The sequence below is a fragment of the Argiope bruennichi genome, chromosome 2 (assembly GCF_947563725.1).
Source record: "Argiope bruennichi chromosome 2, qqArgBrue1.1, whole genome shotgun sequence".
In the NCBI taxonomy this organism is placed as follows: Eukaryota; Metazoa; Arthropoda; class Arachnida; order Araneae; family Araneidae; genus Argiope; species Argiope bruennichi.
The window spans coordinates 23,469,410-23,608,376 of NC_079152.1; the positions used below are offsets into that span (position 1 = coordinate 23,469,410).

Here is a 138,967-nt window from a genome sequence, read left to right on the forward strand (position 1 = left end):
ATCTTCATATGAGCTAGAAGTCAGACTTCTGCTCTCGGGTGCTCAGGGGTCTTTACCTTCAGAAGCTACTGCATCCCCCAATCCGTTATAAAGCGGGCATGACATTATCATCATTATACGATTTTAGATTATTTCATTGACCTTTGCAAGGTAGGTACGCCAATCTGAGCTCGAAATTTCCTAAAGTTTGATTCGCCTAAAATTATGAAATTCCTATTGTAGTCGCATTCAAAACTTCATAATCCGACAAGATTTGATCGCGGAAGAAAGGAACATTTTGTTATTATAATTTAAAAGTTAAGTTAGTGTGCCTAGAATATTTCACTGGATATGATTCGTTCGAACCAAAGGAACTGTATCAAATTTAGAGTTCATGATTTTTTAAGAGTTACATTTACTGACTGAAATAAAATATAAAAAAATTATTATTTACATAATTTAAATCATTTTTAAAGTAAGAATTAAATTTTATAATGAATTAGAGAAATTTCAATTAAATAAGTTTTTGAGGTATTACATAAACTATAAAGAAACATTCTGTAGTGCACATGTGGTATGAACATTGAACAATTTTGTTTTCGGTAGTCATATTTTTTTAAAAATATGTTTTTAGTTTCATCAAAAAGGGTTTTGTATATATTGAAGTTTAATCACTTAATTAATATAATTCAGGAGCTGATTGAAAATTAGAGAGATACATAGTGCAATGAAAAGAACAGTGTGCAGCTTTTATAATATTATGAATTATACAACTATCAAAATTTGAGGCTTACATATTTTGTTGAAGAAACTATTTAAAGGCAAAGTTATATAAAATGTGTCCCTGAAAATTTAAGCGAGCATTAATCTCGGCGAACCAGTTGGTCGCAAAAGGAAGCTAGTTCAAACTAAAAAAATGTATTTGTGTGGGTATGTTTATATCTGCAAGCTGGACTATTTCATCTACAATTACCAAATCTGCCACATGCATATCTTGAATGGAGAAAATGTGCATTTCAATGCAATTTTTTTTGAAATTTTAATAAAAAAATTAAGCTGAATTTTGGCATTTTTCTGCGTTAAGCTCCAATGGCATAAAAATAAATTTTACACTATTTCAAAATTTAAATAAATTGACTTTTTTAATGATATTAATTTAATAATCGTGCGAATATTTAGGCAATTTTGGCCTTTTTTAAAACTAATTTTTGTTTGATTTTCAATAATAGATTGATTTGTTCCCTGAAATTCAAACTACCTTTATTATTGCGTTAAATATTTAATCGCGTGATTTTCTTTTATCATTGAAAGTTAAAGAAGAATTCTATTTAATAAATGAGATATTTACAAGACAATTCAGCGAGTCTATACACCTCCAAACTTTCTCGCCATCTCTCTATTAAAGATGTTATCCCAGAGAACGCTTTGTATTGTTACGAATCTGTAATGCTGCTTCCCAGCATAGTTGGTTCCACCATCGGAAAGAATGTTTTACAGTCATCGGTATTGGACGGAGTCCGGTGTCGCGTTAGAGGGTCCCGGAGCTTGGCGACAAACTTGGCGACCATTTGGCAACTTGGTGACGAATTTGGCGACATTGGCGCCAAAATAGATTATATCCGAAACATCGAGAATTTTCCCGATCCGTCCAGTAGGAACGGAGATACACCTCGAACGTTCCTGGTTGGTTGAGAGGCGTCTAGCCCCGCCTCCTGAGACCTATAAAAGGAAACGGCCGCAGCTGCTAGGGCAGAGTAGTCGGAATCGACAGCAAGAACTGGCCTTCCAGAGATTAGCGGAGCAGCGACGGAGTCAAGTGAGTGCTGAATTAAGTTGTGCGCTACGGTCGGCATTAGAGTCTGTTGTGTGCTGTTGTCTGCACGTCTCGGCTGAAGATAATTGTGTGCTGTATATAGTTGTCGTCTTTGTATAACCATGCAATAGTTACGAAAAATGTTAACCTTTGAAATTAATTTAGCATTTTTACTGAATCTATCATGCCATCTTTGGCGATTAATCCCTATCATGCTGCTAATAGTATCCGAAAATCGAATGTGTATTTTAACCCTTTCTAGGGCCGTGGGAAGTATGCTTCCCACCAAATTTATCAATCTTTGTAGGAAATTATGTAGGTTGGCATAAGTTCTGACATATTTTTTTAGTAAGTCAGAAACTTAGATGCTTCAGTTCTTTATTTCAGACAAAATGATGTGTCTTGATTAGTTACTTATATATTAATGAACCAAATTAATTAATGAATCAAATTAAATTTATCTAATAAGCTGAATGAATCCCTTTTCTTATTCTAATTTCAAGCCTAAAAATATTTTAACATAATATGACTAGAAAAAAATGGCCCTTTAAAGGGTTAAACGCATTTTTCCCATTCCGATTGAAAGCAAAATTTAGCACCGATCTTTAATTATAGTCTTAAAATCACTTACCATATTCGATATATTTAAGTAATCTCATTTTTGAGATCTCATTTATGTGGTTTTGAAAATACAGACCGACAGGCAGGCTACCACTTGTTGGATTTGGTTTAAAATATGAAAGATGTCTACACCATAGATGCTTATGTGTGACGAATTTTTTCAATTTATCTCTTTTCGTTTTGTAGTTACTGCGTTAACTTATACAGGGTGTCCCAAAAAAATGTATACACACTTTAAATAATTGTAAATTTGGGGTTTATTATAATTCGAATAATTTTCAACATGTAAAAGATTCTATAAATATCATTCTATTGTCTTGTTATCGCATGTTCTCAAACTGATATCCGTTCTGCTCCAGACACTGCTGACGACGCGAAGCGATGGAATAGCACACATGATGGAACAATTCCCTGGGGATATTCGTACATTCATGTTCAATGGTTGCCCTCAATTGAACAACTGTTGCAGGTTTATGGACGTCCTGAACAGTTCCATGAGCTTCAAACTTATCTTTAATTCGAGTGATGGTAACTCGTGTAGGTGGTTCTTTGTTAAACTCCCTCTTAAATTGTCTTTGCACTTCTACTGCATTTTCATACTTCCAGTAGCATTTTAGAATAAATTTCCTTTCTTCAAATTCAAGTCTGTCTGCCATCACTCGGTTCAATGGGTTCAGTTTGTAAAGAAACAAGAAATAACTTAGTTATCAGCTGCTAAAATGTGTATACATTTTTTTGGGACACCCTGTATTTGAACAGACTTCTTCTGGGCGGATTTTGCACAAGATTTGTATAAATTTGGCATAACACATTTGGTGTAAAGGCCATGTACCAAATTTAATCTTTCTAGCTCAAAGCGTTTTGAGTTATTTTTGTCCCAGATAGACAGACGGACATTTTTTAAAATGTGTATATTGAGTTCAGGGAGGTTTAAGAGTGGAGATTTAATAAAATAGCCAGTTCGAATTTTTTGACGATTACAATTCTTTCTCTATACTTCATATACGAGAAAGTAATAAAACAGTGTAGTCAGAATATCGCAAACTTTAAACGATCAATATGTCGATATTTGCCTTTTCAATATCGTTATAATGTTATAGGATCCGTCTTTATTGGGACTTTTCATGCACACAATGGCAGAGTATATAAAGGACAGCTAAAATAACACTGCTTTGTTTTCTGATAATTTGATGGAATAATGGATAGTCAACCATCTAATTCTCCGACCCGCCGCGAAGGCACACGGATTTAAACCATAAAACTGAATGACAACAGAAACATTGGCGGGAACTGTGGTTGAGTCCTAAGGGCCGGCACCGGCCACGGTACAACCCTCCCCGAAAGAAGTACATCCTGTCATCGATGGGAGGAGTCAGATCCCCCACCTATTAGTGTACCCTCCAGGGTGGCAAGATCCAACCACCATGCCGGAAGCATCTCATCCTCATTTCGAGGTGTCCCCCCCGGGGGTTTGGAATAATGGATATGAAGTTTTATCTAAATGATTTAATGGAAAGCAATTATAACCAATATTCCAGGCGTGCCAGCCTGTTTCCTGAGACAATTAGTTCGCAATGGAATTACTTACAGTTTACGCAATAAATGAGTAAAAAGAAAAAAAACAACAACTTTGAAAGCGGATGCCACTTTGGAAAAGCAAAAATCTGATAATGGGTTGCACTATTTATATTTACCGGTACATTTTCATGCCTGAAAATGTGATAAGTCAAAGGCATAATGTCTTAGATAAATGAAATATAATATGTGGTCTTTTAACTGAGATTGTAGCTCCGTATCGAATTCTTGTATCAATCGCTCAAAATACAACTATCCCCTCCCCCCCCAAAAAAAAATATCCTCCAGAGTATATAATGGTTTTCTTTACTATACATTGAAGCAAAAGAACGATCATCATGTGCTTAAATCTTAAAACAGAAATTTATATACTCGTGACTGTCACTATTATTCTCAAGGTCCATAAATTTTTTGTGGTAAAAATAAAGGATAATATCTTTATTAGAGAGTATATGTGATAGTTTTGGTGAGACAGACCACTGTTTTTTCTTTTCTTTCATTCTTGTTCTCCCCCCCCCCTCTTTTTTTTTCTTCTTATTTTCCTCATTGTTTTTTCTTCATATACGAAGTATAGAGAAAGCATTGGAATCGTCAAAAAATTCGAACTCGAGATTTTGCCTAATTTTCACGTCTCAGATCTCTTTGAGTTTGAAAAAACACATTTTTGCAAAAATGTATGACTGTGACAAAGATAACTAAAAAATGCTTTGGGTTCAATAGATGAAATTTGGTATATGGCATTGGTACTAAATTTGTAGATTTCTCTCGAATTCTGAGCAAAATACATTCAGAGATTATCTTTCTGCCCGGTTGTTCGAATACAAGTGAACACGATAATTACAAAGGGCAAGAGTACTTGCATGTTTTTTTTTTTTTTTTTTTTTTTTTCAAATTCTGCATGAGTTGAAATTCATTCGTGATGCGGATATTTATTTCATCATACAGATTTTCTGCTACATCCATAAAATCTCAAGGATTGAAACACGCAGTTCAAAATCTTTGTTGATCTTTTATTAATAAAAATCATTAATTTAGGGTAGGCACTAGAATCCAATCAGATGAGCAACAATTGTGATATGTTCTATCAAAAATATTTTTGAAAAAACGCCGACTGGGTTATTAATAATATACAGATAATTTAGAATAACTTTTTAAGCTTGGATCACAGACCTATGCAATGCAATTGTTAGAATTTAATGAGCTTTATAAAAAGTAAGTGGCTTTAAATACGAAGATTTTGATTCCCGTTTTATGTTTGGATGGAATGATTTAGTAGTTCAAATAATTGAATCAGTAAATCAAACAATGTGATATACATCGAACTTCAAAACCCTTATCTTAAGCCAGGATGCAAAAGAAAGAAATACACTACAATATTTCACATTCTTAAAGTTTTATTATTTCTTTATAAAATAAATTACAGAAAGTTTAGATAGCTTGACATATACAAGAGTTTCCCTTCCTATCGATGCTTTACAATGGAAATGCAATAAATATTTGACTATTATGTATAAAATGACATTCATTCTCAACATTAAAAATACATTTGTTCTAAATTCATGCATTGTTTTCCATGTACAACAATACGTTATAATATTTAATAAATACAAATTTTTAGATTAAGTTTTATTTTAAGATTAATAGCAAGAAATTCGTTGGTTCAATAAGTTCATAAGATTCAATCAGTATAAATTTTTCTTATAAGAATAATATGATATTATGTCATTTACAGTGTCTCTATATTTTTATCGAATTTTTTAGTTCTGTTATTATTATGTAAATCATTCATTCTTTCATTTTAAGAAAGAATGAATGAAGAAAAAGAACATGATGACTTGTGGGAAATCGCTAACTAATATCAATTATCTTTCATCGAAACTGACCGCGTTCCCATCATTATTTTCATACAGGAATCAGCAACAACTTCCGTCAGTTATATAATGATAATAACGTTAAATTAAAAAGACAGCAACAAGAAGATTAAATGTTCTAATGTCATTTTCTTCGGAAAAAGGCAAAACTTCCTGAGAAATTCATGACAAGTTTAGCTCCTTTGCTTCTCATTGCTAATAATATTGAAAATATTTAAACAGAGATACAGAGCGATTGATTTGCTGCACTTGATCCGCTTTCAATTATTTGACGACTTTGTGTTATAAAAACAATATCAATGGCAGAATATATTCGTGTATAGCTGCTATCCACAGCTAGAATTGGATTAACAAATGGTTAAACACAGGCAATTTCCTTAGGGCAAATGCAACTTAGGGTTTCTCAAGGCCTAGAGATTTTTTTTTCGGTTTTTCAGCCTAATCTAAATCGGTTGTTTCATATGATTTATTAAGACTGTATACTCGAACTTATTCATATGAAAATCAGGAATTAATTACATTTCGTGTTCTCATGTCCTTAAGAATATTTTCCTGTTTTCCAACTCACTTACAGTTCGATATTATTATTTATTTCACTTTCAGTTCAGGCTTATTATTTTTTTTCTCAGCTTGACTAACTAAATTCGCAAGTGATCAATTTTGACAGAATTTGCATTAGCGTGTTTTGATTTGTTAAAAAAGATTTGCAGTTTTGCTTGAAATTACTTTTAATTTCAATGCTTTTTAATTTTAATTTTAGAGTTGCTGAAAGTAATTCTTCTGAAATTGATTTGTAATTAAATGTTTTGTTATTTTAATTCATCATGATAATTGTAACTTTTTAATTGCTTGAACTTTGATTAAATTAAAATCTATAAAAGATATCTAATTTACAAAATTTTGGAGAAGCATAAGAAGAAATTTTCATAGTCTAAGAGCCCATATAGAGTTTAAGTCATCTCTGCTCTAAAGTCTATGATTGAAAAAGGAAATGTGTATTCGAAACCATGCACCATCTCAATGTAACAACAATCTCAATGTAACAACTCATAATTTAAATTCTATTTGCTCATGTCCATCATGTAAGGAGCAGTAAAAGATAATCCAAAAGAGTGATGCAAAGTCTTTTGCTTGAAATTTGCTCATTCTAGAGTTCTATCGAGGCATAACTTTCCAAGTCCATCCCGTACTAGGAGAAGTCATGAGATCTGTGCGCTGCGTCCTACAAGAGTTTGGTATCTGGTCCACTATCAAATTGAATTCCGGATTGTGCCAGTTGACATAGTTTAAAATCATAAAATTATATCCTTCTTCGAACTCAGCTTCTCCTGAAAAATCAAATCATATTATTATATGAAAAATTAATGGGATATTTTATTATGTATGACTTTATTTGGTAAATAAATTTTAAACAAATGCAACGAAATGTAAATCATTATTCTGTGGTAAATTTTAGTATTAAGGCAATTTTTTTTTATATAAACAAGACCCAAGCAGCAAAGAGAAGTCGCTAAACGATTGGCCAAGCATCGCATCCATCTGATATACGCCGCCCATATTTTGCCAATGTCACCTTTGCATTGGCGCGACATCGGATTCTGACCATATTTTTTTCTGTCGCCTCTGAAGATCGCTTTTTCATCGGGGCGAACTCCTACGGCGACTTATTGAAAAAGACCGGCTGAAAGCAATCGGCCCATAGTCGCCTCGATGTCGGGAAAGTTGCTTTTCCTAGGCGGCGCTATGCGAACATATTTTAGAAATTTCCCATGAATCACCTGGCGTGTATTGGATTTTGAAATTCAACCAGCAACGCATACTGTCATTTCAAGAAACTTGATAAGTGTAAAGTTTTTATTATTATATATTTGTAAATAATATATTATTTATTCTAAATAGTGAATAAAAAAGGTTATTTTTGTTGAAGCCGTTCGAACTCGTTGCTTACCTGAAACATGGAGTTGCACGTGATATTATTAGCGTTAGGCGTAAGCGACCATTATCATTTCTTTTCTTGTTTGTATTCTTTTCAAGTGATTTTATTTCTTATCTGTTTGTGTGTGTGTGTTCTTAAATTATTGCAGATATTTTTCCATTTCATTTACAATGCCTTTCCTTTTGTTAACAACAATTTCTAATGAAGAAAGTTTTTAAAAAATATTAAATTGCGTTCTTATGTTTTGGTTTTGCAATAACATTTGTGTTATTATTTTTATTTCGACATAAGGCTAAAAAAATAGATTAGCAGAATATATTTATTGTAAATTTCAAAAAAAAAAAAAAAAATCTTTAAAACTTGCAATTATGTAGTTATATTTTAATACTCTTATGTGAATAGTTTATAATTATTTCACCTTTCATAAAATAGTAACATAAATTTTACACCCATTAGTTTATATTATTTTTCTCTATTGTTCTAAACATTATTATAATATTTGCCTATATAGTTCATTATCAGATTGAAAACATTATTAAGCTTATGAAGTTCTATAAGACTTTTACTCCTTAATTACATATCTCCAATTGTCAACAAATATTTTATTTGTACTTTTAAAAGAAATGAAAGCTCAATCATTATTCTAATTAAGGAATATGTTTTTTAGGTTCATCAAATCTGCAAAAAGAAGAGTGAACTTGAAGAAAAAGTATATGTATAATTCTTTATATGTATTACCAGTAAAATATGAAATCCAGTATTCTATAGAATGCCCAAGCATTGTATATAATGCCTAAAACAAGCCAGTAATGTATGAAACAATTTGTATTTCATACATTTTCTAAGCATTCTATAGAATGCCAAATGACAACCTGGCAAAGTATGAAATACATCTCTCATTTAATAAAATAAAAATTTTGTGCAACCTTTGTTTCAAAACTGAAAATGCAATTAAAGATAAAATACATTTTAAAATTGATCTATAAATATAAACAAAAAAAAATTTCTCACTATTTGTTTGGAAACTACTGTGCAAGTTTCTATTCCTGACTTCAAAAAAGAGCAAAATATTGGAAGTTACAATTAATGTGACGGAATATGGTTTCTACCAACTTGGAACATCAGAAGGAAATTTAAGACAATTATATGTCCCAATTCACTTTATATCCTAAGAACTTGTTTAGAATTGAAGTTATTCCAAATCACAAAATTTCTCTCTGGTCAGTTGCAATTACTCAGATCAGTGGAAGCAATCAAGGATTTATCAGATGTATGTGTTAAAGTGCCAAAATATGTAATGTCTTTTCGTGAAAAATGTAGTAAAACTTCAAAATGTTGTAATGTGATAGGCTTTAATGACAAGTAGGTAGATTTTAATTTCTGATTTTTTTATCTGAAAACTTATTTGCCTTAATTAGAAAGGCATAAATTTTGTTTTGTACAAATTTTATTTTTCTATATAATTTGAATAAATTTTTTTTAATGGCAACCTCATTATTTTTGCAGACTGACAATTCAAGTGATTTTAATTCTATTTAGCTTAGTTAATTTTCCTTTTCATTTACAATTTTTCTATGAAAGAAGTTTAATAAAATATTAAATAACATTTTTATATTTTGGTATTGAAATAACATTTGTGTAATTATTTTTATTTTGACATGAGGCTAAAAAAAGTTTAGCAGAATGTATTTATTTTAAACTTTCTTTAAAATTTGAGATTATGCAGGCACTTTTGAGTACTCTTATATGAATAATTTCAAATTATTTCACATTTCATAAAACAGTAACATAAATTTTACTCCCATTAGTTTGAGTTTTTTTTTTTTCTTTATTATCCTAAACATTATTATAAAGTTTGCTTACACAGTCCAGTATCAGAACAAAAATATTATGCTTATGAAGTTCTATAATACTTTCGCTTGTTAATTACTCATCTCCAATTGTCAACAAATGTTTTATTTGTACTTTTAAATGAAGCGGAATCTCAATTACTATTATCAGGGGTGTTTGTGCTCCGGGGAAACCCCGGAATTCCGGGGATTTTGAACTTCGATACCCGGAAATTCCGGGGATCGTCGTTCAAAAGGAAGTAAGAATAATAATGAATAATTTATTTTGATCTGGGTAATTTTGTTTGCTTTGAAAGCAGAAAACGCAAGGTCAGTGTGTGTGGTGAAAACTTTTCCTTTCTTTCTCCAAAGGCAGTGATAATGCGTGAAAAGGGGGAAAAAACTTCTTTTTTGTTCTTTCCTTATTGCGAGTTATGACTCCTTCCCCCGGTTCTCGGACATTCTCTTCTGGATTCTTTTCGGCAAGTAGGCGCGGCAGAAAAAAAAGGGAGAGACTTCGTTCGACCAGATGTGCGATAACGTGACTCTGGGTTCAAAGGTCTTATCTCTCCGGGCGTGGCGCCAATAAGTAGAGAAGGGGGATTTTTCGCCGTATTAGCTATTTGTCATTGATCGCTTCGCAACTTTTTTTTCTCCGCTGTGTAAAATTTTCGTTTCATTTATTGATGCACGTGTAAATTTTTCGTTTCGCTTATTGAAATTTTTTTTTATTTATGTACGCAAGAGAATTTCACTTTGAAATTTCAGCATATGAAACAGAAATTACCCCTTAAAAATTCATATCTAATTAGTTTTACAGCATTAGATCCAGAGCTAAGAGGTAAAACCAGTACAATATTAGCTTTTGAAAAATTATCATCTTTTATGTCCCATATTTTTAGTGATAATGAAAAGTCAAAAGTAGAAGCTGAAATAAGGTTATACCAGAGTGATATTGATATCACCAAAGAAATGCTCTACACATCTGATGAAAGTGGAAATCAAGTCAAGTGTACAATTGATAAATATTGGTCTAAAGTTTTTAATTTAAAAGATGATTTCACAAATGATTATAAGTATCCTACATTGGCTAAATTGGTCAAAGCCTGCCTTAGCTGCTTCCATGGCCCATTAGTGGAAAGTGCATTCAACTTAATGGATACACTTGTCACTGACTATAGAACCTCTCTTAAGATTGATTCCCTAGATGCAGTGCAGACTATTAAATATGATTTAATGGCTTCTAAAGAAACCTCATGTGAAAAATATGGCTCAAAAAATCCAATGACTGATCCAATTCACAAAGATCTCTTACTGAATATGAACAGAAGTTGGAAAACATATCAAGAGGACTTAAAAACATGTATTTCAGATGAGTCACCTATAAAAGTCTCTGAAAAGCCTTCTACATTAGCAGAAAAGCAAACTGCTTCTACCTCTGCATGTGCAGTTCTCGAGGAAATTTCTTCAACTGTAAATGAGGAAAATAAAAGTCAACCTTCCTGCAATTATGAAGTTCACCACAAAAGAAAGACAAGCCCACAAACATCAGAAAATTAAAAAAAAGCAGCAGAAATTTGATAATTTTTTTTAAAAGAATTAATTCAGGTAATTTAAAATATTTGCATAAAATGTAGTAGTTTATATGTTTGAAAATTTATGGTTATTAATTTTGCAAAAAAAGTAATTCATTGAACTTTTATAATTAGGTCATTCAATACTTCATAATTGTAATTTTTCATTTCTCCCCCCCCCCCCCCTTCTCGAAACTCCAAAATGCCGGTAGTAAGTCCGTAAAAGTTTCAGGGGATTTTTTGGGGTCCCACAAACACCCCTGTATTATAATTGTTTTCTAGGTTCATCAAATGTAATCAAAAAGGAAAAACGAAATGTATAAATAAATGTATAATTCTCTTTATATGTAGCTGAAGATTCAGTTATACATATATATAATATTTATATAAATGTGTGTGGATTTTTAGGAATTTCAAACTCTTCAAGTATTACATAATAAATAAAGTTTAAATAAATTTTTTATAAATGACTTTGTGTCAATATTATTTATTCTTGTAAATTATAAGTCATAGTTTCAGGATTTTGCTTGGGTGTATAAGTCATTACAGAAAATTCAGTAAAAAATTTCAAGTAAATTATTATTTTACTTTGTATTTCTAAAATATTATTTAATGAAGGTCTTTGTAAATAAATTGTTTTGCATAGTTGTTTTTCTTTTCTCCTAAAAATAAAGAGGGGAAAATAATAATTAAAAAAATACTTATCTAAAGAAATTTTGTATAATTGAAAGTAGTGTTTACATTTTTAGGTATGGAGTTTTTGTGAAATATTCAGAGTTAATCATAGATCAAATTTGGTTCTTGTGCCATGAAACAAAACCAAACTAATAGATTTAAAAAAATTAGAAATTTGAAGTAAATTGTTAATTTGTGCTTGTAAAATGTTATCAATTGGACATTAGCTAACACTAACATTTGTAATGAGGTATAAAATTTCTACACTATAAAGTAACTTTGTAAGTTAATAATAAATAAGATTTCGTATAAGTGAAAGAAGTGTTGTATTTTTGTGCATGGAATTTTTGTGAAACATATTTTTCAAATATTCAGAGTTAATCATAGATCAAATTTGGTTATTTTGTCACAAATCTAAACCTCACTAAACATAAATTATGAAAATATTAGAAATTTGAAGTAAGTTATTAAATAAGAAGTAAGTTTGTGCTTGTAAATTGTTGTTTATTGAATATTAGCTAACACTAACATTTATAATGAGGTTTAAAATTAATGCAATATGAAGTAACTCTGTAAATTAATAGTAAATAAAATTTCCTATAATGGGAAGAAGTGTTCCATGTTTGGGTATGGAATTTTTGTGAAATATTCAGTGTTAATCATTAATTAAATTTGGTTCTTGTGCTACAAAACCAAACAACTAAATATAGATCAAGAAAATATTAGAAATTTGAAGTAAATTATTAATTTGTGCTTGTAAAATGTTGTATGTTGGACATCAACTGACACTAACATTTATAATGTGTAAAATTTCTACAACTTGAAGTAACTTTGCATGTTAATAGTAAATATAAGGAATTTTGTAGAATTGAAAGAAGTGCTGCATTTTTGTGTATGGAATTTTTGAGAAATATTCAGTGTTAATCAAAGATCAAATTTAATTCTTGTGCCATAAAACCAAACTAATCATAGATAATAAAAAAAATATTAGAAATTTGAAGTAAATTATTATTTTGTGCTTGTAAAATGTTATCTATTGGACATTAGCTAACACTAAAATTTATAATGAGGTATAAAATTTCTTCATGAAGTAATTTTGTAAAGTCAATAGTAAATAGAATCAGTAAAATTGAAAGAAGCATTACATTTTTGTATATGGAATTTTTATGAAACATATTTGTGAAATATTCGGGTTCTAACATAGATCAAATTTGGTTATTTTGCTAAGAATCTAAACCTCACTAAACATAAATTATGAAAATATTAGAAATTTGAAGTAACTTAATAATTTGTGCTTGTAAAATATTTTCTATTGAAGAAACATATAATAGGAATTATATAATTTAGTGTTTTAAACTATTTTTAATCAATGCATTAAATTTTAGGGTGTTAAAATAGGAATTTGTGTTTTATTCATTATTCTTTAGGAATTATTTGTTGATTACTCACATTAAGCAATATAAAAGAGTGTATAGTAAAAAAAATATTTTTTTAATAAGAATTATATATTTTTCTATTTCGAATGTAAAATAGCTTTTAAAAACAGATGATATAGGCAATATATGTAATACACCTACTTATAAATTTCTAATAACAGTTAAAATCATTCTGATTAATTATGTAATTGAAACTATGATTATGTTAACATTTCTTCCCATGCATTAAACAATGAAAATAAACAGGAAATATCAATGAAGGAAATAAATCTTATATGTAGATAGATGTTCAGGGGATCAAATTTAAAATTATTTCAGATAATTTTAACATTTGTTTATTTTTTTAAAGAGCAGTAAAAAAATGTCATTTAAACATTTTATAGGGTAAGGTTGTGGTAAAATCTATGCTATAATAATAGTTAAAAAAAGTTGGAAGAATTATTAGAATGACATTTTCCATGAATTTTTATCAAAAGCAAGTATTTTATGGAATTTTAAATTTATCAAAATAAATAACAAACACTATTATTAATAGGTAAAAAAGAAAAGTAAACTATACAAAATTTTGAAAGTATGATAGTTTTAAATATTATGACACTAGTTTCTAGAGTTTGAGAAAATTGAATAACCATTAAACTAATATTTCAATTTGACACCAGCAAGTGTTCAGAAATAAATTGCCTATTGATTGGCATTTGGTTGCCCATTGCTAAAATACATGGGGAAATGATTGGTATTGGGTCGCCGATTGTTAAAACACATGGGGAAATGATTGGTATTGGGTCGCCGATTGTTAAAACACATGGGGAAATGATTGGTATTGGGTCGCCGATTGTTAAAACACATCGGGAAATGATTGGTATTGGGTCGCCCATTGATAAAACAGGTCGCGAAATGCTTGGTATAACGTCGCCCGTGATAATAACAAGCCGCCAAAGGATCGGCAAATTCGTCGCAAACAAGTCGGGGCGGCCATCGCGCGGCGAACCGGCGGGGGACATGACCAATGTCGGGGCGAGATCGCCTCCGATCTCGCCCCAATCTCGCTCGTTCCGTGGGGCGATGCTTGGCCAATGGTTGGCCAACGATCTTTTGCTGCTTGGGGACGATTATCAAAGATGTATTCTTGGAGGTTCATTTTATAGATTTACAAAGTTGCAACCTAGAATACGTCTTATAGGAATTTTAGAATGATCAAGCATCTCCCTAATACTAGCACGAAGTTAAACCACTCAACTCTTTCATGTTCAGTGCATTTGGTTCAAAACATTTCTAGAAGTAGAAAATATTATTTATCTTTGTGTTTAATTATATAAAAAAAATCGTAAGTAGGGGATGGACATAGCAATGGCATTGCCAAACCCAACTTTTAAATTAGTTTTGTTAATCTAAGTGAGATAGTACTTTGGCATTTGTACGATACTCTGAACATTAGCCTTAACTAACCATTTTTTTTAATTTGTTGTTCTCTTATAATAAATATACGTCTTGAAACGAACATTTGATCTACTATTTTTTGGATTCCAATGATGTTTAATTTTTCATTTTCAAACACATTTTTGGTTAGTTGTATATTTGTATTTACAACTTGGTGACAGACTGGATTATTCTAAAAAGGAAATTTTTTGAGCATCCTTGGCAAGACTGTAAATCAATATTGATTTATAGATATGGCTAATTTAGAAAAAAATGAAGAAGAATAAAAGATCACTTTTACGAAAACATATATTTAAATAAAAATGATGTTCTTGCCAAGAGCTGACATTTTCGAACAAGAATCGGAATCTCTTAGAATCTCAAGGAACTCTTGCGAGTTCTCTTGAACTTTTGCTTGAGCCATAATTCGAATTAAAATTTGAGATAGTTGAAGATTTTGGTGATAATACTATACGCATTGAAATTACAGCTGAAGAATTATTAATTGTCGTACTGAAAAACAAATACTATAGAATATATTATAATTAACTCTATTGAAAATGCTGTCGGTGAAAAAAAAAGATTTAAATCGCCTTAACTAACTTAAGAAAGTTTGATGATGATGTTAAAAAATAAAGTATATTTTTGGAGCGAATATAAAAAAAAAACCCACGAGGACCCTAACATGGCAAATTTTGATAAATTTCAATATTTGTTACAGGTTATGATTGAAGGCTCTTGAGATAGAAAAGTTCTTTTCCAACTAGTGATAATTATCTCAAAGCATTTGTTGAGATAGAAAAGTTTTCTGTTAACTGGGGATAATTATTTCAAAGCAATTGATAGTTTCAAAACTATACTCGATCATAATGGCTTAGAAGTAGATGTTTGAAATAAATTTTGAAAAATGCGAATTCAAATTTTTTTTCGAATAATTTATGAGTTGTGTTAGAATTTAGAACAACGGATGCGCATACTTGAAACCCTAAATCTTGCAACTTAAAGAAGTACAATATTATTAAATTTTTTTATACGATTTTGTTTGCACGAGAATTACTGTAGAGCTTAGCAGTGAAGCTCAAATTCTTATCTTGGTAGAGACTGTAAAAAAAAAAAAAGAATCTTCACTGTTTATTGAAATTTTGAAATTGGATGCTGTAAAAATTGTCAAATTCACGCCAAAATATATTTTGTAATTGCAGTACGCGAATATCATGCAAGGCGTTCTCTGTGATAACATCTTCATTAGAGAATATGTGATAAAATTGTGGGGAAACTACGCCCACTAATGTTTTTTTTTCTTTTTTCTTTTTATCAGTATCACCTTAGAGTAACTTCGGAATTACTAAATGAATTTTTAATATTTCCTTAATGTTTATGGAGACACCTCACAAAATGTTCTGCTTACTTCTCTCTGTCACTGCGATGCACATTCTGATTCCGTCTGGCAGTTCTATGTAATTGTAGGAACAGGGCACGGATATGAAGTTTCTGGCCGTCACCTGCAACATTACCTTACAGACGGTGGGGTCAGCCCTGCGCACCAGCAGCTCGCACGTCGCCACTAACGGCGAGGGGCTGAACCAACCGGTGTAGTAGGACACCTCTTGATAACAGCGGGGAAGGGACTTGGGAATATGACCTGAAAAAAACAAGAGTGTTTAAGACTCTTTAATTGTAAAGTGAGGCCGGGATAGCCTGGTTGGTAGAGCGTCGGATTCGCGTCCCTTAAGGTGGGTTCACACGAGGCTAACATTTGCGCGCAATTGTTGTCTCTCTGCTGTTGTCCCTGCATTGTCCCCGTGTGAACAGTTGAGACAACGTTGATGGGACAATGGCTAATAGTTGTCCCGACGGGACAACCATTTGCCATTATCCCGTTGCAGTCACGCGATTTTCCTGATGTAGGCGTGACCTTCTATTGCGCGCAATAATAAGCCTCGTCTGAACCCACCTTTAGGTTGCGAGTTCGAACCCCGCCGGCCGAAGATTCCCCGCGAGCTTGGTGGCTGACGCGCGTTAAATCTGTCGTGGTCACAAAGTCCTCCATGTCGAGAGTAATACCGCTGGGGGTACTGGATCAGGGGTCATCGTTCTCTGATTCAGGTCTAAATTACGATCTGTGGTTGAGTGAATGAAGTCCGCCCCGTAAAAAGGGTTGTGACGTGTGTGTAGCTAAGTCGTTCTCTTGGCCCTAGGTGGCGCTACTATAGATACAAGAGGCGCAGCCCCCCCCCCCCTCAGGCTTAAATCGGCTGTATTCGAACAGCGGGCTTGCCCATGGCAAGTGCCATAAGAAACAACAACAATTGTAAAGGGAAAAGATTGAAATTCCGGTTTAATTCTGTCATCAAAACTTTTGATGAATATTTCTAATGAGAAAACATCGCTAATTTTAAGCAAGAGAAAAAAAAAATAGAAACAAAATTTTATAAAAATTATAACAATGAATTATTAAAAATATGGAGTGTTCATAATTAGAGACCTATTTTAAAGCTGTCTATAGACGGAACTACAGTTCAGAAAGTTATGAAATTTTGTGCAGGACATTGTAAGGGATAAGAATTTGTATAAGCAAATAAAAAATACATACACAGCTCAAAATTTCGCCGTTAGAAGGCGTTTTTTAAAAATTAATTATATATTTAGCAAAAATTTACGATAGTTTATAAATTTTTTTATAACGACGCATATGCAACAAGATTTCCAACATTTTCAGCAACCATCTGGAATCTTAAAATAGTATGTTTCATAGTTGACCGCAATGGGTTCTGGAACATGTTTTGAAATGCTGTCTTTAGATCAGGCAAAATTCTTGGATTATCACGACTTATCAGAGGTTTCAAATGTCTCAAAAGCCAAAAGTCACTTGGATTAAAGTTAGGAATAAAAGAGACCACATATTAGAAGCGTAGTAACTGTTAATATGTTCTTCTGTGAATGGAATTTTGAGGATATTCTTAACACAAAAATTAATGCGTGTAGGATGTAAGAGGAATGCATGTAGGATGTAATGATGTAGGAGCTCCATTTTGCATAAAAACTAGGCGTGAAAGATACTAAAATTCTTGCAGATTCAAAATAATTTTATTCTTTAATAACAATGCATATTGTTGCATGGGGATCAAGAATATTATCGGGCTTTTAGCACTTAATTCCTCGAAGAAATATGAGTCGAAAATAAATGATGCAGTAAATACACACTATACTGTTACTTTAGGGACACAATATACTGTTACTTGGTTTACAATGGAACTTGTAAGACTGAACGTGGATTTTCTGCTTTTCAAATTTGATTGCTGTCAGTATTCACCGAACTGTCCAAATAAAAAATGCACTTCTCCTGTTTAGAAGTCGAAGACAAAAAAAAATCTTTTCAAGATTATTTTGAATTAAATTCGAAGCTAACAAAAAATATTGAAGTGAGAGAAAGGCGTCGAGCCTCGAAGTTATGTCTAAGCAACCTTTGCAAAACTTGAAGCTTATACGGATAACATTTGACGATTATCCGCAGGATCTACTGGCCAATTGAATGAGGAATAATCAAATCTTCTGTCAGCTGGTCGATTCATGAGAAACGAGAATATTAGAAGAGTCTTCAAAATTCCTATTTCAAAACTGGCGAAAAATTTCTTCCACAACTTGTACGCCGTTGAGAATGAAGCAACAAGAACTAGAAAACAATACCCCAAAATCTTAATATAAAACGTCCCAAACTCGTCCTCCTTTAACTGTTTATAAGTGTCTGATTCCTAAACTATATATGATCTCCAAACCTTTCAAATTTGTTAAATTTTTAATCCATAAAATAATCCATTTACTCATAAATTTTCTTGGTTCTTATGCCCATCAAAATCTTTGGCTTCCAAACCTTTTAAATTCTTTCCTGATTGGCTACATATTCTCCTCTGTTCTCTCACCCTGAGACGATGGATTCAACAAACTCTTGAGAAGACTGGACAATCTTCGATAATGACAATCTCCTCGCAAGACTCAACAAGGACTATCTCAAGATCTTTCAGCCTCAGACTTTGCTCTTTATTCATGATTCTGCAATGGATACCTAATATGAATTGTTTTCTTATAACTTCTGAAAACTAAGCTTATCCAGTCTTACAAGTTTTTCATCACACTGGAATGGCCGCAAATAAATAACTTTTCGTATTTTTTTTAGAATGGATACTTGCACTAGTCTTTAAATGGAAATTTCATTCTCTTTCACCTGAAGCGCAATTTTTCCTATCGCTTCGGCAAAACATGTGTTCTTCCTCTTTCAGAAAAAACATTAAGCGAATCTGTTTCTTCAAATTTTTCTGGAATGAAAGATTTTTAAGAGTCTTCCATTAAGATCTTCCATTAAAGGATCCCCTTTCCCAGTCTTCCATTGTTAAGGGAAGATTTAACAGTAACTACTTCAATGGAAGATTTTTAACAGTCAATGGATATTTCCGCATCTCTTTAAGGTCTAATATTTCCATAGAGCAACTACTGCAGAATTATTGGTTCGGAAAAACAATTTAATTAATAAAATTAAGTCTGGTAAATGTAATGACATTCTGATTAATAACAGCGAGCAGACTAAAAAACATCATCTTGGTAGTTTCAAGATTTTACAAAACTGATGCGTGATATGGACAAAAATTGCGTTTTTGTTTCTTCTTCGTTTGTTTAAATCTTTTGTTCGAAAAAGTTTTCGATTGAGTGCAGTTATAGAAAGTTACTTCGTTAAGAGCCTTATGCTTCGCAGTTGCTCGAGCATTCAAAGATAGATTTCATAAGGCATTATTCGAGTGCTTGTATCTAAAGACATTTTGTTGCTTGAATGTTTTATTTTTTTCATGTTAACTGTAAAAATGACTGTTTTGTGTGTGTGTGTGTGTGTGTGCGTATGTGGGTTTCAACTGAGAGAAGTAAGATCAAGTGTGTTTCATGGCAGTTGCTCTTCGAAGGTGTAACTAAGAGGGTTTTTCGATATTTTAAGCGAACTTTACAGTTCACTTAGTGACTGAGTACTTTAATGAGAATATAATATTATATCAGAATCACATATGGATAAAAAGGCGGTGAAATCTCAATAAAGAACCAGTCTTAAATATGTAATTCATTAAAAATACTCTCCTTGGAGGCGAAATTTTGAATTATTTTTTTATTCACTCACTCAAATTCGCATTTCTTCATTATATTCTGCACAAAATTTCATAACTTTCTGGATAATAGATTCGTTTATAGACAACCTTAAAATAAGGTCGTTTAATTATAGATACCTTGTATAAAAGGATAAAAAGTAATCATGGATACATGGATTAATATATCCCATTGATTATGTTAAGGATATAAAAGGAAAAAAAAGCTTTAAAAATATTAGTAAGTTCAAATAAAAAAAGAAAACGTGACCTTTTATTAGTAAAATGAAAGATAGAAAATATTTTATATCAAAAATTTGGAAACGAAAAAAAAAAAATCCTAAAACTGGTAGGCTCTTAAAACATTATAATAAGAAAATTAGTCACAACGAATACCCTAAGAAAAAAATCAGCTCATTCACTAAAATAAAATACTATGAATGTGATTAAAATTGCAATTTATTTCGAGTATTTTTTATTAGTTTCCATTTTTAAGATTTTTGTTTGACCTGCAGAATTTGATTAAAAAATAGCTTTTTTTAAATTAAGTTAATGTGATTCTATTAATTATAATCTCATCGCGGACAGTGAATTTTTATGCTAAAATGTTTTTGAAAATCATAGTAAATTTTCCAACAAAATAAAACAAGCAAAAAAACGTCCATCTATATTGATGAGATTGCACTTGTAGCGAGCTAAATAATTTGAAAGTGTTTACAAAATAGCTAATTCTTTAGGATGGTAGATATTTATCATTAGATGTTTGCACAACTGTGCAAATGAAATTACTCACTTCCAAATCCCGTGCAGGTGTTAGGTAAGTGTTGCAGCTGGATGCGGAATCCCTTACCGGAAGTCAGACTGTCACTCACAAATTCGAAAACAACTGGATCCTTGAATTCAGGCACGTGCACAATCACTGCGAAATATGAAAGAAATAATTATCTTTTGGTAAGTTCTTTGAATGCTTAGTTACTATTCTTTCTTTTGCAAACAGTGTAAACTATGAGCATCTAAGATAACATATGGATTATAAATGCTATTGATTTGTGTCCTTTAATTACTCATTAATTCTACGATTTATTCATTTAATATTGTGAGTACAGAAATAAGAAAAACTAAAAATATGACTTTCAATCAGATTTGGCTCTATTATTCATTATCTCAAACGAAATAATATACTTTCTGATATTTTTAAAAGGGGGAAAAAAAACTACTTAGGTTATGAAAATTTTCCGCATCGGCAGTCCATCTCTCCAGAAGGAGAGGGGGTGAGTGATTCAAATGTGGAAATGGAAAATGTGGAAGTCGCCGAATAAGTAAGTGCGTTCTTCCTTTCCTTGGGGTTGCACTAACTATGGTTAATAGTGTCCACAACTGTTATGCAGGGCAGGGGACGTTAACAAATTTATTAGGAAACATTCAAAGAAGATTTGGGGAGATCAGTCTTGCTTATTCATATTAAATATTCATGGCTTCATTTGCTTATTCATGGCTTGAGTCTAATAACTGAATGAATTAAACATTTTTACTAAAAAATTGAATTGAAAATTTGTTTAGTTTTCTTATTAGCTACAGTCCTATATATATATATATATATTTACTTTTTATTAAATAATTACAATTAATATAAATATGTATATATGTATGACAGAATTACAATATTAAGTGTCAAAATAGAGCTTGGCGACCATTTAGTGACATGGCGACGGATTTGACGATCAATTAGAAATTACTGGACAAATTTAATTAATTAACTAATCGTTTTGAAACACTCTGTATTGTATTTTTAAACTAAGAATCAATATAAAATCGCCATACGGTATTATTTAACGGTATGTAAAAAAAAAAAAAAAAAAAAAAAAAAAAAACTGTATTAACGTTAAGTGTCATCCACTCTAAGTTTTAAAAAATGTATTTGAACTTGAGTGGATGAATAAAAAGTATTTTATTATCGATTGAAAATTTGAACAAGATATATATATATAGGAGGAGTGTGAACTAATAGGATAAATTCAAAAATTAGATTTCTATTAAATTTTGGAAGAAATTCATCAAAGGGAAGTACGTCTGTCTGATCGTGTCTAAGCCTATAAATGCGATGATCCAAAAGCATGACAAATTGGATAGATAAAATATTTCACATAGTTTTTTTTATTACAAAATTTGTTGATTTATATCATCCGTTAAAACAAATCCGTTAAAAAAAATCTGTTTATCCCGCTGTCCGAGTATAAGAGAACTTGATAATTACAAGACTTATAAAGTTAGATGTAAATAAAGTTTGGTACACATGTTTAAAATTTTAAATACAGATTAATATCAAATTTTTTTTATCAAATCGTTCAAATGATTGACAATTAGTCAGCCATTACTTCTAAGTTCATGTCAATATTTTAAATAACAATAATTAAAAAACGCAATGAAATGAATGAAATTTGATGTATGATCTTGTGACTATAATTCTTGTTCTGTGTCAAATTTTAATGCGAATCGATTGGGACAAACCATTAAAAAAATTGGATTTTCATGCATTTTAGGATTAATTGCATGCCATGGATTAATTGCCAAAAATAACATGCCAAATTCAGTAAAAATGCTAAATTATCGACGAAAATTTATATTTCGTAATTAGTGTTCACAAGTGTCATGCACAGCTTTATATAGGGAGAAGGGAATAACATCTTTGGTAAAGAGTATGAAAAATGGGGGGGGGGGGGGTCCCGCAGGTTTCAAAGACGAACAACACACGTTCTTTCTGATGCGTTTTTGGGCCAAAAGTCTACTTTTGTGGAGAAAAATGTTTTATATTTAATAACAATAAATGTTTACATAAATACAAAGATCAACTTTCTTTGTGTATTCGATTTTTATTGTGCCCATGAACTTAATTAAACATTCATATTGAGAAGAAATTTCTGATTAAGTGAGCGAGTTATGAAGTACTTCACGGAAAGGGAACTTTAATTAGAAATTGCAATTAGTCTCGGAAATTAAATCCTAATTAGAAATTATAATTAGCTTTAGATTGGAGCAAAGACGGTGCGACAGAAGTAATTTTTTACGCCATCTGTATGTTGAAAACATATTTTTGTTTGGTTTCTTCATTTCCTGTCATTCGACAGAAACGCTTAAATGCATATTGCGTTACTTTTTGTTGCTCTACCACCATACGTCTTGATGATTATTTTAACGATATATTATATTTTTTTAATGAAAAAAGGATGTATATGTAAGCATTTTTGTTTGAAGCAGAATGCAGGTTTGACAAGCAGTGAAGTGACTTTGTATTTTTAATTTCGTCTTATTCTCTCCCGGGAGACAGGCATGATTTATTCACAAGAAGGCCCAGCGCGACACAAAAGGCAGAAATAAGAAAGAGCGCGAAACAAATAATCACTAGTCTTATACAACATGGGCAATTGGATACATATGTTGACCTTTGACAAGGGCAACGAAGGGATCACTTTTATTTGATACGTAGAAGTGATTGCGCAGTAATTTTTACACAGCTTCAGTTTAATTAATTAAACAGAAGGTGGAATTCTATCAGGAAATTACTATGGGCTAAATTAAGATAAAGCTTTGGAAATTAATTTGGTTTAGAGTTTAAAATATCATTACACACACACACACACACACACACACACACACACACACACACACACACACACATATATATATATATATATATATATATATATATATATATATATATATATATATATATATATATATATTCAAGATTTTGTCGCGAACCGCTATTTGGAAATATTTGATGTAGAATAAAAAAATTTAGAACGATTTCTATGAAATTATAGATCAAGTCGGTCGAAAGAAAGAGAATCTGTTCCAAAATATATACTTCATCATTTACCGAAATGCTAAAGTTTGTCTCATTTGTTTTGAAACACTCTGTATTGTATTTTTTAAACTAAGAACCAATATAAAATTGCCATACTCTTTCCTTCTATATCGTGGCATAGTCTGTTCCTCCCAGGTAACTCCAGATATGCTCCATGGTCACAGCTAGCAGGATTGTGCTTCCCCAAATCGAACTCCTCGAACTCCAGTTCCAGGCTGCAAACAGATATATCGGGTCGGTAGACCGTATATACGCATCTGTAATTGGGACCGAAGGAGTTTGGATATCCGGGAGAAATCAGAGTTGCAGTTGGACTTCTGAAGGTTTGGTCACATTGGTGGAGCGTTCTCTCTGAAAAATATCAACACTTGTTTTCCAATATACGAATTTTATATTTCTATGACAATACATCATTTTAAATAGTTTCATTTCAGTTTGTAAAGATGAAATTTGACCCAATCTTGTTCCATTTCTTTATATACTTACGTTATGAAGTTTTGTAAAGATGTGAATTCTTAATAACACTGTAAGATTTTAATATTTTCCGAATTTAACTTTTAGGTAATTTTTTTAGTATGTTTTGATTCTATTTGAGTGATTCAATATTTGAGAAAAATTAATTATATATATATATATTTTTTTTTTGGATCGGAATAAATTACAATTTTTGTATCAGTATTTTTTATTGGAATAAATTGTGAAATATATTAATGACTGAAATCGGAAAATAATTTTTGTTATCGAGTGCGTTTGTTTTATATGAAAGAGAAAGTCCCACATGCTTGTGGTTATGAAAATTACAGTATGAAGAAATCATAAGGGATATTAAAATAAGGAAATTAGCTAAATACTCAATAAAATTAGAAATACATTATAAATGTGATTAATAAATTAAAAATTGCACAGTTTTTTATAAGTGTTATATGTTTAAAAATTATTTTTGCACTTTCAATTTTTGATAAAAAAAATTATTTTCCTTTCATTTTTGTTCCTAGCGATGTCAAAAAAGAATGGTACAGCATCATAAAATTAAGAATTTATAAAATCATTAAAAAAATGTCATTCTAATTCTAAATAGAAAAAAAAATAGAAAATGATATAAAAATTAAAAAAAAAAATTTCTTATGCATTATTTTCTTCTTTTTATTTCAATAATGTAAGAAAAAGAATTAATAAATGACACCTTACCATCATAATAAAAATCTCAAAAAAGAATTTCAAAAATTTCCTTCTAATTTTTATTCTACAAAGAAAAGAAAATAGAAAACGATGCGAAAATTAAGAATGTTTGTTTACGAAATCGGATGTAATTTAAACAGAAGAAAACGAATTCTAAAATGTAGAGGAATCGGGGATTAGTAGAAATAAATTTTGGAAAAAATGTTTATATTTTAAATGTATTTGCGATGCTTATATTTTAAATGTATGTAACATGATCATAACTGCTTTTACTATTGATTTAAATGCATGTATCATGATCATAACTATTCATTCAAAATAAACATAAAAATTTGTACAATTTTTGTTAATTATTAAAATTAACAAAAATTGTAAAATTGTGTGAACTTAATACATTGATAATGGATGTCATCAAGTGGTTTACAGCAAAATAAATATAAAAGTTATTTAACCAATCACCACAGAAGTCCGTCTGCATCAGTACTGCAATTAACGCAAGGAAATGATAAACTAGTTCCTACCGTACATATTTTGCACATACATTTTTCAAATTAAGCATTGAACCCATTTTTCTTCAGCAGAATTTGTAATATAATGGTTTCGAGGCCGAAGTGTTCTATATCGAGGCAAGCTATATTATTTCACCAAAGGATTTGATGTGAACCAACTATGGCGCCTAGAACGTCTTCCCTCTTTTGCAATATGCAAGGAGAAGAGGGCATACTATCTTCATCGTCTGACGAAAAGAAGGCAATTTTGGGTGGCATATTTCGAAAAATAGCCATAACACTGCTTCAAAACGAGATGCAAATGAAATATGCTATAACATATCGACATATTGTCAGAATTAATGTATGTATCTCCGCAAGCCAAAGAAAACCATTTTTTTCCCCCCAAATGTGTTTATTAGTTCGAAATCCAACTCTTCATCTTTTGCTAATATAAAAAATATTACAATTAAGAAAAGAAATTATCACAGCTTTTTAAAACCTAATACAAGACAAAGTCAAGAAATAAAAATATTTTGAAGGACAATCAATTAACTAATCTTAAATCAAAATGTAGGCATATTTTTTCTTTCATTTATTAGCTAAAATGAAACACGTGTTCGTAATTTCTTACTTTTCGCTTCTTCTGAGTATTATATGTACTAATGTATTAAATATCATTTTAAGAATCATGTTTAGCGTAAGTTTTTTATTAAAAATTAAAAAGTCAAGGCGTGTTATAACTTGCTCTAGCTACAACTAGCTCCTGACTCCCCTACTTTTTGAACTATTATGGCTGAAAAGCATTGCAATAAAAGTTATGATGATACTTTTTCTCCAAATTTAGCTACGATATTGTAAGAAATCTATTATTAAAGGATTTCAGTTGATTCAATTTTATTGTAATTATTGATAAACAAGTTATATTTCATTACACTTTAGTTAAACGTAAAAGGCCTAAACGTCGAAAACCAAAAAATAATGTTTAACCTCGATTGTATTACTTATTCTAATTTGTATAAGTGTTTCTAGAAATCATTTTAAACCCTCAAATTGTTTCATTAATTTCTTAAATTATAATGATTAGTTACTGTATTTTTCATTCTAATAAATACAATCATCCATTAATCCATCCATCCAAGCGAAAAAATGTGAATGCATTAATTTTAGGAATCTACAAAACGTGTAATAAACCCATATTATTGACCTAATATCAATATTGATTCGTTAATTGATGAAGGTTAATTTTATCACCATTATTTTCATTTCAATCTTGGTATTGCTTCCCTTAACCAATATAAATAAGCCGACATCTAGTTTGATATTGATAATAAGGCAACGCATAGAAAGATATAACAAATCAATTATAAAAAAATAACAGTCCCCAATTTCTCATCTGGAAGAACCCGATGCTGTTGATTTTAAAAATGAACAGCAATGATATCGCTCATAAGAAAATTACGTAAGCTATTCTTCTACGATTTCGTCCTTTGGTTGTATCATATAGAATCAGCTGCTCATGCTTCTTTTTATATTTTTTAGTTTCTCCTATACGAAGTAAGTATATATAAAAAAAAGGATCGTCATTGCCAAAATATTCGATCTCCAGATGTTGATGTATCTCCATATTTCAGATTTTCTTGAGTCAGAATTTTTTATAGAACTATTTCTATCGGTCCGAAGAATACGATAATTCATAATAAATCGAACTGAAAATGAAAGATGCAGCTTTCGCACCAAAATTATAGATTTATAGTATATTTTGTTCGAAATTTGCCAACGGGGTATTTGTGTATTCAACCTGAAGCATATGTACACGATAACTCAATGATGTAGAAGTAGACTAATTGGTCGGCCTCTACATCATTGATAGATGGGTGATTTCTTTATCACCAAAATTACTGATTTACGCTCACATTTTGGACCAAACATTCAAACGTTTGAATGCCCGGCTAACTTTGCGCATGCGAATTCAGAAAACATGCCAGAAAAATGACTTAATATGTATCTAATTTTTGGTTCAATCGATGAACAGAAAAAAAAATCGAAATACGTATCGGGTCTTCTTCTCTACGGAATGGAACTGATGCTTCTTGCTGTTGTTTCTTTTAACATATTGCTGTTAACAGATATTTTTTTTAACAAATCACGCTAAAGATAAATTGGAGAAAATTGGATACAATTATTACTCGCTTAAGAATTGGCCATACGAGACTTACACATAAACATTTGTTGCTGGGGGAGCCCGCCCCTCGATGTACAATATGCCAATGCCTTTTGATAGTCGGACACATTCTTATAGAGTGCCCACGTTTTAATTCTAAACGAGCTCAATGTTTTCATTCGTCTCACCTTGTTTTAAAAGACATCCTTAACAAAGATCCTCATCCTCATCTTTTTACCTTTTTGAAAATGATAGGCTTCTTATATTTTATATGAGTATTGTTTATTCTCTTTTAATGCTTCAAATCTTTACAACAGTTTTTTTCTCTAGAGCAGAGGTTTTGAATAACCTTTTTAATGAACCATATGTATGCATTTACCTTATGGTTGGCGCTGCATAATCAGAAATGGTTTTAGCACCAGTAAACTCCATCAAGAAAGAAAGATAAATTGGATGAGTCATTTCAGATCAAATATTTATGATCCCGTTTCATTTTTATGCAAGAATGGAAATTTTCTCATCGTTGTAATCAGTGATACAACAAAGAATAAAAATAATAACTCTTAACTATGTAACAAGTGTGCTTTTCTGGGCGTTTTACATAATCTAAAATCATGTCATAGTCATCCTTTAGTTTTAAAGGTCTTAGATGTTTTTGATAAACTCATTTCTCGTAGTTACACTATTTTATTCTGTTGGGTACCATTCCATGCTGGAATTTTGAGCAACGAAGAGGCAGAAAAGGCTGCCAAATTGGCGACCACTTCAATCGCTACTACTATTTCTGTAAGCGACATAAAGAATATTAAAATGCTTCTTTAATCTAAATGGCAGAGACAGTTTGACTTGCAAACAAACAACAAACTTCTTGTGATCAAACCACATGTGCAACATTGGCCCTCATTAGCGAACAGGAAAACAGATACTATTTTAACTGTTTTACGCATTGGAAACACTAGATTCACCCATATTCACTTGCTGCTAGCTGAACAACCACCTCTGTGTTCGAGATATTACTGTCAAATATCTATCCAGCATATATTGTCAGATTGCTCAAATTTCAATGCCCAGCGTTTACAGGCTTTTTAGAAGTCTTGCATTCCATTATCTTTCTTGCTTGATAAGACTCCTCATGTTCAAATCTTTGCATTTTCAAAGTCCATAAAGTTTTAACCACTTATTTAAAGCTTGATTACATTTTAGAGTATCCCCTCACATTCCCTTCGATGACTGTTTGGAAATGGTATAATTTTACCTATTGTTTGGCGCAGCATGGTCAACATAATAGCTCTTGTGCTAGAAAAATCCAAACAAATCAAATCAAAATGCTCTAAGAATGGTTCGCCAGACATTAATAGTTATATCAAGGACTTACTTTAAAGCTATGGACAGATCCTGTAATTTTGAGCCAGCATTAAATAAAAAGGATTGCAGTACATTTCGTCTAGAAGTTTTCATACCATACTAGCTTTGAAGACGAACAATGGAGTAAACACGTCACCGTCTGTCGGTTTAGTAGTATGTGAACTCGGAAATACAACGATTTAATGTATGATCGTACAATTAGCATTGTTATCATATTTTTGACTCAACTATCGGAAATGAAAATGCCTCAAATCCGCTTTCGACACATGGCCGAGATATTCTTTTCCATTTAACTGTAAATTAATATAAACGTTCCACTAACGGCTTGATAATCTTATTGTTGCGATATAATAGATAATGAAGAGCTGTTGGTAGCTTAGTTCGAAATAGTAGGCGAAACTTTATGACGCATCAGTATGCTTAATTAGCCTCTTTGAAACGACACGAATACTATTACAGAATGGACCTTGTAATTTTAAATTGATAATTTGTCAGATGACGAAGACGATGCCTGATCTGTACCCTTCTCTCCGAGCTTCCACATCACACTGATGGCAAATTAAATTAGAAAATCCACTAACATTATGTAGTTGAAATTTCGACAAGAACTAAAAACTTCCGTGGGTGCAAGAAAAGACATTCCTAGAGACATTTCATGTAAAATGTATAAATGCATTGCTTTCAATGATTTGTAGAAAGGTGAAATTATTTGGTTTCGAATATGTAGCCTTACAATTTGTGTTATTATTATTATTATTATTTTCAGATCAGCTTGCTTACAGATCCGACTTCACTTCTCTAATGGATAAATAAATCCTACTTTTAGATGGGTTATGGTATAAATAAATAACCAATTTTATACTGGACATAAAATTTTAATCATATTAATATCGGGTTGAAAGGGGTAAGGCTTAGCTTAGCTTAGTTATATTAACGTCCCGTTGTAAAGCAACACTAGGATTATTTTGGGACGGACCTCGTCATTTTGAACCGCGGTCAGATGACGAGGACGACGTCTGAGCTGGCACCCCCCTCTCCACGCCGCACCACACCAGCGGGAGGACGTTTGGCATGACGGATTTAACGTGCAACAGACCCCCTTACACGACGGTTTTTCGGTGGAATTGGGTCTCGAATCTAAAACCCTACGGCTCACAAGCCGAGACCTTACCACCAGGCCACCGCGGCCCCAAAAGAAAGGGGTAAGGAGAAATTCAGAAAGGGTAAATGTATATGTCGTTTATTTGCGAGATAGCTAAGAATGTCTTGCCTACATCATCCACACAGAATTATATTAATGATTTATATCTCCCACCTGTGCCAAAACTGCTAAATTAGCTTGACCATCCTACTTGGTTACGATTGTAGGTTGAGAAATGTTTGAGGATGGTTTTACACTATTTAGATGAATGTGAAGTTTCACGTGTTTTTCTTCTTGCCTAGGTTTTTGAAAATTTTCTGTTTTTATTCTTCTTTGAATTTGATCACGTGTACATACGCAAAATTCCGTTTCGTAATCGGTTGCTTTCTGAATGGCGTTTCATTAGCTGCCTGATCTTGATTCGCTAGCTTTATTACATTGAAAGAATGCCATTTTTTAATTATATTCAAAGGAATGGAATGAAAACCGAGCACCGAAATAATTTTAATTAGTTTTTATAAATTTAACAGTTGCTGCTTCCAGGAAGGAGTTTAATACATTGAAAACGTGGATATGAAGAATAGTTATTAATCTCTCGAATAATAAAGGAAAATGTGTGTATGGGTGCTCTACAGGTGCGCCTTTGTAAATAGAACTACTAAATTTGGCACAGATATATAGTGGAAGGTAAAAATACACATCTCCGATAGATCTTTTAAAAATTTATTAAAATTTTAATTAATTAGAAAATTAAGTTAGATTTTCGCATTTTTCGGTGATAAATTCGGAACATATAGCATAAAGATAATTAATTTATATAGCATAAAATTAATGAATTTATATAGCATAAAATTAATTAATTTATATAGCATAAAATTAATTAATTTATATAGCATTTATAAATTAATTAAACTACATATGTTTATTATAGCACACAAAAAATTAAATTAGTTTAGTTTAGTTATATTAACATCCTAGTGTTAGCCCTAGTGTTTTAAAGCAACACTAGGGCTATTTTCGGACGGACATCGTCATTTTTAACCGCGTACAGATGACGGGGACGACACCTGAGCTGGCAACCCCGTCTCCACTCCTCCACAGCACAAAAATAAATTTTACACCATCTTAAAACTTAACATTATTTTGCAATGACAAAAATTGAGTTGTTTTTAACTTTTTTTTACATACTTAATTAACTAATGTTTTCTAATACATTTTAAAACAATATATTTTTTTCTTGAAAATGAAACAGAAGTCGTTTTCATTCTTGCTGCTAATATTTTATCCTGGTCTTTCTCCCATTTATTGGTGATCAATATTTGAAGCTTTGTCTTATTTTTATGAATGGGTTTCCAATGAAAGTACGTATTACTAATGCCATGGCATTGAATACCATTACTCATTTTTAAAATTTACTCAATTTTCAAAGATTTTATAGTTCTCTCAATTTGATATGATTGAAATTTTTATAGAACCAGAGCCAAATTTTTATTGAACAATCTTTTGATATATTATATAAATCATGAAATATATTTTCCTGCACATACAAAATTTCAGTGTGAAATATTTTTTTCTATCCTTTTTTTTACGCGCGTGTTTCAAATTATCAAGCATATTATTCGACAATTCGAAGTTTAATCACTTTCTATTTAAAATTAATCTTCAAATTTTCAGTGAAATGATAGAAAATTAGAGAGGCATATAGTACTATGAACATATTTGTAAAAAGCATATAAAATACATGACTACCAACAACTGAAATTTAAAAAAAAGTACTGTGTTGAAGAAGCCATTAAATCAATTGCATACAAATTAAGTTCAATAAAAAACTTTACGCAATTAGTAATCTCTTAGAACAAACTGATTTCTAAAAGTGGTTAGTTTTAAATTAATGAGTTTAATAATGAGTAATTAATGAGTTAATTAATTAATTATTATGAGTAATTAATTATTATGAGTATATATGAGTATTATTATGAGTAATTATTATGAGTTATACTTTTAGTATAATTAATTATTATGAGTAATTAATTATTATGAGTAATTAATTGAGTTAATAATGAGTTAATTAATGAGAAATAAAGAGCTTAAGAAAAAGGAAGTAAGCTTTTAATTTATAATGATACAGTATCACTCAAATAATAAATACTACAAAGGAATGATTCCTTGTTCCTCCATATATAATTTTAAATTGCATTTTTTACAACATTAATTATTATTAGTTAGAATCAAAAAATTTCCAGAAATCAAACTGAAGAATGTGTTATCCTAAAATTTAAAATTTCCTTCTGAAAGGTCTTAAGATAATTAGATTTAAATGGAAATATTTTTTTTAATAAAAAATATTGACTCTTTTTTTTTTCTGAAGACCATACTTCATTTTTTTAGAGTTGGCTTAATTTTTAGTATATTACAGTTCGAAATTTCAGAAAAAAACTGAGTAGAGTTCTTGGTAAAAACACAAGTTTTGTCTTGGCCTTCACTAGTTTATCTAAACAGTAATAAGTTTTTGAAAAAGGCTTGTTTTAACTTCGATAATATCATCCCTTATTTGACATCTAGATCTCATTATTAATAATTTGATAAGGCCTGGTTCTAAGTCTTTTTCTTGACCTTAATACTGCTGGAAAATTGGGAGTATATTTCAAATATTAGCTGCATTTTTTCCCCCTTTAATAGATAAATTTTGCCGAAATGGTGTCTTTTCCGCCCACAGTCATTTTAAGTTGACAGATGGTATATGTCCAAAAACGGAAGAGTAACTTTCGATTTTATTCCTAATCCAGAAATAAAAATAAGAAGATACCATCCACTGATAATCCAAATTATATCAGGACATGGGAGATTTCCTGCATATTTCCGAAGATTTGGAAGAATGCAGGACAATAAATGCATTTGTGGAGGAATCGGTACTGTTTACCACTATTTAAAGGAATGTATTGAAATCTCGGAGTTAAGAAAAAATCTGAAAATTATAAATAATGACTTAAGTACAGTACAGATGGTACCAGGTAATCTTAAAACTCTGAAGGACATAATGCCAAAAATTGTCAGTTTTTTACCAACTTTTTGAGAGTTTGTAGATAAGGAAGAAGGACAGTAATTGACCACTTTATGGCCAATTACCTCTAAGAGAATGTCTAATTGACAAATCGTTCAATGCAAGGATGGACAATGCTCAAGATAGCAGTCGGCCACAACAAATCCTGTCGATACTGCTACGTTCAGTGGTGGCGGGGTGGTTGGCTATACGCAAGAGGAAGAAGTAATTTTAAGTTTCAGAGCAAAATGAACGAATGATTCTGCGAAAAGTAAAATTTATAATTCATTGTATTCTTTAGAGGAAAACGGAAACATTTCTTAGAATTAATAAACAGAAAAAATGCCTTTCCTTTTTTTTTAAGATAATAGAAGACTATCTCGGCAGGCAGCTTAATAACATTTCTATTTTCTATCATTATCCATCAGTTTAGTCTTTAGATATGGAGAGGAGAAATATTGAACAGAACAGCGGAGTAAAATGATCAACCAAATGATTGGAATAAATTGATTACTTCAAGACTAGGGGCGAAATCTAGACCATTGAACTTGTCACTTTTAAGTTTTGTTTACTTTTAAAGAAAAGTGGGAAACTTTTAATAGGCTAAATAAAAGTGACAATTAATATTGCAACGAAGTTTGTTCTAACTTGACGCGGGTTGAGTGGTTCAGTGGTAGAATGTTATGAACTGAAAATGCCAGTTCGCAAGTTCGTTCCGGGCAAGTTACCTAAAAATTGTTCTGTTATTGATTTATTTTCTGTTATTCATTGCTGGTTCTAGAATGTTCTTATAATTTCTGTATCTTTCTGAATCCGGAAGATTCGATTCCTTTCGTCCTGTGGATAAAAACCGATGTAAGGTAATAAAGTCTCGAGGTGAGATTAAGGATTGTTATCTTTGACTTTTGTTAACAAACGGTTTATCTAAGCTAACTGCAACCCCATGATAATATATTGAATAAAAATGAAAAGTATTATGAGATAATTTCGAAACCTTTCAGAGACTTACCGATCAGGACTCCAGAAACTTTTCACTCAAATATTAAATACTGTTCCGTTTTAGACTACGGAAGATATTTGTTTTAAACTAAAATTTGTACTTAATTGAATTATATTTGAGGAATTATACTTTAACAGAAATGGTAGAATCAGCAACTACTTTTTTGCGGCTTAAAAAAAAAGTAACATTTGGAGCATATTCTTTATCTAATCTTGATAAAAAAAATAAAAAAAACCCCAATATCTGGACAAAAATGTCTTATTCTGTAATTTCTTCGTATTCAAATAACTTTTTTGAAAATAAATGGAAAATAAAGACAAGGCTATATAATTCGAATTTAATTCTCAACTTATAAAAACTGAAAAATTATTATTTAAATTTGTTTCTAACAACAAAAATGTCAATACCATTTTTCTACTGTTAAAAATCCTCATCTTCTTTTACTGTAGTAACACTATTATTTGCTAAATTAGTAGTAAAATTTTTTTGCCATTTAGTTTTCGCATTCCAGAACGAATAACGTCACCTTTATTTTGCTACTGAAAATGAAGCGGTAGAAGCCAGTAAATGCTATCAGGAGAGAACAATGGAACGGAACATTGGTTCTTTCAATAGACGGCAGTGATTCTGAAATTCGAGAATTGTTTCAGCTGCGTTTGCTTTGTTCTAATCCGACATTAAGTCTTTCCAAACGCTTGGTAGATCAAATTTCAGTTTAACAACGCATATGTGGGAAAAACACAGCTTCCTTTTCTGATCTAATATGATTATATAATTATGCTTTGAAATTTTTTTTTCTTTTGATGGTAAGAATATCCGCTTCAACTAATTATGAAAATTTTCTCCCTCTTAATGAAAGACTCACTCCTTTTTTAATACTTTAAATATGCAAGAAAATGTTTTGTCATAATAAAAGAAATTTGATATTGACCAATTTCCACTTTTCATGTTTGGTTATACATTTACTTATCTATGAACAAGATAATTCAAATAAATAAATAAATAGACGAAGGGAATTCGGTATGTGGCCTTTATCCCATGATTTTGATGAAAACTCTTGCGCGAGATTGTCGGTGAATCATCTTTAAGAGTATATAATTCCATAATAATATGACTCAAAACTGCAATAAGTTAAACGGATGAAATTTGAAAGCGATAATTAAGAAATAAAGGCAATTTGGTTTGATGATTTTATATCAAAATTTCGGAGGTATATTTAAAGTTTTGATTCACCTTCTCTAAGGGAAGAATACCAAAAAGCGTATTCGATTTTCATCACCATTCAAAAAAGCGCCACCATCACCATTCAAAAAGTCAGAAAACTTGATATTGTGCAAAACACAAGAAAATGTCGAGGAAAGAGTACTCTAGCGAATTTAAATTTGAAGTTTCTCTTACATTACAATTATTGCTAAAAACTAAAAATATGCATACATGTTGAATGAAAATATTTTGAAAATGATTGGCATCGTAATTTAAAGGATACAATTCATCTCATTGGTACTGTAACCAGAAACCGAAGTTCAATCTTTATTAAAATAAATTAAAAAAAGAATAAATGTGTGATGAAAGTACTAATGTGATGTGAGATGATGAGAGTAAAATTGGATTAATAATAAAATTAAATATATTAAAGGACATGAAATTTTTAAAAGTGTATCTGGTAAACAACTCAAAATTTTTTGAAAATCCGTGAAAACGAAGACGTATTGAATGCTCTTCAATAAAGGCGCTATCCCCTTCCTTTATGCTTAAAAGTTGTGGAGCTCGTATGAGGCCGCAAGTGATGAGTGCTCAGATTTTTATTTTTAGAGTCTCGCACATTTTGTGCTTCATAGTATAGTGAAGAAAATCTAATATTCAATTTGGACGCTCTTTTACAATTGAAATCAAATTTAGATACATAACTACAACAGTAATACCATATCAAAATCCTAATTTCATTTATCCAGGTAATCCAGGTTTTACATTACATGCGTGCGAATGTACAGGCCAATAAACGATCAATATTTTGATAGATTTGATTCAAAATTTGACCCGAATTTGTTTTTTAGATAAAAAAAAACTGTATTTCACGGTAATTTTTTGAGATTTTGCAGTCATCATATTCACTTGCATCCGTACAAAACGGCAAACTTTCTAAGAGAAAAATTTGGTGTTAAAGAACACGAACCAAATTTCATCCGTTCGACTCGAAGTGTTTTTGAGTTTCGCGTTCGCATATGTATAATTACAAAAGTGAGTTTTTTGAATATCCGTCAACATCTCAAAATCGAATATTTTTTTGAGGATTATTATAATTTCCTTTTCGTATATCAGAAAGTAAATACTTGATCTTTTTTGGTTGGGTTGTACATTATATGAGAACACTTGATATGAGAGTCGAACATGCATTCCCAAATTGTTTAATATCGTGGTTGGAATATTTCTTTTAGAGACATAGTTTAACCTGCAATATAGTTTTAGGTCGATTTCTCATATTGAGAATGGCTTCAGCAAGTCACGATACTTTACTAAACATTTGTTTTCTCACAGAGATTATGCATTTTAAAATTATAACTTAGTTCTTATCTAATGGCATGATCTAATCGGGAATTATTGAATTTTTTAAATCAACCATAACTAAAATTATCGTTTAAATTTAACTTAATTCTGATTTATAGAAGTATGATTCATGGAATTTTAAAGAAATCAGTAATATTTCCGTGTGTAGACCAATAAGATTATTAAATATGAAACAATCTAGTTAATTATCCTTCTCATAGCTTATTCTTAGAATGCAAATTGAATACATTTAAATATAGGTTTTGTCTAATTGGTGAAATTATAGGATAAAGAAAAGGTTGGCAAATTTTGAGATGAACGAGCTTATACCTCATCGCAGTTTAAAAATTATTCGTGTCAGATCTTAGATTAAAGAAGGTAAATAAAAAATTACTCTATTTGCTTTTAACAAGCTGAATAAGGAGCCTGTATTTTCTGAAAGAGTTCCTACAAATCAGATTTGTAACAAGCCGCTTCAGTTCAAAATTTGATTTGAGTTTGGCATACATAATTTCCTTTTTAAAATTTTTTTTAACTGATTATGGCAACAAAACGAATTTTTAAATAAATATGAAAATCCAAAGATACTGAGAATTTGACCTTATATCTGTGTTTTGGACTCTAAGACTAAAATGTGATGTTAGAAATTTTTTATAATTGCATAAAGAAATTTGTACTTGATAAACACAACATTTTGCTAGCATGCGCGAAATAATGCAACAAATAAAATAACTACTGCGTAAAAAAACACTTGAAGGATTTTATGAATTAAACTTAGACAAATCCTATTTAATTTTTAATCAGCAATTTGTTAACTATTGTATTATGTAACAGCTACGACTTATGATTATGGAATTAAAATTCATCAGTTGAGAGGACCATAATAAGAGATGTCTAGCATCGATTTAAATTAAATAATATTTTGTTAATTTCAATGAATAATTACTCTTTTGTACAAACTTTAATGAATAAAATAGCAGTTTTGAAGACAAAATGTTAGTGTTAGTGTTAAACCATTTGTAAAAAATCTTATAATAGTGCTCTTTCAGATTATTTTAGCTTTTTAAAAAAAGAGTTCATCAAAGTGAAATTAAAAGGACTAGAGAAAAGTGCAAATGAAAAGAACAGTGCAGAAATATTTTGTTATAATATTTATTTTTTACAAAAAATGTCACAAAGTAGAAAAGTGGAATGCAAAAATAGAAACTCTTCCAAGATGTACAGTTTCGAAGCAACTATTGACAAAAGTCAGAATTTACTAAACGCTATGTAATTACATACTATATAATAAAAATGAATTGTATAGAATTTTATTGAAAATTTAAACGGCACTCAAATTATGTTCAGAATTTGTAAACTATAAAATTTTAGAAAAATTAATTTAAATTTCTTAAGATAAATCACTTGATTTTCTGATTTATCAATCGATTTATTGAACTAATGAATAGTTATATTTATAAACAAAATTTCATATTAAGTTATTTAAAATGAAGGATTAACATGAAAATAATAACTAATGCAACTAATGCATTTGGAAAAAAATCGGTTTGCTGGTTTGGTACGAAAAAAAAAAAATATGCTCTTTCGCTCAAAGCTAATTTTATTCTATTAAAAAGTTGAATATACTATTTGCAGCCGAAACTGTTCCTATTTGTCAGACAAGAGTCGGAACTTTTATGCTCCAAAATATTTATAAGGAACCTTTTGTTTATTTGAATTGATTTAATATTACAATGAAAGAGGCAGCTATTTGAAGTTTAATCATAATATAGTTATTTGATTGTAAACTATTTTTACGTTGAAAAATTTTATAGATTTCAACTATGAATTCTGTTAAGGTTTCTTGAAAGATCTGAATAAAAAGTCGTAATGTTTTTTGTTTAATTTAGTTATATTAACGTCTCGTTTTAAAGCAAAACTAGGGCTATTTTGGGACGGACCTCGAAATTTTGAACAGCGGTCAGATGACGGGGACGACACCTGAGCTGGCACACCCCCTCTTCACACCACACCACACCAACGGGAGGACGGTTGGCCCGGGCGGATTTAACGTGCACCAGACCCACTTACACGACGGTTCTTCGGTGTTATAGGGTCACGAACCTGAAACCCTCCGGTTCTGAAGCTGAGACCTTACCACCGGCCGATGAGTTAATTGAAATGAACAAATCGTGAAAGAGTTCTAAAAGTCGATCTTGAGAGATGATAATGAAATTTATAATAATTTAAATTAAAAAGAACACTCTTAATGAAACACTCAATAACTTTGAAAAAAACAAACAAACAGATATGTGTAGCGAAAAATGAACGGCACATATTTCCCTTCTTTGCTTTGGAATTATTAAAAGCATCTATCTCATCCTTTCGATCAAAACGTTTTCGCTACTTCTTGCATAAAAAGAAGTTCATTTTATGAGTAAGAGTGTAAGCTCATTGTCTTCTGGAGACTTTTCACTGCTCGGCACAGTACCTGTAAAATTAGAAACTGTGCTTAGGTCGCAGGGTCCCGGAAGTTGAGTCACTTGAATGTTGAAGGTGTTGTTAGAACCCACTGAAGTTATAACGAGCTCATCCGTCGAAGAAGGAAACTGGATATATTCTGAAAAAGATATTCCAATAAATTACGAAAATAATAAAAACCGTTTCCTTTAATATGTATCTACTAGTTGATATTGCCGGCGTCGCTCGAAATTAAACTACATTCTTGTTGTAGTATTTTTATGTTTTTTTTTTTGTAATTTTGTACAAAATATTACAAAAAAATAAAAAATTCTGTATTTTCTGAAACATTTTTTAATAAATTAAAATGAGAATATCAGTAGAGAATGATAGTAAAGAAAATGAAAATATCAATAGGTTAATCTGAAAACTGTCAATTGATGACTTCCTTCATAAGTTATTAATTTATATACAGTGACTCAAACAATGGAGAGTACACCTTATTTTTACTTGATAAATCCGTCTTTCACTATAAATAACACATGACCGAGAAGTGCAGATATGTTTTTATTTTTACCCATAACAAATGGTTTAATTTTGAGTAAAAATAAAGAAAAATAAACGAAAAACTTCTAAATTGAAAAATTTCAGAAGCCTTTTAAATAAACATACTCAGATTTTTGCCTCAAAAAATTGAGAGTACACCAATGAAATTTTTGCAATATCACGCATAGAATCACTGTTCAGCTGCATGTCTTTCGGCTCCTATAATGGCCTTTAAACATCATGGTACCGATTCGAACAATTTTTGGTGGTATCTGAAAATATTTTATATCATTTTAATTGCATTTGTTTTAAATGGATTTTATTTCTAATTTTGCATTTTTGAACCACCTTTTCGAGTATGGCCCACGAATATTCAATGGCATTGATGTCAGGGTACTGTGATGGTGTGTGTAACTACTATCTACAATGAAAAAGACATCACATTTTGACTTTAAGGACATTCTGTTTGGGGTGATTGTCCTGCTGGAAAATGGAATTTCCATCTAAACTCAAATTTTTAACACTTTCCTTTAGATTGCTGCGACTATATGGTTCTTCCAACTTGTTGCAGAAACTTTTCAAATCCTAGGCAAAAGTGTAAGTGTTGAAATTGTGCGAAATGCCATTAGAAAAGCTGGATATAAAAGTCGCATTGTTAGAGAGAAACCGTTCATCAGCTTTCAAATTCAAATAAAGCATATAAAAAGTTTACATAAATTCATACATTGAAGACCAATAACTTTTGAAAGGAAGTTATATTTAGTAATGAAAAAACAGTCAACATTTCTGGCAGTGGCAGCCATCGTACTGTATGGAGAAAGCCTAATACTGCTTTGGATCCAAAAAATTTACGTCTTACTGGTAAACACGGTGGTGACTAAGTCACGATTTTAGATTGCATGGCTTCATCCGGAGTCGGAAATTTAATTTTTATAGATGGCATTATAAACCATATTGTTACAAAATTTTTCTTCTACAACAAATACCGCCAATAAATCGTAATGACGCAACACATTTAATCGCTAATTATTAGTTCAGCAGCTTTCTTGCTGTCTAATCCTCCAAATTTCTCTACGAGTCGGCGACTCCGACTCCTCTCACACACACCACTTCTGACGATTCACACGACTTCTCACGATACACACGACTTCTTCTCAGCTGGATTGCCTGTCTTTTATAGTTCCTGGAGGCGGGGCTGGAATCTTCAGACCAATCAGGGCGTACCTTGCTGTATCTCGGATCTTAACGGATGGATCGTGAAAGTTCTGAAACTTTCCAGTATATCCATTTAGTCGCCAAACTCGCCAAATTCAAACTCGCCAAGTCTCCAAATGGTCGCCAAGCTCTCAGGTCATTTACGCGGCAGCTGCTCAGCACAGATCTTACAACGGTCTTTCTCATGATGACACTTTTCATGCCGGGTAGCAAAATTACAGATTTGTAACAATATGGTTTACTTGGATATATTTCGCAGCAATCTAAAGAAAAGTGCTAAAAATTTGGGTTTAGATGGAAATTTCCTTTTCCAGTGTGACAACGACCCCAAACAGAATGCTCGTAACGTCAAAATGTGGTGTCTTTTTCATAGTAAACAGCAGTTACATACACTACCACAGTACCTCGACATCAAAGCTATAAAATATTCATGGGCCATATTCGAAAAAGTGGTTTAAAAACACAAAATTAAAAACAAAACCTATTTGAAACAAGTGTTGCAAGAAGAATGGGATAAAATATCTTCAGATACCGCAAAAAATTGGTCAAATCGGTACCATGACATTTAGAGGGCATTATAGGAGCCAAAAAACATGCAGCTGAACAGTGACACTTCATTTCTATGCGAGATATTGCAAAAATTTCATTGGTGTACTCTCAATTTTTTGAGGCAAAAATCTGAGTATGTTTATTTAAAAGGCTTCTGAAATTTTTCAATTGAAGAGTTTTTCGTTGATTTTTCTTTATTTTCATTCTAAATTAAACCATTTGTTATGGGTAAAAATAAAAACATGTTTTCTCTTCTCGGTAATGTGTTATTTATATTGAAAGTTGGATTTATCAAGTAAAAATAAGGTGTACTCTCAATTTTTTGAGCCCCTGTATATACACACTTCATATTTTCTTCACAACTCAAAGTTCTATAATCTCCTTAAATAAACAGGAGAGGATGACAAAACATTTTAATGGCAGTATTTTTTAAATCTAATTAAAAAAGACTTTAAAATTATTTTAAAATCTATCTAAAAACATTTTGCGGAAAATATCAAAGAAAATAAAACAGAATAAAGTAATGAAGGTCGAAGTCTCACCTTGCCTTGCAATAGAATATCTACTAAATCTTATTTTAGAAAAATTTAAGTATATTCAGTTTTTAAATTTGAAAGATTCAAAATAACCGAGGAAGAGGAATAACCATCTTGGATATATATTTTTTTTCCTGTGCTTCGGATTTTCTATAAAATTTATGGAATAATGCGTCATTTCTCATTATTCAACTTGTTGGATAAAATTCACTGCATACATATTGTACCATTTTCTTGACAATATATTGTTTTGTCATTCAGGAACTTGATTATATGTTAAGCTATAAGTACTTTAATTTATTTTTTTTATCCCAAACAAATGATGTCACTTGAATATGAATTTCAGAATATACTGATACCAAACTTTTATAGAATTTAAGGTAATGAATTCAAAATTAAAAAGTGGAAAATAATTAAAATAAAAAAAAATGTTGCTTTTGTTTGAAACAATAAAAGTATGTTTTTAAAAGCTGTTTTTATTATAACTTAATTTGTTTTAATTAAAAAAAATCATTGCAAGTTACTTTCTGGGAAGAAAAATTATAATTAGATTTTGAGGATAATATAAAAGATAAATAAGTAATAATTTATCCTCGGAAGCGTAAATAAAATGTATTAAAATTGCCCAACTGTTAAATTCTCTCCAAAATCTTAATCGGAAATAATGTATTTTCTTAAAATATGACACTTTACAATCTGTAAGAGAGCACAATTCATTTTTCAAGAAAATGAATAAATTATTCTATTGTAAAGATACGAGAAATAAAATCATCAATTCTCTAACTACTGAAATGTTACAAAAAATAACAAAGGCAGAAAAAAGCAAATAAACAGAAAAAGCTTTATCTTCTCACTTCTATTTCCTCCTAAAACTCCGCATAATTTTTGACCATCCGGCAGCAGCAGGTGGTCCTGGCTGCATCCGGAAGACTGCGTAACCTCGAAAGTGGTGAAGTCCAGTTGCAGAAGGCACGCCCTCGGCTCTGAGCGTCGGATGGTGTAGACACATCCGTCGGCAGGACCGTCTTCTCCGTCGGGAAACCGGAGGGAACCCTGACGGCCAGTCACCGTCCGAGCGCATGAAGCGATGGCCCTCGTAGTTGCTAGAAGGACACACACATTCTTTCATCAAAAATAGTTTTATCACGAAAATGTGTTTAAGCTGACGTATTATTTGTAAACTACGTGATGTGAAGATCGTTACTTGAATATCGAGAGGAAGCTTCAAACCTGCCAAACTCCTTCACACAAATGTTATTTCCTCCATCCTTCAAATTATAGACTGCAATTGTAATAATAAGATCGCAATCCTAATTACATTTATCGAAGTAGTTTGGATTTGGACTAAAATTTGTTGCAGATCTATATTTTGGATGTTAATTCTCCACAACATTTTTTTTTATATATTATACTTATTATGAACTGTAGCGAACTTGTTAACTTGCTTTAGGATAGTCAAATAACAAACTTCCTAAGAATGAGTTTCGTTCAAAATTAGACACAACCTTACACAATTGAAGTAAAGACCACACACCAGATTTCATCCATTTAGCTCAAAGCGTTTTTTAATTATCCTGTTCATAAGTCAACCATCTAACTCTCCGACCCGCCCTAAGGCACACGGATTAAAACCATAAAACTGAATGACCGGACCGCCGCAACAGCAATTGGCGGGAACTGTGGTTGAGTCCTAAGGGCCGTCACCGGCCACGGTACAACCCTCCCCGAAGGAAGTACGTCCCGTCATCGATGGGAGGAGCCAGATCCCCCACCTATTAGTGTACCCTCCAGGGTGGCGAGATCCAACCACCATGCCGGAAGCATCTCATCCTCATTTCGAGGTGCCCCCCCGAGGGTCTTATCCTGTTCATAAGCAGGCAAACATAATTAAAAAAAATTGGACTTGGGGGAGGTCTGAAAAGTGAAGATTTATCAAGCTCGAAATATTTTAATAAATACAATTTTGCATGCTTTATATACGAAATAAAAAGAAGGGTAGTTAGTATATAAAGAAATGATGCAAGATAGACGGAACTGTCTTCTGAAAAACTGTTGCGTAGATAGGCTGATGTAATTAAGATGGGCTAATTATATCTAAAATATGACCATACTATGAAGTTCAAAATGGCTTCAATCAATAAAGTTAAGCTATTTTGTTCCCAATTATCTGAAGAACACAATGAAGGGCATTTCTCAGAATAGTATCGAGCTGTGACATTAGCCTCGAGATAAATCATTTTCTGTATTTTTGAATAAATGTTTTCACTAATTATTATTCAGAACTGTTTCCAAATTGTTCTGATAATATCATCTATATATTTTTAACTAGCCGCCTATAGCGACTAGCTGGTTCTCTGGGATAAAAAATAGCTAAATAAAATATTTTTCAATGAACGATTTCATGTAGCTTGCTCTTGTTGATTTAATATGCAAAGTAATTTTAAACATCAAATTTGATGAACTTGTAACACGTATTGTTTTAAAACCTTTACAAATGTCTGTCCAATGTGCAATGCGTCTTCTTGATTTTTTATCGCATTAACAAAATTGTGAATTTTAGCGTGAGAAACGAAAGTATTTTCATTTACACTAATATAAAAAACTTTTTGATGAACTAAATAACTTCTTTTAGACCTATAATGAAGATGAATATAAGAGTATGCGTCGATTCTCTACAGGTCAGACCGTTTTGGCTGCAGCTATAGAATTCAGCACATATATGCTGGAAAGGATGTGGATTTGTACCTATGAGGGATTTTTTAAAATTTTAATTAATTAAAAATTAACCACAATTTTGACATTTTAGAATGACAACTTTCGAAAAATATTAGAGCACAAAATTGGTTTTTATATCTCTTTAAATTTTAAAAAAATAAATTTTCACTGATTATTTTTTGCTATAATTGGTTTCCTATTTTAAACTAATTTTCAAAAATACTTTATTCTACCACTATATTTTATCTATAATATATATTTTTCATTAAAATTATAAAAATAAAATTTAATCTACGCGAGCATGTTCAGCGTACGTATTAGCTTTTATCAACATGTTGCCATCACATTGACAAATACCTAAATTAAAAGTTTAGGATAAATACTAATTCTAAAAAAGTATAATTCTTAGCACGTGTTTGTATAAAATGGAATAAATAAGAATTTTTTTTTTAATAAAAACAAAAGTGAGAAAATTTTTCTGTTATCTTTTAAAATATATCTAACGTATCTTTTTTTCTATCTTTTAAAATATTTTATAAATTTAATAATTCTGTGTTATTTATGGCAAAAGTGCTTTATATACAAACGGAATATCCACTCTAATTTAATTTATAAATTATTAGCGTTAGATATTTACATATAATATGAAAATGGTTTAATAAATCAACGAATACTATATAGTTTGAGTCAATAAATATTATAATGAATCACAAATTTAAAGTTTTTATACAGAACTTTGTCCTATGAGCCATGTTTAATAAAATATTCTTGAGACATTAACATTTTAAATTTTAAAAAAATGCATTCTTTGATGAGTTAAAGCTCAGTGAATTATTAAAATTTAAATTTCATTATTTTATAAAAGAGCGTTATTATTTCATTATTTTATGTCATTATTTCGTTATTTAAACTATTCCATTGATTGTCTCGAAGAACATGCATTAGAAAACGTCTTCACAGGGCTTCTCCGACGTTGCCTGACCTCAATCACAGTACCAATTATGTTGTAAGTTTTTGTTTTAAATAAAAATTTATGACTTCTAAAGATGTATCAAAGAGTGCCTGCTTTTCTCCCCACCCTCCGATTTCGAAACACATTCCAAAGACAGATCCCTCAACTTCAATAACTGGGTCGATTTGATCAATTTTATTCACTCATTATTTTCACCATTTCTTACCATATCTAAGTAACCAGAACGCTTAAGTTTATTATTCAATTTAAAATAAACCTTTTGCTGTATGATGAGTTTTCTGATAAAATGTAATTCGTCAAGATTAGTTATGATTGGATTAATACCATTAATATAAAAGGCAAGCAAGTGGTCACCGAAGTTTGTAAGTTATAGCTTAAACTAAAAATTTTGTAGTTAATTTATTAAAAGAAAACCCCAAAAAAAAAAACAAAAAAAAAACATCCTTTAGGCTCAGAGATTTTGAGACGTGAATAAATTCGTTAGATTTCAGAATACCATCTTTTCCATTATTTTCTCTTGGAGCGAGGAGGTCGTTTTAAAGTATATAAATTAGAAAGAATATTACTAAAATGAATCAGTTAATAAATTACATATTTGCAGACTACATTAGTTTGATAATCAATAATTATTTTAACTATATTCTTTTAAAAATAATTTCGATAGAGAGAAATAATAGAGAGAAAGCTAACAATTAACAAACAGATTCGATACCATAACTTGCATGTGATATGATTAAAAAATTGGGTGACCGATTATAGCTTTATTAACATTTGTAAAATCTTCTTTTTGTAATATATAATAATTAAGAAAAATCTGATTTGTAAAATTAAAAAAAAAGTGATTGAATATAGTGATATAAAATAGAATAAGAAAAGATATATATAAATTAATTCATTAAAAAATAAAACATTAAGTAAGAGTAGATATTAATAAAGTAGATTATATTATTTAAAATTAAAATAGTAGGATATTTGGACTTTTTTTTCAGCTACAACTTTTGAAATAATGAAGAAATCAAATTTAAATATCATAACAAGCACTATTACACCGGGTTTTAATTTTCATTTAATGGAAATTTGATAATGGCAACTACTAGTAGCATGACGTAACTGAATTTGCTAATAGTAACACATCTAATTGCGCCTTATATTGAATGGGATGTAAGATAAAAGATCCACAGCTGATTTCAAAACTATTTCGTATCTATCACGTGACCATAAATTAATTTTATTTCTATAGGACTGATAAAATTCCGGGCAACACCATGTCATTCATTGTTCAATTGCTGCGAAAATTTCAATAAATTATTTCTTAATTTCATATTGATTGTTTTTAAATCATTAGGGATATCCGCTTATTATTTTTTAAATTTCAAACAGCAATGAAAGAAATTTCGAAAGGCCAATTGAACGATTTCCGTCAATTTAAATTTACTTATTGAGAAATATATATAGCGAATTTCAAATTGTATTGTAAGATTAATATCACACTGAAAATACATCGGTGTGTAAATCCGCAAAAGATTTCAGATTAACTGAGTTTGAGTATTCACTCTATTTAGATAGATTTATTAATTAAAACTATAATAAATAAATTTGAACAAATAAAATCGCTAGAAATCTCTATAGGACAAATATAGCATGTAGTTGCTCTTGGGACTCTAAGAAAAAGATTTCAAAATTTTAATTATATTTAATTAAAGTTTAATCAAAAGTTCAATGTTTTCTCTGAATATCTTCTCATATTCTCGTGTAAAAAGCCATTTTACGCCTCTCTAAATCTGAAGAAATTTAGCTTTTTATTGATTTCAGTTTTTTTCCCATGTAATTTTTTCACAAATTTCAATACATTTTTAAGTATATTTTACATTAATATGCCCCATAATTTTTTTTACTACATACGTTGCAACAAAATGCGGTTTCTTGCATACTAAATATATAGATAGACATACATATAAAATTCCTGGTTTTGTTTGTGCACGTTGTTATTGATACAAATAAGAGTTGTAGTGAATACTTTATAAGCCAGTTAACAACTACGGTTCAGGGGCAATTGTTTTTGCATAATGGTTATGTTACTGGACTGCTAACCACAAGGTCCCAGGTTCTATCCTCGCTCATCACATATCACTAAATTGGTGACATCGAACGATGAACCTTCAACCTTCGTACAGCTGTTGTGGCGCCATCTACCCACAGCAAACCAAAGTCGTCAGATTCACTTGAAGCAGCAACCCAAAGTCGTCAGACTCACGTGACGTAGCATCAGCAACCACTCACACACTCGCTACTCAACTGGGTACAGGCCCATTAGACAACAGCTAAAAATACATCACCACTCAACAGCCATATCGTTCGTCTCACCTCCGACTCATTGGAGGGAGAGTCTGTGGAGAAAAGCATATAAGCCAGTTAACAACTTAGCTGCACGGGCAATTGCTTTTGCAAAATGGTTATGTTACTGGACTGCGAACCACAAGGTCCCAGGCTCTATCCTCGCGCATCACATATCGCTAAAGAGTAATTAAAAAATAACACAGAGACAGAAGAAAAAACCTGAAATTCTACCCTGTTTACGATGTCTTACTGGCTAAGGGTTGGAATATTAAATATATTTTCAAATATTTTTGTGGACAGAAGTGTATTGTTTGCTCGCTTTGGATAGAGTGTTGAGATACAGTTCATGTAGTATTCTAACCTACATGAACTGTAAGTTACGAGGCTCCTTATGTTCTTAACTAACTTGGAACTTTTCACATACCAGAGTGCAATAAAACGCAAGATTCTGAAGCAGAAGCACATTTTCAAACACACATTATTTAATTAACTCAGTTGATTTGATTTGTCCCCAAATCAATTGGAGTTCATTTTCTAAAAATTAAAATCAGAGCAAAATTATCAAATCAAATCAATCCATTAAAAAAGAAAACAAAAATCGGAATGTTTTATTTTTGTGCATCACTATATATTGAGATTACCTCAACATGATTTAAGCTACTTTGTGTGGAGCTACCTCAAATTTTATATCCAGAGAGTTCTGAATATTTGGAAGTGTTGGAAAAAAGAATAAGATGAAAATTGGAATTAAAGTTAAAGATGATTTGAAAAAAGTATAAATAAGTTGATAAAAGAGATGGAGATGTTTACAAAATTTCATAGGATCAAAAAAAAAAAAAGCTTCAAAAAATTGGTTTATAAAATTTTAAATTTCTCGCCTATTTACGTAAGTTAATCATATTAAATCACAAATATGATTTTATACATATGAATTCTTGCTTACAAATTTTTTGTTCTGTTTTCTTGTTGAAGTCATAGAGGAAAGTTTAAGCCGATATTTTAATATTTTATATAATTTCAAAACAATGTAATTGAATTTTAAGACGTAAACTTTAAAGCAAGGACATAAACTTAAAGCAATAAAATTTTTGATATTGGTATAAATAAAACAATTGTTATTTGTTTGTTTTTTAAATTTTGAATGCCATTTTCTTCAAGTGCAATCAAAACAAATAACTTAAGCGTATTCTGCTTCCGACATATTTTCATAACTATGCCACAAATATAACAACCGTAATTGCTTTCTGAGTTATTTCGTTAGTTCAAGATAATAATTCCATTATTTTAAACAACCTATTTTAAGTAATTATTAGATTCCAATATGAGCAACTTTTGAACAAGAACAAATAAAAAATGTTATATAACCTTAATGTCAAGAAATTTTAATGAAATTATTGCAGCAAATTTGACTTTTTGAAAATTATAGTGAGATTATTAATCTTTTGTTAAAATATTTAATTGATAATATCTAGATGTAAACACATATTCTCCAACTGCAATTACGCAGTACTTTCTCTAAAAATGTATTCCACAAATCACATTAAAATTAATGCAACTTAAGTCAACTATTTTATAATCTGAATATTCAAAACATTCAATCTATGATTCCGGTCAAGTCTAGGATCTGGTATGAATTAACAAATTTCCTTTATTATTTGTAAGACGTGAAACATTTTTGAAAGCTTTTTGAAAGAGAGAAAGTTTTCTGAAAGTAATACATTTTTGGAATTTGCCTGTATTCCACTAAAATTTAGTTTGCTTTCTAATCTTTAATTAGAAACAAAAAAAAAGTTGTAAATTGTAAAATTGATTGCATCAGGGATAGTATTGGGGCATGAATCGTCGTTTTGCACAATAAAGATTTTCTACAATCCGTTATCAGTATTTTATTAAAAAAGTTCTTTATATAGAGAACTTTCTTTATCATAAAAAGCAAAACGTTCTCATAGAAACAGATTCTTACCTGGTGTCGTAGTGACTTTTTTGCGGCAAGAAAAAGGTAATTGTTTCACTTGTATTTCGAATCCTTTCTTTTGGTGAAACGTGCTTCGGAAATTGAACTCCAATTTGTCGGAATCGGGTGGAAAAGATACGAATTCTAAGGAAGAAATAAAAAGTCAAAGATGTCAACAGACGCATTTGTATCAGGGCTAGCAGAAAACAATAGATTTCATGATATGATTTTCTGAGTTACTCAAGTAGTCTGATTAAGTTGATAAAAAAATCTATTTGCTAGAGTTTTTAATCCCTTCCCTCCCTCTTTTATTTTACTATAAGCTTAAACTTAATTTGTCTTGTTTTGTGCAAGTGAAAACTGAACATAGTACACAATTTTTTCACTCTTTTTCTGATATTATTGTAAGAGTTTGAGTATTTGTATCTTTGATGGCAATACAACATTTTAATATGTTCGGAATATAATAATGAATTAATATCAGTTAAGATTCTGTGGTTTCTATAAGCTCACAATGAATTAAAAAAAGTAATTTAACATTTCATTTTATTTATAATAATCAATTATGAATATATTAAAGACTTAAAAGTGGAAAATGCTAAAAATAAGAAGTTTTAAAAAGCACTGTTTTTTTAATGAAATTAAAGGCAGAAAATAATATTTCATAAAAATATGGGATTCAAAACAAAATCGTAAAAACGCGGGTTTCTGAAAGTACCTCTATAATGGATTTCGCTTAATTGGAACTGCTGCATTTTTTGTTTCAATTTTCTCATATATTCCTCCTCACCTTGTAGCCCACAAATATTGTCCCACAAATATTGTAAGAATAGAATCAGTACACACGGTTTTATCTTTTCGGTTTTTCTCTCGCTAAAAGAAATCTCCTTTGAATCCTACCTTTTTGAATTCAACTTTATAAATCTTGCTGTAAATTGATTTTTCAAATGTTTAATTGGTTTTAAAAGCTCGGTCAACCATATTTTCGCAGCAATTGATGCCCGCGATTTCAGTACAAATCTAATTGAATTAATATCCGACATCTATTCTGTAATAGCAATGCTTTCAGATTCATAAACACAATAGGGTATAAAGTTATTAGCACTCATACTCCATTTTAGATTCAAGAGTATCTGTCTTCCGCTATGGTTGTCTTCTGAATTCTTATATTACACTGCTCTTAACCTTCCATCTGTCTTTATCTCTTTCCTTTCAACATTCGCTTCAAGTCTGCGTTCTCACTCTTTTTACTTTCTCTTGCACGAAATATAGAGAAATTAGTGTAATCGTCAAAAAAGTGTGAGTTTTTGTTGACGAATTTTATGCTTTAGTCCGCCCGGAGTTGAAAAACAGATTTTTGGAAAATATCTATTTGTTTGTCTGTCTGTTGGTCCGTCTGTCTGTGACAAAGATAACTCTAAAGCGCTTTGAGTTAGATAGATGGAATTTGGTATATGGTCTTTACATCGAATTTATAGATTTCTGTCAATCTGTCCCCAATCAAACGAATTCTTTTTGGAACTAAGCCATAAAATGTAGATCAAAATTATAAATAGAAGGAAATAATGTTAATCATCGCTCTGTTCATTGATTCTTTACTTCTTACTTGTTGTTGTTAAACATGCTAAAAGAAATGCAAGGCGAAATTGAACTAGCGGGAATATCTGCCCAAACTTTTCTCTCTTATTCTCTAATAAAAATGGGCTTGTGTTTAAGAATCATTTTTCTCCAACCTATTGAAACTAAAAAATTAAACAGAAGATTGAATTACATAATCACATACCAAATTTGATATCTTTAAGTCATTGAGTTTTTGAGTTATGGCGTGCTTCTGAAAATACAGACCGACGGACGTTTGATCTTTTATTGGATTTGACTGAACGTTTGATAAATGTATACATTATCGATGTTAAATCTGTGCACCGAATTTCATCCATCTAGTTCTCTTCGTTTATACGGACAGACTGATTTCCTTTAAATAGATTTTGATCAAATTTTGACAGAAATCTATAAATTTGATGTAAAGACCATATACCAAATTCCATCTATCTAACTCAAAGCGTTTATAGTTATCTTTGTCACAGACAGACGGACAAACAGACAGACAAACAAATAGACATTTTCCAAAAATGTGTTTTTGAACTCAGGGCGGACTAAAGCCTAAAATTCGTCAACTAAATTTCACACTTTTTTGACGGCTACACTAATTTCTCTATATTTCGTGCAAGAGAAAGTAAAAAGAGTGAGAACGCAGACTTGAAGCGAATGTTGAAAGGAAAGCGATGCGGAGACAGATGGAAGGTTAAGAGCAGTGTAATATAAGAAATCAGAAGACAAGCATAGCGGAAGACAGATACTCTTGAATCTCAAATGGAGTATGAGTGCTAATAATTTTATACCCTATTGCGTTTATGAATCTGAAAGCATTGCTATTACAGAATAGATGTCGGATATTAATTCAATTAGATTTGTACTGAAATCGCTGGCATCAACTGCTGCGAAAATACGGTTGACCGAGCTTCTAAAACCACTTAAACATTTGAAAAATCAATTTACAGCAAGATTTATAAAGTTGAATTCAAAAAGGTAGGATTCAAAGGAGATTTCTTTTACCTAAAGAAAACCGGGAAGATAAAGTTGTGTATACTGATTCTATTCTTACAATATTTGTGGGACATATGAAAGAAGGCTACAAGATGAGGAGAGATATATGAGAAAAATTTGGCTCCTGGACAGTACTGAGTTTTCAACTATTATGTTATACGCCAAGAGATGTAATTAGGGATTGCAATACCGGTATACCGGGATACCGAATACCGGTATTTTGAGCTACTTATACAATTTTGTAATACCGGTATTCACATGTTTAAATACCGTTTTTTCCGTATTTACAAGAAATTGTTAAATTGTCTCCACTATATGCTTAGGGATAGCCAACATAGAAAATAGTATACATTTTTATGTTGGCAACTATAGCCAACATAGAAAATAGTATACATTTTTATTTTTATGTCTCCCTAACGGGCGAAATTAATTAGACTGTGAATACAAAGTTGCATCGTACAGTCAAGAAAAGTGATAAAATACTGTTTGACAACGGATTGTAAAACTCTTCGCGCTTTTGCGCCTGCGTTAGGATGGGTTTAATTCAACAAAATAAGTGTGAGAGGAAAGATGAAAGGAGGAGATATTTACATTTAACAATGATTTTTATGAGTGGTTTTATGAGACGTAAACATTGCAGATAATTAGTAATACAGAAGGAAAAAGATACTAATGTACAGTAAAATATTTCAGAGCAATTTTTATTAGCGATAAGTAAAAAAGTTTCAACAAACCAAAATACAATACAGAAATCAGCTATATCCAAAACCATCCGATGAGAAATCGGTTTATTTGAAGATGAGGGATTTAGACGGAAAAAGTATATCGCGCATTGCTAACAGTACCACCAACTAGCGTAGATGCCAAAAGAGCGTTTTACAGCTGGTAATTTTTGCACAAAATTACATTCCAGGCTTAATGACAGTATAATTGATGCATTATGTTTTTTAACATCACAATTAAAAAATTTATAATAGTACCACAGACTGAATAGTGATATTTACACTTTTTTGTGATTTAAATAAATAAGATGTTCCTTTGCTTTTTTGTGATTCTTTATATACTATTATAATTTATAAATTACAAATTATTTTTTGTGATATTTACATTCTCTAATAAAATTAGCAAATAAAAACAAATTTTCTTTCTTTTTCTAAAATTTCTACTACCGGTATTAAAACCGGCATCCCGGTATTAAGATCTAAAAAATACCGAATACCGATATTGAACTTTTGGTCCGATATTGCAATCCCTAGATGTAACATAAGAAGTAGAATAAGTTTATTGTTATATTTCCATGTGTAATGAAAAAGAACAGTCTGCTCAGTTTAAAAGAAGCCCTGAACATATTAAAACGAAATTCCGCTCATGTAGTGACGTCATCTTATTGCGACTTGGGCAGATTTTATTTTGAAATGCATCTGTTATTCTTTCAAAAGCGTAGAGTTTTTTTCTCACTAAACATTTAAGTTAAGCTGATTTTAATTGAGCTTATTAGTTTAGTCAGCTTTCATTGAGATTGAGATTTGATCCAGGCTAAGCGTCCCAATTAGTTGATGTTCCAAATGAATGGAATCAACCATAAAGAAAAGAAAAAAAAAGTAAATAAGAAAGAAAATAAATAAATAAAATTAAGCAACAAGTATAATAAGCAATAAGATTCTGTACTTTCGTTAAAAATCAGCTACATAAATTAATTGTAATTAAAATTTTAATTAATCAAAATGCTCTTATCACTGTCTGACAACATTGCAATTTTTTTTGCACCTCATAATTTTGATAAAAAGAAAATTTCTATTCGTCTGAATTTTAAAAAAGCGAGTTTTTGAAAACTTTTTTTAAGATTTCATTTCATATTATACAGTTTTAAAATTTTATTGACCAAATATTTAAACTCTTGAAAACGACTAGCTTCGTAATATAACAAAGAAAATCAGGAATTCAATAGAAACTTGTCTCTCAATTCAAATTTTAAAAATTCTAAAAATTAAAAATTCTGAATGAAACAAAATTGAAGTCAGTTCATTAATTAAATAATGAAAATAAGTAAATTGGTTTTCCTTGTAATGAATGACAGCGAATAAACTTTGTATAATACGATTTTGCTTCATTTTGTAGCATATACTGTTTCTTCTGTATTAAATAAGCTCAGGCTACTTGTAATAATAATATCTATTTGTATTTATTAATGTTGCAAATTAACTCCACTAGAGGGAGCTCTGCATTCTTCCGATGATAACTAGCAGCCAGAGGGCAGAGTTCAGAGTTCAACAGAGGAGAGACGGACGTCAGACGAGGAGGGTGCGACCGGAAATCGAAAAGACATGATACTCTGACAAAGGCCGAAACTGTAATTCTTGCGTAGGGATGACGAATATTTTCAGAGCGGTTATTACGTAACCAATATCAAAAAGTCACAAATACAAGTGAACAATACTTTTCAAAGAGGGGTGTGATTCAAATCCTTCATACGATCTTACTGATGATATTTCGACTACAGGTTTTGGATCACGATAGAAACTAACAATCGATACGATATCATTGAAATTTGTCGGAGCGGTGACGATACGATCTGTCCAATGGAAGCTCTCGAAAGAAAATCTGTGATTGGATTGAAAAGTGAACGGACCGGTTATTGGAATTATCGTATCGTATCATTCAATTGTATATCACTGAAATTTATCGGAGCGGTGATTTCACCGGAAAGTGCGAAGTCACCACTCCACTTTAAGGGAGTGACCGATATTCGTATTTGATGATGCACTATTCCATACAGATCATTTTTAATTGCTCGTGACATGATAGACTTACATGTACTCTGTTTACTGCTGGCGCCATCTATTTGTAGAATATAGGACTAAAGTAAACATTTTAAAGAAATGACATATATTTTTAACTCATCTTTTCCAGAAAATGGTTCACTCTAATAAATAAATTAAATAAATAGTTTTGAGAAAAAAAAATAAAATTTAAGAAGTAATCTGAAACAGATAAATTAATTCAATCACACGTTAATTAAATTAGTAAATTAAGTATTAATTACGATTAATAAATTTTATATTTAATATTAAGTAATAATTTTTAATTAATAATATGATTGAAATAACAGATATTTGGAACGTATATTTAAAAATAACAATAGCAATATTATTTGTTATTCAAAAAATCGTGGATTATGCATCTCTATTCTTGCGTAGAAGAATTCATCTGCAAATGCCCAATGTACCACGCATAGATGGGAAAGATCATTTGAACGTCAACTGTTCATCTTCATGTAACATAAATTCCGTCTTCATTATTGAATTCCCATTTGTAAAAATCACTCATTATCCTCCTCTGTTAATGAAGAAATAAAATGATTAAACTAATCCATATGAACTAATGCATCAAAATTCATCACATCCACATTAATCTGTAGGAACAGGTTGTGAGTAGCGCAAGTCATTGTGGTTCACACGTAACTAAATATTATAAATAATTGTTAATGTTTTGTATTTGTTTAATTGTTCATGTTTGTTTTTGAAGTAATTGCAGCAAAAATATTTTATATATTATTTTGTGTTAAATGAAGCTGTTTTTCTGCTGTTGCATCTGGCAACGACGATTATGTTGTAAAAATAAATAGAACGAGTGAGATGCTCGCTGTTACTTGGAATTGACGTAGTCTGTGTTTTGATTTTCATTTTTTTAAAACACTTTCAATCGTTGGTGGTAATATCCTAAATAAGAAATGTTTATTTTATGTATCGAGCGTTTACAATCTGCACTTTAAAACGCGGAGTCATACACCGATAAATCCTTCATGAAATATATCATATCCGCGTAATAAATTAATACAGTAAAGTAATTAGATAATAAACTCGGTTTTATATATTCCGGGTTGATTATTGTAACCTGCACCTAATTATTTAATTTGCTAATTAGAGTGTTTTAAATGCCATCCTCTCGGCAATAACCATACCTAATGAAATAATAAATTTTGAAACAATTCAGAAATATAACTTTTTCTTAAACGTCTTTTTACTAAAAAGTTATCTATCTATGTAATATTTCCAGGAGAGTTCCCGATTGCCTGTCTGCTTCCAAATATGTGACCTTGTCTGGAATGAGAAATTTAATTTATCAGTTTTTCTAGCCTCATCTCTCATCGAATATCATGTTCGAGCGGCAAGCGATTGTCAATGGCAAAAAACATCCATGGGTCTGCCATTAAACTTTTTATTAAAATATATTTTTAATAGTGAATAAATTTTCTTTGTGAAGCTCTGATGAAAATTGCTTTGAATCCACATATTTAAAACTTATGATTTATATAAAGTTACTTCTTAAAAGTAAATATGCGAATGAATAAGTGCAGCCTTATGGATCAACACAAATTACGCAGAAAATCATTTCGGCAGTCATTCCTGAAAAAAACTTTATAGATACAAATGAAAGGCAGTTTTGATAATCCTGTCAATTTGTTTACATAGCTTTAAGGACAACGGTTATCAGTTCTTATATTGGAATGGAGTTTGCCTAGTTTAACTCTCTTAAGAGCATTCAAGCACGGGCCATATGTGCATCAATAATCTATATGAGGCTAAATGCAATTTAATGTCAGTGCGATGTTAGGAGAATTCAGATCACTAGATTTGACGATGAACTGTAAATCTATAGACTGATCTGGCGATGAAGTGTAAGGCTGTAGTCATAGAAGCGTAAATCTATATACTGATTTGGCGATGAAGTGAAAGGCTGTAGTCAGGTTTGGTAATGAAGCGTAAATCTATAGATTGATTTGGCGAGGAAGCGTAAATCTATATACTGATTTGGCTATGAAGTGTAAGGCTGTAGTCAGGTTTGACGATCAAGCGTAAATTTATAGACATATAGTTTTTAAATTTATAGATTTGGTGATGAAGTGTAAGGCTGTAGTCATAGAAGCGCAAATCTATATACTGATTTGTTGTTGAAGTGTAAGGCTGTAGTCAGGTTTGGCGATGAAACGTAAATCTATAGACTGATTTGGCGATGAAGTGCAAGGCTGTAGTCAGATTTGGCAATGAAGCGTAAGGCTGTAGATTGATTGATGACGAATGTAAGGCTGTGCACCGATTTGGTGATGAAATGTAAGGCTGTAGACTGATTTGCCAATGAAATGTAAGGCCATAGACTTATTTGGCAGGTAATTGATCTTAGTCAACCAATTTGCAGCAGAGCCTAGAGATCATTGCTAAAAGCTGCATCAAGTTATATGAAGGAAATAAGATTTAGGAAGGAAAAATATAAAATGATAATTTTGATTTGGCTTATGAATTCGAATGTTGTAGAATAAATGAACACATATAAAATTTTCAAAAAGAAAATGAGAGTTAAAAGCAAAGAAATTAAGTACATACAATTTTCAAGAAAGGAATATGGAATGTATGGATCTGTGTATACGTCGCTCGCTGATGGTGATATTCGTTTAGTGAATTAAGATGAGATTTCTTTAAGTAAGTGCTTTTTCATATTTCGGATTTGAGACAAAATGATTCCAAGAGTAATTAAAATTATGTACTTACTAAAACGTAATCCAAATATTGTTTATAACAATCTATATAGGATTGTAAATTTTTTGTACCTTTACTACTTGGGAGCTAAGAAAACAGTGTCTACCAAATCAAATTAAGTTTTTAAAAGCAGCTGTAACTAAGTGGAACTTCCATGTATCAAAAATGGCTTTACTTTTCATATTAATTGAGGTCTTGATTTTTCTGTAGAAAGACAATTTCTGCATATCGAATAAAATTAGCAATAATCGATTTTCATTCCTAAGAAGGAACATAAAAACTTTTTTCATCGATTCTTACTATGAATTCCGGCTCTCAATTCTTGGAGGACCGGTAGTCATTTTGGAAAACGGAAAAAATACCTACAGATGGAACATCTGTAGGTATTTTTCATAAATTATATTCTACGTTTCCCTTACCAAATTTGGATTAAGACTTTTATTTTAAATTAAGATTAGCTTTAGATTTCTTATCATTGACTATCCCATTCCGTAAACGGAAAATCTTTAAAATGAAAAAGGCGAGATGGAAAATAAAAATCTGGTAAAAAGTATGAAATTACAACAAATACGGTGAATATCATTGTTACTTTTATGCATGCTTTAAAATACTTTTTTTTAACAGTTTGAGTCTTTAAGGTCTTTTTTTCACCCTAGAAAATGAACTATGTATTGTTATTTTTAGTAAGAAAATTATTTTAAAAATTGTAATATGTCTTTTTATACACCAAATTATTTTCCAGGCATTTTCCAATTCGATATAGAGAAATTTTACTCACTCTTGGTTCCTCTGGGTAGATCCCCGCATATCCTGTACTTTTTGGTGCCATCCTGTATCTCGAGGAAGTCCTCCGAGCAATTAGTGAAGGCCATGCGGGTCACCTCGAAGGAGTGGATGGTCAGCTTGACGTCGCAGGCATCCGGCGAGTACTTCTCCACCAAGTACTGGCAACGAGAGTATCGGGGATATTTATCCGGGAAATTAGGAGAATGAATAAGACCATACTGTTCTGAAACCGTCTGTTTACAAACTGGAACGAAATGTCTCATTGATCAAATGTACTTTTGAATAAAAAAGCATGGACATGAGGAATATCCTTGCGAAAAATATCAGGAATATTCAAGAAAAAATATTAATGGAGATTCGTATTTTCATTCCGAAATATCGAAACATAATAATGTTTTAGACTTAGTAAATTACTAAGCCTAAAACATAATATTGTTTTAGGCTTAGTAAATTAGGCTTAGAAACTGGCATTTCACATCGTCTCAATGTCAGTGAATATAAACTCAGCAATTAAACATTGAAAACTAATTCTGTTAAATATACTTAAATACATTTTTCAAAATTGGAGATAAAAATTATGCAGCAATAAAATTGTGTCATTCAAAAGCTTTTTATTTTATTTTTAAGTGTTGTAAAAAAGGATTTTTGTATAGTAATATATTTCGACGTAATTAAGGGGAAAAAAACACTAAAATTTTGACATGATCTAATTTAAATGCTAAATTTCTTTATGCTGAATTCGGCAGCTCTATGTCAAATGTATTTGAAGAATAAATTGAATTTTTTCGCCATGCATGTCTTAGTCTACAGATTATACGGCATTCAATAAACTTCATGCTTGAATGAAGCTTGTAAAATTCACATTAGTATCGATCTAGGCGAAGAATTTACGGGAAAAATAATTGTAGTGGAGATATAGTAAAATAAATTTATTTCTCATACATTTCAGAATCAATTCAAACTGAAGTAGCAACTTTATATTTACTTTTTTAAACTGTGCCAAAAATCACATAATGGTGATTGATATAAAAGTATATAATTAAACGATGTAATTGACTAAACTGTAAATGCAGTGTCATTCAGTGTAAATTCAGTTCACAGTAAATTCAGTTTATAATTCTTGTCACTTGATTTTTTTTTTTTTTTTTTTTTTACAAAATAGATTACATTTATTAAGTAAGATTAATTTTTTTATATTTTGCTAAAAAATTATTCCCGTGCTTACGAATAAGACAAATATCACTACGCAGGTATTAAAGAAAGGATTCGCTATCTTACCTTTTGGATTTGTTTCTGTTGTCGGTGCCTATGAAGAAGAAGGAAAAAAAAAGGCAAATGTTATTTCGCAAGCCTCAGTAATCAAAGTGACAATACATTAAACAGTTAACCAGAAATATTTTGTAGTGAATGCCTATCATAAATCATATATCAATATGAATCTGTAAACGACAGGCTTTGTCGAGGCTGTGTGTGACGTAAATCGCTCGCTGCCCATCATCCGGGTATTGACGCGCGCGATGCTTGGAAAAAGTTATTCTCTCCTTTTTCTTCAGAACGCTAGCGCACTCGCCTCTGTGAAGCTTGTAGTAAAAATCAATTGTTTAATTTCTTAAGTTTAAATGTAAATAAAATTATTTTTCAATCATGTCGCAATAATTGGAGTCAACCACAAATACACACAACCGTAAATTACGACAATTTGTCAGGAAAGAAATCTTTCCCCCAAATTTACAAAAGCTTAAAAAGTTCGTCAATGCAATCTCATTCGCAGTCAGAAATTCTTTAAGAAATCTTGCTAAATTGGGATTTCTTTTATTATAAATAAACAAAAAAGACTATCTGGTAAAATGTTCCTTGTTTAGCTGAACATTCAAAGGAAAAACAGAGGAAATGGTATACCAGAAACATTCGGACACTCGAATGCATTCACTCTAATGAATGTCTAATTTCTCTTCCCCTGTTTAAAATAGCAGACTTTGAGTAAATTCCTATATTTCTTGCATGGTTCTGGTGAACAATAGTTACGAAATATAGAACTTTGGTGTGAATCTAGCATTTTAATCAAATCTATATTCTAAATACATTTTTCAGACCGATTTGAAGCAAAATTTGATAAGGAACTACAATTAAAGTCACAAGATCAGATATTGAGTATCACTAATTTTTTCGCATTTGAAGTATTGAGTTTACATGAATGCGAAAGTACGGGCCAATAGACGGTCAATCCTATGTCAAAATTTGATGCCAAATCTGTATACCAAATTTTATTTATCCAGCTATCTAGATATTTATATTTTGTAATTATCGAATTCACGTATAAACCAGCCAGCCAGTCTAATTTCTCTGATTGAGATTCAATTAGAGAAAATTTGATAGAAATAAAAAAAAGTTAGGAAAAAAAGTTAATAAAAAAATGTTAGAAAGTTAGTACCACCACTCCTGCTAGATTTATGAAAATTTTGCATTAATTGTCTACAATGCAAAAATTGATTAAAATAATTCAAAAACTGAAGAAAAAAATGCGATCCCAAAATATTCAGACCTTCTCTAGTTTATATTATTTCAATTTGATTCACGAACGAATTTGAGAAATTAAAAAAAAGCTATCGGGCCTAATTTCATCAATATTACACTATATATACGGTCTAATGCGCTTTCATTTTTTTGTGGTCAATTTAGATTCTGTTCAATTACAGCTGCTGCTTCTGCTTTAAGGTTAATTGTTATTCTATTAAACCATTAAGCTTATATTTCCAATGATTTTCTTGCGTCCCTAATCACTCTAAAAAAAGTGCTACACCTTCGCCAAACTGTACCACCACATGCATAATAGATATATTTATTTTAGATATATTAGCTGATGGTAGTTAATCTCATATATCCAAACTCTGACAGATCTACTGATGAATTACGAATCAATTTTTGTTGGGATTAAAGTCTTGAATTTATGCGTATCATTCCAAAGTGTGCTACATTATTATGTGGGATTTAATTGTTTATTAAATTACATGATAGAAATTTATTTTATAAAATTTTATTAAATAATAATGCTTTATATATGGATTTTTTTTCGGGCCCATAAAACTCTTTTAGAAAAAAAAAATCAGCTTGCATTCATGATGAAAAAAATTCATTGTGCCTTAGACGAATTGTATCCAATAGATTAAGTTTCTAAAAACTGTTTAAAACTGGCTAGTAATGTTTAAAAGTTTGGATATCTCTGAAGTAGATTATTAATCACAGATTTTATCTTCCAATCTTTCAATGATTTGAAAGAAAAAAAACAACATTTTATTATTTAGCTCCAAAAATCTTCATCAATAAAAATGATTTTAAAATTCTGTTTTTATTTTTTTTCTAAATTTAAAATTTGGATGCTTCTTCGTGAGACCAGTAATCCCGGAGAAGCTTCAATTTAGGGCGCTCGCTCTCTAATAGTCAAAAACTTACACAATTGTAAGTGTCAGTAAAACAATCGTATTCTTCTTTCAACTAATTATTGAATGATTCCATTCAAATCCACAAGTATCCTAATAGCATTCACCAAAGCTTTCTTATTGCTAATGGAAATTTATGGTTTTATTTTATACAAGGCCGAGATTTAATGTCGTAATGGCCATTGGAAAAACCAACAATTGCAGAACTGTCTAAAGGCCATTAAGGAAAAAAAAATAATAAAAAGCTGCAATTCTTAGCCAACTACTTATAAACAAAAGCCAAGTTAAACAAATAGAAATCACATTTCATAAACTTATCAAAAAGTGTTAGGTAATTTTGCGTTTAATGGCCGGAAAAGAATAATTGGGTGGCAGGATGAATTCCCGTGTCAAGGCGAGTCGAATCTTCCTTTTGTGCAGTGACACTTCTGGATGACCCAACATTTGATACGCAAAAACCGTTTTCTTGTGTTCGATCCGGTTGAATTGGCGGCGTCAGGGAACACTTTTAAATCATTCTTGCTCACATCATTAGCGGAGCATGGGGTAACAAAGGGAGGAACAATTCGAAACGGATACAGAGAAACTCTTTTTGAAATCAATGATGCGCTCGGTTCGAGTCTGACAGCAAACATAAATCGAGCTATTATGTTGCGAGAAAATGAATCGTAATGTTGCTAAACGGATTTCTAAACTGGTGGGTGATGTTCGGAGAGAGTTTGCTTGCAAGAGGCGATAGAACTTCTTTGTTATTATTAGAGAAGAGGGAACAACAATTATTCGCCAGCTTAAGAAGAGAATTATATAGGTGTTGATGTCCATGGTGCCAGAACTTTCAACAAATATGTGGTTCAGTGGTTTTAGCGAAACTCCTAAATAAGAAGAATTGGATGGTTCCCCCTACTAGAGATGCATAATCCACGATTTTTTGAATAACAAATAATATTGCTATTGTTATTTTTAAATATGCGTTCCAAATATCTGTTATTTCAATCATATTATTAATTAAAAATTATTACTTAATATTAAATATAAAATTTATTAATCGTAATTAATACTTAATTTACTAATTTAATTAACGTGTGATTGAATTAATTTATCTGTTTCAGATTACTTCTTAAATTTTATTTTTTTTCTCAAAACTATTTATTTAATTTATTTATTAGAGTGAACCATTTTCTGGAAAAGATGAGTTAAAAATATATGTCATTTCTTTAAAATGTTTACTTTAGTCCTATATTCTACCAATAGATGGCGCCAGCAGTAAACAGAGTACATGTAAGTCTATCATGTCACGAGCAATTAAAAATGATCTGTATGGAATAGTGCTTTATCAAATACGAATATCGGTCACTCCCGTAAAGTGGAGCGGTGACATCGCACTTTCCGGTGAAATCACCTCTCCGATAAATTTCAGTGATATGCAATTCAATGATACGATACGATAATTCCAATAACCGGTCCGTTCACTTTTCAATCCAATCACAGATTTCTTTCGAGAGCTTCCATTGGACAGATCGCATCGATTGCTAAATTTCAGTGATATCGTATCAATTGTTACTTTCTATCGGGATCCAAAACCTGTAATCGAAATATCATCAGTAAGATCGTATGAAGGATTTGAATCACACCCCTCTTTGAAAAGTATTGATCACTTGTATTTGTGACTTTTTGATATTGGTTACGTAATAACCGCTCTGAAAATATTCGTCATCCCTACCCCCTACTCATGATTGGTATAGAGCCAATAAGCCGGGTCAGTCCTTAAATCTTCCTTGCGATAAAAAAACCAACACTTGCCTGTCGCGCCTTGCCAGTGGCCACCTTAAATGTCTTTTCTTTTCTCAGGGTGAAAAATTTTACCCTCTTTGCCCTTCCAGCATCATTACCCTCTTTACCTTCCTTGATACTTCCAGCATCAGGCCTCTGCTGAACATATTCTGGACTGTTTAGGACTTCTTTGGGGAGAAATTTATTCTTCTCTCTTCCTCGTTTTTGACTTTCTTCTTGTCAACGGATTTTTGGATTTGGTCTGACTAAGTCAGACCATGGAGATTAGCAACAACAACAACAACAACTATCTATGATCTAACATCTAAAACCTATTTTCTAACTCCCAAGAATCAAAGATAGCATTAAACACAGAATGTCATTTATTGACGAACACGAGAACCTACACGAACACAAAGATATTCACCGTTACTTCTCTAATTAGACATTACAAGTCAAAATAGCTATTAATAATAATAATAAACGTATGAAAATTCTAGAAAAACTGCGCGTGCGCCGGTTTTCATGGCAACTACAGCTGGAAAGGGGAAAAGGCGGAACAATGCGAATTAGAATTTTATGTTTTAAAATCTCAAGAATACATTCGGGTGATCACAAAGTCTTGTCTTGATTTAAGAAATTTAATCTGCAAAAATTATTACAACTAGACATACTTTTTTTAAATATATTACAAGTACTGTTATAAAGTTTTTATAAGACACACATTTCAGTACATTACAATGTGTGCCTCTTTGGTAGCATTGAAATGGCAGATTGGAACTATAATTCTCGCCAAGTTTTCATTAAATATCGTGTATAATTTAATGATATACAAAGCATTTTATGTTTCACGACCACTTCAGCTCAACAATTGACGTGCTGAAGACTTTATCCTTGATATAGCCGTAAAGGAAACAGAAATCGGAAGGAATAATATTAAGATAGCTTTTTGCATATTATCTATTGTTTTTATATATGAAAACTGCATCCCTAACAACGTCGAATGCACGTTGAATATAGATGGGTAGTTTTGTTTTGTGAAATTAAATACACATTTTACTTTTTTACTTTATAAAGAATGAAGTCTTCCTTAAAAATTTACCACTAATTCATTCCTGATTTAGAGGAGTCACTATCTATTGCACAAAAGATTACTGAAAATGAACTATCCAAAAATGTTTTTTTTTTCTTTATCATTTTCGTTTGAGTATTCAAACAATCTCGAATTAAAGCAAATAAAAAAGGTGTGTGTGGGGGCTTTCTTTTTATCTAATTATATTAACGTCCTGTTTAAAAGCAACACTTGAGTTATTTTGACATAGACCTCGTAATTTTGAGCCACTGTCAGATGAAAAGGGCGAGACCTAAGCTGGCGGCCTCCTCTCCAAACTCCCACACCACACCAGTGGGAGGGCGTTTGGACTGATTTAAAGTGTACCAAACCCGCTTGAACGATGAATCTTCGGTGGAATAGGGTCTCGAACGCGAGGTCCACCGGTTCTAAAGAAAAGACCTTACCACCATGCCACCGGGGCCTTTGTTTATTTCGGGAACATATTAACGTTAATATTGAGTAGAGAAATTTCATTTTTTATTTATTAGTATGTCTAGATATTTCTTTCAACATGGCATAATGAAGGAATCACGTGACAAATAAATTCTTCCAAGAACTGTTACTGATAATCATATTTACTTGAATGAAAGTATTTAACTCTCTGAGTCTAAATAGGAATGAAAATTGCATTGCATCAGATGCTTGCGAAGTTTTCATTGACGGAAATGGAATAGAATCGTCTTTCTTCATACAGTAATTTCAGCAGGTTGATACCTGTCCGATCAGTTTTCAACAATGTAAGGATAGCTAGCTATGAACATTTGCAATTTGAAAGAAATAGATTTGAAAAGCTAATCTCGCATTATAAATTCTTTGATTGTATAAAAAGCTGTTAGTTTTTCACTCAGCTAACATACAATAAAACACAGCGATAGAAAAATATTAATAAGAACAAAGCCAATACCATTTTCATTTATTAAGTGTCAAGCCTTTTAATGATAAAAGCGATATTTTAAATTGAAATTCGCAGCTGATATAAAGTATTATAATTATTAAATTTCCACCCACAATTTTTTTTAAATATTTCTTTTGTAATGCCTAAAAATACTTAGCAAAAAAAAAAAAGATTCACATCTTTTTAAATGACCTTTTTTTATTTTAATCAAGCGTATTTTGTTCTTTAACACATTTTTTATTTGAAAAGAAAATGATTAAAAAGTCACTCCTAATTAAAGTTTTTTTAAAAAAAACAATTTAATAATAAAATGAGAAAAATCTATATAAATAAGAAATAAAATCCTTATTGTTATATATTCAGAAATACAACATTAAAATTCTTTACAAAAATTTAGTTTCAAGACAACATCAATAATTATTCCGCAAATTTTCTTCTAAAGTAAATAAATATTTTCTTAATTTCTAGAACGTAGTTAAAGTAAAGGTAGAATACAAAACTGAAGGATGAGACTGTTAGTCAGTCACTGTTTATTCAAGTGTACAGTGTCTGCACGACATATTTGTTGAAATTAGTGTATTTTTCTCCTTTTTTTCAGAATAGTTTTATGATGAAAAGCATATATACTACACAGTAAAAATATCATGAAATTTTATTCACTAAAAAATAATTAGCATTAAAAACTTTTTAAATTTCAAAACTTATCTTTAAATATTAAAGGTGAAGCCAGTAGTTTTTATTTTCATTTGTTTCGTAAAACTAAATACAAACTTTGTGAAAATTGATCTCATGCGCACTTATGTGGGACAATAATATCAATGCCAGGTTCGCTACTGCTAAAATTGTAAGGCTTACCATTGAATGTTAAAACTTATTAAAATTTACTATTTTTTTAATAATGATACTACTAATTTAATATTTTGAAATAATATCTAATTTAAAAACATTGCGTTCAATAGTAATAAAGTTTAAATTTTAATGTAAAATTATGTTTTCCTCCTTTGTGAAGCCAATTATTTTAGGATGTTGAAAAAGAGCATATCACTGCAACAGCAAATCTTCGATAAATTCTAAGTTTCTCTTGCTTAGCAAATCTGTCATATAATAAACAAGTTATTTATTTAAAAATTTATTCAATAGTAAAAAATTACTATTATCTATAGTTCAATGGCTCAAATAGTCTTCAGTTTGTTTATTCACAATTCATATCTATCTGAGTCTACCAGCGACTCTTGGTTAGGTTCAAGTGAAATTAAAGTGATTAAAGTCAATAATTAAGTGAAATTTAATTGAAATTTGAAATTAAAGTGAATAATTAAGTGAAATTTAATATTTTTTAATTAATTTCAAAATTACCAAAGCTAAATAAAATATTACAGCAATCAGCATGGATTTTTTCTTATTTCCGTAAAATAAGAATTTTTTTAAAAAAATTAGACGAGTTAAATATGTTAAGATTATCTATGCTTGTCGTTTACATGTAGACGTTTCTTAACTGCTTTATAAATTTTCCAATTACTTACTAAGTAACTTTCTTTGAAATAGAATTTTTATTTATTTCCATATTTTACTCAACAATTGATTTTAACCTTATTAAAAGATCCTCATATTTTTCTAAACTGTACATATAATGGAAAGATGAAAGAAAAAAATAATCGACAAAATTAGTAATTTAAAAATTTATAATTATATTGTTTAGAAAAACACAAAGTTTTCGATAAAAAGCGATTAGAAATTAAATCGACTAACAGAAAAAAAACAAAAACAAGTTTAGTGATTTCGAAAAAAAAAAAAATCCTGAAAAAATTAGTGCCAATAAAAATAAATAAATAAGGAGAAAAGAAAGAGCTTTTTCAAATTGTGATATTTTATGCACAAAAATTTTTTTAATAGCTAACTTATAGCAATTGTAAAACATGCATAAAAAATTGCATTTAGATTTTACTTTATTGATAACTAGCCGCCTTTGGCGACCAGCCGGTTCACCAATCTTAATGTCCGTTAAAATTTTAATAACTAAATATTTTATGCAATTTCTACTTTAATAGCTTCTTCATCAAAATATTTTAAAACTTCAAATTTTGATTATCATATAATTCATTCATAATATTATAAAGGCCTTCAGTCATAACGTAATATGTATCTCTCTCATTTTCTGTTAGCACCCGTAGAATTTATGCTTTAAATTAAAGTGGAAAGAATTTATCTTCAATTAATATAATAATATTTTTTACTGAAACAAAGCATTTTTTTATAATCTGATTACTGAAAATAGAGTCACTCAGCGTTTAAACTTTATGGGCACTAAAGAATATCTTTTTTAATTTATGTAATATCTCAAGAGTTGGTCAACAAAATTTTCTTAGATTCATTATGAGCAGATCTATTAATTAACAATGTTTAAATTTAAATGCATCAAACACTAAGAAAATAAAACGAATCGTTTAAAATAAACGGTTGAAAAAAGGTTTTAAAAAAACTACTTAAAAAACGATGTACTTAAAACTATAAGCATATACAAAAAATATATAACTAACATAAATACAATTTACTTACAAAAGCATGCAACTAACCCAAAAATAATTTAAATCATCCATTGATAACGTGTCATGGCACCAATCAGAACAGAATGCGCATGCGTGAATTTTCTTCGCCGGTTACGTAACGCAAATGCGTGATTTTTTCTACGCCAGTTGGGGTAACGCTATGCGGATTAGAAATTTTTAATTTCCTTTATTCTGTTTTATTTTAATTCAAAAGTACTTCAGAATGAATCTGAAAGATTGATTCATTAACAATGTTTAATTTTAAATGCATCAAACATTAAGAAAATAAACAGAACCGATTGAAATAATCCGCCGAAAAATTTTAACCCTAGCCTCATTACTGTTGGGAGAAAAAAAACTGAAGCCTTTCTCGTTTGGCGCTGGGGATAATAGAAGATTTTTTTGGCGGAAAAGTTGGCGGTGGGGAAAATGGAAGATTTTTTTGGCGGGAAAGTTAGTTTTTAATTAATAATTAAAATTCTAATAATAATTACAAATTCGAAAAAAGAAACCCCAGGTGCACATTCCCGACCTCGAAGGTATACATGTACCAAATTTGGTAGCTGTATGTCAAACGGTCTGGCCTGTAGAGCGCCAACACACACACACACACACACACACACACATTGAGCTTTATTATAAGTATAGATTAATTTTTCGTCACGATAAATTATACTCTTCTATGCCCTCTTTTCATTGCTCCGACGAAATGAATTATAATCAGGGGCACCCGGAATACTCACAGAGATAATATATAAGGCTGGTCATAAATTAATTTAATAACCAAAATTTTCCTAAGCATTTGAAACCACTTGACATCGGTCTTTGTTGAACGTAGCAGTTTGGGTAAGTCCAGACTCAGGAGGTTGTAATGATCTTTGTGTCTAAAAAATCACACATTGCTTTTGTTCTATTTTCTGGAAAATGTTTAGAATGCCTTTTGGACTGCTTAGTTTTAAATATTTGTTATTGAAAATTAACCAGAATGGTAACAATTCAAAAACATAAAGGCTTAATTGAAAAATCTGTATGAATTAACATTATCTTTCCATTAATAATAACAAATTTCTTTAATATATATTAATAACCCTAAATTTTACAGTGAAACCTTCTGTTTGTTTTATTTACTTTAAATTAAAAAAATGACGTTCTCCTTAATTAAATTCAAAATGCCGTCTTTTGTATTGCTTCGAACTGAGCTTACGGAGCAAAACGAAACGATCAGAGAATAACAAGAGATCTTGCAACTGAAAAATATTATTTGCATAAGAGAACATGAGAAATTTTGTATAATTAGTATTTCTCAAAATCTGCCTCAGCAAATAGACATAAAAATTTTCATATTAAAATGTTCCACTGAGATTTTACATGCTTTCCTCTAAATGGGAACATTAAAATATTCCAATAAAACTTTAAAAATATCATACTTCTAATAATGCACTAAAAAGTAGTTATTTTTCAATTGTTGATTTAGAATTAATTGTTATAAATATTATGAAACTGTGCATTTTTTTTCTCAGTGCCATTACTAAGTGTCATTATGAGCATGGAATCAAAATTTAATTAAATTTATCGAATAATTTCTTATTAGGTCGGTAAAATTAAAACGATGTTTTAGCATACAGAATACACATGAGAATACACAGAATACACATTTAGAAATTTATCATGACAAAAAAAATGATTAAAAGATTAATTTCAAACTTCATTTTTACAAATATACAAAGCGAGATAAAAGTGACAATTGTTTTCAGATACGAAAGTCATCTACGCTTTATACATACGTCAGTCGGCTTTGATTTTACCAAAAATAAAGTTGGAAAGAAAGGCAAGGTAAGAGATTTTAATATTTTATCAAGCAATATATTGAAATATTATACAAATTTCAAATTGAGACATAATGCGATGGAAAAAAAAGCTGAAACTAATAACGAAAAAAAGAAACAAAAAGATAAAATGCGCATGACACAGAATTCCTGAAAATATCACTGCTTGTAATCCCTTTGAGGAATATAATCGTGCATAAAAGGTAAGCACGACTATCTGAAACAAATAGTAGTACTACTTTATTGGAATTTTTGATTTACCAAAATAATGTTTTTTTTAATAACAGGAAAATTCAAGTTGTCACGTAACTGATAATAAAAAAAAACCTAAAATGTCTTGAAAAAATTATAGTTCCACAATTTTAAGAGTAAATAAATTCTCTTTCGAAGACATTTTACTTACAAAGTGTTCTCAGTTCACTGTCTGTTTTTTTTTCTTTGTGTGATAAATGGAAACGGTCAGCTCCTGTCATTTCGTAGCATTAACATTTTAAAGGCTTTCATCCGAGAAGTGGAAAAAAACGGAACGCCTTTTTCCATTCGAAGAACAGATTTAAATGTCCCTCAGACGATGTGTGACAATAAATCGTTTTTCGTATTACCTCTTCCGGCACCATACGATAGGGAATTGCTAGTGAAAGTCTGCGTACAGAAATATTTTTTTGAGTTTGATCCTGACGATGAAATATATTTTTGTACATTGGAATTCACAAATTTTCAATTGTATAAAACACATATTCCTCTATAATACAATTTAATCTTTCCATATCGAGCAGGTATTACCGAGGAAAACTAATACATAAATGAAAGTAGTATGACAGGTCACAGTTTGCTGTGCATGGTGCAAAAAAAGGAAATAAGCATTTACTTTCTAAACCATTGCAATTAGACATGTACTTCCAATTATATAATTTCACGAAATAAGGTACTCAAATGTATCAAAATTCTTTGGTTTTTGTAAAGTGAAAAAATAAAAAATTACAAAAATTAAATTTTCATATAGCTCTTGTAATGAAAAATGTCGAATTATAATATGATTTCTTTACATTCATGCATGAGGATGCAAAGTTTCTGTCTGTAAAATTTACTTAGATAGTCAAAGGAAAATTTATTAATTTAAAATATTTGTCCATAATTCAGGCCAACATTTGAAAGAGGCTTTCATTGAATTTTTCAGGGATACTATACTTAAGAAGAATCATTAGTGGAAAAACAGTCAGAAAATAATAATGCATTTAATAGCTTTCATTTAATTAAAAAAATTCAACTAATTCATTAATTAAAGTGAAAAATTAAAGACTTATTCAAAATCAATACCTTTAAAGTCAATGCAAAGTAGTATTCTTTTAAGGATATTTATGATATTTACTCAAAGGCAATCCTCTTTTGTGATATAAAAAACAGTTTTTTTTTTCATTTCGTCAACAAAGATCTTCAGAAATCTACAGCTGCTGTCAAAAGATATTCATCTTGTATTTCAGACTTAATGCCAATCAAAACTAAATGAAGAATCGGCCATCCTTCAGTATATTGTTGTACAAAAAGGAACCAGCCAAACAATTTTCAAAAATATCACACCACACGTTTATAGAAAATTGTCCATAATGATGAATTTCTTCATTGGAAAGGAAAGCTATTTCTTGATTGGAGTGAGATTTTTATCGTTTTTAAAGTGGAAGATAGCCATATAATATTTGTATCTTGCATTAAAGAAGCATTCGTCTATTCAAATGGTATTTCTCAGATAAGAAGAATTTGATTTTTACCTGAATTAGGTTCAAATGTAAAAATTATAGTTTTTGAAAACTGTACGGATGTTAGTATTACGCTGAAATATTGTTTTTACCTGCGGTTTTGGAATGTTGATTCAGTCAAATATGTCAATTCAAAATGTCGACTTCTGCATTACATGTAAAACGCCTCATCCTCCCCATTCTTCCCCGGAGAACTAAGGACCTTTTCGTTCGCAGTCATTAAAGATTCTGTAAAACCATTTCTTAAAAGGATACCGGAACGTTGGAACACTATGCATTCTTCTACCATTAAGTCAGTATTACAATTACATACAACACAAGTCGCTTGTATATCCAAAAAATTCCTTGTATCCAAACATTGTATATCCAAACATTCCAATTTAAAATATGTCATTTGTTTAAAAAGCACACAAGTGCTAGCAAACTATTTTATTTTCTTGAACGGCATTCCAATACTACTCTGAGATACTTTAAATGATCAGCTTTTCAAGTTCCCTTTTTCATAAAATTGAAGTTCCAATTGCCGATCAATCAAAGTGAACAACCTTATTCGTGATTAACGAAACTGGTCAAATTTTTGACAAATTTTCAATTTTCAAGAAAATTTTCAACAAAAAATGAAAACATTGTCAAATTTTTTCACTTCTCTCAGAAGTAATAATTCAAAATTATTAATTGTCAAATTGTGGTCAATATATTTATGAAATAAGGAAGAAATTAGAGAAACACATTAGAGACATCATACACTAAAACAGTGAAACCATTACAGGAATATAACCAGGTAGTAAAAGGTATTTTCAAATGACTGACACGTAATGAAACAAAATATGTTTGGAATGAATTGTAACAAATATTGATAACATCCAAGGTGTTTATGGATGCCATCCCAATAGAAAAACAAAGTATTAATATAGTTTTTAAAATAAACAGGTTATCTAGAGATACCTTTATTCATTAACATATTGTTTGAATACTGTATTTTAAAATCAATGCCAGTCATAAAAAAATAGGCGACATTTTATTCTTTGCAAAATTTTTTAATCAAATATTTTTTCTGTACTTTAATAATAGTAGAGGACAGTGATTGATTGATTTTGTATGCATTGAAACTCTACAAGGTAGGTCGCTTGACCAAGAATTACCAAATTTGTTATATATCAATATTTTGGATGGAAGAAATATGTACATTGAAACGATTTTATTGAACTTTAATGAATTAAATTAACCTTATAATGAATTGAACTATATTGAATTAAAAATTAAGTAAAATATTAGCTTTTCTCTTGGAGAAATATAATTGTACCGATAAAAATATAACAGTACAAAATTTTTGCTACTGCTTTAAAATGAAAAATGCTATCTTTTAAATGATACTAATCTAGTTTTCATCCAATTTCCTTCTAATTTTAATAATAAAGAAAAGTAATAATTTTTAAAGATATTTTTATGAACTGCAACAATATACTATTCAGCATACTATTGTGCAAAATGGGACTGATAAAAAGAGTTTCTAAAAATGCCACACTTCATGTTTGTACATAACTGTTACTAATAGTGAATTTCTTGCTTGAAGAATTTATTTTTTCGTTTGAAATGTGATCGCTTTGACGATTGATGCTTTCATCTCGGTTAATCAAAACTGCATTTCTGAAGAAACAAAGATTTGATTGCATCTAGTTTGGAACCCGGTTGTAAAACTCTAGACTTCAACCACAATCTCGTATTCTCTGTCCATGAATGAGTGCCAGTCATTAAGTTGTAGTTTCCTGAATGCTACTATTTTTGAAATGATAAGCTCTGAATTGGCTTCATGATGAACATTAGAATGAAAGTAAATTGAAAAATAAATAAATCAAAATGTCAAATCCCGCATCAAGGGATAGTAAAAATTCTGTAATTTGCAATCGCTGTATTGTTACAAAAAAAATTGTAAATAGCTAAAAACCAAAAAGAATGCTGGTAAAAACACAAAATCAAATGTCTCATTATTTTTTAAACACTGTACATAAAACATATGAAGAAGCAAAACGAGACCAAAAAAAATCAACGCCTTTCTTAATAATGATGACAAAAAAAAAAAAATCAAACTGTCAAAAGTATCGTAAACGTTAATCTGATTCATTCAATCCTACCTATTTCTTTTCCACACGCACGTCGCTTAGTCATTCAATAAAAATCAAGAGCAAATTACGCGCGCTCATGTATCAAATAAAGTAAATAATAAAAGCAATTAACAGCCGCTAAGTAATGAATGAACATATGTTATTGTTGTTGTTCTCGTAGCTGGGTACAAGTCATTTTCATCTGGAGCAATATTTGTTTTTTATCCAAATCTATTTAATGTATAAAATCTTTAACAATGCAAAGACTTACACTTTTCAAACAGTTTCGACTTTAAAGTAAACAAAATATATTTTTCAGCACACTCAGGTCAGAATTTCGCTCATATGTATTTTGCAATGTGAAAATGCGCATTTCGAAACGATTTATTAAAAATTTTATTTAGTATATCAATTAATGAAAAATTATTCTGAATTCTGGTGTTTTTCTGTTATAATTTCTAGAAATATTATTTCACAAAAATGGATTTTACATCGTTTCAAAATAATTTTTTTTTTTTTTTTTTTTTTGCAATGATACCAATTTAATAGTCGGGAAAAGTTTTTTTGAATTTTAAAAAGTCTTTTTTTTTTTTTTTTTTTTTTTGCCTGATTTCATTAACTGTCTGCATGGTTGCCCTGAAATTCAAACTGTTTTCATTGTTTCATCATGTATTTATTCACCTGATTTTCCCTTCATTGTTGAAAGCTGAAGAAGAAGGACTCTGTTTAAGATCTGCACTGTTTGCATGAGGAATAAAAAAGGGGAATTTAGAGTTCTGTGAAAGTTTGAAGACAGATTAACCCTACATTTATATTTTTAATAAAGCTTTGTCGCCATGTGACTGGTTTTCATTAGGAAGGAGCTGATACACAATAACTAATGTCAGACGATTAAAATAACACAGCTTTAATTTCTAATTATATGATGAAAGCATGGACATAGAGTTATATGCAAACGTTTTAAATGAAATTAAATATAACCAATTTTCCAGGTGAACCAGCTGATCACCAAAGGTGACTAGAATGTAAATAATTTTGATAATGCCATTTTGTTCAGTAGGAATCACATAAAAAATGTTTTTGAGAAATGATAGTAAAACATGCTATTAAGAATTTTTTCGTCAAATAATTTTAGAATGCATATTTCAAAAATGAAAGAGGAAAAAACTATATCAATCCAGTAGCTTCCGTTAAATGCTCTCACAGTTTAAAGCACAGTTCATAGAAAAATAATTTAAAATGACAAATGGTTCCCGAATGAAATAGAATACTTTAGGTCACGCATTGTCATTTGAAGAATTCGTTTTATGGCATAATAAGAGGACAATATGAATTTCTCTGTTTTACTAAAATGAGGTTCACAGCTAAATACCATCATGCAAAAATGGAACCAAATCTAAAATACCCATTTTGCAATTAAGCTGGTTTCGAAAATTGTTACAGGAATCTCCAATTGATGTATTTTTCTTTAATTATGTATTGCATTATAGATAATTTTCTGTAGAACTTTTTATACATTTTAAATGTCAAATTCGAAAATCTATTTCTTTTATTAGGAAGAATATATATTTAAATAAAATATGTATATTTTTTCTTGAATTCTTCAAAATTTTTTAATTTATGTCCATAATTCGGGAATACTACATAAATTGGAAAAGGAAATTTATAGAAAAATAGGATTTGATTTTAATCGACACAACTGCATATGACTGGAATATAAAATAAAATTGAATTCTCTAGAATTTTATGTTATTTTCTAAAATATAATTGAAAATTCATATTCACAGAATACTCTTTCGTGAGTCGAAGCAGTTGCGAACGAATGTTATTGGAAGATTTGTTAGAATTCTAGCTTCTACTTTCCTGTAATTGTTATTGCACATGAGATTTATTACATAAACATAGCATGAAAGCGAATGAAGAAAAATATTTGCTTATCGCGAAAAAAAATGCTGAAAAAAGAAGTAATTTTTTTTATTCGTTAGAAAAATACATAACCTTCTTTAAAATAAACTATATAAAAATGTAAATTATGTAAAAAGGCCATCAAATCAATTGAAAATTCTTCTGTATTGTATTTAGATGAACATAAAAGAACTGTAGTGACAAATTTATAATTTCGTATTTTAATTTTAAAAATTCTAAGAAATTTTAATAGATGTGAAGAACCAATTTTTTGGAATTTGTTTGAATAAAAATATTTAATGCCATAATAACAATATATATAATGCTGATAATTAATTTTTTTAAGAAAATTTCTCAAGTGATTTAAATTGATTTAATAGCATAGCTGACATTAAAGTGAAAACATTCTCAGTTGTTATAGTTTTTCACACAATAACTTAGCGTTAACATTGTTTTGTAAAACTCTGATTTTTAATATAAAATAAAACATTTTGTTCATTGCAAGTTTCGACTTACCTGTGTACTTTGCGTAGTATATCCCAAAGACAACACATCTTCGAAAAAAAGAAATCCTAAAATCCCGCACAGAAGTAGAGACTTCATTGTTTAGCATTTCCACTCTCCAGCAGTGCAAATGATCAAACGATTTAAAAAAGAGGATGATGCCAGGTAGAAAGCTCAATTCTCGGATCACAGAATCGTTTGGTGACGTCACGGAGCGTGTGCGCCTGCCGTAACTTTCGTTTTTAGCATAACACGTCAGAAATGAGTGTAAAGTCGGCTTGGTTTTTTTGGATCTGGGAATGATTTTTGAGGCCACTTTCTATGTTATTGGAATAAATTTTCATGTTCTACTAAAAATTGCATGTTTTGTGATAGCATTCACCTTCAGATTAGAGATTTCCGTTTATTAATAACCTTTATTCGGCCTATGATGAAAACCGTTTTTGAGGTTGGATATTGTAATCTAAAAATAAGAGGGTTTTGAAAGATTGAGCTCATATTTCTGAAATATTTCTATAAATCTGAAAGGAACGAAAATCTTTGATAAAATATTTTATTTTATTTCCTCAAATTTATATTACTTCCTAGTTATAAGTATTATATTAGAAAGCGTTTATAATACACAAAAAGGATTATCCCGATTTGTAAACTATAAATTCGCAATGTTTTTCTGACGGAAAATATAAAAAATTCCATTCTTTTATCATTTGAGTAATACGACATACTCATTCGTATGTCGAAAAATATAATGGACATACGTAACGCTAAGAAAATCATAAATCGCCAGACACTTAAACATTGCAGAAAAAAAAAATTACGTAGCGAATTATACAAAGGAGCACGTTTTACAACATATTTGTGTTTACAAATTTAATTTTATTACAACTCACATCACGAAGAAAATCATGCATCAAATTCTTATTTTTTTGTTTTGTTTTCTAATTTGCATTATTAATAAAGAAAAAAGTGCGTGAGTGTGCGCGTGCGTGTGTGTGTGCCGGCCTTCCACTGGCTAGATCATGTGTTTAGAGCTAGCAGAATTAAATTAATTGCAAAATGGTGGGTGGATATGTGCTCATCGAAAATTTTCTCAAAAACTTGAACTTTAAATAATTTAAAATTAAGCGCAATTTTGGTAATTTCCATAATAATTTCCAAAAAATATAAATGCAGAAAAATTATTTTTACGCTACTTTGAAATTTAAAAATTTGTATTTTTTAATGGCAACGATATGATTAATTATCTTACAATTGTTTCTAAAATTTTGTCAGTTTTAAAAAAAACTACATATCTTTTAACAGCAGCTGCTTAATTAGATAAATTGTATAGGCGTTCCGCTTGAAAGAAACACTAGGAGAATTTTGGGACGTATTTTATTATTTGAGCCCCAGTCTAATGATCTCAATCGTATTTTATGTTTCCAAATCCTTGAATATTTCAGTCAAGAAAACCCGACTTGGCCTGAGCTCTCGGGAGGGAGACGACTGGCTAGATCGCCTCTTCGCGTCAACACAAACCTCTGATGATGATGTCGTGTTCGCATTACCACAGAAAGGGCGTGCAGTAGCTTCTGAGGGTAAAGACCCCTGAGCACCCGAGGGCAGAAGTTCGACTTCTAGCTCATGAAACTCACACACATTCGCTTGCACAACCTCTTTTTACAGGGGGGGGGGGGCACATTCACACATAGAACACAGATGAAAAACAACCATGCCCGAACCGAGATTCGAACCCGGGACGCCCAGATCACTAGGAAGATGTGCTACCCCTATACGATGACGCCAGCACACAAACCTCTTAATAAATCAATATAAAAGCAAAGAAGAAAATCCGTGAATATGATTAAACCATACTTGGAAAGTGTGAATAATACGACGGCAAATTTATGCAATTTTTTTTTTTTTTTTTTTTTGAGATTTAACAGCTGAATGATTTCGGGTTTAACTGCGCGCTAATGAGTTATTTTGCTGAATTTGGCATTACATTTAAGTCACGTGACTTTAGATAGCAAATCAGAAAAGGCTCAAAATAATTTCGGGTTGTCTTGCTCACAGACAGAATACCAAAAATGTATTTTCTGAGCTCAAGAAGGTCTCAAATATGAAGACTCATCAAAATCTCGAGATCAAAGTTTTTTTTATAATTACAATATTTTCATCTTACGACTTTGTATTCGAGATAGTAAAAAGTGCACCATAAATGGAGGAAAATATGTTAACATTTCTGTGCAATTAGATATTCATCACTTATTTAATTAAATGCACAATTAGGAAGATAAGTTTTTATGAAAATTGATGAAGAAATAAAAACATTCACAATGTGACATACATTAAGATTTTTGATTGAAGAGGAAATTGGTAAAAAGTATTTTTTAATTACAAATTATTTAATTTTATTTATTAAAACATTAAAAATATTCCCGTATATTTCCAAATGAGCAGATCAGTACCACTTAAATAAAATCATTTTCATTTAAATGATTTTTTTTTAATATTTCCAACTGCCTTTTAACAAAAAAGGATCAAAGCATTCAAAGTTACATTTTCCTTTGGCGAATTTTCACAATTTTCATCCCGAAATTTCAATGTTTTTCCGCTATAAATAAAAAAATTGTAAGCAAAATAAAATAATTTTTATGGCGCTTTCATATTAAAAAAAGTTAGTGGAAGTTTTAAATCAGAAGCTCTTTTCTTCTGATATCAAATCCTTTTTATAACTATATAGTGTTGAAGTACATACAAGTAAGTGTAAATTTAATATTTATAATGGATGTAGTGTCAATGGTCTGTAGTGAAAAGATAATGTATGGCATAATGTATTCCCGAGGCTTGAGACACTAATTCATTGGTATGTAATGTATCAAATAGAAATATTTGTATGAATAATATATTAATTCTTTATGAATGTCATTTAGTAAATTAAAATAATTGTTAAGGGACTTTATTTTGTTCCTTTTTATAACATTGTGAAGAAAATCGAGTATAATGAATACTAAAGATAAGGATAAAACCTTGCAAGTTCATATGTTGACTTTCTTTTTCTTCATGGTATTTCTGAAGTGATTAAGATAATTTCCATTGTATATGCATACTTCTTTATGCCTTTGTACCATGAAACTCTTTCCATTTGAACATTTTTCGTTATCTAAACATTAAAGTCTATTTTACAATGATTAGATTGTGTTATCTGAATTCTTCAATACCTGATCAGCTTTTCTATATAGTATTTTTCTTATGCTTTGTTTATCATATCGTCACTTTTGGGGGGAAATGTACAGTTCATTGAGAAAGCGATTCAAATAAATAAATTTTATTATTGAAATTAACAATCATTAAAACATTAATCTTTCTTCTGTTTTATCGAAAAGATGAGAGGCAGATTTTCACAAAAATAATTTCCCATGAAAAGGTGACAAATTATCTGTACATGCGTCTTTTCTTCGTGAAATGTCTGGAGGCTTTCTTGGTGTTGGTGATCCCTCTGAACACTTTTCTGTGCTGCACCACTCTCTGATGCTTCTGAAATGCGAATTTTGCAGTGTAAAAGAGAATCTCCATAAGTTCGTACACTGTGAGCAGAGAAAATCCCAGCCATACTCCACTGTATCCACCCAAATAGCTGAACAGCTCCATCGTCTAGAAGAACAACAGAAAAGTATCATTTCAAACTTCACTCAATCTCGTGCTCAAAGTTTTATTTTATTTACCAATATGAAGAAAATGTATGGCGAAAGAAATTATCAATATGGATTTGAGTATTAAACAACAGAACATCCAGGCCGGGATAGCATGGTTGTTGGGCGTTGGATTCATATCTCGGCGGATTTGGGTTCGAATCCCGCTGGCCGAAAACTCGAACTGTAGTCGTAACCACGCTGTCCTCCAAGTCGAGACAATACCACTGAGGGTGCTGGATCAGAGTTGACAGTTCTCTGATTCTAGTCTAAATAACTATCTGTGAATGAAATGTATAAATAAAGTCCGTCCTGTGAAAAGGGCTGTGAAGCATGAGTAGCTAAGACCTTCTCTAGGCCCCAGATGGCGCTACTGAAACAAAAGATGTTAAAAATTGCTGACTTCATCAGCTGCCTTTTCTATGGCGCCATAAGCAACAATATCCAAAATCTCAAACTTCCAAAGCTAGTATAGTGAAGATATCTGGATTTTTTTACTGCAACAGCAAAGTCAATAAATCATCTGGATGAATCCTTATGGTTTGTTTACTCATGTATATATGAATATGATTACTCTAAATTGCAACATGCTGAATAAGTACGGCATTGCAAATAGATTCCAGAATTATAGTTTCGTAAGAAAATTTGAATTCCCTCAGTCAACAGGAGGAAGTGCAAAGTTTATATTTATTTCGAATCAATGCATGACGAAGCTCTCGTGAAATGTGTCATATTAAGAAAATACATGACAGAATACATTAGAAAAATTCTTTCCTTCTTTCGCACAGTCCATTTTGATTAGCAAACAGTTGAGATTATCATTCGCTGCCTAAAGAAACTGGGAAAAATATTGCCACACTGATATTTTTGCTTTTAAACTGCATTTTTGCTACTTTATAACAGAATTCAACATTTTTTTCTTTTTTCTTGTGCTTGGAATATTTAAATATTTTTGATAATATTTGGTGTGGTGATTTCAAATATGAAAAGAGTTTTCTTATTTCAACTCTACTTTTCTGAGATTTAGCATTAACATAAAAAAGCCGAATATCATAATATTTTTTCTCACATGGAAGGCTTTGTAATGAGAATATTCTAAGAATGTGAAAGTGAAAAAGTGTGTAACTTCCTTGTCCGTGTTGGCAAAGGTTTTTTGGTAACTTGAAAATTAAATGGATTTAATTAAAGCAAGTTTCGCAGATTCAAGCACTTTAGTTGTAATACGATCATAAGGGTCCATTACTCTCGTAAATATTCAAATAGTTTCCTAAAAATCACGAAAGCAAAAGTACAGCACAAAATAATATGAACGATTTCATGAGATTAAAAAAGCAATAGAAGACCGATACTAGGACAGGATAGAGTACACATACAGTGGTAAATTACTTGTGGAATATGCAAAAAAATTATGCAATTAAAATTCACACAAAAATGCTGAAACAAAAGAAACTTTTAGAATGGAATAAAATATTTGTTTATCTTTCCTTCTTCTCATTTCTAATAAAGCCATTGTAGAATTACAAGTGTGCTGTTAAATATTTTTCTTAATTAATTAAATTGTTTTACAAAATGTTCTAGCGAAAGGTTTTTTAATTTAGCGCCTATAACCTAAGCATAGCTGTTTAGTTAACTTTTTTGAAAATCATGGCGATATTATTGAAAACTGAAACTGAACGATTTCATTAAAGCATAAAGAGAACAGAAGACAAATACCACAGCAGATAATATATATATATATATATATATATATATATATATATATATATATATATATATATATATATATATATATATATATATATATATATATATATATATATATATATATATATATATATATATATATATATATATATATATATATATATATATATATATATATATATATATATATATATAATATATATATATATATATATATATATATATATATATATAAGTATTAAAATCAAGTTAATAGGAAAATCAAATAAATCAAATAAAAAAAGAATCCGACCTGAAGACCCTTTCAAGGGTCACCCTCAGGCAGAGATTCAAAAAACGGGATTTTTTTCTGTGAAGGAATGCAGACAAGAAAGTCTAATAATGATTTTACGTGACCCAAAAATCCCCTGAAATTAGGCCCAAGAGATATACTATTTTAACAGAAAGGAAATTACAAAACAACAAATTAGAAGAAAATAACCACTAATAAGAAAAATACAATAACAAAAATAACAACAAAAACAAAAATACCCCAAAATAACACTTAAACCATTAAAGAAAGACAAAAAAGAAAGACCCTACAGGCAACAGGCAAGGAAATTTTAAGCTAACGATTGTGATTCCAGCTTTTTAAAAACACAAAGCTAATGTATTTAAGGTAAAAAATAATTGTAGGCTCCCAGCGCCATCTATTGTGTGTTTCTTACTTTAGATTGGTTATATATATATATATATATATATATATATATATATATATATATATATATATATATATATATATATATATATATATATATATATATATATATATATATATATATATATATATATATATATATATATATATATATATATATATTTATAAGATTCTTCTAATTTTTTTATTCAAATGTTTATATTTATGAAACTATTGTTCTGTTTTCCTTGTCAATCAAATTATTTAATAATATTTTTTAAGGAAATGAGGTTAATTCAATGTCTATACTCTAAGCCTAATTATTCCATAAGTTAATCTGAATGACATTAGTATCAAGTCTTGCATCAAGAATTTATGAGCAAAAGTAAGAATTTTATTTGTTTTTCTCAAATGACATACTCATAAAATCAATTAAAAAACTCACTATCAAAATATTTGTTTACGTGTATATTAAATGTCACTGAAATGAATGGCGTTTAGTAATAAACAAGTTGCGTCATAAATTCGTGTAAACTTCAAAAATTCTTACTAAAAGAAACAATACTTGGAAATATTTCGGTTTGCGTGAATATTATTAAAGGTACGTTGGACTTTTTACCAGGTATAAAACAATGATTCCAAAAATAACCAAACAAGGGCACTCACTCGTCATATTGCGTCGTTTTATGTAAATAAGTCCCTCTTATAATAAGCAAGTTTTATGCAAGCAAAATATGAAAAATACCATAAAAATATAATACTATTGTATATAATATAATAACATTGTACAGTTATTTTGAAGTTGTTCATAATGATCACCACCAAAAGGTATTAATCAAGTGTGACTCATCGTTACCGCATTATAGCTAAGCATAGCTTGCTGGTATCGATGGTGACTATGGAATCCTTCAGTTCCATCAGAGGCTGGGGGCCCACTATACATACGAGACTTTCAGTATCCCCACAACCGAAAAGCTATCGGTCCCAAGTCTATGATTTTGAGGGTCATTTAAATTTATAATTTTCGACTCATCATTTAGTTTTCAGTGAAAATGTCTAACAGAAACGTCTTGATTTCATACGAAAAATAAGGGGTGGCATCATACCGCAGGAAAGGGAAGACAGGTAGCGCATATTTCTCCTACAATGTTGACACAAAGTAAATCACGCAAAAGAGTAACGAACCGTTCTGTAGTAACTGGACAAGTTTTCTAGCCAGATGCAGGACAACGCTCTCCAAAAAGAAAAGAAAAAAATATTCAGACAGAAAGATGCGGTGAAATCACACCAGTTTCCTGAGGAGAATGCAATAGATTGGTCAGGTACTCTCGAAGCTTTGACGCCTGCCGGATACTACTGTTTTGCATATTGACGTCATTGTGTCGTGAGAAGTGAGCAACATCAATCTATATGACGTTCAACAGTCATTGCTCGTCACGTTTCTTTTGTGCCAGCGCCCGTGTAGCAATGTTTAGCCTTTCACCCGTATCTGCCGGTAATAAATCATGAAATGCTTTCATCTTTTGTACGGAGAAAGATGCAAGATTTCGTGCAAAATACTTCGAATCGATTATGCTGGAATCCCCGTCGATCTTTCAACTTCACGAGTACTGCTACACCCTGCCGATGTCTTGGGTATCATTCTTCTAAAACACTTTTTACAACATGCAAAAGGTCCACGATCAAGGACGATCCTGTACATTTCTAGTTTCCTTCGGTATCCCTTTCAATAAAATAAGTTTTTTAGCTTTCAGTCCTTTATCTGTGCAAAAGTTTCACTATGTAATAGTTCTGGATTACCATGTTTAACTATTAATGTTAGATCTGGTAATGATAACATGTTGCTGAAATTGAATAATGAATCCGTGATGAACGTTGAAAAATTTGGTAGAGGTTCCTATAGCATTTACCCGCAGTCGGCATGATTATGAAGCAGAGATGGCGGATTATTGCAAAAATATCTTGAACCAATCACAAAATGGCAAGTGAATCCCTACAGCTACTAGAGATGTAGGAAATGCTTCTGGAAAAAAGAAGATTCTCTTGATTGCTTTGGCCTCAGCAAATGACAATACTTTCTAGATGAATTTGAAAGTCCAATATTTAGCGACGAAATCTAAATTCCTGCTTGCGGAGAATCATGTGGATGTGTGATCGTGTGGGATGGAATAGAAAGGTTTGCGTGGTTGTCCAATAAGACATAGGTGATTGGGTTCATGAGTGAGTTAAAAGTGGAGAAATAATGTTATGTTGTTGTTTGCATCTTTTATTGAAATTGTTATAGAGGTGTTGAAAATGTTATCGCTGCGTCTTAAAGAAGTATGAATCTTGGTATTTTGGAATTTGGTTTGGGAGAGAATGATTCTATGTCTCTGGCTGTCTTGTTGTATATTTGATTGATGTTGCCGAATAATTTTTCTGCAATGCACTGATGAATTCTTTAAATGAGGAAGGTGAAGTGCGTAACTAATATCTTCATTTCTCATGAATCGTCTAGATTTTGTTGTTTGCTTCAGGACTATATTTTGGCACCTGTCTATGATATTTAAGTTACTTTCTGCATCATAATCCCAAACTGGGAAGCATAAGTTAGTACTTATAATGCTATATGAATAAACAATTTAATAATGCTATATGAATAAACAATTTAATAATGCTATATGAATAAACAATTTAATAATGCTATATGAATAAACAATTTATTTTTCCTGGACATTTCAGAATTCCGAGAAGTTTCAGGATATAATTTAAGGGAATTATCTTGGAATTCTTTTCGCAATATAATTTAAGTGGACTTCTAAGCAAAACATCGGTCAAGTATCACAACGAAATATTTTGCATTATAAGAACCTAAAATTTTTTTTCATTGATTTTAACTTTTTTAAAATTTTTTATTTTTTTCTTCATTTTTTGAAAATAAAATTGTTTCTGTATTTCTTGTTGCGTTAATAACTATTATTCCTTTGTAAGATCACATTTCCACTTCTAGAATATGTTTGTTGAGAGCATAAGTGACAAATCTGATATTTCTTCTTTTATTCGGTGTAGCAATGTCATCGGCATAAATGCAAAGTTTGGTGGATTTTTTTCGTAGAATATCATTGCTAAAAATTTAATAGAGGTGGGAAACAATTTTGCTCCCTATAGTATGAATATTTCGATGCTTGGAGAGTTTCTCGTTTATTCTGACAATGAGTTTTCTGTTAAATACGAAGAAAGAAATTATTTTTATCAGTGCTGGGAGTGTTTCATACTTAATAAGTGTATAAACTAGTCTTTCCAACCACATTCAATCAAATGTTTTGTGAATATTAAGGAAAACTTCAACAAACATCTTTCCTCTTTCCGATAAACCTGAGGAGATAGATTCAACTGTTCTAAGAAGCTGATGTGTTTTTGAAAGTTTGAATTTAAAATCAAATTGAAAAGTGACTAAGATATTGTTGTCGTAAAGGTGGTCATTAATTTTTGTTGCATAAATAGTTCAATAATTTTACTAAAATTTGATAGGTAAGGGCTTGTATTTGAAAATGTTAGCAGAATTTTTGCCAAGTTCAGAATAGTTGTTCAGAATAATGACTGTAGTTTTCCAGGGAAAAATTGTTAAATTTAAAAATCGAAGCAATTATTCGTTAAATTTTGACAACTGAAATGTAAAGTAAGTTTCTAATGATATTTTTGGAAATATCCTCGCTATCTGGAACTTTTTTAGCATTAACTTTTCAACTAATGTACTTGAAAAAAGTCTATTCGTAAAGATGGTTCTAAATTGGAATTTATAAGTGCCTCTTTGACATGTTTTATTGTGTTTCTGACCGATGTTGCTGCGAACAGTTAAAGCTTCTCTCTTGTCTGCGTTGCTATTTGCTATGGTGATTTAGTCTTCCAGGACTAAAATTTTGATGTGTAATTTTCTCATCTTTCTAATTATATTCTAATGTGTGTTGTAGTAAGATTGTAGTGTTGTTAATTTATCTGTCCAATCTATTTGTGTAACGTGTTTTTGAATTTTCTTCTCTTAAGTTTGTTTATGTTTCTTTTATCAACTGGTTTCTTAAATGATGTTTTCTTTAATTTCGTTCTTTACATGTTGTGTTATAAAGCCCATTTGTTTTGAGTTTTTCATTGAAAAAATCTGTAATTAGGTGATCGAATTCTTTTGTTGTGTTTACTGAGTTATTAGGGGCGGTTTTACGTGTCAGATCACTTCTAAATTTAAACTGTTTGTTTTATATTTATTAGATTGTTTTGGTACCGAGCTTTGTTTTGTGCCGAGGAGATATCGTACAGAAAAAAAAATGTATTTTTCCTTATGGTGAGGTAAAATAAGAAGTTGTATAGTTGCCTTAGCGAGTGCGAGTTAGTTTGAAATTATAATATCAAGTTTTGGATTGGCAGCAAATTATTTAATATTATTTCTTCTAACTGTATTTTTGTTTCAGCCTCAGCTAATATGATAAACGTTAAAATCACTTCCCATGATTATCCTAAATACATTAATGTTTTAAAGTCCAAAATTATTGTATTGTGTCTGCTGAGTGGGGAAATGTTTATTTTACCCTTTAAAGGGCCATTTTTTTTCTAGTCATATTATGTTAAAATATTTTTAGGCTTGACATTAGAATAAGAAAAGGGATTCATTTAGCATATTAGATAAATTTAATTTGATTAATTAATTAATTTGTTTAATTAATGATTAAGTAACAAATCAAGACACATCATTTTGTTTGAGATAAAGAACTGAAGCATCTAAGTTTCTGACTTACGAAAAAAATATGTCAGAACTTATGCCAACCTACATAATTTCATACAAAGATTGATCAATTTGGTGGGAAGCATACTTCCCACGGCCCTAGAAAGGGTTAACCAATTATTAAGAGCTCATATTCATTTTTAGCCAGATATTTTACTCCTAGCATGATTTGCAGAAACATTTCGATGTGACATATGAGCGCCCTTTTTAGTTCCCTTTGGAATAATTTTTTGTCCCTCTGATCATATTCGAGCATCCCAAATTTTTTTTTCTGGATAATATGTCTTTTATTATGAATTTTTGAAATCAGTACATGCATACTTGTAGTTGGTGTATCTTTTTTAAATAACCAGAATAATATAATCCGTTGGGAAACAAATATATTTACGTAGTTGGTGCAGCACATTGTTTCTTACGTTCACAACATTTTTTGGTTCGTTATAGTAAACATGCATGTTTCATTCCAGTAACCAAAAGTATTTTTTCATCTATTCTCTTATTCTAAAAACTTGCGAATTGCAAGAACAATACTCGCAGTCATTGATTAATAGAAAGTGGTCGTAAACTAATTATCTCTGAGGGAGAAAGGATCCACAGTTTGTAAACTACGAGACTTCTATAAAAAGCATCGAATTTGTGAATCCAAGATAGAATTGACGATATCAATTATAATGCACTAATCTCAATTTGAACATTATATATATATATATATATATATATATATATATATATATATATATATATATATATATATATATATATATATATATATATATATATATATATATATATATATATATATATATATATATATATATATATATATATATATATATATATATATTGCATTAGGTATGGAAAGATTGAATACTTGGAGGGGAAAAAGGAGTAAAGGAGTATCAGTCAACTGTGAATTAAGTTTTCGTTTTGCCATGTGATTTAGAACAGAGTAAATTTTGCGCGAAAAACAAATATGCAGCTTTTAGTAGCACAGTAATAAACAAAACTTCCAATAAATTTAAAAATTGAAGTGAAAAAAGTATTTAGAATATTTTAATCGGAATTCATCTTAATATATATAAATTACGTGTCACGTTGTTTGTCCGCGATGGACTCCTGAACTACTTAACCGATTTTAATCAAATTTGCACACCGTGTGCAGTTTGATCTAACTTAAAAGATAGGATAGCTTACATCTCAATTTATAGCCGCAATATTATTTTATTGCAAATTTATTAATTAAAAATTAATTTTCCCGCCAAAAAAATCTTCCTTTTCCCCACCGCCAAATGAGTAAGGCTTCAGTTGTTTTTTTTCCCAACAGTAATGAGGCTAGGCTTAAGATTTTTCGGCTGATTATTTCAAGCAATTCTGTTTATTTTCTTAATGTTTTATGCATTTAAAACTAAACATTGTTAATTAACCGGTCTTTCAGATTCATTCTGTAGTACTTTTGAATTAAAATAATACCGAATAAAGGAAATTAAAAATTTCTAATCTGCGTAGCGTTACCCCAACTGGCGTAGAAAAACTCACGCATTTGCGTTACCGTAACTGGCGTTGAAAATTTACGCATGCGCATTGTGTTCTGATTGTTAATAATATTTTAACGGATGATTCTTGATTTAAATTATTTTTAGGTTAGTTTTATGCTTTTGTAATTAAATTTTATTTATGTTAATTATATATTTTTTGTACATGCTTATAGTTTTAAGTACATCATTTTTTAAGGTTTTTTTAAACCTGTTTTCGAACGATTATTTAAAACGATTCATTTTATTTTCTTAGTGTTTGATGCATTTAAAATTAAACATTGTTAATTAATTGATCTGCTCATGATGAATCAGAAAATTTTGTTAACAAATTCTTGAGATATTACATAAACTAAGATATATATTCTTTAGTGCCCATAAAGTTTAAACGCTCAGTGACTCTGTTTTCAGTAATCATATTATAAAAAAATGCTATGTTTCAGTAAAAAATATTATTATATTAATTGCAGATTCATCCTTTCCACTTTAATTTAAAGCATAAATTCTACGGGAGCTAACAGAAACTTAGAGAGATACATATTACGTTATGACTGAAGGCCTTTATAATATTATGAGTAAACTATATGACTATCAAAATTTGAAGTTTTGAAATATTTTGATGATGAAGTTATTAAGGTAGGAATTGCATAAAATATTTAATTATTAAAATTTTAACGAACATTAAGATGGCGAACCAGCTGGTCGCCAAAGGCGGCTAGTATATATATATATATATATATATATATATATATATATATATATATATATATATATATATATATATATATATATATATATATATATATATATATATATACCAGCATGGTTGGTCATCTGTATTGGACGGAGTCTAGGTGTCGCGTCGGAGGCCTCCGGGCTTGGCGACTTTGGCGCCAAAATAGATTATACCCGAAACATCGAGGATTTTCCCGTTCCGTCCAGTAGGAACGAAGTTACGCCTCGAACGTTCCTGATTGGTTGAGAGGCTTCTAGCCCCGCCTGCTAGGACCTATAAAAGGAGCTGCAGCTGCCGGGGAGTGGTGGTGAATTGAGTAGTCGGAAGCGACAGAGAAGAGTGGTCGTGAACCAGATCGGAGAGTAGTCGGAATCGAGAATAAAGAACTGGCCTTCCAGAGTTAAGCGGAGAAGCGACGGAGTCAAACTAGTGCTGAACTAAGCTATGTGCTACTGTCTGCAGTAGAGTCTGTTGTATGCTGCTGTTTATGCTGTTTTGTATGCTTCTGTGGTATGCTGCACGTCTCGGCTGAAGATAATCGTCTTTTGTGCTGTATATAGTTGTCGTCTTTGAGCTGTCCTGTGTGTCTTCGTGTAAATAAACGTCGTTGTTTTATTTTCTACTGCCGCCTGGTGATTGAGCGTTCTTCACACCATATAACTTCCACTATCCAAACGAACCCCGGAAATTTCGCAACAATATATATTTGCTTACTTGATATTTGTTCAAGATTCTTTGGAAAAATTATTAGTTTCTTCTACCCAGAATAATATAAACATGCTAATATATACATTTAATTAAAATTTGGTATCCCACATTTCATGTATACTAGCATAAGAGAAAAAATTAACAATAAAGGCATGCAGTTTACTTATCGGACAATTGATCGCTTACATCGTATTTAGGTATGTGCCTATAAATCGTATGTTCCAATGTGGAAAAGTAAATCTTCAACATAGCCAAATTTCTCCTGCAAATAAAAAAAAACATATGTATCCATTTCTGCACATCAAAATTTTGATTACATCGCAATTCATTTATTTATTTAACAAAATAGTAGAAAGAAAATAGAATGTTTTGAATATATATAAAAGGCTCAAAAGATACAAATACAAAATTAAACTGTTAAACTATTGGGTTTTTTTTTCCTTTAGACAATATTCTTAAATGATTAAATAGTAAAGCTATTTCATAAATTATCCGCTCTTATAGTGGCCCAATGGTTAATTTTTAAACCGCTAAAAATAGACTTATAGTTCCAAATTGGAAAGATGTTATTAATTAATTTTAAATTGTTTGAATCAATAAATGCATTTCTGAAAAAGTTACGAAATCTATCAATAATATTTAACAAAATATTCTTGAGATTTTACCACTTTAAACAAAAATAATTCATTCCTCTGCGATTAAAACCAATCGAATTATGAAACGTTGAAAATTATCATTTTAGACATAAATTCACTCTTCTTGAAAGTGAGTTTAAAGGAATAGCTTGCATACTGAACTGAAATATTACAATGCTACTTTTCTTAAATTGTGCCTCAAAATAAATTTGTATTCGATTTCCAATTAAGTTAAACATCTATAACTCGGCCAATTTTAGAAATAAAGCACTTGATTTCTTATCGCAGGTTTTAAGGTGTTAACATGTTTTCCTAAATGTGACATACAGAACTGGGGATCGAATAAAAGTTAAAATTCATAATTTCTTGAAAAATATATTTATTGGCTCAAATAATGCAAAATAAAATTATCTCCGTCATTTAAAGCATTTACTTGCTTGTTTGTTATGGCACTTGCCACTGACAAGCCCGCTGTTACGAAGACAGCGACTTAAGCCTGAGGGGGAACGTCTCTTATTTTTTATAGCAGCGCCAACTAGGGCCAAGAGTACGACTTTGCCACTCACGCATCACTCATTCGCTTGCACAACCCCTTTTTACAGGAGGGCACATTCACACATCTCACAGATAGAACAACAGAAGAACAACCATGCCCAAACCGGGACTCGAACCCGGGACGCCCAGATCACGGGGAAGACGCGCTACCCCTATGCCAGGACGCCAGCTAAAGCATTTACTAATTGAAACCACATGTTTATATAATTCTATTCTAATATGTAGCTATGTAACACCTCTTTTTCCCCTTGAGCAGAGAGCGCACCCTTGTGGCGTTTTACAGAAACCCCTTATGGCGTTTACAGACAAGCAGTTGAACGGGAGACCTGCATCCTGAGGTCAGGTTTTTTTCTATGCGCATCCCTTGCGCTAACACCGAATGCTTTTGGCTGGAAACGGTGGAATCCCTCCGCCATACTGTTTACTTTAACTTATTTGTGTGTGTGTGTGTGTGTGTGTGTGTGTGTGTGTGTGTGTGTGTGTGTGTGTGTGTGTGTGTGTGTGTGTGTGTGTGTGTGTGTGTGTTTTGTAAATTTTGTACTGTAGCTGTGTTTGTGGGAAGATCACGGGGAAGACGCGCTACCCCTATGCCAGGACGCCGGCTAAAGCATTTACTAATTGAAACCACATGTTTATATAATTCTATTCTAATATGTAGCTATGTAACACCTCTTTTTCCCCTTGAGCAGAGAGCGCACCCTTGTGGCGTTTTACAGAAACCCCTTATGGCGTTTACAGACAAGCAGTTGAACGGGAGACCTGCATCCTGAGGTCAGGTTTTTTTCTATGCGCATCCCTTGCGCTAACACCGAATGCTTTTGGCTGGAAACGGTGGAATCCCTCCGCCATACTGTTTACTTTAACTTATTTGTGTGTGTGTGTGTGTGTGTGTGTGTGTGTGTGTGTGTGTGTGTGTGTGTGTGTGTGTGTGTGTGTGTGTGTGTGTGTGTGTGTGTGTGTGTGTGTGTGTGTGTGTTTTGTAAATTTTGTACTGTAGCTGTGTTTGTGGGAAGATCACGGGGAAGACGCGCTACCCCTATGCCAGGACGCCGGCTAAAGCATTTACTAATTGAAACCACATGTTTATATAATTCTATTCTAATATGTAGCTATGTAACACCTCTTTTTCCCCTTGAGCAGAGAGCGCACCCTTGTGGCGTTTTACAGAAACCCCTTATGGCGTTTACAGACAAGCAGTTGAACGGGAGACCTGCATCCTGAGGTCAGGTTTTTTTCTACGCGCATCCCTTGCGCTAACACCGAATGCTTTTGGCTGGAAACGGTGGAATCCCTCCGCCATACTGTTTACTTTAACTTATTTGTGTGTGTGTGTGTGTGTGCTAACACCGAATGCTTTTGGCTGGAAACGGTGGAATCCCTCCGCCATACTGTTTACTTTAACTTATTTGTGTGTGTGTGTGTGTGTGTGTGTGTGTGTGTGTGTGTGTGTGTGTGTGTGTGTGTGCGCTAACACCGAATGCTTTTGGCTGGAAACGGTGGAATGGTGTGTGTGTGTGTGTGTGTGTGTGTGTGTGTGTGTGTGTGTGTTTTGTAAATTTTGTACTGTAGCTGTGTTTGTGCAGATTAAAAATATTGTATTTAAAAACCGGCCCGTTCAGTAGAAAATCGCAACACACTCACTATAGCTATACGAATTAGCTATCGGTTCATGATAAAAGCGGACAGTTTCTATATAATAAAAAGGAAAAGGATAGTCTTAATGAATTGGTTCTTTGTAGCACGATTAAGTCAAAATAATGACTTCTTCGTGCTACAGTTTCTATAATTTTTTGCCACTATCACTTAGCAATTTCGCTGTCTATTCTCAAAATGTACAGATTACAGCCCAAATTTTTTATTCTTGCATTGAAATAAAGAGGAAATATTATCGATTTTGTATTGGATTTGCTGTTATATAGTATATAAGAAAATACCGACGCAAGCGAATTCTTAGCAAAGAAATGCTTTGAAAAATGAAGAGTTTTTGAAATTATTACATAGATGTTAGTGGCATAATACTTCTAATAGGCTACAAAGTAAAAATAAAATACACTACAAAATACAAAATAAAAATGCAATACTAGATATTATAATGCAATACTATACATACAGATGTATAAAAGCAGATTCATCATTCGTTAATTGTTATAACCTTGTGGTAATAAGACAAACATTTCCCTTTTAAGTCGCTAACATCACAAGAATATATATAATATATTTTATAACAATTTTTTTTGTATGTTGTAAAGTCTAAATTACTGTAAGTCATCTACTTCTTATTATTTTCATCTTTATATTTTATTTCTTGATTTGAGATTCATTTTAATCTATGATTAAGTTTTTGCATTCCTATGTTCCTATGATAAATATTTAGGAATTATAACAAACCTACAAATACTTCTGAGATTTCTAAACATTAAAAGATAATCCTTATACTCACATATACGTATATAATAATGCATCCATTACTTTTCAGAATCTACAGGCTTCATCCAGATTTCGATTATTGAATCCATATTTATAATGTCTCAAAACAAAAATCCAGTAAGTGAAAAATTTGGAATACTAATGTGGTGTCAGGGTACTTTTCCGTTAGCCGGGCGCAAGCGAAAAATCGCCAAATAATGTTGAATTCCGCCAAATTTGCGTTTGATTCACAATTGGCGACATTTGCGCCTGGTTAACGAATAAGTACCGGTAAATAGTTATAAATAATACACTATAATTGTCTAAATTTTGAAATAAAATCAAGAAAAGAAAAATGATTCAAGCAAAATCAAATAAGAATCCTTGTGTCTTATTCGATGTTTATACTAAACAATATTGAGACGAATACTCAAGATTCTTAAAAAGCATTTTGTAAAGGAAATGTTTTTGGAAATACAACAGGAGAAGGGTGAGTCCAATTTTTATTATGTGAAGAATGGGCTAACACAGAACAGGGGGGGGGGGTCTCTAGTAGCAATACAAGCGCAATTTTTGTGTAACTTAGACAGCATTCCATGATTTTTGTATTCTACAGAATACAGTTTAGAACTCATGTTTTTTTCATCATAAAATTTCTACATTTATTTTCTTTTTATTGATTTAACACTTTACTATAAATTTTCTTAATTTTTTTTTAATCAATTTCTATAAAAGTTTTCAAGTATTTCATATTTGTCAACCTTTTACACATCTTAGAATTTCGCTCTAAAAAAATATTTTTAAATATTGCTCATGTTAATAAAGTTACAAATAAACCATTTTGTATACAATGAATAAATAATTCAGCAATGAAATTTTTCAAAAATGAACATTTCTAGTCACAATATTTTTGCCAAATGTAAATGTAAATGTTATTCTGTATTTGTATCCTTTTTTCTATGAGTTAAATTGAATTTATTTAAGCTTAATTAAATTAGTTAGCTTAAATTAAATTTAGTTTTTTGGATTTTTTTTCTTACCTTTTATCTTCCCAGCTTCTATTTATCCTTGAATGTATATGATGTTCATACTGCAATATAAGAGAAGCAATACTTTAAAAAATGCCCGGCATAATTAAAATAATTGATTTTTGTGAAAAATCAGCTAAATAGGCTTTAACAAATGTAATTGGATATTCTTATTAATAAAAAATATTCTTAAGAATAAAATAATTGGAATCTGATGAAAAAGACATACTATTTCTTTTTCGGTTAATTCTGTAAGGCTTGATGTGACAACAAATATAGTGTCCCTGAAAAGAGAGGAGGAAAGTTAGATTATTTATTTCAATGTTCTATTGTTGTTTATTTAATGTTAGAAATATTATAATTTTCTGAAATGCCATGAATTTCACTTATTTAGAATTCAGATTTCAATAATTCATATAATGAAAATACATAATTACCATAAATATTTTTGTTGCAAGATAAAACACATTTATGAAGTAAAAAGAATATATTCACTGTAAGCATTATAAATTGTGGTAAGGATAATTTCCCTGAGACAATTCATCTTAACTTATACCTAAGATATAAAATGTGTTTATATCTGATATTATGTTTATATCTGATGTGTTTATATCTGATATTTAGTTCTGATATTTCATATCTGAAATCCTGCATTATTTTTATTGGGCCTTTATAATGTTAAATTGAATTGTTCTTAATTTAATTGAATTGAAAACTGTTTGATTGCCAAAGATTTTTCAGAATAAAACTGTAAAATATAAAAAAGTTTTTAACTAAAGACAAATGCTGAATATTCATTTATAAAGCATTTTCTTCAAAATGCGTTGAATTTATTACCATGTGAGTTGCATGAATCTAGTTTAGAAAGTAATTATTGGATTTATTACATACATAATGAACAGGAAAAGTCATATCACTAATTCTACGACCCTCCCGAAGGCACACGGATTAAAAAACTGAATGACCGGACCACCGCTACACCAGCACTGCCGAGATCTGTGGTTGAGCTCTAAGGGTACGGCCACGGTACAATCCTTCCCTAAGGCAGTACGTCCCGCCATCGATGGGAGGAACTAAACTTCCTCCTTTTCGTGTACCCTCCAGGGGGCGAGAACCAACCACCATGCTGGAAGCTTCTCATCCTCATTTCGAGGTGCCCCCTGGGGGGGGGGGATAATCATCACGAAAAGAAATCATTCATAATTATTTTCGCAATAATTTAGCATCCATTTAATACCATTCAATTTATATTGTTTAAATATTTATTCGATAATTAAAACAACGTGAATGGTGTTCCAGTATATGTTCAAGGCGTTTTCTCTTCCCTCTGACATAAAAAATATAAATCTTCAACGCTACGAGTGTTCAGATTTTTACTTTAAGTGCACCACTCATGAACACTTTGTACTTCATAGTATAATGAAGAAAAATCAAATATGAACTTGCGACAGTTTTTATCCATGGATCTAAGTTCAAATCTGATAAGGAACTACAATTTCGGTAAGATCATATACCAAATTTCATTTATTTAATTAGTTACGTTATTTTTTTTACAAATATACAGAATAATAGAGAAATAATGCCATAGGGGATTCTATAATATATAAAATTTTATACGGTGTGCCAAATCTGGTGCAAAATTTTATCCATATAGCTCCTTGCGTTTTGAAATTATGGGTTCGTTTGATCTCAAACAGGGACAGACATACTTTTTGAGTATGGATTTCGTCGAAAATTTGATAGAAATCTGCCAATTTGATGCAAAGAAGACGTACCAAATTTCATGCGTGTTGCTGAAAGTGTTTTTGAGTTGTCGTGTAGATATAATTCTAAAAATGTGCTTTCGAACTGAAGGTATGAGATGCGATAATTCTTTCAAATTTCGGATTTCAATTTTTTTTTTTTTTTTTATGCTTATAATACCTTTACTTTATATATTTCATTACAAAAAATTCTGAAGAAAAGTTTTAAAAATGCAAATATATATATATATATATTATTCCTTTCATATAAATAATATCATTCATTAATTTCATCCACCAAAACAGGGATATTTTAATTGAATTTCACATAGAATGATTGTGATTAAATCCATTTACGAATGCAAAGATTCGATGTACAGTTTATCTTCACTGGTATAATTGTCTAATATAATATATTTGAATCAAGTTATAAAATTAGTGAAATGTTATAAAGCAATTCAGGAGCAAGAATATTGCTCTTTTACGAAAATTTCGGAACTATTTAATCACTGTTAATTATTAATTTTGGTTAATATTTATTTTTTTTAATGAAAATTCATGATCAGGTGAATTATTGTTTCCTCTTTCCTGGTGAATGAAGGAAATACCACTCGGGGCAAAAGGTTACACAAAACAAGAAGTATCAATTTATTCTTAAAAATTTGTTACGTTTCCTTTAAAGAAATCCCCGGTGACTGAATGCAGTATTGCTAATGATTTTAATCATCAAACCATACTTTACAGGTCTTTTTTCGCGAAATTTTTTCAGAGTTTATTGAAAATTTTCTTTTATCAGTTAATGGACGGGAAATGGTGACCAAAGACAGGCAATTTAAAATCTGGAAATAAGAAACGTGTCACATCAGGTGATACTGAATTTGTCGAGCTATGTCTGAAAGTTTGTCAAAAAATTCACAATAAATAATTTGCACTCTGAGAGAGAGCATTATTGTGATGAAAAACCTCTAATTTTCACTCCACTTTTCAAAAACAATTTTGATGAAATGCTTTAAACAAACAGTGCAAAACACTGAAGCAATAATTTTTATTCTTTGTCTGGCCAGTTAGTAGAGAATCTTAACGCAGAGCAAAAGGAAAAGAAAAAACCATAGTTACAAAATCAGACAAAAAAACACACACAAAAAACAGAGACACTGTTTATCATATTAGTACTAATCAAGCATGCATTTAAAAAATTTCGAGAATGGAGTGGAGTTTTAAATAAGCAGAGTCAAGAATTTAATACGGCCAGTGATTAACTTGCTCTTGCAAGCTAAAAGGATTTAGCATTTACTTATATCGCCAAGAAAATTCCTTATTCAAGATAATATCAAGATTTGGAAAATTTAATTCCTTGTTGTTGTTGCTTATGGAACCTGTCATAGACAATCCCTCTGTCAAAGTCAGCAATTTTAAGCCGAGTTTTAGCATCTCTTGTTTCAGTAGTGCCATCTAAGGCCAAGACTACGTCTCAGCTATTCTTGCGTCACAGCTCTTTTCACTGGGCAGACTTTATTCAGACATTTCATTCACTGATCGTAATTTGGACCTGAATCAGAGAACGATCACCTCTGATTCAGTACACCCCTGTCTCTATCTGGAGGACTTTGTGGCTACGATAGATTTATACGTGCACTGTGGGCGGAAAATATTTGGCCGGCTTTGTTAGAGCTCACAAACTAAAGGACGCGAATCCAACGCCCTACCAGCCTTTTAGTTAGTGCCTTATTTATCGCTAGTCAAATCGTGAAATTTTCGCTTTAGCTACATGTATTGATTTAACTGTATTCTAGTAAAGAGTCATTTTAAGACGAACAGGGCAGATAAAAATAATTAACCAAGAATTAAACCTCTATAATACAAATGTACAAAATGGATAATGCTGGAAAGTTCGAGAACTTTCACGATCCATCCACTAAGACCCGAGATACACCCAGGTACGTCCTGATTGGTCTGAAAGATTCTAGCCCAGCCTCCTGGAACTATAAAAGACAGGCACTCTGAAGCTGCTAAGGAGTCGTGTGTGAGAGTAGTCGGAGTCGCCGACAAGTAACAGAGATTTTGGAGGATTAGACAGCAAGCAAGCTGCTGAATTAGCGATTAAATGAGCTGCGTCATTACTATTGATTGGTGGTATTTGTAGGAAAAATTTTTGTAAAAATATATAGTTTCATCAAATACAGTTTTGCATTAGTTAAATTTTAATTACGCCCGTGTCAAATTTTCAAATTCAAATTTTAAGGAGCTGATAGAAAATAAAGGAAGCAGCCCGAGCTGCATAACTTATAAAATTTGAAGCTTAAAAGTAATTTTTTAAGGAAGCCAATAGGACCAAGTTACATAAAATATTTAATTGAAAATTTTAGCGATTCTTCATACCTGCAAACCAGATGGTTGCCAAAGGTGGTTAGTTCTTCACAAGCAAAATACAAAACAAAGAATTAAAAAAATCTCCATTTAAGAGGAAATGAGGCAGTGTTAGACTCTCAGATAATGAATCAATTCCACACAGAGTCACTGCAAAGACAATGCAGGAATGAGGAAGGAATATAGTATATCCTTTCCCATTTAAGAGGAAGGGATATAGTGTTAGAGTCTCAGCTTAGGAATCAATTCCACTGACGAACCACTGCAAAAGCAATGTACACATTGAATTTGCCATTGATGGCCAATGAATTTCTCACGGAGATTTGGATTTTGTGATATCAACATTCAGATTGATGAATGAGTCTCAGAAGAGCCCATTTAAGAGGAAGGGATGTAGTGTTAGAGTCTCAGCTAAGGAATCAATTCCATTGACGAGTCACTGCAAAGGCAATGTACACATTGAATTTGCCGTTGATGGTCAATGAATTTCTCACGGAAATTTGAATTTTGTGATATCAGCATTCAGATTAATAAATGTGTCTCAGAAGGGCCCATTCGAAACTTAAAAAATAGGTTGAAAGATATATGAAGGAAGCGATGTTTTACCTGCACGGAAGACCACAGATGCTTCTACAATAATCCTGAGTCCGTTTCTCCTCTGCTTCGGCACATACTCTCTCCTCTGAAAAGAAACACATTGTTGATTCCACCCAGCTCAATTTTCTAAATTTTACAAAAGCAAAGAAAAAAAAACTGAAAGTCCAACAACCAATAACGATTTTTCTTTTCTTTTAGCATTTGTTGTAAACATCAGACTGCATTTACTAACGAAATACGAAATAAACGGAAGTGGCCTGCACGGAACATTTTCCTTCTTCGTAATAAAAGCGTTATCCGCTTCCTTTTCGCATCAAAATCCTAGACTTTGGTAAGGTCGTGGACATTAAAGTAGCGTTCACACGAGGCCAACCAATGCTCGGGAAAGGACATCACGTGCCCTCATTGGATCAGTGGCAAATGGTTGCCTTATCGGAACAACTATTTGCCAATTTGCCATTGCAGTCATGTGGTGTTTCTGAGATAGGCGTGATCTTCTATTGCTCGATCTCATACTAAAGAAGGTCTCATACTAAATGCTATTCAATGTCTTTATTTCCTTAGTTATCGCGCTTACATGCGTGAGATGTGCAGACAGACAGACACTTAGCCCTTTGATTCAAAATTTTGTAAGGATCTATACTTTAAATGTTGCAACTATGTACCAAATTCTATTCATCTAGCTTTTTAAAATTTGTAATTATCATAATCACTCAAACAAATTTCTTTGAATGAATTTCGTTCAAAATTTGGAATAAAATTCATGTATCCAATTGCACCCCTCTAGATCAAAGCGTGTTCGAATTAACGTATCAACAAATAGAGAGACATAATTCTGTTTATGATGTTTGTTGAACTCACTGTAGTCTGAAGCGTGTAGAATAGACAAAATTTCGAATTTCTTTGACGATTATAACATTTCTATTTCTTCTTTTTCCATAATTCGTATACGAGAGTATAAAAACGAGAAATAATCAGTATTGGTTGCAAAAAATTCATTTTTTCCCCTTGAGGAATTTGAAAAATTGAGATAAATTTGTTAAACGACAGTATTTTTCATTTATCATTCAGAAATCTAATATAAATTTTCAAAAAACTCTTAGATAATGCTAGGACACGTTAGTTAAAGTAAATGGACTTTAACAATCAAAACAGTTAGAATAGCGGAACTTTCGAAATTTTTTATCAATTTTCTATAACTTGTTGCCGTCCGTAAAAGGTATTTTATCAGCAAAGACAGTAATTATGAAGATTTAAGCTTCGTGAATACTCTAAAACATCAAATAATGTATTTTGAGCATAAATTTGAGAAACTGATAATAAGTAACAAATTGAGAAATTTATGCTAATCTTTTATCTTTTAAGAATAGATTATATCATTTATCTTTTAAGAACAATATTTTTTCCATACAAAATTTATAGCTTTTGAAGAAATGTACTGCTTAATTGAGTTGACGGAATTGTGAATTGAATATTTCTATCCATGATTTATATATTTAAATAAACACAGAAAATTTCTGAAACTTTGAAATGAAACAAGAAACTTCTCATTTACCACTTTACTACTATATAATTAAACAATATATATTCTTGCTCAATCTTTGAAATATCTAATATGAATTAACAAGTGACATTAAATCTATTAATGAAGCATCTTGTCCATTTTTTGAACTAAACTAATAAGTGTTAGTTCTTTCTAATTGCTTAAAATTAATTCCTTACCTTCTGTGATTTTTTCTGGATCATAAGGCAGCTCTTTGTAGAAAAGGCTTAAATTCTGAGTGACGAATTTGCACTTTAGGTTTTGGTAATACTGAGAACACCCCACCGTACACAACTGTTATACAAAAAACATTAAGAGATATTTAAATAAATATGATATGAATCCGAAAAAAAAAGAATTGATATATCTATTTAATACTTCAGAAATAAACACAGGAGACATAATTTGTGTTATATAAGATCATTTTATATCGATTTGGGGTATAATAATTTGATTCGATACGATACAATCATCTATTTATAGGTTGGAATATCATATTTCCAAAAAATGTTAATAAAAAGACGAATCATGTTACTGGTATTTTATAACATAGGATTTATTTTGATTCGAAAATACCAAAAATCCAAAGAGCAGCATTTTTTGTTAAACTTTTAAAAATAATGCCGAAGTTGAATTTAAAAAGTGAATAACTTAATAGTTTTACTGTAGAAGAGGACATCAACAATTTCCGAGAAATCAACAATAAATTCCGGTTTTTATCAAATAAATCTCTTACGCAGATTTCGAATTAAATTAAATTTTTCTATCATTTCTTGTCGAGAAATTTTCAGCAAATCCACTTCACGGTAAAAGCAGAGAGAAAAAGAGATAATTACCCTCGAAGTAAGTCTCCTTTTTAAATTCTTCTGCCACGGCAAATTGAAGTAATCCGTACAGTTTGTCTTGTACGGCAACGGGAGCAGCTCAATCGAGGTCTGTAAACACAACAAAATATTTAAAGGAGGTCCCTTCCTCTTGTTAAAAACATGCTTGAGGCTTAATTGCTCTATCTATAGTTTATTTTTAAAACACTTTCTTAATTATAAACAACGTAAAGTGCATAAAAAATGTATTAACTAAGTGTAAATCCAGTTATTAAAATAAAAAGATTTCTTGTTATTATATGCACTTAAATGTACTTTAAAGAAATTTATTAAAATTAGCGGTATAGCAGTTGCTTGAGATTCAATGGCGCCAAATGTGGTGGAATGAATATCGTTATGATCCGTGCAGTGGAAGCAAAAGGATTTATGTTTTCGGGAATATTTCTTTACTGATCACATTTCACACAAAACAAACACAAACTCGAAAGACAAGACATTAACGAGAGTTCACTTTAAAGAACAGCATCTCATTTCATTATAATAAAAATCGCAATGCACTATGGGATGCGTTCCTAATCAGGCAACGCCATCTATTATCCAAAAGAGAAGATAGAGTAATGCACCTACAACAGGGGGGAATAGATATGATTGAAAAACTCGATTATTCTTTAATTTTAAAGTGCAGTGAAGATGTTTTTTATGCAGTGTCATAGTCCGCCGTTAATAAGAGAAAACTTCGATATTTTGATTAATTGTCAATTACAAATGCAATCAAAATTTTTTAAAAACTTTCTTTTTAAGCACTTACAAGCTAAGAAGAGACTCTGCCAAATGTAGGAGCTCTAAGTCCAAAGATTTAACCTAAGAGCAGTTTGAATTATATTTCCTTCATAAAAGACTCATTATGGAATTCCAGGAAGCATTATGCAATTACAGACAGCATTTCAAGTTTTATACATTACTAGGATAAACCAGTGGAAGATATCTCCTAGAAATTTCCACATACTAATAAAGGCGTCATATCTCCTTCTCTCTTGAATAAAAATTGGGAGCCTTAAGTCGCTAGTACTCAGATTTTTATTTTCAACTTCGCACACACAAAATCTCATGTTTCGTAATAGTATAGTGAAGAAAACTGAGTGTGCATTATTTGACGATCTTGAAATCAAAATCTGACACAGAACTTCAATTTAGTAATTAAATACAATTTTTGTAAGTAATTGTAATTTTAGTAAGTAACTATTAATTGTAGTAATTGTAATCAAGTATTAAATCTCATTTATCTAAATTGTTGCATTTGTTATCAGTACCATGATCTCCTTCATTAATACTGAAATGTTGTATATGGCCATTTATAACATGATGGTATAACATTTTCAGCATATTGTTGACCGATAAGATATCCAATTAGAGCATATAGGTGTGTAAATAAGTAAGACTTTCTTTTATTCTTTTATTTTTGAACTGTTATTCTTCAACGTTAGGATCACAGAAAAAGGGGTATTTCATTAAAATGCCCTTTTTTGTCAAAATTTCAAACTACTTTTCCGGGTTCATGTTCTAAGTAACAAATATAGGAATTTTTATTCACTGTTGTTGTTGTTGTATGGTTTATTGGCGCAAGAGCCATTTTTGGCTATACTGCGCCAAGCTTACGGTAAAATCAAAACAGACATTTAAACCAAAACGATTTTAAAAGTTAGTGTAAGTAATTAAAACTCCATAAAAATGTTGATACAAATATTATAAAACTATTTTAACGAAAGACAATGATTAATGTAAATGCAAAATAATCATGCAATGAAGACTTATTTTACAAAAAATGAAAACCATACGAAAAAGGTGTTAAATACAGTTGGGGAAGCGTATAGCTCTTAAAAATTTTAAAAATATTTGGATGGTATTTCTCACCCACCAAGTATTGCAAGTTAAGAGAAGACGAGTTGAAAAAATTATGACGATGAGCATTAAAATCAGGACAATCAATTAAAATATGTTTCACACTAAAAGCAATATGACAAGTGGGGCAAATTGGCACCCTTTCACGCAAGATGAGATGACGATGAGTAAAGCGGGTGTGTCCTATACGGAGGCGAGTCAATTTCACATCAACCTCCCGTATAGGGTGAACAGGCCATAAACCAACTGTAGGCTTGACGGAATGAAGTTTATTCTCGGTCTTCAAATCCCATGTTAATTGCCATGTTGAATAAATATGTTTTATGAAAAATCTCTTAATGTCGCAATATGGAAGTTTATGGGACAAAAAAGTATCTGCAGATTTTGCAGCTGAATCAGCTTCTTCATTCCCAGAAATGCCTACGTGACTCGGGATATAACTAAAACGGATATGAAAACCTTTAGTTTTCATATCCTTTTTAGCTCCATTTCTACTGAATGAATGTGAATTTTTATTCACATTCATTCAGTAGAAAGGGAACTAAGGATCATATATTTTATTTGAACCACTCTGCGTATTACCTTTTGTATTGTGAATGTGTAGATGTACCCTGATCCAATGAGGTGGCCGTCAGTGTGTATATCCGGCGCTGTGGAGTCGTCATGTACTGTCACGATGATGCCTGGTCGACGTCTTTTCTCCATGAATTCATCGGACTCCAGATCAATCAACAAAGAAAGATCTGCACACACACAAAAAAAAATATTCCATGGCAATGGCGACAAACTTCAAACTTAGTACCTAGTATCTAAATCTATCTTTGAAATGTGAACTTTGCCATAATGTGTTTCAAGAGCATAAAAACAATCTGTACGATTGAATTAGGATCTGTGAGTTCAAGCATGATTGATAGAAACAAATGTTTTCCACTTACCATTAGCTTCCTGCCAGAAATCTGCCTCCCTCGCCTCCAGGACGTGGCCTTTGCTATTTCTTGGTGGTATAGTCCAACAGTTGCCGTAGTCGGGATCATAGGAATATTGTAGAATTCTGAAGTAATAGAAAAAAGCACGTAAATGAAGTCATAAATGCATATTGAAATTATATTTAAACCAATTAGTTTTATGCATTTATGCTCAAAATTTCAAAATTCTGAAAGGAATGACGATTTCATATAAATTGTTTTAGGGTTTGTGTCATAAGAATTAACTTTTTATTCATTTGATAAATCTGAGGGATTCAGAACTCACTGTGAGCATTCCTCTGCTCCCATCTGTGGGATTCCATTGAAAATGCAGCTCTGAATCATATCAGCTGAGTGTCCCAGCTGCTCTTTCATTGCCAGATTTTTCTCAGAAAGCAGTTGGAAGATCACTTCACCAATATAGAACTCTGAGATGGTCTGTAACCGAAAAACCTCTTTGAGCGAGAAATAATATAAATAATTATAATTTTCCCAACATTTTCCTTAGCAATTAAATAAAAATATACACACGAGAATTTAGTTATGAAAACTTCTCAACAATAAGAGTAAAGGGCCTACACTTGAGCTTAGCTACTTACTGTCTTTCTCAGCATTCTGCATAACAGTAACATAAATATGCATACATTGGATTTTAGCTGATGAGGTCACAACAAAAATTCGGTTTTTCAAAAATGGGAATAAGTCAACCATCTAACTCTCCGACCCGCCCGAAGGCACACGGATTAAAACCATAAAACTGAATGACCGGACCGCCGCAACAGCAACATTGGCGGGAACTGTGGTTGAGTCCTAAGGGCCGCCACCGGCCACGGTACAACCCTCCCCGAAGGAAGTACGTCCCGTCATCGATGGGAGGAGCCAGATCCCCCACCTATTAGTGTACCCTCCAGGGTGGCGAGATCCAACCACTATGCTGGAAGCATCTCATCCTCATTTCGAGGTGCCCCCCCCCGAGGGACAAAATGGGAATAAAGAAAAACTGAGTACAGGAAGTAAAAAAAAAAACATCATTAAATAGAAAATGATTGTAAAGATTAATTTTAATATTTAACAAATTTTACAATACATTTTAATTAAATAGATAGGTAGTAATTATAATAAGTAATAATAATTATAATAAAAATTTTTAATAGTTTTAAAAATAATTTCAATAAATAAGAAAGTAATTTTTATAAAGCACTTTCCACAACTATGTAATAAAAAAAATAACCTTCTTAATTCATATGTTTAACTATAGCTTAAAAAATATAAATATTTTCTGTGATTGTTTGGATCGAATGCATTGCAGTAAAGTCGGTAAATATATTAAAGGGTTAAAAATTTGCTTACGATCACTGGGAGCATATTGTGTAGACGTATTTAAGTTATGAAAATCAGAAATAAAGAAATTCTTATAATTTCGAAATTTTAATTCCAGTGAAGCAAAATAAGTTCGGATTACAGACGATATTTCAGCAATACGCTCATAAGAAATTCAAGAGAATGCAAAGAAGCTTTCAAGAAATCTTTAAAAACTGATAAATTTGTATTGCTGCTTCGACTTAATGCATTGTAATAGAATCATCAAATGTATATTAAAGACTTTAAAAAATTATTTATTTACTGTTACTGAAAACGTAACGAATGGACCCATTTAATTAATGAAAACAATCAAATTGATCCCAATAAGAAAAAGTTTTGATAGTTTTTTACGTCACGCTCATTAAATGATCCGTTTCCTTTCAGCAAATAGCAAAAAATTCCCGGAAGAAATAAAATCCAAACAAACATTCATTATTACAGAAGGATCTACGCAGTATTATTTTCCTATTTTTTATTTAATTTAGGCTTTTCCAAAAGATGACGAAAATCAAAATATATTGCAGACGCTTTTTAAATTTTTTTCCGCTTTTCAAATTTATTGAGAGACGTATTTACTCACCAAATTGTAAGGATTGGCTGCACACTCCTCTGCTTTGTACTTGCAATATTCACTTTTCCGGAACCTAAAACAAGAAAAAAAAAAGAGTTCTTAAATTTAATTAAATATTAAAAATATGATCTTAGATAGGGGGAAATTGTGTAACATTGCCCTTTCAAATGGGCCACTGGGGTCTAAAGCATTTTCCTGAAACATATTATTAAGATTTTAAAACATATTTTGATACGACCGGAGTTTAACCGCCTGCTTGGCACAATTTTCAAAAATCGCCAACTCGCCAACAACGGTCTAGCGTCGTGTTTTGCGAAATGTTCAAAAGCGAGGGAGCAGATGTCCAATTATAACGCATAATGAAGGCCAAAGATAATAGGTTTGCCAGTCTGGAGGTTGCCAGCTTTGGCGTGTTATCACAACTTGGCGAAGAAGAGTGTTAAACTCCGGTTCACCCCATATTTTTTTGAAATAGTTATTTCCTGTAAATAGAATTGTTTCTTGTAAACTCCCGAAATATCCATAATTCCTTTTCTTTTACTGCCTATTCTCAGATATGGAAATCCTCTCGGCGCATGCGCCGGAAAGCTTTGATTTTGCCAAAACAGGTGTGAGATGAAAGATGGTGGAGTAGATGTTTGTATTTTGTTTCACAATGCAGTAAATTATCAGCTTAATTAGATAGAGAAGTAACCCGGATAATCCACAAAATTAAACTGGCCAAATGAACAATAAATACAGAAGTTCCAAATTAAAATAAAGTAGTATGATGCAAAATGATCAGCTGAAAAAAAGAAACCTGGCCAGGAAGAAACACCTCTGACTGGATGAAGGTCAAGACTTACAAAGAATTTCGGAAATTCAGTCATCTAATCCATTGACTTAAATCGCCCAAAACAGATAATCAGGAGTTCCAGAAACGCACAGCAGTATAAAATTTTTATTAAGTAGTGAATTAAAAAAAAATTGCTTGTGACATACATTCAAAATAAAAAAACATGTAATAGTTTCATTAGAGACTGTAATGGAAATCTAAGTTATGCAAAATATTGTGAGGACTTTTCTAAAAGTCTGGGCAGTTGATATTTGAAAGAAATGAAGTTGCTTTCATAAAGTATTGACACGCGAAACGAGTAGCATGTAACATCGTAATTAGGGATTGCAATACCGGACCAAAATTTCAATACCGGTATTCGGTATTTTATAGATCTTAATACCGGGATACCGGGTTTAATACCGGTATTAGAAATTTTAGAAAAAGAAAGAAAACCAGGTGTTCTTTGTTTTATTTGCCAGTTTTATAAAAGAGTGTAATATCACAAAAAATAATATGGAACTTATAAATTATAACAGTATATAAAGAATCACAAAAAAGTAAAGAAACAACTTATTTATTTAAATCACAAAAAAAAAAAAATTGTAAATATCACTATTCAGTCTGTGGTACTAATACAAATTTTTGAAATATGATCTTAAAAAACATAATGCATCAGTTGTACTGTCATTAAAGCTGAAAAGTAATTTTGTGTAAAAATTACCAGCTGTCGTAAACGCTCTTTCGGCATCTACGTCTACGTTCTTCAGATAGTGATTTGTGCTGTTCTTTCATGATTGCAACATGAAATTTATTGTTGCATTAGCTGTTAATAAATTAAAATCTCTCCGACATAATGCCTCTATAGTCAGTTTTATTGGAAGTTGAACTGGTATAGTTCTGGATATTAAGACGAATTCACTGTCTGAAAAAATTAATTTGCAGGTTTAAGTTGATTATTGCTTTTTGGATTGGATTTCTAAATTTCAAAAACCGTTCCATCATTAGGAGTAAACTGTTCCAACGTGTCTTAGAATATATTATTGACATATATTGTGTTTTATTTTCAGTTAGTATATATATTTTTAATATGAAATTTTTTGTAGGGGAAAGTTTAAATATCTTAAAAATTTTTCGAACTTTATAAATTATAGGAAGCAATTCTTGATGGGTTAATATTTCATCCTCATTAGCAATATCTTCTTCCACAATTACATTGTCATTATCTTCATTGTCAATATCACTCTCACTCTTACTCTCTTCAATGTCGGAATCCGAAGTTTCTATATCCACAATATTTGGATTCTTCTATTCTTTATTTTTTTGGTATATTTGGTATTTGGTATTTACACCTAATTGAAATCCATGAGCAAAGCACAATTGCTGATTTGCACCAATCAACTTTCCAAATTTTTTCATAACTGTTGCTCTAGGAGTCGTTATAGATACAATATCTTCTTTCAGGGATAATCCATGTTTCGCTAATTTAGATTTAAGCAATTAATTAAGCCATTAATTAGCTAATTAATTTCGCCAGTTGGGCAGATATAAAAACAAAAACGTATACTATTTTGCTATGTTGGCGATCCCTGTGGAGACAATTTAAAATATTTCTAGTAAATACCGAAAAACCGGTATTTAAACTTGTGAATACCGGTATTACGAAATTGTAAAATGGCTCAAAATACCGGTATTCGGTATCCCGGTATACCGGTATTGCAATCCCTAATCGTAATTAATCATTAAATTAGTCATATCTTTAAAAAAACCTAAAATTAGTACTTTTCAATGAATTTTCATTAGAGCATTAAATTTGTAACAATCAGTTTTATTTATTAAAATTTCGTTTTTCAGAGTTTTTATTTATATGTCATCTTATGCCAAACCTTTAAAAGATGTATAAACGGTGCTTTATTATATTACATTTTTTACAAAATTAGTTTTCTCATCATGAATATAGAACTCTAAAATATTCATATCTCGATAAACGCTAAGTTAGATAGCAGGCGTTATACAGGGTGGTTATAATTAAACTTCCCCTATAAACAGCATCCTACAACGCAAAAGGGTGGACGGATTGCAGTGAAATTTGGTATATATGTTACCGTTAAAGTATATAATGCAGTTATTTCATAGAATACCTAGTTATTCGATGAAATAACTGATCGTGTCCGTTAAAGTGTGTAATATGTTATTAATTTGACATTTTAACTAGTTATTCTATGAAATAACTAGGTATTCTATAAATTAACTAATGAGAGACAGTTAAAGTGTAAAATAAACAATTTATCTAAAATGAAATTAAACTAATGATAGACAATTAAAATGAAAACGAAGCAATATATCTAATTTATGCAACGTATAAATGGTATTTATGGAAAAGTACCATAAAATCATTTGTTACAACAAGGATTACTAAAATGACGCTTGGAATTACAAAGAACATTATTTCTAAAACAAAAACATTTTTTTATTTCTAAAACAAACAAACAAAAACATAAATGCAGTAGGGGTGGAAGGTAAATGTATTTGTCGTGCGAGATACATGATATAGATTATTTTACACTTTAACGGGCTGCAGATCGTTATTCTATGAAATAACTAGTTAAACAATGAAATACAAGAGAGTTTTACACTTTAACAGACACGATCAGTTATTTCATGAATAACTAGTTATTCTATAAAATAACGGATTTAATACTTAAACGGTAACATATAGACAATACACGAGATGCACTCACGGAATTTCGAAAAAAAATTAGTTCCAAAATATCCACAAGACGGCGCCTTTTTCTAGAAAAACATTAAATTTAACATAATAAATGACCAAAACAGAATCCAGAAACAATATATTTATTGACTAGTTTCTGATTATCTTGTCCTCTAATCACATTAAGTAAAAGTAAGGAGAAAATAACAGTACACTGTTTGAGAATTAAAAAAAAAAGTAATTCTGTTTACAGAAACAGGAACAGATTAGGACGAAATGGCACAAGAGGAGCAGTTGTTAATCGTTGTGCAGGATGATATAGGGGAAAAGTGCTCCATTTGATCACCCTCTTTTACTTGCAAAATTTTTAGTCGATGGACAGTGTGTTCAGCAGCAGATCGTAACTGATCATTTGTGATGCATCGCACATGAAGCGTTATGGAGTTCGTTAAGTCATTCAAAGTCACAAAACCCCTTCCTCATTACAGCCGGAAACATCGATATAAAACATGACAACGACTGGAAACATTTCTTACTTTTGTTTTGCATAAAACTTCCTCTTCTTCGCAAGCATGCAAATATCGACATTTTTTCCTAGAACTGATAGAGTTTCTCGGTTTTAAATTTTATTACTCATAATTCAGTTATTACACATTATTAATATTGCCACATTGAAGAAAGACAGTCGAATCTCCATGGCCGAATGGTCATGGCATTGGTCTCATGATCAAGAGACCTGGGTTCGAATGTCGCTAGAGACAATGCGATTAATAGTATATGTAAATATTTAAATACTTAATTTCTCGATTTTATGTTTTCCTTAATTTCATGTTACAGAAGATACTGGACATTTCTTTAGTTTACCAGACAAGTGTTCTGGACTTTTCTTACTGTCTCCAGAAAAGTATTCTGGAACTTTCTTTGCTTGTATAAAAGCAGAAGATTTGTCAGTTACTGTATTCTCAGTTCAGAGTTCAGTTAATAAATTGGTTTATATTTACCTCTTGTGTGTGCCATTCAGTTCTATACTATAGCATCTACGTGACAATATTGTTCTGAATTATTAATATTGTTTCTGTACTCTGTTTTTGGTCATTTATTTTGTTAAATTTAATGTTTTTCCGGAAAAAGGCGCCTGCTGGTGGACATTTTGGTACTAAAAATTTCTTTTCAAAATTCCGTGAGCGCATCTCCTGTATAGTCTATATGCCAAATTTCGTAGCAATCCGTTCCCCCGTTAGCGTTGTAGGATGTTGTTTATAGGGGGAGTTTAATTATAACCACCCTGTAGATTCGCTCTATCAATTCTTTAAATTTGTGCCAAAATTTTTGAAACGTTTTATAAGAATATTAATAATTATTACCAATTCAGTATCTAATTACATGCAAATGTACGAAATCCAATGAGACTCGAAATGAATCAGTAACGAAAATGAATCAGTCATAATCAGTGATGTTGAGATGGTAGAGAATAGATTTACCCAACGTAATAGAAACTATCAAACTTTGATAATTATAACTTTGAACTAATAATTATATATGAAAATATGATTATTAGAAAAATACGAGAATTGTATTAAAAATACACGTAATTTATGTAATTATTAATATGTATATGCGTGATGACTAAATATTATGTCTATAAAGTGTCTTGTCTATAAATAGTTGTGAGGCGAATGTTAATAGTTCCAAATAAACTCGAAACGAATACTTCGTCGAAAAAACAAATGGGATAAGAGCAAAATTATTTAAATCGAATCTTTACTTGACTATTAATGAAAGTATTTATCTCATCATCCTGTATGCAAAATTAAGACTGGCGAAAGAAAAGAGAGGGCTCAATGAAAATCATGTGATTTTAGGCCCGTACACAAATACACTTCATTTACAATAAAAATGAATTCTCAAAAGATGTTTTTCAATTTGAATGGCATATAGTAATAGCTAAAACCTTTAGATATGTCATAGAAGGTCACCTCCTCCTTCCATCATTATCCTTTTTCCAGAAAATTGTAAACACATTATTTTACAGTACAATCTCTTTTAAGAAAAATTGTGGCAGAGTTCCTAGCCATAACTATTATAAAACATTTGTCTCGTCGAAAAAACAATTGGGATAAGAGCAAAGTTTTTTTAATCGATTCTTTACTTGGCTATTAATTAAGGTATTTATCTCATCATCCTGTATGAAAAATTCAGATTGGCGAAAGAAAAGAGAGGTCTCAATGAAAATCATGTGATTTTAGGCCCGTACACAAATACACTTCGTTTACAAAAAAATGAATTCTCAAAAGATGTTTCCCATTTGAATGGCATATAGTAATAGCTAAAACCTTTAGATATGTCATAGTAAATCACCTCCTCCTTCCTCCATTATCCTTTTTCCAGAAAAATATAAACACATTATTTAACAGTACAACTAGGGATTGCAATACCGGTATACCTGGATACCGAATACCGGTATTTTGAGCCATTTGTACAATTTTGTAATACCGGTATTCACAAGATTAAATACCGGTTTTTCGGTATTTACTAGAAATTTTTTAAATTGTCTGCACTATATGTTCAGGTATCGCCAACATAGCCAAATAATATACGTTTTTGTTTTTATGTCTCCCTAGCGGGCGAACTTAATTAGCTAATGAATGGCTTAATTAATTGCTTAAATCTAAATGAGCGAAACATGGATTATCCCTGAAAGAAGATATTGTATTCATAATGACTCATGGTGCAACAGTTATGAAAAAAGTTGGAAAGTTGATTGGTGCAAATCAGCAATTGTGCTATGCTCATGGAGGAGTAATTAGAAGTAAGAGATGTATTATACCAAAAAAATAAAGAACAGAAGAATCCAAATACCGTGGATATAGAAACTTCGAATTCCGACATTGAAGAGAGTAAGAGTAAGAATGATATTGACAATGTAATTGTTGAAGAAGATATTGCTAATGAGGATGAAGTATTAACCTATTAAGAATTGCTTCCTATAATTTATAAAGTTCGAAAAATTGTTAAGATATTTAAACGTTATCCTACAAAAAATGCCATATTATAAAAATATATACTAACTGAAAATAAAACAGAATATATGTTAATAATAGATTCTAAGACGCGTTGGAACAGTTTACTCCTAATGATGGAACGATTTTTGAAATTTATAAATCCAATCCAAAAAGCAACAATCGACTTTAACCTGCAAATTAATTTTTCAGATAGTGAATTCGACTTAATATCCAGAACTATATCCTCTCTACTTCCAATGAAACTGACTATAGAGGCATTATGTCAGAGAGATTTTAATTTATTAACAGCTAATGCAGCAATAAATTTCATGTTGAAGTCATGAAAGAACCGCAAACATCACTGTCTGAAGAATTATATATTACATTGAAAAATCGCACAGAAGAAAGGCATACCGAAATAGAAAATGTCTTATGGTATTTACATAATTTTAGAATTAGCGATAAATAAAAAAAAAATTCAACGAACCAAAATACAATACAGAAATCAGTTATATCCAAAACCATCCGACGAGAAATTTATTTATTTGAAGATGTGGGATTTAGAGGTAAGTACTTGGAAAAAGTATATCGCGCATTGCTAACAGTACCACCAACTAGCGTAGATGCCGAAAGAGCGTTTTCGACAGCTGGTAATTTTTACACAAAATTATGTTTCAGGCTTAATGACAGTACAATTGATGAATTATGTTTTTTAAGATCACATTTCAAAAATTTGTAATAGTACCACAGACTGAATAGTGATATTTACACTTTTTTGTGATTTAAATAAATAAGTTGTTCCTTTACTTTTTTGTGATTATATACTGTTATAATTTATAAGTTACAAATTATTTTTTGTGATATTTACACTCTCTAACAAAACTGGCAAATAAAACAAAGAAACACCTGTGTTTTCTTTCTTTTTCTAAAATTTCTACTACCGGTATTAAAACCGGTATCCCGGTATTAAGATCTGAAAAATACCGAATAACGGTATTGAAATTTTGGTCTGGTATTGCAATCCCTAAGTATAATCTCTTTTAAGAAAAATCGTGGCAAATTTCCTAGCCATGACTATTATAAAACTGTGGTCTCATATACACATCAAGACCTTCCAATACATTATCAATGATCCTCCATTGTCTTCCATTTCGAGAGATATTACAAAATAAAACTTTGATACAACTGTCAACCTGAACAACTGGAACAATCCGCCAATTTCTGTCGCTATCTTTACAATTTTGCCATTTTGAAATGCAGATATTCAATCATAATGCTCTATCACCATTGTGCAATTTTTATTTATGCTTTTGTAGCTATTCTTTTTTATATATTTATTGTAATAAGACGTAATTCAATTTAATTCAAGATGCAAAAATTGACTTATATCTCTAAATTATTTATATTAATATATTAATACTAACCGTCTTAGAAGAACATACTAATAATATTAATATAGTCATGTAAATGAATTTTGATGAAATACAAATTATCAGAAAAAAAGCAGTGTTTTAAATTATGACTGCATAATAATGATAAAGCATTGTAATTAGTTAGCTATGCTTGTAAACTGGTTAAATAAATTGGGGTGAAAATTGGCGCAATCGATCCAGTGGCTGTTGTTGGAGGCTCTGCCTAAGTCTTATTTTATGATATCTCTCGATAGCGATGTTAGAAGGGGCAAACGACCCTTGATAGTGCATTTAGGGATTCTGACATTTTATAAAAAGGAAAACTGACAGATCTAGTAGCTGTGACTGACAACATATGTCAACAGTTTTTGCCACAAAGAATATAAGGTGAAGTAATACATTTAAAAATACCAGTCGTGGATGGATGGTGGTTGTAAGAAAGTTACAGTTAAAGTTTATATCAAATAAACGCTTGATTGGAGAAAATAGATTTCTCAAGTAAAAAAAATTACAATCCGATCATTATTACTGGAAACAAGTATCTTATTAATTGTATATACTTTCGCATACACGAAATATACAAAAAAAAAAAAAAATTAATAATCGAAAAATTCGAGTTCAAGGTTTTCACAAATCTCCACATTTCATAGCTCCTTGTGTCTGAAAAATTCATTATTCTAATTATGTCTGTCTGTCTGTGAATACAGTAGTTTGTAAACGTTATGAGCTATTAGGAGGAAATTTGATAGGTCGTCTTTTCATTAGATGAGTAGGATTCTATCTTGAACAAAATTCGAAAGAAGGTTTTTTTTTTTTTTTGCCAATGAAAGTGTGCATTATAATCACTCGAGTAATGAGCTAGTAAATGTAAATTTAATGAGCTACATGGATGAAATTTGGTATACAGCTTTAGCATCTAAAGTGAATCCGTATCAGATTTTGAGTGAACTTCATCAATGGGTTACATCTCTGCCAGACGATACATTCGCATGTGGATATACGCGATAACTCAAAAATTTAAGTAATTATTTAATTAATTATTCATTATTATTTTAAGTAAATATTTGAAATCTGACAAGTAATCTTATAAAATTGTAAATCTGCGTCAAATTTTCGATTAATTAGTCAAAAAAAATTGTCCAAAATTAATTCTTCACTATACAACTAAAACACGAAACACTCATGTACAGGGTTCAGAAAATGAAAGAATAAGCAAACATTTATGGGCTTGAATATTTATTTGGGTATCATGGAGAAGATAGCCACAATGTATGGAGAACGCGAGGATAATCTGGGGAGATCAGTGGATCTTCCCACTAATTTGTAAATATGTTTTTATGAAAAAATCCGTCTGAACTTTAACAGAATTTATTGAATTCATTAAATTAAAAACACAACATTGTACATAATCGTCTCTTTGAAATAAGCTATTTCTTGCTTAACGAAATTTAAAAAAAACACACTAAATAAAGGAACTAACATAATGGTCATTATATTAGCTTTCATTAAATCCTGGATACGAAATTAAAACTAAGAACCAACCTGTTAGTGTTACATAGAGTGATAGCTGGAAATTCAGCCAGGCCATCATTTTCAACTTCTATCTGGACAACTGAAGGCTTCTTTCTGTACAGCACAGAGAACTTGTATGTCTGGTAAGCAAAACCTGATAAGCAACCTGTTAACACAATAAACCAAAGGATCCTCTGCACTGAAGTCTTTGATGCAAATACTTTGTTTACGCCACTGATAGAGGAATCCGAGAGAGCTTTCACAATGTAACTAAAGACGGACTGATCAAAATGTTTCGATCGAGGAGTGCTTCTATTTGTATGAGGTGTCGCGTATAGGGACCAGTCCGGATCGTCGAATTGCTGCTGATGTTTGTAATTGTTGGGACAATTAGGAACATCGCATTCACGTTCTGTAATGCGGATTTCCAGAGTCTTTCTGGGATCGTAGTCCAGTGGATATGTTTTGCAGATACAGTGCTTCATTATCATCGAAAAGAATAAAGCTCAATTGATGTTCTCATTTGCATGGCTTAAAAGCATTTCACCTGCAACATAGAATAGAAACACTTGATGTCAATGCATTTTATGAACATCTTAAAATACACTGGTATGTAATATCAAATGAATGACCATGAAATAATATTTTATATTAACTGTGTTAAGTTTTATAATAGCTTTTTGGTGGCTGAAAATGTACGTCATTCTCAGAATCTAATGGAACTCAAATTCATGACATTGAAATATGAAAATTTTGAAGCCTATTCTTCCGATATTTTTAAAAAAAAGACAACAAATGGTTACAATAAGTTCTAATTTCATATTTAATCCATCTTAAATAATTTATCCATTAATAATTGAATAAAAGTTTTGTACGTGAAACTTGATACATGCTGTTGAGAAGCTATCTGCTACATGATAGGTATTGACATTTTTGTTGGAAGAAAGAAAACTGTACAGACACCGACACATATTTGTAAATTACTAGGGATAACCGAAGTGTCGTATTAAGAATCTGAAAAAGAGATAAGAACCCTAGCAATATAAGAACGGCGTGATCCACAGTAACCTAGTCAAAATAGAAAATATGCTAAAATGAAAACTCAGACTCATTATTTGACAGTGATTGCTTTAAAAAATTTACATTTGACGCCGAAACAGGATGAAAGTAAGAAAATTTTTTATCCCACATGCAGCATTGATGACATAGATAATGATGTCTTGTGCGCGTTACAACGGAAAGGGGTGCAGTAGCTTCTGAGGGTAAGGACCCCTGAGTACACGACGGAGAAGCCTGATTTCTAGCTCATGTGAAGATGGCACACACACACACACATACTCTTGCACAACCCCTTTTTACAGGCGAGCTCTTTCACACATCTCATAGATCGAACACAGAATGAACAACCGTGCCCGAACCAGGACTCGAAACCGAGACGCCCAGATACGGGGAAGGTGCTCTATACCTAAGCCAGGACGTATGCAACATTAAAATATTATTATTGATTTTATTTTAATAAATGCTGAAAATATTATAGAGAATGCAAATGGCACAAGATAAGAAATCTAATGAAATTAATTGCCATTTCTCTCTAAAATTAATAGTTTGCTTATCTTTTGAAATATTTGTATCTTAGATTAGTTTATCTTTCATAAGCGTTTGGAAACATTTAGAATATTTGGACCCAAAGAGGAGATTGTAAGAAAACTTATGACATAACAAAAGAAAGAGAAGAAAAATTACCAAATGAGAATCATTCAGGATGAAATCAAAGCATTATGAGAAACTAAGGTTAATTTCTATGTGTAAACGTTAAACCATCTTTCTATCTCTGTCATCCCTTGTTTTCTAATATCAGATAGTGAACGTATTATCATCCAGAAATAATCAAAAATTGAAATTACATGAATCAAGTCTTCAGCAAATAACATTAACTTAAAAAGAAAAAATAATTAAATCTATACTTACGTTGAATTTGAAAAGACTGCTCAATTATACATCGCGTACGAACAAACGTTTCTGCACAAATGGCGGATACACTGTTTCGCAAAACATTGAATGACTAACAGAAATTGCAACGCCCATAAAGGCTTAAATTCCAGATAATTAAAGAGAACAAGCCTTAAGTTAAAATGTTTATTACTATTCAATAAAAATTCTTAATGCAAGTTCGGCATTATTTTACTAGTGAAGGAGATGTTGCGAGTAGAAAACGTAGAGTTAATGGAAAATAGTATTTCAAAGTGATACGCACGCGACGCGTCAGCGGAACTCAGACCTGTTATTGATTCATTCATACATTAACGAAGAAGAAGAATATGCACTTAATTTGCAAAGGAATGTGGTTTCGGGTGTTTTTGTAAATGTTAGACTCATTTGTCGAAATGCCATTCAAAGAAAGGCATATTATGAGAGTGTTAACAATATGTTAACTGTGATCATAGTAAATACGTTCAGAGAATTGACGTGCTTATTTTTTTTCAAAACATTATTTACGAATAACATGAAAAATGAATGTATGGATTAAACAGTTTTAAGTAAGACCATGATTGAAACTTTTGTACCAAATTCTGTACTGCAAAATGCATAAAAATAACGATAGAGATTATATAATAAGGATATCTTATACATATATATAATAGATTTTTAATTCTTGTCTACTAAATGATATGTAACATATTTTGATTGAAGTAGAATGCAGGTTCGAAACAGTGAAGAGACTTGGTATTTTTAATTACGTTTTATTCTATTCCGAGTGGCAGGCATGATTATATACAAGAAAACGCAGCGCGACACACACAGAAGTAAGAAAAGGGAAAAAAGTGGCAAACAGATGATCACTAGCCTTATATAACATTGGATTTCTGGCCAGGCGCCAATTCAATACACTTTGACACCTTTTGAAGGGTAAAAGTATCACTTTCATTTAATACGTAGTACTGATGGCGCATTAGTTTTACAAAGGGATTAATTAAACCGAAAGTGGAATTGGATCATGAAATAAGAGAATATTTTAGAATGAACTTACTATGGGCTAAATTAAGATAAAATCTTGGAAATTAATTAAATTGAAATTAGAATTAAAATATCATTACATATATATAGTCATGGACATTTTGAAGATGAAAAATAATGATTTTGTAGTGAAGCATTTCAATGTTTCCTAGCTTTTTGATTACCGGATTAGCGTAGGTCTACTCCTCTCTGCATATTGGTTAAAAGAGTTTCTTATTTCTCATTGATTTCTAGAATGATGCAAATTTGGTAGTTTACATATTGATAATTTTCATATAAAATAGAAAAATTTTGATAAATTTTATATACTAGGGACCAAAACGACGTGGATTCATGAGTCTGCATAACTCTCTTGTTAGGACATTCACAATTTCGTATACTGGTTAATAAACTGGAGCATTACAGATCTTGCATTACAAATTTGCTTATCGGTTGTCTCTCAATTCCACATCCTTGTTTCCAAGATAATCATTCAGCAGATTATCTTCAGTAGATTCAGTAGAAGAGATAAAATGAAATCATGGGAAGGATAGAAATTTTAACCATACCAAAATACATAGAAAAGCCTAAGAAATAATTTCCTATGTTTTTACTTAGCGTAATAGTTTTTCTCTTTTTTTAAGTATGTGAAAAAAGCAGTTTAATTAAATCTCAGGCTACATAAAAAGTTGAATAAGTTCTCACATTTTGAAAAAGCCAAACTTAATAACAGCTAAAGCACTTGATCTTGTAAACCATATATGTGCATTTCTTCAGAAATTTCGAATTTTAAATCACAAATATATTTATAAATATATATAGAGAAGTTTATCTTTTAGTAACCATCAATTCGGTATCATTAGATACTCAATTTGGTATGGTCAGACTCGTTTCCAATATAAATTAATTGAGCATAAATCAGTAAAAAGGGATTAATTTGCATGTAGCCATAAATTTCTGGGCAGAATCTTTCTTCAAAATAGTCCAGCTACACACACGCACACAAAAAAAAGCTTTAATATCTATTTCAGTGCTTTCGGGTTTTCAGCTTCAAACCGAGTTTCTCACGATGATGTCTTCAAAAATCTTCTTTGAATTTCGGGTGTAAAACGGTTGCTTTGAAGCATTACGATGGGAGTTTGCTCTCTGGTATTGGTAAGGGCGTATTTGATGGTTGCAACTATAATTTCCAAGAAATCGTGCATCGAGAAGAGAAAAGTCAAGCCAAACGCCACTGTAACCACCGAGGTAACTGAAAAATTCCTGGTTCTATAAAAAAAGACAAAAAAAAAATTACTTAAATAAACAATTTTTCTTATTAATTAAACATAAACATCTATGTTCTGTTAGGTTTAAACATAAAATACAGAATTTTTTCATGGTCACCTTTTTACATTTGAAAAGTTTCTTATGAATAGTGAGCATGTCCTTTTGCAAAATTTTTCAAGAAACACAAAAGCTTAATAACTTCCTAAATTTTTTTCTTTGCTTTGCTTTTATAATCAAAAGTTCTGATCTGTGGTAGTAAAAGAAATCGTGGTAAATCTTTTTTCGGTAGTTATAATAAAATACTTAATAGAAATGCTGTAGTTTTGATATAAAACATTAAATACATGAAATTTCAAAGAAAAAAAAACATAAAATTTGTTTTTATGATTGATTATCCTTTTTATCTTTTAATGGCAAAAAGATCAGTACTGGTGAAGCTGAGCCGTTTATTTTTAAAAATATATTAAAATTGAGAATTTAAAAATATTTTTTAAACTTAAAAATGATTACTAAAACCCCAGTTCTCTTCTAAGCAATTTCTGCATTCTTAGAAATTCTTGTTGAGAATATCATCTTCTGGGATCATTTCATTTTCAGAGGTTTTGCCTTGTTTACGCAGAATTGAGACGTAAGTAAATATCTCAAGTTATCGGCATTTCCTTTGGTTAACTTGTTTCCCTGATGGAATGTAGAAAGAGATATAAGATCGCCTTCTTACTCTCGATTTATATTTTTAAACTTCTAAATTCCTAACCAGATATAAATTAGCAATGGCAGTAGTTTCTGTCTTTGGTATGGTTTCATTCTTTCAACTCATTTACCTCTTTATCTTTTTCTCCCTTGAACTAATACTGGAAACTTTGTTGAACACCTGAAAGCTTTTTCAAATAGTACGTTTGCAAATCTTCTTCCAATCAAAAAACAGTTTTTAAAATCTTCATTCACTCTACTTTACTTTTCACTGTTCATAACTTCGCTTTTCATTATTACTTTTCTCAATAAATTTACTTTTGTTACAACAACGGCATATACCAGAATGTTCTTGCCAACTGGTATCGTATTTTTAGTTTACTTCAAGGGAAATGATCTTTGGGATAGCGATTTTTCAACTTTATCATCAAAATATGCCACGTAAGTGCAATATCTTGGAAAAACGAAAAGTCTAGAAGGAATTGGATAATTTATATATTATCAAAAGATGTTATCATTTTTCAGTTAATAAGTATTCAAACTTATTATTTGGGAACTTCGTTAACTTTTTAAAGCAGCTTACTTTTTTCAGAATATTTTTTTATTTTTCAATTAAAAATTATTGTGAACAACAATTTCCTTGTAAGATACAGATGTGCCCTGATGTTGAATTTTTCATAATATAATTGGAAAATTTCTACGAATAGATCAAACTTGATTCTCGAATGTAATTTTACAACTTTGAATCATCATTTTCATTCCATTTCTCATGATGCAATAATAAATATCAAAAGTTGCTAAATGCCATAAATAATTTTAAAAAATATATTTATATGGATAGGAAAGTGCGATTTTACAGGACATTTCAGTTTTCTTCTTTTTAAGAAGTGCCATATTTATATTGATGACCTATTCTCGATCTTTTTAATAATCTTTTGCAAATGCCAGATATAATTTAATAATGAGAAACTCATCTAATCCAAATTCCAATTTTCATTTGATCTGGAATGTTTTCAAACTTTCACATATTTTCAATTGCATTCATAGAATTGAAGAAATTATTTATGTAAATCTGATAGAATTTTAGAAGGGTTTTTTTAAAAAAGATGATATGGTGTTTCAGAAATTTATAATTATATAATTATCAAAAAAAACTAAATTTCAATGATCTTCATTTAACAGAAAAATCATATACAGTTAAAATGAAATAAAGTAAATCAAAAGGAGATCCATGCACTTACACCATATTTTGGAACGCGCTCGTAGATTTTTCGCTCAATAGACTTGTATTAAATCCTTACCATAACCAGACTGCCCCTGGAAAATGAATTCTTTAAAAATACAATATAGTTATTTCGATTTTTGTATAGAATTCAATTATTTAAGCATATCAGCGCATTACTTTCAAACTCGTTTTATATTTTTAAAAATATTTTGTTTCGGAATTTCAAAAGAAATTTTATTTTATATAATAGAAACTTCGAATGGAAGTGGAAATGATTTGTTTACATCTGTAAACAGAATGGACAGTAGCAAACAAGATAAAGAGCGACTCTCAAAAACAGAAATGCATTTTATCTTCTTAAAATGGCATTAGATGGCTTTCTGGATACATAACCTACCCATCAGAGAAGTCTACAAACTTTTTTAATAACAAAGAAAATCCCTCCACAATCACTGACATTGAAATCAACGGTCAAAATGAATTCTAAAGAGCTATTATTCGTAAGCAAATGTAACGTATAAAACATTTTTCCCTTTCAGATTGACATGACATCTTGTTACAGAATATTTACTTTAAATGTTTTGGATAAATAGTGCATTCTTTGCAGTGAATTTGAAAAGGGAAGTTTCTATGAAAATGGAAACAATGAAAAGCGGTGTATCTCTTTACCCTGAATTCTTATTTGAACGTTATTCTTTCTAAAGAATGAATTTAAATTTATGAATATGTTATAAACACGATTTTTTTGCAAAAATAACAATTTTTTTTATTCAGTATTCTTACTTTTTGAGCAATCTCCTTTATAAAACTATTTGAATTTTGTTTTTCTAAGCGTTTCCATTGGGAAGTTACATTGATTTTTATATTTGTATAATACATGTCTTAATGCTATTTTACATCTTTAAATTTTCTAAAAATTGCATTTCTTTTATAGAATTTTCTTTTGAAAAATATTCCACATTAAAACCTAATACAATATTTGTTGAAATTTGGTATAATAATTTCTGAATATGTTCTGTAGTATAGACATTCTATAGTTGTCTTAATGCTTCATAATGTGAAAAAAATTGAAAATTTCATCTTAATTATTAGTTCGAATCTCAGTATTTAAAAACTGGAGAGTAGGAGAGGTTTTTTTTATGTTTCGGGAAATAGGAAATATATTTATGAAGCTATTTGCAAGAATGTGAGCTAATCATTTGACAAACCTTTATATAGGGTGGGCAAAAGGTCCATCAAAATTTCAAAAGTTTATAAAACACGAAAAATAAAGCAAAATAAAAAAACGGTTTGTAGGTTTAGCATCGATAAGTCATGAGATTTTTTTAAGATAAGAAAAAAAATAATTAAAAAAACAGTCGATAGGTGGCGTTTCGTACATAAGTGAAAGAAAAGACAAGTAAATAAAAAAATAGTGTTACCAAATCATTTATTATAACAATATGTGTTCCACATGTCCATCACCACAGGTGATAACACATTGCAACCATGTCACAAACCCAGCAACGGCAAAATGAAACATGTCCGGTTGTATACATGATAGATTTTGGCAAATTATATCTTTCAATTCCAACAGTTTGGATGGCCGGGATCGATACACCCAGGATTTTAAATTTCCCCATAGCCAAAAGTCTGTTGCTGTCAGAACTAGAGACAGTGGAGGCCATGGAAACTTGGAACTAGTGGTGGCCATGGAACTAATGATTCTCTTTTCCCCGGATCTCTGTATTAGGAATTCCTTGACTTGAATAATGGATTTTGATGCTAATGTTTCCGTTTTGTCTGCAACACGCTCTGAACTGTCTGCATTAGACTTGTTCGGTCGAACCTTACACGATCTTCCAACGATCCAGTTTCCCCAAATCGCTGAACAAGCTTTATGAGGCCTGCCATTGTTAAAAGCTCCTTTCCAGTCTTAACATTTTTCTGAAGTCGAAATTTATGCAGAGCTGATTGCTGGTTAATTTAAAACAGTTTCATCAACAAAGCTATATCTTTGCCACTAAGCTTCCTTGTTCACTTACATGTCATCCAACAGAAAATTGGCTCAAGAGCATAAGTATTTATAATCGCCTGTCTCATTTGCATATTTACAACTAAGTCGTTCATACCAGCATCATCTGTCGGCTGTTTTAGTTTTTAATTTTTTTTCTTATCTTAAAAAAATCCCGTGACCTGCAAACATTTTATTTTGACTATTTTTTCAGACGGACTTTTTACTCACTCGGTACTGGAAGGTTTTTGCTTTTTACTTTTTGGCCAAAAAAAAAACCCTATTTTTTTTCAATTTTTTTTAAAAAAATGTTGATATTTAACCTGTATATTTTGATTCCATATGTTTTTTTTTAATTCATTTCATGCCATAATTCCAAAATATTACAATTTTATATCATTTTTCAAAACGATTCATTCCAGAACAGTCACATATCTTATTACTGCTATTAATTATTAAAATATAATTATATGCAAAGAAATGAAAAATATTATTTATTGCAAATCAATTACTTCCTTGAATTTTGTTGAATTATAATTTTGAATTTCAAAAATCATTTTTCGTAATGATCTTAGTGCGCATTTGCGAAACGATCCACATATGTAATTTTCCCCCCTCATCCATGGTTTTAAGTTTAATTTTAAAGGGCATACATAACATTAAATTTAAAATCAGATAGTTCAATGCGTTTTCATAATTTATTAGTTGATTAAAATTCTTTTTTGTACTTATAGATGAATCCAAAAATTATAAATTATTGTCATAGAAAATTATAAATTAGTGTCATTATTGTCAGTCCGCGTTGCTAAGTTTCATGCATAAAATGCATTGTTAAAATACAAAAAAAATCTTGCTCTCTGCTATATCCATTCCGGTATAATCCTTAAAAATTTATTATAGAGATAAGAGGATTAGAATTTAGAAAACAGTAAAAAATTTCAAATTTCCTGATGTTACATTTTTCTATTTAACATGAAGTGCATATGAAAAAAATCTGAAGTCAATTATCTACTAAAACACTTTGATCGCTTGTTTTTAATGCACGAAACTAAAGTTTTATATGGATGATACAATAGAAAGTTTTCATATTTACCATCTGTTACGAAGGATTTCTCTTGTTTTTGCATTTGAATCGAAACTTAACTGCAAAGAAAAGTTATAAATTATTAAATTTATGTGACTGGGAATTGAAAAATTAAGTATACGGTATAAAAATAGATAAAATAATGCATACAGGGTTAGGAAAGATAATTGGAAACGTTGATTAAAGGATGCTTAAATGAAGCCGATAGTAAGTTGGTAGACGTGTGCCTTTTTTAACACTTTCAACGCTACCGACGAGATATCTCGTCTTTCAGATACTTCCAATTACAGATTTCTGTGGGCTAAAATTTGTCTCTTATGCCACTTTAGATAGGTTGAACTTTCTAATACTTATCTAAAGAATACCTTTATTTTTTTTTTTGTATAAAAAATGTCAACAGTCGCAAGAATTGATATTTGTCTTTCATAATTGATATCTCGTTGGTAGCGTTGAAAGTGTTAAAGCACTCAATCGGAAGGCGAAACACAATTTCCTATTTTTCTTTCAGTGTAATTTTAGAACGCTTAGTTATTTCATTATTATCACATAAAAAAAAAATAGAACCAAACTTAGACTGTTAATTAGTCCCTACTTCGATTGTTTGCAAAATGGGATAGAACGATTAAGGAATAAGATGAAATTTCAATATTAAATTTTTACCTGAGAAGCAGCACATTTTACTCGTTGGGAATTTTTTTGTACGGGGTCCGTATAAAAATTTAAATTTTGTATTTTGTAAAGTTAATCCCCCGAAAACTTTAATTAATTTCATAGCCATTTGCACCTTTTTTTTTACGCAACTTTGTAATTTATAGTATATGTCTACGATCAATATTTCCGAAATAAAAGCCGTGGTCAAGGTTTTTGAGACACCCTGTATGTACTTTAGAGGGTAGTATTGTGTACCACGCAATAATTTATTTGAAATTTTAATTAATTAAGAATTAAATGAAAGATTGACTTTCTTCCATGAATATTACAACACATGACGGATTTTTATATTATCCTAAAATAAAAAAAGAAGCATCTTCTCAATTATATTTTTGTCATATAAATATATATATATTATTTTTATTTAATTTGAAAAAAACTATTTTACCTGTATTTTATAACCATACATTTCATTGTTAATGGGAATCTCAAATCGTTTTAAGTATCGCTATTAATATTTCCTCCTAATTTTATAAAAAAAATATTAAATTGAAAATTTTAGGAATTATTAATAATGAATTAATTAGGCAATTAAATGGCTTATTAATTATTAACCTGGCGAATTAAATGACAGCTAAAACCGGCTAGTCAATAATAAATTTTAATGTCTACTATTATGTATTGATATACATTGTCTACTACAGTCTCTAAATAATATATTTATGTCTAATCACAATTAATCACAATTAAATTTAAAAATACAATTAAATGAAGTAAATTTAAAACTTTTTATTTATTGAGTGTAACCCTTCGTTTCGGAAGAATACATTTTTAATCGAAACATGTTTTTATGATGTTTTATATATGTTTCATTCTTATTTATCTGGTACAAAATTTTGGTACATAAGCATTAACCACATGCCAGACATATTTCCCAAAAAATCGCCAAAGGATTATTAGTAATATATTCTTAAGTAATTAAAATTTGACTGCGTCCATCAATGGCATACGGTAATACGTAAGTTCCAAAATTTTAAAAAGTTCAGCGCTTCTACCTTAGGTGTAGTAATTCTATCCCATCAGTTACAAAAAAAAAAAAAAAAAAAAAAAATGTATAAATAATGAGTGAGATAGTAACACTCCTGATTTTTTTCCGCTTAGAATTTGTCCATGATCGTGTAAGGCCAACTTTTTGGAAAAATTGACTTTCGTGTATTCTAAGTGGGTTAATGGTTTCCAAGGCTTTTTTTTATTATTATTTTTATCCCATTGCATAAAATATGTCCTGAGTAAGGTCTGTTTTTTATTGTATATTTGCATGTCCGAATAAATGGCACGTAAGTATTTTGTAAAATAGCTGAGAATTAGAAATCACTGTATAAAAAAGAAGAGGAATTATCTTTTTCTTAATGCAAGCTAAATCACTTTTAAAAACTCCAATATCATTAAAAAAATTATTTTTACTTATTCATAACAAGGGGATATATATAAAAATACTCCTTTTTGATATTTAATAGTGAAGAAACTTAAAAGAAGCTGACATTCCGTGTCTTTTCTTCCCTGATGCTGTAACATCAAAAAAAAACTTTTCTTCTTACTAAATAACACGCAAACTAAGCAATATAAGAACAAAGGAAACAAAACAAAAATTTGTGTGAAAACATGTTAATTAAGACTCAAGAATAGTGTTCGGTTGGCCAAGAAAGCTAAAATCCTGTCAGCAATCCAAAACTCGTCATAAGTTTGATAACTGATATTTGCCTATTACAGCATAGATTATCACACACTAGTATATTGTTGTAAAATAAAGATAAAAATTTAGAAAAATAGACAGAAATTTGAAAAGCAATAAAAATGGCATCATCGAAAAGATAATTTCTTGTATTTTAAAGTGCTGTACATTTTATTTTTTTTCTATCGTAATAATTTAAACAGTTACGGCAGAAATACTTTGTAATTTTGTTTAGTTCTTAAATAGTAAAATTCTAATTAATTGCCAAAAAGATCGCTCCAGGTGTACAGTCTCTTCCACCAAAGCATATTTATGCCAAATTTGTCATTTCTAGATTTAATGATATGCCCTGTGCAACCTCAGTACACAGACTCACACGCTATCACACATATACATTCGCCTTTATTATTGGTAGAAATTTTCATATTAAAAATTGGTAATGTAATTATTTTTTCAAACATTTAACATGTCAATATTAATATTTTTTTAATTTATGATATTATAAAGTTTACTACTTACCAAGGTCCAAGACTTTTATATTCTTTAATCATCTTTAAATTAATCAACTTTTATACAAATCATTAAACAAATTGAAACGAATTTTTCCGTAGACCTCTCAGAAAAACCTCGTTACCTCGTATTTATTTCAGTTTGGAATATTAAAGATACAATAGTGAAAATAAAACATGGATTCCCTACCACCACTTGCAAAATAGGCACCAAATTGCTTAACCGTCAGTGTAAAAAGTCAATATCGACAATTGTTGCATTACTACCGCCAATAATAGATATTGATTAAGTTTATTTTCCGAATTATTGCTGATAGATGTCATAGAGGTTGGTGGCATTCAGAGAAACTGCAAATATACTCTAGTGGAAACAAATTAAAGAAACGAAAATAGAAACGCTTTCATAATTAATTTTTTATTCCCAACTGTGAACAAAATTAATTTATTTTTCGTCTTGATACTACGGAATATATGCAACATAATAATCAATGCATGCTTTGCACAGTATATAGTATACAGAAAAAAGTTTTATGGAATTATTTGATTAGTTGGCAAAGATATTTGTGATCTGTGAATTGGAAAAAAAAGGTTTGTCCTAAATTGAAAAATGTATTATCTGATTTTATTATGCAATTTTTTAGATTTAAGCAAAGACAAAATGGAATTTAAAGCAATGTTAAAGTGAACAAAAATTTAAAAAAAAAATTCTGAAAAACGTACTCGAGGGTGGTATCTGATGTTATCGAGGGGATCATTTAAGACGAATCTTTTTTTCATGTCACGGAAAATTCACAATTTTAATAACAAATATCTTGCAATAGCAAAAGTTTTACAAGAAAATCTATGAAACCTTTTTTCTGTCATTTTATCATGATATAGAGCATAACTGGAATTTATGATCAATAGCCTTTATTTTTTAGTTATTTTTTATAACTTCCTAATTTTGCCTCTACGATATATATATATATATATATATATATATATACGTTTTGCCGAAATTTTTAAAGAGGTACTTCAAAAAATGCAAATCTTCATCAAAAAAAGGAATAAAAAAGGCATTAATTTTACTCACTCGCAATGCTGACTACACAGAGATTTGTAGTATCTTTTAGTGTTATATTCCACTTTTCTGGCGCAGGCTCGTTTCCCTGGAAAGTCCTAATTAGAAAATATTTTATTGGATAATTTATTTTTATGAAAAAATAAATTTTATTCTAATTTATTAAGAGTCTTTTGGTAGGAAGGATTTGATTTTATTTCGTCTTTGATAAATCTCTTTTGACTCTGAACTATAAAAATTTTGTTTTTATTTGTATTGATTTGGTACATGTTTTGTTTTCGGAAGTGCTACTGAATCTAGCCGCATTCCAGATATAAAATAGATAAAAAATAAATGATCACATTTCGGAAAAAAGGACAGAAGAAATTCATGCAATAATAGACAGAAAAAATATGGCTACAAATGCAGACTTCAAATTATAAATGCAGGTCAATTTTTAGACGAACTCATGCATTCGGCTATCTATCAGTCTAAGTGTGCATTTGAACGCTTTGACTCATACAGCAAATTCTCGACTAATAATTTTCGTGGTTAAAATATTGTGAAAAAATTAAATCACAAATAAAAACAAAGTGTTTCACCACACAGAAATTGGAGTGTTTTTTTTTTTTTTTTTTCACAAAAGAAACACACTAACAAACATCAAAGTCCAGACATCAACTGTCAGAGAAGTTATTGTTGCATATGTTATCAATAAATAAAAACTATTCAAAAATATTTTCGTATTGATGTAGTTGTGGGACAGTTTTCGGATTATTCGTAGCTGCCACCATATTCCAGAGATAATCGAGAACTTGCTTGTTGTCAAAAAAGGTTAATTTTTAAGAAATTTAGAATATGATTTTGGCAACAAAATTGTAGATGTACATGAAATATTGAATTAAATTCGTCAAAAGCTTGATTTTGCTTGTGTCGATTCGTGTGTAAATAAACGATAAATTTTAATATATGATGTTAATACCAAAATATTTAATTTTGGTTCAAACTTCTTAGATACTATGTGAATTCGTCTCCCCGGACAGAATGATATAAAAACATGGCGGATTATATAACCAAAATTGAAGAATTCTATAAAAATTCGAGGGGCCACGATGGGCTGGTGGCAAGGTCTTGGCATCGGAACCGGAGGGTTTCAGGTTCGAGATCGGATTCCACCGAAGAACCATCGTATAATCGGATCGGATCCATCGGGGCCAAATGTCCTCCTTTTGGTGTGGTATGGAAGTTGGATTGCCAACCCAAGTGTCGCCCTCGTCATCTGACTGCCGCTCAGAATTACGAAGTCCATCTCAAAATAGCCCTAGTGTTGCTTTAAAAAAGACGTTAATATAACCAAACCAATTTATCAAAATCGGAACCAATAGAGGTAACAAGGTTGTTCACAATCTACACCCATTCTCTTTATAAATTAAGAAACTTTGAACTGAATGCGGAGCCTTGAATAAATATATGAAAAGGGAAGAAAATGAAAACTATGATTTTTTCTCTTGATAATGTTCTCTGTAACTTCTGGCACATTCTATAATAAAGATGTTATCAGCATCTCACATCCCTACATAAATTTCTGGATCCTGGACAAGATTATAAACTCAAAGATTTTTTTTAACCAACTATAACCAAAATGTGGCACTAAACTACAATTTTAATTTTAAAAAATCATATAACAAATTTTGTTTATTTAATTTGTTACGTTTTTGAATTGTCACGATCACATGCATACAAAAGTACAGACTGACAAACTATCAGCCCATTGAGGAGGTTTACTCAAAATTTAATGTGGATCAACACTTAAGATGCGCCAAATTCCACATAGCTCTTTTCATTTTGTAATTATTATGTTCACTAGCATACAGACACCCAAACTTATCTCTACATGAATTTTGCGCAAAATTTGATAAAATTACACACATTTCACGTGATGACCATATATCAAATTTCATCGGTATAACTGAAAATAGAGATATTTTTTTCACAGGCAGACAGATAGATATACAATTCCAAAAAGGTATTTTTGAACTTAAGGAATTTTAAAACGTGATAATTGGTCAACATTTCTATTTCGAATTGTATGATTATGATTGCCAGAATCACTATTATAATATACAAAAATATTATGATTCATTAGTCAACATAATTTTACATTTTTTTCAAACTGAATGAACTGCTAGCATTAATTTTTCATCTAAATACTACTAAAAACTAAATCATCAATTTCTAAAAATTTTCTAGTATCCGAGAGATAAATTTGTAAGCATTATTAAGCAACAGTGCATAAGATGTTTAAAATTCAAAATTATTTACATTATTCTGAAATCTGTGATTTAAAACTTCTTCATGAGACTGGATTTCCAAGAGATTAACTTCACGACAAGTGTTGCCAATTTTTATTTTTAAAGAGATTTATCTGGTCCATTTGGTACTTAGTAAATATCTCGATCGAATTCCTACTTTAGTTTGTCGCTAATATACTAGCCCAAACAAGAAATCGGAGTAGTTCTCTTAATACTCCTACTATTGATTCTTTTACTATTTTTTCGCTTGTTGAGTTGTACTTCAATTAGACAATTTTTTGTGAAATAAAAATTACAAATAATCGACAGATAAACATTGATTAAAGAATTTAAATAAACTGTATATTATGTAATTGAAAGTTTTATTATTGCTAATAAAACATTCTAGTTTTATTTTTAAAGTTAACTACAAACAAGTAATATTTATCCTTTAGCAATTCTTACTGCATTAATTTATTTTAATTAAAATCATTTGCTCCCGAATATTTATTTTTTAGCAATTTTTACTGCACTAATTTATTTTAATTAAAATCGTCTGTTCACGAATTAAGTCAGAACAGAAAATAAATCGTCTGTTCGAACTTCATGAAATCGTTTGCCTTTATTTCACAATTCTTTGCTATTTATTGTCTCTTTCGAGCATTTCTCATAATTTTATTCTTAAAGAATAAATGTTTGATAGTTGATACGATCAGAAATATTATGATTACTAATATTGTATTAGAAAATTCAGTGGTTATATGACGGACAACGGAAACAATGTATAAATTCTGAAAATCTCTGCCGTTTTAACTGACATTTTTAAATCATTCCTTGTCCTAATGAAGAATTAGTTGAACCAAGTAAGTATATTTATTCTTTTAAATTTCTTCTTAAAAAAAACAACCGTCTCTAATAAAGAAGCTACTAGAAATGGATGGTTTTATTTTCTTGTGCTGTTTGTGTTTTTCACGGAATCCTTAATTTTAATGAGTTAGCAAAGCTGCATAATTTTAGATTCCGTTGTTAGTGAGACCGTAGGATTTGCTTTTCAGTTAAAAATGTCAGTTCATTTCTTTCTTCAAATGCCGAAGGCATCTTGGACATGATTTATTCCATTTCTTTTGAGTTATTTTAAAAACTAAAATTCCTCGAGATCAATGCGGTAGCAAAGCTACTAGATTCTCCTCGCGCCTGCTGCTACCAAAGTCACAGAATGTTTTTTTTTTTGGTTGAATTGTACTTTTGTGTGCCCTCGAGTTTGTCGCCAATATGGTAACCCAACGGAACGATCTTATACTAAACCTAATGCTTTTTTTATTTACTACTTTTTACAGTGGTTGAGTTGTACATTAACTACAACTATTTTATTAAAAATGTTAAATTAAAAATTATAAAATAATATCAAACAAAGATTTTAATTTAGTTCTGTATTATAATCAAAAGTTTTTTATTGCTAATAAGGCATTTTAATATTATTGTTAATTTGAATACGAACAGAAAATATTTATTCTTTTGCAATACTTAATTGTCGGTATGTGTTTTTGAAATCGTCTGAATTATTAATTTAAAAATCTTCTGCAATGGAATTTCTTATACTTTTTGTAATTCTTTTTCTTATCTGACATTTTTGTTGATAGTTCATTATGTCCCTAATTGTTCAAGAACGGATGTCTGGCGAATGGGATGGCGGCATCACGTACTCTAATTTTACTTTCCAAGGTACATATCCCATATGAAACAATCGTGGTCAATAAAATTAATAATATTTATAGGAAAGCAGATAACTACAATTGTTTTACAATTATTTTTTTATCTTGTATGCCAACTGGAATGGGTACTTGACTTTGATAAAATCCTTTGCAAGATACAGCTAGAATCTTACCAATCCTTCAGCCCCTACCACCATTCCGGCACATTTAACATATTTTTCGAAATATTTTTTTTTATCGTGGCAACATTTCGCATATTTTCCATTTGAATTTGTTTCTGTTTTCTCAGAAATGTGTCAGACAAAAAGTCCTGTCATAGCCCCACAATTACTTCCCTCCATCACAAAAAGGCTTTACACTCCTATTTCATTCATTTCTGCTTAACCTTCTTATGAATGATTCTGAAACAATTTCATACGTCGTGTCTTCTCATTTTCGACAGTTCCGATTCGTAATAGGAACTGCTCAATTTCAGTTAATTTTTCGTATTATCCAACTTTAATAATAAAAAAAAAACGCTGTTTCAGGTTTTTGCCAAGATAAAGCACATAAACAATCCAAACGTGTGAGCTGTTACCAAATTTCCCTTAATAAACTTGACCTGATTTTGCGTCCACATAATCATTTTATATAGAGAGATATTTGAAGCCGAATCAATGGTATGAAAACATATCTGTGGTAAAACAACTGTATTTCTTTTCGAAATAAATAACTAGCAAAAATTTGCATGCCTTTTTTTCTTTTGAGAAAATATTTCAGTTAAATCCATTTCGAACTAAAAATCTAAAGAAACGGCTTTTTGATAATAATGAGGCATTTTTACTCTCTCGAATGCGGAATATATCATTCGACTTCGAGAGTTTGATGAATTATCATATATCAGACATCCCGAAGTACGAAAACACATTTTTGAAATTATGTCTGTATGTCTGTGAATACGATAATTCAAAAATATTTAAGCTAGATGGATGAAATTTCGTATATATCTTTACACCAAATGCTCAGATTTCTGCTACAATTTTAACAAAATCCATTCAAAGGAATCTTATCTGTCTGTTTGTCTATGTCAAAGTAAACAAAATAACAAGAAAAATCTAATAATTTGCTTCATCTGTTTTAAAGTCTGCAATACAGTTGCTGAATGTCAGTTTGTTTTAGCATCTACTGTGTAGATCTTATCATATTTTGAATCAATTCCGTAAATGAGTTTTCATCTTTTTGGTCTGTACATTCGTATGTATTAAACTGGTAACTGAAAAAAAATAATTATTCAAACAAATTTAATTAAATATGTGATTAAGTTTTCTAAAACCATAATTCTATGTCAAATTTCGGTGTTCAGGACTAGAAATAAAAATCTGAGCTCTCGTGCTATTTATGGCCTTGCTGTAGCCTTTTTTTTTTCAGAGGAAGGGGGGATAATACTTTAATGAGCGAGTATGTGAGAAAATTCTATTCAGGGTTCTATTCACTTCACGGCTTTTTTTTTAACCCACTGTTAGTGCCGCACAAATCATAAGTAACAATTCGTCAAGATTTCTTTTACATCACCTACGGTTTCATCATCTGGATCCCAAGGAAGAGATGAATAAAACATGCTAAATTTATCTGTAACAAATCCGCAGTTAGAAAGTTGAAAGTATTGCGAGCATCGTACTGTACACATCTGAAAGAGAAAAAAACTCACATTAAATAACAAGAAATGGGAGGAGGGGGAATATTAATTTTACTTTTATCAGCAATTTATTCTTTTTACTTTAATTAACAATTTATTTATTCTTCTACTGATTTGAATGTACAAGTATTTTATGGTTTGAGGACACCCTGATATTTTTGTTACGGTTTATCTTTTAAAATAAGTCTATATTTCAATGATTATTCGAAAAGAATTTTTTTTTAATTCTTTGTAGAATATATTTTAATAAAATTTAGCTTTTTAAGACAATAAAATAATGTTACACGTTAGAAGTTGTGCTTATCTTTTAGGAATGAATTTGCGAAAATATATATTAGCGAAAGTGTAAGATATAATAATAAAATGAAAGTATTAAATTATTGTCAGTAGCATTTTTCTGACTAATTCAAAAATCCCCAGTAAGTGAAACATTAGTGAGGGCACGACTTACGCATGAAGACATCAAAATATGACATTACTTTAATTTAACAGTTGTACGCGTGGCTCTTGTTTAAAAATTAATTTTAAAATTAAAATATTCTAATATCGATTTCAATTGTATGATATTCAAATTTATTTTCTTTGGACTATAATATGTAGTGAATGTATAAAACATTTTTAAACATTTATAAAGGAAATTTTGAAATTAAACACTGTATTTGAAGCTTAATTTCCGTCCATTTTATTTCTTTTCATTTAAGTTCAAGAGTTAGAAGAGACTTTTGATGAATATTATCGATTATATGGAATGTAGATAAATATTTTATAAATATAAGTCAACAAAATTAATAGAAAGTGTCATTAAAAACTTTAAAAATGTATCAAAAAATAGTATAATGGCATTTATATATATAATGACATAAACAACTTTGGAAAAAATGAGTTCTTCGATATTTTAATAGTTCTAATTCAATTCTAATTGCTTTAATTATATTCTAATTTTTCAGAAGCTCTCAAAATATTTTCATAAAAACTTAATGTTAATAAGTTAAAAGGTACGGCTGTGTTAAGAATTTGAATTATTTTGTTTCGGAATGCATTTCTTGAATGCACAGTTAGCTTGACATCTTTCAAAAAATTATCCAAGCACTGTGTATTTTTATTGAAACAAGATTTAAAAAAACATTCTAACCTCTGTTTTCTATTTAAATTTCATGAATTACGTTTATATTTATTTAAATTTTATGAATTACGTTATACTTTATATTTATTTAAATTTTATGAATTACGTTATACTTTATATTTATTTAAATTTTATGAATTAATTATATGTGCTATAAAAAATTGTTTGTAGTTATTTTTGATGATTTCTAAATATATTTTTATGTTTGTTTGATGTTGCGTGAAATGCTCATGTCATATCGGATGGAGGAGTTTAAAACTAATTTTTTCTCTTGGATGTTATGCCACGGACAACGCTGTGTGGGTACTGCTAATATTTTTATAATTGTAGCCTTAACATCTTTAACTTTCAAATCCTTCGTGGCACCGAGACAGTTGAAGTATTGCGTGTTGATTATTTTTGCATTGCCCCCCCCCATCCAATCACCGAAATATTTTGCTCATGCTAACACATTTGAAATACATTACATGGACACATAAAATACATTAAATCAAATTAAATATTATTAATCGCTTATTTATATTATATTGGATTGTAATTATTCATTTAATTGGTTACAATAATTTCCACCCGAAAAACTCTATAATAATGTTTAATGTAAATTCTGTTTGAAGCTTGTTAATTATTTATGTTCTGTCAATGATAATTATATGCTTTATTTGTATATAAAGAAATTAGTAACAAATAATTATAAATTTATATAAACTTTATTAATTAAGTCATTTTTTCCCAAAAACTAAATTAAAAAAACATGCATATATTCATAAAGAAACTAAAATGAAAAATAAATAAAAAATAAACCATTCATATATTTATGAAGTTAAAAATGTGATGAAATGTTTATTAAATTGACTAGTTAGTAAGCAAAGGCCACATAATAGGCATTGTCTGGAGCCAATAAATGCGTGAACCTGTCAATGAATTCCGATTCTCGACTCTTTGCCCTGGTTTGAAAAAGCAAACTGGATTTGTCTGGTTTGGAATAAAACGACCTAAATGCTTCAGTATTTTTGCTTATTAATAAATAATTTACATTAAAAAAATATATCCGCACGAGGTTTGTTTTGAGATATGCGTAGTTTTGCAATAAACATCTTTTTTAATTCATATTCACAGACATATTTACTGAAAATATTTTCTGCACTTCTAATTCATATCAGAATTTCACGAACTAAAAAAAATCCAGATATTTATTTGCAGTTTAAAAAAAAAATAGTAAATAAAATATGCAATTATTACATTCCAAATTGAATTTTTAAATTATTTGGAATTCTAAAGTCGAAATAAAATCACATAAAAAGTGGTTATAAGTATTCCTATTTATTATAGTTTTCATAATTCCTAAACTTCTATTCGAGGGAATCTAGACATTGGGAGAAAAGAAGAAGGGAAATCAGGATAATGTAAATGAAATCAAGACTATCCTAGTTATTTGCAAAAATTTTTACACATTTTATCACTGATATCAACGATAGTACGAGGCAACCAACAAAATTAAGTATAACTGAAAAGAATTGCGATATGGAATTAGAATTAGGTAATTATTCATTGTACAGCAATTATTAAAAAGAATGCTTCAAAAGAAGATTTTTAAACAAAATCATATTGATCGTTCGAGAATTTTTTTATGGAAAAACATGTTATTAAATGGAATGAAAGGAGCAATTTGGCATATTTTACTAAAAATCGAAACAAGAATGTTTTAGAACTTGGGAAATCGATTTAAAAAATCAAGATGTCTGATAACTTTAAATTCATTTTTTAATTAACAAAACTGTCTTTCTCGCCATTAAATGATTAACATCTAATCATCCAAAACAGTTTCATATGTCATTATATGGTTAAACAAAAACTGAATTCCAATTAATTGCATTTTTTCATTCTCATTCTAAACATAATATTAATTATCTTATGTCATTAAACAAAATACACACTTTCAAAAGAAATCTTTCATTTGAAAATTTGGTACTTTTTTTATTATTTCTACAGAATATATTGCTACTGTATGGATGCCAGATGACGAACTGATTGTGTCTGATAGCAGCAAAGAGCCGACAAAAAAAGCTTTTGTCCTACTTTTATTACTAATACAATTTATCTTTACAAGTCACAAATAAGAAATTGATGGTTGTTTCGCACGATATGCCATTCTGTTTGTTTCCCATGAAATATATAAAAATTAACCATCTTGTTATAGGAAAGGAACAAAACACATCATGCATTGTTTGATATCTATCTCGAATAAAATTTTATGTTCGCTTTACACGATAAATATCGTTTTCTAAAAGGCAGAATATTGGCAAAACTGAAAATTATAGCCTGGTCACTTAAATCTTTTGTGCAGTTGTGTGAGACGCGCAAAAATCACTTAAATTTAGATTTTCAAATACGAAGCTAGAAACAGCAGTTGAATCAAGTCAACAGAAAATTTACAAATACTTTTTATTTAGTAATCGAAGAGGAAACATTCAAAATAAAAGCAGAAAGACATAATCAATATTAACATTTAACGCTCATTTACCATCCAAAAACTAATTATTTGCTTGTATCGCTTGTTCATTTGTCATTGAATTATTTT

General features: G+C 30.6%; 2 protein-coding genes across 3 annotated transcripts; both read right to left on the minus strand.

Annotated features, from left to right (window-relative positions):
- Nucleotides 1–5,430: 5,430 nt before the first annotated feature.
- Nucleotides 5,431–76,820, minus strand: LOC129958090 (tolloid-like protein 1). Of its 2 annotated transcripts, XM_056070280.1 has the most exons (10): nucleotides 76,688–76,820; nucleotides 60,101–60,128; nucleotides 58,815–59,066; nucleotides 49,908–50,042; nucleotides 42,774–43,022; nucleotides 39,105–39,233; nucleotides 23,810–24,064; nucleotides 20,642–20,767; nucleotides 16,134–16,367; nucleotides 5,431–7,187 (listed from the first exon to the last, which is right to left on the minus strand). In XM_056070280.1, the coding sequence occupies exons 1-10, from the start codon at nucleotides 76,772–76,774 to the stop codon at nucleotides 7,015–7,017; spliced, it is 1,668 nt and encodes a 555-aa protein (XP_055926255.1). In that variant the 5' UTR covers nucleotides 76,775–76,820; the 3' UTR covers nucleotides 5,431–7,014. The 2 variants fall into 2 exon arrangements, with proteins under 2 accessions (XP_055926255.1, XP_055926261.1); XM_056070286.1 differs by lacking the exon at nucleotides 60,101–60,128.
- A 3,215-nt stretch (nucleotides 76,821–80,035) lies between these two features.
- On the minus strand, nucleotides 80,036–116,887 carry LOC129962128 (acid-sensing ion channel 4-A-like). The gene is made up of 11 exons (XM_056075867.1): nucleotides 116,433–116,887; nucleotides 106,962–107,025; nucleotides 105,306–105,457; nucleotides 104,990–105,105; nucleotides 104,637–104,797; nucleotides 101,511–101,625; nucleotides 99,798–99,873; nucleotides 95,312–95,366; nucleotides 95,095–95,144; nucleotides 90,645–90,720; nucleotides 80,036–80,311 (listed from the first exon to the last, which is right to left on the minus strand). Exons 1-11 carry the CDS (start codon nucleotides 116,885–116,887, stop codon nucleotides 80,093–80,095), a joined length of 1,539 nt encoding a protein of 512 aa, XP_055931842.1. The 3' UTR covers nucleotides 80,036–80,092.
- Nucleotides 116,888–138,967: the final 22,080 nt, after the last annotated feature.

Excerpts from the sequence above, each read along its gene's own strand:
- LOC129958090 (XM_056070280.1), bottom strand. The coding sequence starts at position 76,774 with ATGAAGTCTCTACTTCTGTGCGGGATTTTAGGATTTCTTTTTTTCGAA. Across the intron at positions 59,067-60,100 it reads AACAGAAACAAATCCAAAAG|TTTGTAAACAGACGGTTTCA; the intron begins GTAAGATAGCGA and ends ATTTCGTTCCAG. Across the intron at positions 16,368-20,641 it reads CACCTGCACGGGATTTGGAA|GTCATATTCCCAAGTCCCTT; the intron begins GTGAGTAATTTC and ends TGTTTTTTTCAG.
- LOC129962128 (XM_056075867.1), bottom strand. The coding sequence starts at position 116,887 with ATGAAGCACTGTATCTGCAAAACATATCCACTGGACTACGATCCCAGA. Across the intron at positions 104,798-104,989 it reads TTTCTGGCAGGAAGCTAATG|ATCTTTCTTTGTTGATTGAT; the intron begins GTAAGTGGAAAA and ends GTGTGTGTGCAG. Across the intron at positions 95,367-99,797 it reads ATCTGTGGTCTTCCGTGCAG|GGACACTATATTTGTTGTCA; the intron begins GTAAAACATCGC and ends CTCTCTTTTCAG.